At 39.9% G+C, this 128,877-nt stretch overlaps 2 protein-coding genes and 1 long non-coding RNA gene across 5 annotated transcripts; 2 read left to right on the plus strand and 1 right to left on the minus strand.

The window, feature by feature from the left end:
- The first annotated feature begins 16,248 nt into the window (after positions 1-16,248).
- Positions 16,249-58,578, plus strand: LOC143412492 (uncharacterized). 2 transcript variants are annotated; one of them, XR_013093011.1, is made up of 4 exons: positions 16,249-16,362; positions 32,310-32,381; positions 57,820-57,886; positions 57,983-58,578. It is a non-coding gene; the product is annotated as an uncharacterized LOC143412492 (long non-coding RNA). The 2 variants fall into 2 exon arrangements; XR_013093010.1 differs by having other exon boundaries at positions 57,820-58,578.
- Positions 16,321-94,312, minus strand: LOC101478053 (protocadherin-16). Its single transcript, XM_004560582.3, has 21 exons — positions 93,979-94,312; positions 86,729-88,549; positions 35,683-35,871; positions 34,754-34,985; positions 34,385-34,621; positions 33,256-34,284; positions 32,244-32,431; positions 32,065-32,161; positions 31,729-31,886; positions 29,501-30,347; positions 26,560-26,799; positions 25,910-26,035; positions 25,578-25,787; positions 24,624-25,490; positions 24,400-24,513; positions 24,087-24,298; positions 23,614-23,765; positions 22,912-23,042; positions 22,344-22,630; positions 22,097-22,238; positions 16,321-21,566 (listed from the first exon to the last, which is right to left on the minus strand). The coding sequence occupies exons 2-21, from the start codon at positions 88,526-88,528 to the stop codon at positions 18,976-18,978; spliced, it is 9,849 nt and encodes a 3,282-aa protein (XP_004560639.2). The 5' UTR covers positions 88,529-88,549; positions 93,979-94,312; the 3' UTR covers positions 16,321-18,975.
- Positions 94,313-110,698: 16,386 nt separating this feature from the next.
- Positions 110,699-127,532, plus strand: urb1 (URB1 ribosome biogenesis homolog). Of its 2 annotated transcripts, none has more exons than XM_004560581.2 (39): positions 110,699-110,929; positions 111,049-111,188; positions 111,277-111,428; positions 111,518-111,647; positions 111,741-111,837; positions 111,910-111,995; positions 112,073-112,198; positions 112,313-112,443; positions 112,525-112,720; positions 112,803-112,940; positions 113,034-113,207; positions 113,287-113,413; positions 113,524-113,646; positions 113,744-113,856; positions 113,938-114,057; positions 114,424-114,540; positions 114,666-114,804; positions 114,893-115,051; positions 115,636-115,835; positions 115,922-116,140; positions 116,216-116,401; positions 116,500-117,340; positions 117,430-117,634; positions 117,724-117,910; positions 117,984-118,042; positions 118,128-118,312; positions 118,396-118,506; positions 118,589-118,652; positions 118,738-118,906; positions 119,927-120,029; positions 120,120-120,280; positions 120,421-120,532; positions 120,739-120,845; positions 121,078-121,221; positions 123,470-123,579; positions 123,711-123,917; positions 124,079-124,320; positions 124,884-125,462; positions 127,193-127,532. In XM_004560581.2, exons 1-39 carry the CDS (start codon positions 110,803-110,805, stop codon positions 127,372-127,374), a joined length of 6,768 nt encoding a protein of 2,255 aa, XP_004560638.2. In that variant the 5' UTR covers positions 110,699-110,802; the 3' UTR covers positions 127,375-127,532. The 2 variants fall into 2 exon arrangements, with proteins under 2 accessions (XP_004560638.2, XP_076729482.1); XM_076873367.1 differs by having other exon boundaries at positions 127,196-127,532.
- Positions 127,533-128,877: the final 1,345 nt, after the last annotated feature.

A 128,877-nucleotide genomic window follows, 5' to 3' on the forward strand; every position in this document is an offset into this window, starting at 1 on the left:
TCATTTAAATCACCTTTCTTCCCCATTCTGATGCTCAGTGCGAACTTCATCAGGCCGTCTTGACCATTTCCTAATTGTGCTGAGCTGCTACCATGAGATTGACAGAATAGATGATTGCTTTTATGAGCAGTTAAACAGGTGTACCTAATAAACTGCCTTTAGTCCTGCTAAGGCTGATTCCCATGGTCACACTAGCCTTTTTTTTTTTTTTTTGCTAATAGACATAAAGAAACTAATCAATGAAATTTTCCTTATGCATATTGCATAAAATATCTTCTGTAAACATCACATAAAGAAGCCCGCTGTGTATCTAGCATGTTTTTTTCTCCTTTTGCTTATCGCTCGGGACATGATTCCTCTGGCATGCAGTAAGTGGAACAACACCTGCATGTGTCTTGCGTATTAAATCACAGCAGCAGGCGAGATACGGTAAAACAGACATGCAGCCAAGTGACATTTGTGAGTTAACAACAGTTTTACCCTCTGTCACCTTGAGTTTAAACCCCAGAGTCCCCTGAAACTGGTATAATTTCCAAAGCTACACACTAAATATTACTGTAACTCTGTCACTCATTAAGGTATAAGCTGCTTCACAGATGTGGCCACAGTGGTTAATGGCTCAACTCAGCACCTTATGCAAGGTTTATACACTTTTCATGAGGCGGAGTACATTTTGAGTGTCGCGCAGACTTCAAAGTGATATGTAAATGTGGTGAGACTTGTGCCTGAAATATTTTGTGTATCTTCTGAAGAGAAGACATTTCAAAAGGAGATAAGTAGAAATCACAACTGGGCACTATAAGAGATAATAAAAAAATACTGAGTTGATTGTGGGCCCCCCACTGATTCCTAAAACCCACAGGAGCAAAAACAAACATGTGAAAGCTCCACGTATGTCTTTCCATTCTTTCATGTTGAGCTGTATCCGAGCATGCTAACCACCCGATTATGTGTATTTTATATTTTTTACCCACACAACACTATTTGAAAGGGCAAAAACCATGTCACAAATGAGGAATTCACCATGCAGCAGGAGTACATTTGTGGAAAAGGTTTTTTTTTGTTTTTCTGTTTGGTTGTTTTGTTTTTTCCAAATAATAATTAAATCTGACTGACAGTGTAAATTAGACAGTTGTGGTTTAAACAAAGTGTTTCTAGCATGTGTTTTGAATCACATTGGATGCATTGAGGAGCTTTGTTTATTCAGGCATTTAAAACTCTGTAAAGATGCATTAGATGACAAAGATAAGGTGCTAACCTTTGGAACCAAGCGCATTATTTGTAAGAGAAGACTGATCCTATTTTACTTTCCTGAGCTATAAGGGCTGAATCACATCTCACCACCTACTCTCTGAATACTAAACAATGCTCTTTGAAGTTTCAGAACAAATTTGCAAAGCAGAGCATCACAACTGTGGCGTTTAGCAACTTTAGAAAGTTCAACTCTTATTTTGCAAATTAATACAGGATCAAAGTATGTATACGACTCTGTTATTGCACAGTTTCACATTTTGGCATGGGTTTTCTTTCAGACTGACAAAGGGCTACTTAAAGATTTTTGGAAAATATAAAATAATTTCAGGGCAGCAGCAAGAAGGTCCTGAGTTCAATTCCACCATCAGGCCGGGGTCTTTCTGTGTGGAGTTTGCATGTTGTACCTGTGTTTGCGTGGGTTCCCTCCGGGCACTCTGGCTTCCTCCCACCATCCAAAGACATGCAGTTTGTTAATCCAAATTACCCATAGGTGTGAATGTGAGCACGAATGGTTGTCTGTCTCTGTGTGTTAGCCCTGCGACAGACTGGCGACCTGTCCAGAGAAGGTCCTGGGTTCGAATCTGCAGCCTGGCTAATTTGCACTGGGTTCTCTCTGGGTATTGTGGTTTCCTCCCACAGTTAAAAATCATGCAGTTATTAGTTAGGTTAGGTTAATTGGTGATTCCCATGAATGTGAATGCAAATGGTTGTTTGTCTCTATGTGATGAGCTGTCCAGGGTGTACCCTGCCTCTTAAATCTATAACTTCAGGGTTATGCCCCCCCGCAACTCGGATAAAGATAGAAGGATAGTAGTTGTTGTAAATCCATTTACTTTTTATGTTAACCAGACTCTAGACTTTGTTGAACAGTATGTAATATGAAGATAACATGTAGTATTTAAGTGACCAAGTAGTATCAGGGTAAAAGTTATTGAATAGTTTTGGAATAAAATGACAAAATCGTGAACGATTAAAATAATCCAAGAGTTCAACTTACTTCATCTAAACATGTTTCAGTCACATTTCATCAACACAAAATGCACAGGTTTATTGAATATGAATAAGTTGTGTTGATTTAACTAAGTTGTTTAAGTTTCTGCCAAAGCAAAATAGTTGTGTGCAACCAATGTCCATTACTGAATTAAGTAAATCCAACATGGTCCTTTTTTCAGCTGGAATAAGCTCCAGCGACCCTGAAAAGGAGAAGACGAAGCGGATGGATAAAATTATTTCAAAAGCATTTTTTCTGACATTGCTTCTAACATGACAGAGAGAAAAGATACCCCTTCTTCTTTCAAAATCAACTAAATGGCTGTGAGTTTTGACCTTTAAACGTTTGTGCTATTAACAAAAAAACCCAAAAACGTATAAATGATTAGAATGTGTGAAAAGAAAAAGAAATGTTCAGATAATCAAATACTTTATGCCAGGTAATTGATAATTTTCTGTTAACTGAATCAGATTATGGTTTACAGTAACAACATCAATGTCAGGCAAATAGGGGGATTGCTTTTTCACACAGGACCGGGTAGCTTTGGACAGCTTTTGTTCCCCAATAAATGAAGTCATATTTACTCGGTTTATCTAATATGATTTTTTTATAATAAAGTTATGGGGCCTGGCCACTGGAGCGACAATGTGCTCGGCCTCACCAGCACCAAGTGGTATCATTGATCTAAAACTCTTCATTGAATTTGTGTTGCTGGCAACTTGTGAAAGATTTTTATTAGAATTCTCTGGTACATATTATGGCTTGCTGAGTTGACAGCTTGTTCAATGAAGTTTGTGCTTCAGTTTCGGTGAGTGGAATTCTGGGATTTTATTAGTCTGTTACTCAGCACTAATTGGCAGGTGTGTGTGTTTAGGCTAGCAACTTGTTAACCAAGCCAGGTAGTGATACCTGATAACTGATAACACATATGACCTCCCACCACGGAGACAGAAAGAAATTTAACACTGAAACTATTGGTTAATAATTATTGTTTATTAATGTGCATTAGCTCTTGAATGTCTGCATGAGCTTTGTGGTACTATGCAGCAACCATACTGCACCATCATAGACACACATAAATTCTGTATGAGATAAAAGTGTATTTATGGCGTGGGTTATTTATTTTTCTTTTGGTAACACTAAAATAGATTTTTTTTTTTAATGTAGGGGACTCAAAGGAACAAGCAGTCAATTTCTCAGGATATCAGTTACATTCTTGTCTGAACTTAAAGTTTCGGTTTCCTATGAGTAGTAAAAAGTTTTGAAATTATGAGCCATAACTTTTATGAGATGCTGAGTGTGGTACTCCAACATCCAAGCAGACTGTGTATAGTGAACAAATTATAATGATGAGAGAAAATCTCCTTAACGTCAATATTTTTGAAGTGAATTGCAGTGTAAAATACATAATCATTCAAACACAGACAGTATCTATTTAGATGTGGAATCAAAGTGAAAGCAGATGTTACTGGAGGGTAAAATACTTTCCACTTAAAGTAGGCCACTCTTGTTCATAGCGCTCTCAGTAGCTGGGCTTATTCCAGAAACCAGGCAGGAGACGTGAAGTTCAAACTACAAGGCTCCCACTGCTTTCACCACGTTGCCTTTACAACAAAAGTCCATTTCCCAGGGTAGAGATGAAGAATGGTAACCCAAGAATCCAGATACAAATGTGTATTTATGTGAGTAGTCAAAAAAATTGCCATATTGTAAACATATATGGCTGCTACAACTGAAAAGGAGAGAGGAACACTCATCAAGAAGGCCATTTAGCATAATAAAAGAGTAATTACCTCAGCCAGAGCTAAAGCAGTGTGAAAATAACATCTCATACACATTGCAGTATACATCAAAAGTGAGTACACCGCTATGCAATACATCACTTACATTTGAAGTTATTAAAAACTGTATTATCCCAGCATACACCACCATTCTGGCACTGTGTTTCAGCTGATTCTTCCATCTTTAAAGAGATTTCTTAGTAGTTCTTTTCCTTATGAAAACATGACGTACAAAATGCAGCTCGACATATCCCAGGTCCAAAACAGAGAACCTTCCGGTGTTCATACATCATTTTATTACCACATTTACACAATTAGGATAATTAAAAACTCATAGGCTATGTTTTATTTTCAGGTTTTCTTCAGGTTGTATTTGTTTTAGTCTTCATAGCATATTTGTTCTTGATTGTCAAGTCAGAAATAATGCACTTATTGGGAGGCTTCCAATAAGTGTGTTGTACTTTTTTTCCCCACTTCTGCTGTTATACATGTGCACCATTTGTTCTGTGTAGCTACATTTACGACACTGCACACTAACACAGGTGTTTTTGCTTATTCTGTCTAATTAGGTTTATGAGAGTTATGTGAATTTGGTTCTTTTCAGCTGCTTTTTTTGCATCAAAGCACAAGGTTATATTTCAATCTTCCCCCATTAACTGCACTACAGTTAAACACTGTACACCTTTAAATCTCCAAGCTGCTCACAAGTAAATTAAGTACACAAAGCACATGGTACATAATTGTATAATGGGAAGTGGAAAATTGGAAAGGCTCTTTCACGCCTGTGCGAGACACCCACATGTAAACAACTAGCAAAAAAGAGATCAATGCTCCTGACCTAACCTCAAAGTGAGTTTGCTGAGGCTCGTTTTTTATTTTGTGCCAGATAATTGTGCCAGTGCACTGATAATTAGATGACTTCACTCGAAATCATTCTAATTATTATTCAGTATTATTTTTCCTTTTGTTGTACTGTGTCATATGTCACAGCATTTACTAATTCAATAGCTTTTTTAAAAGGATTGGTGGTGTTCAAACTTGATTGTTATATCGCTGAATAATACCAAGCGAAACACTGGGACAACACACAGCTCTTTAATTTTTTATAAAAAAGCACAACATCAAGAATGATGCAAAATTTCCCATGGTAGCTTCTATTTAAACAAGCAGCAAATTTAAAACAAATTATTCACAATATGTTGTTATGTGGCTTTAATTGTCATCATAACCATCTTTTGGATTCGTTTTTCCAAACTAGGAAAGTTCTTGATCTTCTGATGACATTAAAGTTTGCTAATTAAAACAGAAGCAAATAAATTAACTAGAAGCAGTTAGTCACAAACAAAAGGTGAAAAAATCATTGCATACACATCGGAACCAATTCGTCAAAAGGTACATCAGTAAATGCATTGCTCTTAGATGTAAGTCTTAGCAAGCACTATGTGGCCTTCGAAACAAATAATTAGATAGCTAAATAAAGCAAGTTGTTTTACATTTTCTCAGAGGGGATTTAAGAGAGTAATTCCAAGGTGTCCCTGTGCATTCTTTATTTGTAGTGTTGTAAAGAAACCGCACAAACAATCTGAATGGAATCAGATTGGTTGAGGGAGAACAGTAGTCTTCAGCAGTTATCAGCCGTGTATTGAATTGGAAATGGTTGATAACGACAATAGTTCTTGATTAGAGTAAAAATCAACAAAGTTCCCGGGTCCGAGAGAATGAAGAAACATTGCCAAACTGCTATCAAACTACTACCTCGAATAACTATGCCAATATGTGAAAGTTAAAATGTGGTGTCCGTTGGTGTGCACTGAATACAAATGATTATGACAAAATGGGAAATTTAAGCGCTTTAGCTAAGGAAACCACTCTAATCACCAACTCCCCTGGGAGCGTGCACAGCAACAAGAAAATTAGTGGTAACATATTCATTCAGATTTGGCGATCTTACTTCTCTTCATTGAGCTGAGCTGAGCCTTGGGTGAAAAAAAACACTTGCCAGCTAAGCACTGCCATATGTTATTGGCTGATTATGTGTATCATAATAAATCCTCAAAGCATTCAATAGAACATATGAGCATTCGATATAAACGCAATTTATAAATACATCATAAGTCATTATTCCCCCTTCAGCTGCAGCTTCAATATTATTCCCCACCTTATTGCCACTGCAAATTGTCATATACAAAGAAAATAACGTGTACACTGTCTGATAAGGTTAATTAAGTCACTGCACTGTTCAAATCTCTATGAAGGCTAAGCTCATGTTTTGTGGGACTAAAGAAAACACAAATATTGCATTATATTATTGTGTTACATGCCATCAGCATAGACAAACATAGTTATCAAAAGCCAACCCAAAAAGCAGTTGGTCTTAATAAAGATGCGGAAATCTGTTTATCAGTCTGCTACTTACTTACTTTTAAATCCAAATTGCCTGGAAGGCCTTCCTGGCCCTCGTACATTTTGATGTCAGAAGGTTAATTAGTAGCAGGGATTAAATATTTCTCCATGTTCTTATTCAGGTGCTTTACTGGAAAAGTGTTTGCAACTTTAAAAAGTTAGTAAGCTTATTGTCAGAAAGGCAGTTTACGTTAAAATGTCCTCTTGTTTTCTGTGTCTGTGGAAGGTCAGTAGCGGGATCACTAACAAATGGGTTAATCAGTCTAAAAAAAGAGTAATCTTGTGGGAAAACACTATACTAAAAGTTTTAAAGAGAGATGAAAATCTTGGGGGGTTTTCAAGATTTCAAAAAGTTCTTTTCAGACAGCTCTGTGAAAAAGCAGAGTCAAACATTTAACATCTCTACAGCTGGAAACCAAGCAAGTCTGGAGAGTCTGTTGATAAAAGCATGATGAAAGCTACATTTGGAACAGATTTTAAAAACAGATTTCCACTCAAACTATTTGAGTTTTGTGTTTTCAGATTTAGAGCCACAAATTAATATAGTGTACATATTTGGTGTAATCTGATATGCATGTATCCTACATGTCCAGGATCATAACAGGATCCCCATATTCTTTATAATTAGTAAGCTTCATGCATGATTACCAAGTTTTCAGCTGACATATGTTTTTGTTGTCAGAACTTTGTTAAACTGGATGTATCAAATATTTTCCAAAGTAAAGCATGCACTATTTTATATATGGTTTAATTTAAGGTTTAATAAGAAGACAGAGGAAAATAACTCGGCCTTATTCTGGTCTTTTTATTTATACCTGTCCGCACATATTTTCATAGTCACTGATTTATGTCCCCAAGATGGATCTGTTGGAAGGTAAAGATGTCTGTTAAAACAGGTGTTGAGTGCTGAGTTCTTCAGTTACAACCGTTGGACGTCAGTGTTGGTTTATCTGACCAAATCTGTCTAAAAAACATGTTTATGTGCCTCTACAAAACTACTTTCCCCTTGGATGCATATATATATAATCTCCCTGACCACCTGTATACTTTGCAGGAGATACAGATTGTCGGACCATTGTACGGGGAAACTTCATATTAAACATTCTTCTCTGAAACTGCCTGCAAGTGAGGAGCACTACAAGTGTGTATTTGATTCACTAACAAGAATGGAGCTGGGATCTGTTTGCATTTAGTAAATCTGGCTATCCAAAGGTTTGTCCAGTACTGAGCCAGACTCGTATACAGATGTGAAACTAAAGAAAACATTTCCAACTCTAACTGACAAGTTTAGGTCTGTGCGCCAAGTTCCCAAGCAAAAACAAGGACAACAAAACAATTTGTTATAAAATATTTTAGACTACATTAAATGATTCACAGTGCTGTGCAAAACTCTTGAGCTGCCCCTCGTGTCTTCATATTTCCCTTCTCAGGAGCCAGACAGATTGGAACATTTTAAAGTGGTCTTGAGCAACAGTGCTGCAGGCTTTCTGAAGATCTTTCGAAGTTTCTCAATGGACATTTCATTGATTTTCGGCCATTTTCAGAGGAATGCTTTTTGGTTTCTTAAGCCATTTAACACTGACCTATGAATCATTCCAGCATTAAAAATACACCTGGAAAGGAATGGACCAGTGTTGTGTCTACCCATGACAAACAGCTTAACAAAGAACCAAGTTTAAATTCTATCTTTAGTAGCGATGAGAACTGCTGCTACAGTAACACATCTTTGGACCTTTGCAAACACCCTAACACATGTTAACATTAAGCTAGCCAAGAACCCAGAGTGATGTTAAAGGTGAGTAAATGCCAACCTCAGCCCAGCAGCCAGATCCTGATCTTCAAAAGGTAAAAAAAGCATGATGAGCAGGCAGGCTGCAGCCTTGCATGACTGCAAACACTTTCTACCTGTTCATGTCTCTAAGGTAGAATTGCTGTGGCGATTGCTTTAAAGTCACTTTGTGCTGGTTTTCATCTTTGCTCTGTGCCGTCAGCTTTGTTTTCCTTCCTAAATACTAAGAGAAAACTCATATGGGTGTCCGTATTTACATAAGGATTTGTCTTGATGTGTGGGATTGTAGTCTACAAGATTCTATAGTTAACTGGTAATTATGAGAAAATCCTTTTCCGTTAATTTTATGGAGAAACATGAAAATAATACAATGAGTAGTAAAACAAATTACTTTTTCCTGGGAGTAGTTAAGTAGCGTTCCCGGGAGTAGTTAAGTGTTATGCTTAATACATTGCTTCTTTTGAATAATGACCCCAACACTGAAATGAATATTTCATTTACCGGTTTACAAGAAAACACAAAGTGCACTTCAAAGGTCAGGAGTCAGTTAAATCAATTCAAACATTAATAAAATTCTAACTGTTGGAACATACATAAATTTGAACTTTTGACTAAATGTAAGCTAATGTGGAATAGCAGAAATTACGCTCACTCTATCACTTTTGACATTAACATTCAGATAGATTTTTTAAGGGATATAGGACTTCATGTACTGAGCTTAGGCATTGTAAACCTCTTACACACTAAGGTAATTCTATGCTACTGTCGAGAATGTAAAAATACAAAGAACTCGGAAAAGATACATTTGTTTGAGTGAATCGTTTCAAGGTTGTTATCCTAAGAAATTACAGCATCTACAGAATCAGTAATTGGAAATACTTTGTCATCAGTATGGCAGCACGCTGCTATGAGTCATTACTCTACAACCGCAGTACTCTCTATTTTCATTGGTGCCATCATATTTTGGCCCCTCGCCCTGAGAGACTGCAGCATCCTTTGCTCAAAATGGCATAATTACAGCTGTTGCCATAATAAACTAAGCCCCGATATCCCTACATGAAAGTCGTGAAAACTGTTATGTCATCATATTTTTTCAGCAGTAATTACAGCATTAATCAGGCACGATACCGTGTCATTTTCAAGCCTCTTTTTAGCAAAACAAAGAAATCTTAAATTGACATAAACAAGATTTCAATGAATAATCGGGAAATGTGCGCCAGCTGTAAATTGATGCCAGAATAACGTTAATTGTGACACTGTCAAATAAATTAGGGGACTGGGTTGTTTGTTTGTTTTCTCCCCGGGCTTGTTCTGCAAAGCTCTTAATTTTGTTGTCATCCAGTGCCATCATTGTTTTGGGGTTGTAACAAATGCTTCAAAGGAATAGATGGGAAATTTCAGTGTTACTTCAAAGCACTGAATCCAGTTAAAGGCATAAAAGCCAGAGCTGCTGTAACCATGTATTTTACATATAATGCACTACAAACAAGCCAAAAACAGCGAAGAATATTTGCACATTTGTCAAACAATAATCGCCTCATGCATAATTTATTCAATTCCTATTCTGCTTCCTCCACAAACCGCCGTACGCAATAAGTGCAACAAATCACAGAGACAGAATAGAATTAAGCTATGGGATGCATTGGAGTAAATGCTTCTGCAGCAGGCCTCCTGAACAGCGCCTGATGAAAATGAATTAACAATGAAAGACGAATTTAAATGGAGTAATTTAATCACGGCGAGTTTAAGACAAAAGTTAGAGAGGGTTGAAACAAATCAAAACAAAGTAAAGTCTGAAACACAAGCAGATGGACTAGTAATGGGAAGCAGGTTGGGCTGGTTGCTAAGTGACAAGGGCTAAGAAGAGGGTCCATAGTTTTGGCCGCGGTTTTGCAGGAAAAACACTTCTCCTCCCTCGTCTGAGCCACCCTCTTTCCCCATAGTGCTGTGGTTATGACGCTGGCGGGGCAGGACAGAAGGCAGGCCTGGCCAAATAAGAAACAGACCCCTTTCACCCCAGTATTGCCTATTTCTCCCTGTGGCTTTTTTGTTTTCAAAGAAAAAAAGAACGCTCTCCAAAAATAGATTTGGGGCTCGCGTGCCAATGGGTTTTGAAACCTTTTTTTCCACTCCCTCTAGTCACGCAAGTAGCCTGGCAAGACCTTGAAGAGTGAGCAGGGGGAAAAACAGAATTTGAAATAGACAAGAGGATCATATGGGAGGGGGAGAAAAAAGTCTTTTTGGTGTGTTTGGAGAACAGATCATGGTAAGCTGAGGATGGAGCATCCCTGGAGCCTGGACTTTTGCTGAGCGAACAAGGAGCAGAGACTTCCGTGCAAGATCCAGGTATGAGGGGTTTATGGGTAATCCAAGCATGAGCAGAGAGACGTCTCTCTGCTCTGGCCTCATTTTAACTGGAAGGAAGCCTCGGCTCCTTCATGGACGAGTTTGATCCTTACCAAAGGGCCTACACACAAAGCACTTCACACTCAAATGCAAAGGTCCCCATTCCTTATAAGCCCATATCCTTTACTGCGATTCACTTCACAACTGCCTGTTCTCTGCAGATGGTATTCATCTTTTTATCTGCCACATCATATACTATGTCATCAAGATGAGATCACTGGCTAGTTCGCGTTATATTTGAAAGGCTGCCTGTTTTTTGAGCTTCATTATAGAAAATGCTTTTGAACATGAGACAGCGAGAAGGGCCCACAGCAAAAGCTCTTCTGCAGGAGCCATGCTAAAACCATTATGTCCTCCAGTCGTTATAGTAATTATGCTTTCAAGGCAACATTAGCCCTTTGCTGCTAAAGAGCATGGAGGTTCTTTGGAACATCTGAGTAAGGGTTAAATTTGGCAATAGAAAAAGGTAGGCAAGCTAAAAGAGCTCTGGTCCCCCCAAAATCTGTCATACTGTGGTCCCCATTCTGTGCTTCACTGCCTTTTTCATTGAGCAGCTTCACAGAGGGATTTTTTCTAGCATTCCTCAACACTTAATACCCATCTCTATGTAAGGTCAAGTCTGTATTGAGATCCACTTTTACTTTGCTCTCACTTTAAACGTATCAAGAAAATATGAATGTTTTGTGTAATCCTTTTTTTTTTTTCACATCAAAGCAGAAAGTAACTTTCCCATCTACATACATGAGTTTTAATGTCAGAATTTCCAGAATTTCATCATTGTTTTAATTATTTCTTGATGTTTGCCACTTTGCAGAGGACAATGATACAAAATGAACTGTTTTGCAAGACCTAAATGATTACAGGTGGGTATTTTTTAGATTATTTAAAAAAGTGACATTTTGCATTTGTCTTACTCGCCTGCTAATATCTGTTCTGAAAGAAAACATACTGAAAGTGAATAAGTCTTTGTAAGTAAGAAAGTTTTTTTTCCAGTATTTCTTTAGAGCCACATCATCCATTTTAAAGTGGTGGAAAGAAACCCAGTGAAATCCAGCGTGACAATGAAATGGCACGCTTTTCAGTTAATCATGAAATATAATCATGTTGAGCTCACAGATGTCAGGAAAAATTCAGGTTCTTTGAGTAGAAAAGGATTGACGCAAATAGTGTCACATTTCATGTACTAAGTATTTACTAACAGTAAAGTAACCAGCACCAGCTGATGATTTACACCAGAGGAGGTAGACATAACTGCAACTAAAAAGCCACTGCCAATCAAATATTCTGAACGTTTTCTGAGGTTTTACATAATAAATAGTATGCAATAAGTTCTTCCATCTAAAAGAAGAAAAAACCTTTCCAGACAGGCATAAGCTGTTTTTTTTCCCAGAGACATAGACTTTGAAACTTGAATGAGAAAGATAAAAATAAACGAGACTATCAGATGTTTACCCATGGGACACCATCAGAAAAGATAATCACGTCCATATGCGACTTGTGCGCTTTTGTTTTATTACAGTGTTACTTACACAGTACAACTGAAACAAGAAGCTCAAAATCGTTTACATATTTATAACTGTAATTACAATTCTAATAAAGCAGTAATATTTTCTTCTTTTATTATGTTGCAAGAGGAGGAAATATCCTATCTATTCAGTGTAACAAAAGGAAAAAAATCCACAGCGCATGAAATTAGTCATTAGGCATGGTCTTTGATCAAAGTGAAGAAGTGACCAATATGAATAATAACACGCTGGCACTCCAGCAACTTTCAAAGGTTGGCTGTTTTCTCTGTGAAGAAGCACTGTTGAGCATCGACATTATGAACACAAGCAGCTTACCGCAAACACTGAAGGAAAATATAAATCAGATTTTAGAGAGAATTTATGGTAATTGTGAACCTGGTTGTTACTCTGATGTTTTTGTCCCTTGTTGACAATCAGTCATAACAACCTTCATTGCACAGAGTTGGCAAATTTGAGTGGAAAGGATGATGTTAAATGGGCAAAAGATTTTTGAAAAAATGTACTAATAATTGTCAGATCACAAGTATCACACAGCAAATATTTCTCAGGAGCTCAACAGATGCACATCCGGGTCATCCTGCAGACAGATGTACGTTTTTGCACTGGTATTAGGTTGTGGTTTACTTTATCATGCACCTGAGGAGATCTATTATGTTTTTTGTCATTTCCTGATTATCACATGTCTACTGTTGCAAACGTGGGTGCTCAACATGGCCAAAGTTTCAAACAGTGAGGCTAGCGTATGTCCAAGTAGTCCCCGTGAGCTCTCAACCATTTCATATACGTTTTTGTTACTCCTGGATCTGTATGACCCAAAAGGGAGCTGATACCATTGATATAGTCGTATTAGCTCCGCAGATGTGGCTGTGAACAGACACCCCACCTTTTGTTAGTGAGCGGTAGCCATCAGACAAAAGTTCTCTTCAGGAGAGAGGAGTTAAAACAACTTGCTTCAGACTGGATGACCTGAGGAGCTGCACCAAAGCCCAGTATAGTGTAAATAAAGAAAACAGGATTATGGCATGCGTTAGTCATCATAGTTTTTCTTTGTGTTTTGTGGGGTTTTTTTGTTCTGTTTTAATAGACAGTGATCCCAGATGTTGCTAATTTGTCTATGTACTTGACTAAAGCTTGCCTGATCCCAGGCAGGGGAAATACATACAGTTGGGTCAATGTTGGCATGAATAATCATAACAGACAAAAATATGGGAATATCGTCTGGGTTGACACTCTACGTTTTATAAAACTTAGATAAATAAAAGGACACTAAAAGAGCTACCATATTCAGTATCATACAAGCATGACAGCACTGACATCCCTGTAAGAGATGAAGTCAGTGAAGGAAAAAAGGCAGGCTGGCACTGAAGATTGCATGTTAACAGAGCAGTCTCCTGTATATTCACTTTGTGTTGACGGGAAAATGATAGATTTCATTTGGTTTATGCAGAGCCTTTAATTTAAGCTTTGAGTAATGACTCGCCTTTTGCCCTCTCACTCATATCATCTGAGTTCTGTTTTGTATACACTGGCCGCTGATCCAAGGTGCTCGGTTTGGGGCACAGACTTCATCTCATAATCCGAGTCCACTATGACACTCGTGCTGGGCGTGTCACCAGTGTGCTGCTCGTACACACACGAATTCACCTCTGTGGATGTATTTGTAATTTCTCAGGTTTGGGTTTCAGCTCAATAACCAGTCAAGAGGCAGGCCTTGGTGCGGGCAAACAGCATTAGTCCAGTTTCAGCTCTGTTTCATCAGACAGCAGGAGTGTTGTCCAGCCTCAGGCAGTGTAACAGTTATGCAATGAGTTCCCATGACAGGTGTATATATTAAAAAAATAACATTAACATTGCTGACATGCAGTCGTTCTGAATTTAAAGTTTGAAGTAAGAAAAGTTTAGACGACCAATCTGTTTTGATGATTTTAGTTTTTCTGACTGAATATTAATGTTAGAGCTGTATGAAGAGGTTTTATTTGCGATATGAAAACATTCAAGTAATACTAAACCATGATTACAGACATGTAATATATTTTTTCACATTTGTTTTACCTCACCCTGCTGTTTTTATGTGTATTATATATTCTTGGGAATCGAAAAGTAGAGCAGTTAACTCAAATAGAACAACAGTATGAAATTTCTAAGGTAAAACAAGGTCAACAAAGACAGAAATGGAAAAAAAAATAGCTGTGAGTATGTCATACACCTAAGATTAAATCTTCGAGATTTGACCTGAGTTTGGTACATTCATCACATCCACATCAACATGATGAATGACTTTTGAGACCCAAACATGTAGGAGATATCTTGACAAAACAGAGCACAATTTTTTCATGAAGGCTGTCAGTGGAAATGAAAGTGTCTGTAAAGCCAATATTTCAAATAAGCTGTTATGGTATTGCAATTGAGTTACATCAAATATGCCTATCAAGTTTAAAATTACACATAATGGCCATCATTAAATCAAATATTGTTAAAATCTTTTTTTTTCTTTCATGTCAATTCTTTTCCCCTTTAATGTACCGCCTCTGGGACAGGGGCCTGTTTCACAGTTTTGATAAGGTATGAGACTGAGGTTACAGGGTAGTGCTGGTGATTTCGGATATGTCCACAAAACATCAGCATACATCAGTGAAAACCCTCAGGGTAAGACGGCCTCCTTCATATAAATCATTATTGGGAGTTTTTTGCACTGTGTCCCAAATCCAGTTCAAAATACATGTGTATACAGACTGCAGACTTTAATGATTACATGATTTAGTATCTTTTTCTAACCTGAAAAAAACATGTGACTGAGGCAACAATGTGATCACAAGTACTTTATTCAGGCACTTTTTACTGGAAACATTTCTCTGGACAAGCCTAGAATGATATGTATGAACATCAAGAGGAATTTCTTCTCAGTGATACCACGGTATGCACAGTTTGGACGAACACAAAGTCGAGGAGCACTTAACACTGATGAATACAAAACAATACAAACAACAAGGTACTGTAATTTTTATTTAACAGGTAGTGTTCATCTATATTTGGCCAATAGTTTTCAACTAAATAAAATTGACTAATCCTCGCAGTTTTTGATATCTGCCTAATAGATAAATAAAGATACGTTACAATGTTAGATAATCTTACAGTCTAAAAATGGAGATTAGGCAAGGTCATTATCTGGTTACTAATGTAAACAGATACATTTTATCTTCTTGCTCAAAGCACAATTATATTCATGGACACTTCATATCATAGGCAGCTGTGTAAAAGCATTGAGACATTCTGTGGTGGTGTTTAAACATTCAGAAATGTGTGTCTATATATACACATGTATATATATATATATACACATATATATATACACATATATATATATATATATACACACATATATATATATATATACACATATATATATATACATATATACATATATACATATACATATATACATATATATACACATATATATATATATATATATATATATATATATATATATATATATATATATATATATATATATATATATATACATATATATACATATATATATATACATATATATACACATACATATATATACTAGGGGTGCAACGATATTCGTATCGATATTGAACCGTTCGATACAGTGCTTTCGGTTCGGTACGCATATGTATCGAACAATACAATTTTTTTCAATTTTTTTTTTTTTTTTTTTTTTTGTGTCCCGTTTGGATCTATAGCCATCAGAATTGTTGTCTTGAGGCCAAGAAAGATGCCAAGAGGATTTATTTTAAGTGGATCATCATATTGGTCCATTTGATTGACCTTTATTATAATTATGAATTTATTTTATTTTCAGTTGCAAACGGGACAGACATGACTGTGGGATAGGACAGGGGGAAAGAATGAAAGAAAGAGGGGGAGAGAAAGAAAGAAAACCAAAGGGGAGAAAAAAAAAAGAACAATACAAAATTTGTAATTTATTTTATCAACTTTCCTTCTGACGATGCTGTCTGTGTTGAGCGCTCAGTGAATCTGCATTTGACTACTCCGCCTAGGCTCGAGAGTGCAGCCTAGGCGGAGTAGTCGAACGCAGATTCACTGAGCACTCAACACAGACAGCATGGTCAGAAGGAAGAGCGCAGGGCAAGCTAGCGAGACAGAAGTGGACCTCCCCACCCTCATTCAGATCTGGCGTTTGGAATTATTTTGGTTTTCATGTGACGTATGACCCTGAAAGTAAGCGAGTCATGGACTAAAGTAAAACAGTATGTTGGATGTGCCATGCAATGCTCAATTACATGGGTGGGAGCTAGTGTGTTAGCGCAGTTAGCTCGTTAACGTGTTGGCCGTCTAGCCCCTCTGTATAGGGTAGCTCGTTAACGGAGATTTGCCGTGTTGTGGCGTTAAGGTTATTTCAACGAGATTAACCTGAAAGCACTAGTGGGAACACAACGAATATGACTGCACATTTACGCCGACATCATCCTAGTGCAAAGACAAAAACAACAAGCATGCATGCTACAAACTTTAGCCGAGTCATTTAGACAGCTGTTAGCACAGGATTCTCCTTATGGAGACCTGATATGTTTAATATGCTGCTGAGAATATAGCCCAGAAGAAGCGGATAGTATAGCTTTTATTTTGGAAAGAGACATTTCTCTGTAATAAACTCTCTTTTCCAAAGATGAGTGATTCCTCAATCAGATACAGGGCTCGCAATATCGCTAGCCCGACGTCCCGGGGCTATCTCTGCCCTGCCTGTCGGGCTATTGTAGGAAGGAAAAATATATGTCAATGCTTTTGCATTCTTTCAGAAATGTAGCTGGGTAATTATGTCATTGGGTGAGCCACTGTCAATATGTGACATATTGAAATCGTGTTTGAATTTGCGCTTGTTTTTTTGCTTTCACTTTGCAATCGCGCGAACTGTGTATAGAGAGCGACAGCACTGATCTGTGAGTGATGATAATTTGTGCACCAATTCCTCTGACATTGTCTTATTAATTGTTAGCTTACTATGCAAACATGACAAATGAAATCTCCCGCAGCTTAAACATGTGAGAGGTTGATCGCGCAGAGAATCGCTGAGCTTATGTGAGTGCGGCAGGATATATATTTCACTACGATGACCTGGATGATTGAGAACCTTCACAGACAGATATATATTTTAGTTCTGCTGAGCCAAATAAGACAGGTCAGGGTGAAGAAGTGACAGCCAAAGAAAAGCTTACCACAAAACGGAGAAGTTATGACAAATCAGACTATAAGGCAAAAAGAAAGTGCAGCTTTATGGTTTCATGGACAAAAGAATTTCTGTGGCTGCAATATGACGAGCTAAAAAACAACACGCACAAGGGTTAGGGTTAAATTTAAAAACTACTTTTGTGTTAAAATATATATTTATAATTTTAATAAATGACAAATTAAAAAGGCATGAACATTTTTTTTTTGTATCGAAAAAATATCGAACCGTGACACCAAAGTATCGAACCGAACCGAACCGTGAATTTTGTGTATCGTTGCACCCCTAATATATACATATACATACATATATACATATATATACATATATATATATATATATACACTTTTTTTGAACTCCTATTATACCAACTGTAACACTTACTGGCACCAGTTTTAATTCACATACATGTTGTGTATACTGCTGCTGAAAGGAGTTGGGAAAAAATGGTCCAAGTAACACAAAGTGAGTTTGTCAATACATTTACACCAAAGGGAAAAGAAAAAATCTGGACAGAACTAAAAATGACAAAAAATAAAACTGCTGCAAATTTCAGTGTTAGGATAGCACTAATTTTTACATTTCGAGTGTTTGTTTTTAACATTTATCTGAGGAACGTTAGTTATGTAGATAAACAAACAGCTTACATTCTCTGGAAAGATCAGGCTGCAGATAAGGCAAACTATTTTACATTTACCAAGTAGCTGCTCAGTGTTCCCTTATTCGTTTTTCGTGTCACAATGCAAAGAAAAGATAAGCAGTAAGGCTTGTTGTGAGAAATTAAAGCCATGTGCCTGAAAAACAGGATCATTGGATGTCAAGTCCTATTTTGCAGAATGTGATCGGGTGCATGTTAAGGACTAAGACAACTTTTCAGCATTTCACATTCATTGTTACCTTGGATGGAAGATCAAACACTGAATTGTAAGAAAATCTAGTCACATAATACTCTATTCTGACTGATGTTTCATTTGTTCAAGCGAGGTTGTTTCTTCTTCTATAAATATTTACAATTATCTCCTAAAAAAATCCTATTTCATGAAGAATTAATGGTGAGCTTCACTTAAAACCACAAAGTTAAGAATTACAAGATACGCCACAGACGTACAGTACAAACAAGTATACAGTACATCAGCAAATATACAAATATAAAAATGTATTCTGAGGTTTTTGCACCCCCTTTGACACGTTAATGCCAGATTTAGTCAGAAACCACACATATATAAAAATATAGACAATGCTTTTGTACAAAATATTGACATCGTTTATGAATCTCCATTAAAATGTGCAAATTAACACTGATCAACAAAAGCATATGTTTATTTAATGCACAAATGCAGGCACACACACACACACGCACACACACACGCGCGCACACACACACACACACAAGGCATAGTCCTTTTTTGGCCTGCTAGTGATGTATTTTTTTCATGAAAAAGCACCACATCTTCAGCTATTTGGACTTTTTGATATAACATTGTGTACTTCTCTTGAGAAAACAGAAGAGAGAATAGCATTGCCTCATTTCAGGTTGCAGCCTCTGTGGTCATACAGTAGAACAAGATTAGAACAGCAGTGATTCAGCTCAGTTCACCCTTTAAAATTTAAATCCTCAGCTCTGCCTCTTCACTGTGTTCCAAATTATGTTCAGTTGTGCTGATCACGGAGGCAGAGGGGCCCTGTGAGACACTGAAGGGTGTAATTGCAGGCGAACGTGCTGCCAGTGGTGAGAGAGACGGGGAGAAACTTGGAGACATCGCGATTGACGAGATGGATCCCTCAGCGCTGATGGGCGATCTTCGTAAGGAAGCCAGATTTGGGAACGTCCTACCTACGGCAGGCTTTGGATGCACAGTTTTGGCCCCAGGGTGGGCCACAGAGGTTATGAGAGGTGGAGGGTCAATTCTTGACTCTGCTTTTGCTTTGTGATGAAATGACCTGCGAGGATGAGGAGGCGCAGTTTCATCTTTTAAACGTGCTATTTCAGTAAAGACATTAGCTAAAGGTTGAAACTGGGGACACCAGTTTAGCAGGTAGTCCCAGTTATAGCTGCCCCTCAGCTCCTCATCACTGGCCACAATGGCTGTGAGGGAGCCATCTGCGGAGGGCTTTCCGTCCTCAGGGAAAGTGTAGTCTTTAGGGCGGGAGATGCTGAGTCCTCGTCCCACGCCTACATACCCGCACCCTTCGTCCCTGTAGATTGGCACCTGGCCTGCTAACAAAGTACTATTGACGCTGCCCGCTTTTTTTCCTTTGAACCAATCAATAGAAGGCTCACAAGACACATCTGATAGCTGATCAGCATCCTGCTGGATTCCGGAGTCTGGACCTCGGGCAGAGATGTGCTCCTGCATTGACGAGGAGATGCTTGACACTCTGGGATATTCATTAATCATCCTGATCTCATCATCCTCTGCTGCCTCTGCCTCGGCAGAGCCTCGACCACTGGAGTGAGAAGGATCTAGGGATCCGCCACGGGTGTACGGACCCCCACTAGTTCCTCTTTGATCAGTTGCATATCCAGGAAGCGCCTGATGGTAAATCATTTCATTGGCTGCTAGTTTTGTTTCCTCAAACTTGTGCAGCAGGGTCCCTGACATTGGTGTTCGTTCGTGTGTCTTTTTCTCCTTCTTCCGACGTCTTAACTTAACAAAAAATAGTGCCACAGCAATTGTTATCAGTATGACTATGATCCCAAGTGAAACTGCAATGACACTGACGAGCAACATGTTCACGTCTCTGGTGAGACCAAAAGATGTATGGGTAACATCTAAGGTAACTTTGGCCACTGATATGCGAGACGTCTCCAGAGGGCTGTGAGCGCTCACATCCAGTGTCATTAGACGTAGCTCTCTTTTAGAGCGACTCATTTGTCTACTGTAGCCATCCGTTTTTAAAGAAACCTCTCCAGTTGATTTATTGACTTCAAAATAAGGCGAGTGGTCTGCTAAGGAGTAGAGTACAACACCATCCACACCCCCGTCCTCATCTCTGGCTTGCACTTTGCCAATGACCTGACCCTTCTTTGCTCCCTCAGGCACTTCAAATAAGAACTCTGAAGAGGTGAAAACAGGATCATATTCATCCTCCCCCGTAACATAAACCTTCACTGTTACAGTAGCAGAATAGTTGCCTGCATCCACAGCCATGACCACAAACTGGAATGAGTTTATCTTCTCAAAGTCAAAAGAAGAGCGGGTCCGTATTTCACCTGAAGTATGATTGATGAAGAAGCCCTCTTTTCCTTCTTTAAAGGAGTCTAACATGTAGTACCTTAGCTGTCCAAAAACCCCTCTGTCATGGTCAATTGCATGCAGCATGGTAACTAAGGCGTTCTGGGGTTGGTTTTCCCTGATGCTTGCAGTTACTAGATTGAGGGGAAAGAAAGGCCGGTTATCATTGATGTCCTTCACTTCTATACTGACAGGGGCCAAAGCAAAGTGTCCTTGGCCATCAGTGGCCTGGACAACAATCAAATGGGACAACTGTGTCTCGCTGTTCAGAGGTCTCTGCAGCCTCAAAGCTCCAGTCCACTGGTCTACATGGAAAAGATCTGTCTCATCTCCTGAGCTTATAGAGTACTGGACCTCACTATTTGGAGCAGAATCTGGATCTGTGGCGGATAAATGCAAGATCTCAGTCCCTGCTGCCGTACCCTCACTCAGAATCACACTGTACTCTGTTCGGCTGAATACTGGAGGGTTGTCATTGGCATCTGTAACACTGATAATGATAGGAACGCTGGAGCTACGCTGAGGGATTCCACGATCTGACACCACAACCGTCAGGTTATAACTTGGTACCGCTTCAAAGTCCAGCTTCTCTACCAGGATTAGACTCCCAACTGTCTGGAAGCCCCGCCCCTCCAAGAAGCGCACGCTGCTCTCAATCTGGAAGGCATTACCCGAGTTGCCACTGGCAATAGCAAAATCAAAACCACAGTTATCCCGTAACAGGTCTCCATCCACAGCTTCTAATGTCAGAACAGTTGATCCAGGAAGGCCGTCTTCAGACACAGTGGCTCTGTACTCTGACTGATGGAAGATGGGGGCGTTGTCGTTTATGTCAGACACTTGAACATGCACAGTGGCAATGGCTGAAAGGGATGGAGTACCCTGGTCTCGTGCCTCAATCACCACCAGAATGGAGGGATTCTCGAAGTCAAACTCAGTCTTTTGTTTAGTAAATAGAGTACCTGCGAAGAAACAGAGAGTACCATCATAAGAAGGCCAACGTAATTTTAGGTCTTTCTTTCACAACCCATCATATTACATATCAGTGCTGGTTAGCTCTTACACAGTAATGAATGACTTAACTAAAAAAGTAAATTACAATTACATTTTGTAAACACTGTGGCAGATTTGGGTACACACTGTTTGAGGGAACATTATTTCAGGCAAATGGAAATGTTTTGAGGACAGGAGAAAGTATAGTTAGTGTAAAGAAAAAAAGTCCTCTTTTATGACGCACTTATTTTTAGATGCTATCTCAAGCAAAACATCTGAGGCAAATAACATTCGATTTGGTTTTCAATTACTTATAATGAAGAAAATGATTAAATATTTTGCAATACTCGTTGCGAATATGTCCAAACCCCAAATGAGCATCCAAGGAGCGCTTTAGGGAATGGCATTTTTTTTAATGAAGTATAATTAAGGGGCTCTTAAACTCTGGTTAGAGTGTAGTTATAAACAACCATAAATGCAGTGCAGACAGTAATCATACCATTGACTGGGTCAATGTAGAAGACACCTTTCGTTGATGACATGACTCTGTAAGTAATTTTCCCATTGTCCCCAGAGTCACGGTCAGTGGCTGTTACGGTGACGACTGCGCTGCCTGCAGGGAGGTGCTCTGATACAGCCACCTGATAAGAAACACATTAAATGTAAATATATTTATCTCCATTACAGATTATTGAAAACTTTAACAAATATTCCGATAATCTAAAATGTAGTGAAATATGCAGTACCTGATACAAATCCTGGGTAAAGGTGGGAGAATTATCATTCACATCATCCACCAGCACAGTGAGGTTGGCCTCGCTTTGATGTTTAGAGTCAGATGTGCGAACGGTTAGAGTGTACCACGTCCTTTCCTCGTAGTCTAGTGGTCCAGTCAGCGACACTCCTCCTCCATAACAATGAATTCCAAACATGCCTTGGCTGCTTGCATCTAGGTGTAACGTGTAGGAGAGGGCTGGCCCCGAGTCCACATCATTCCCCGTTACCTGGGTGATTATTGTGCCAATGAGAGTATCTGTATGTGTGAAGACAAAGAGCAGATATTTAGGTGCAGCTAAAATGAAACACAGAGTGTCTTGGTTTAAAGAAAAAAAAAACTTTATGAAGAAATATCCGGTTCTGGAAAGCCTTGAACTAATAGACAGGAAATGAACGGAGGAGGAACTTGGCCATAGCTTGTTTCATCAAAGGGTCAGACTTTTCTCACTGAGCCCTGCTGAGCGAGCTGCCAGGGAGTGTGATGTGAGGCTTTATGATAAGATCACTGGGCTAACTTCCACTGTGAAGCTGACTTACCCTCAGGCACTCGAATCTTCTGAGGCAGGGGAATCATGGGACTGTTGTCATTGAGGTCAATGATGATCACAGTGAGGGTGGCAGAGCCAGCGAGCCGTGGGGTTCCCCGGTCTGTTGCCGTAACAACAAGCCTGGAGCGACAAAATGAATCTCAGCTTTTTAACTTTTAAACTTTCTGAACCCTGTTACACAATTCTTGGTCCCCAAAGCCCACATCGAACAGCCTGTTTTTGTCTGGATGTTTTTCTTTCTTTGTGTGTGTGTTTTCCAATACACAAAAGCGCCTGAAAGTCATTTTAAATATTAATAAAACAATATGTTTAAAAATATTATCTGCAAGGGATACATGATTTTCTCATAACACTGAAAGGCTGTGATGCAAAAACATGCAAAATCTACTTTTCTCTTTCTATAACAGAAAGGATTTTCTGAGTGGGACTTCAAAATTTGAGTCAAGTTTGCAGTAGCAATATAAAATCCAAATGAAAGTCAGGTGAAACAGTGCAACTCGTTTTTAAATCCTTGGATTTTTCAAAGCAAAATATGAACATAAAATGAGCAAAACTATAAAAACAAGGAAAAGTTGACAAGAATAAGTGTACATTCTAACTGTGACAGAGTCTAAATATGCATGTGGATTAGCTGACAGGAAACTCATGCCAACATGTGGTTACAAACAAACAGAATAAAAGCAAGACTCACTTCGTTTGGGTCCAGATTTCCCTGTCCATTATGGCTGCAGTGGTAACGCTTCCAGTCAGTGGGTCTATCTTAAACAAGCCACTCATGGATGATGACCTGATAGAGTAAGTCACCTGACCATTTTGACCCTGGTCCCGGTCGTCTGCGGCCACCTGAGTGAATTAACACCCCATTTTGGAAACGTAAATATAGAAACATTTGCAGCAGCTGTTTTAGTGTAACTCGAACTAGTGAGCAATATTGGACTTGGAAGTCAATAGTTAATAAAAATGGGCTATATGGTTCTGGCTTCATGGCACAAGCGATTATACAGTAAATTCTTCTGGGACACTGAGATCACATGAAATTGAAAAGTCAATCCTTTGCAGCACTGAAACTATCCAGTTTTCTGATGCTTGAGAGTTTTTATTCTACAGCTTCACATTTAAACAGCAGCCAAGCATAATAAACATTTGGGGGAAAAGCTACTGCACCTGGATAATGGGAAAATCGTAGCCTTGCGCCTCCCTAATGTAGGCTACATAGTTCTGGAGTTGGAAGCGTGGCAAGTTGTCATTTACATCCTGAAGGATTAAGTTGACAGCCATGTAGGAGCTAGAGGATGCTGTCTCAGCTTTCACCACAAGGCGGAGTTTTGGGGTCTCCTCAAAGTCCAGTCCTTCAGATTTCTGGACCCATATTTCACCTAAATCACAAAAGTATCAATGACTCACTTTCTACATTTCAAAAATATAACCTTGTAATGTTTACTGCCATCTTACCAACCGTCGTACTGCCAACACTTACCAGTAATTGTGTTTATTCCAAAAGACTGCAATTTATTGCCACTGAATATACTGTAGGTGATCCCATTTTTGGAGCCATCTGGGTACTGGGCCTGAGCCTGTGTTACTACTGTGCCTAGAAGATGCAAAACACACTATGTTGATACATTTCATTTATACTTCTTATTTCAAATGTATATTTACACTCTTTGAATTACAATGTTAAAGATTTTAAATCACTTCAACCTTTAGCAGCGTTCTCTTGCAGGCTGACATCTCTTGCTGTGCGAGAGAAGCGAATCCCACTGTAGCTCTGCTCCTTTATGTAAATGATAACCACTCCCAGGGAAGATTGTGCTGGGTTCCCTTGGTCCATGGCCTGAACTATCAAAGTCCGTTGGCTTTGGGTCATGGTCTGCAGCTTCTCTGTGGCCTGGATTTCTCCTGTCAGTGAGTTAATGGTGAACCCCCTGACAGAGTTGGCGAAACGATAAAAAACAGAGCCATTAGCTCCAAAGTCTTTGTCCTCTGCTCTCATAGTGGCCAAAACTCGACGATTAGAGACACTACTGGCGGAGACATTCACAATAAGTGGGTCCTGAATGAAGAACGGAGCATTGTCGTTCACATCCTGAATATAGATCGTCACCTGAGCAGTGGAGTTACGTGGGTTTGCGGGGGAAGAATCGGTGGCACACACCTCAAAAGTGTAAGAAGCTGTTCTCTCTCTATCGAGGGGGGATGCTGTGATAATGCGACCTGTGTTTTGGTCTATCATGAACATGCTCTGGGAGCCATGGCTCAGAAAGTACAGCACTTGGCTATTAGGGCCATGGTCCAAATCAATGGCTTTCACCTCCAGGACGAGTGACCCAATGGGAACATCTTCCAAAATTTCTGCTGTGTAGCTGCTGCTCTGAAACTGGGGGCTGTGATCATTGATGTCCAGGACTATCACTTCTACAGTGGCAGTGCTGCTAAGTGCTGGGTGGCCCTGGTCCTGAGCTATCACCGTTAAACTGTACCCAGGCCTCTTCTCCCGATCAAGGGGCCGTGAGGTGGACAGGACACCTGACTGGCCATCCAAGCGGAAGTCTCCAGATGAATCTCCAGCTGCAAGTAGAGCGATAGCAAATGGCTTGTAAACATTTGAAACTATGTACCGATCATTTAAAACATTAAATCAAAAGCAGTTCTCACCTGTAATTTTGTAGTTTATCCTGCCGTTGTCTCCCGCATCCTGATCAGTGGCTCGAAGGGTGAATAGAGGTAGTGCTTCCAGGTTTTCAGGCACCTCTATGCTGTAGTAAAGACGTCCAAAGACAGGGGCGTTGTCATTAACGTCAGTCACCTTGATCCTCACAGTTGCTTTAGCATAGTTCGGTGGAAGGCCTCCATCTTTTGCAGACACTGCCAGAACATAAAAAAGCACACTATAATTTGTTGTAGTAATTCATAATTTAAATATTATTTTTATTATGTATCAGATCTGGCATTTTTTGTAAGGCTGCAGAACAATCAGATGACAGTACCTGTGACAGTGTAGTATTCCTGAAGCTCCCTGTCCAGAGACTTAGTAATCATAATTACACCTGATACTGGGTTGATGCTGAAACCCTCCTGTGAGATACCGTCATATGTCACCTGGCCATTGCTTCCTACAGAGAAACAAATATAGTCACAGCATTCTATTAAAAATGGCCTGTAAAAATAAATTAAAAATCAAAGAATGTCGGTGAAGGTCAGAGAGTTCCATCCTATAACTTGTAGATAATAATGAAAAAAATGCATTTACAACATGTTTCAAATTCTCTTCTAATAGCTTGTAAACTTATTTGTTTGTTTGTCATGAGGCTTGCTGTATAAGCATTTGGCAGCAAGAGCCCTCCCTCAGGCGTCTGTGTGCCAGATCGCGTGCTACGAGAAAGCAGCCTGGCAACCTCACCTGTTTACTTCACTAATTGCTTTTGAGGAGAAAGTTTATAATCCTCCTACTTTATGTGCTTCTGACTAACTCTTGGAGAATGCATGCTAACCCCCCCTCATGTAGTCCTTATGCAAATAAAAAGAACTGTTAATGTCTCTAATGTGAACACATAGTCAGCAAATGATGGCTAAGAAGAATTAAAAGCAGCACAAATATAATATGACAGATCAAATCCCTGCACATTATGAATCAGACCTTGGTCCAGATCAGTGGCAGACACTGTCAGCACACTGGTTCCTGGAGGTTGGTTCTCCGAGATCTCTACTTCATACTGGCTCTGCTCAAACCAGGGCGCCTCATCATTAACATCGATCACATGCACACACAGCAGCTGGATGGACGAGTGTTGGGGTATCCCGTGATCCTCAGCGATTACTGTGAGGTTAAAGATGTCCTGCTCCTCGCGGTCCAGAGGTTTGAAAATAGACAGAGAGCCTGTAGGGAGATGAATGAAGGGTGAAATATGAGGAGAGATTTCCTCTACGTGGGTACTTTATTATAGCCTGGTTAAAAGAGACAGTTAGACAATTACGGTATGAAAGCATGTCATCAAAGGCAATAAAAAACACTGCTTACCATGATTGTGTTTGTAGTCAAGTTATTTAAAAATCAAGTGTGAAAACTTGCCGTGTGAGGGCCAAATCAGTGCTAATCTCCTCCACACACACACAGCTCTGCCTACCTGACTGCTACCACCACCACTGCTGTAACAGCCCAAACGGTCTGGCCACAGTTTACGAGATTTTCCACTGGAGAATGCCACAGCCATCGAGAAAGAAGCAGTAAACACACACTCTAGACACGCAACAGCCAGGCCTGCCGTGCTCCGTAGGAATTAGAGGCACCCCAGCCTTTTCATTATCCTGCCCTAAGAGGGTAGAACTTGCAATGATTTAATTTCAATTTCATGCTTTAAAATCAAATGCAACTGTTAAAGAAAGAGAGGGCCAAGACTGTTTTCCTTTTAACTTTTTTTGTGTGTGTTTGTTTTTCACTTTGTGCCTTTCTAGGATTGAGATAACTTGCCTCTAAGCTTTTAATCTGGTATAAGTTACAGGCTGGAATTTTTCACCTAAATTTGATTCCTCTGTGATCCTACTATATCCCTGGTCACCGATAACACATGGGAAGGGGAAAAAAATGGAGGGATCTGGGGAGAGTTTTTATTTTGGATGTTTTGTAAGCATGTGTGGGGGTTGGTGGCGCCAACGCTGTGGACTGCAGTGCATGTGCGAGCGGAGGTTGCTCAGACAACAAACACATCTCTCTTATTTGATATGGCAAAGCCATTTATCAAAATTTGATGGGTTAATCCCTGAATGGTGTTGTCTTTTGCAGAGAAGCAGTCCCCCATATCACCAGTAAACTCTCCCTACTTCTCTTGAAAGGAAAATTAATGACCTCCATTCTGACACTGAGTGATGAGAATGTGTCTCACACTGTGACTTTACAGATTTATAACAATCGCCTGATAGTTCTCTCTATTGTGGTTAGCTGTGACGCCAAGGTAATGAAAACAGATTGTGCAGAGTTGTCGTAGACCTTTGGTCACTGACCCCAAAACGGGAGCAAACCAGGTGCACAAAGGATTAACTTGTCACTATTCTAACAAATAACTAGTGTGCATGAAAAGCACTTCAAGATGAGTGCACATACTGGGCTGAAGCAGAAGTGACATGCATGACAGACGCTGAATGTTTCCATCCCCAAACTGCTCCAGGAGGCATCCTGGTTGGCGACTTGAAGGCGAGGGCGGAGCAAATGTTGACACGTGTCTCAAACACCACAACAAAGCCCACAGGACCAAATGGCCCAAGGTCAGCGCTGACTAAGTGACATACTCTAATGCAAGCACACAAACACATATGTGCATGCCTACGCACACACATACACACGTGCGTACACATAAACACGCATAACTGATCCCTCCTCTAATGGTTCCCAGAAGCCTGAGCAGGAGGTTCTTTGGTCTTTCATGGGAATAGATCCACAATAACAGATGATGGGTTGTTGTGTGTGCGCGCGTATGCACGTGTACTTGCACATTCTTGTGTGTGTGTATGTGTGCGTTTAATATTTGGCAAGCTGGCCTGTCTGGCCTCCAACTGAGAGAAATAAGTCATGAAAGGTGAAGCAAGAATTGGGCTGACCTTAGAAGTAAGCAGATTATTAAAACAGTTTGTGTGTGTTTATAGAAAGTAAGGTTAGGTGAATTTTGTGTGGAGTCGTGTAGAGTAGTGAGTATATATGCAATGCAAAGTGAAATTTAGAAGGAGATTCTGATGCAGATTTGCTTGTCTTTTGCTGAAGATGAAAATATTTCATCTTCAGCAAAAGATTTGCATGACACAGTAGTGCTTTAGTTCTAGTTCTACAGCCTAGCAGGGCAGAGAATACAAAGAGAGACCTGAGAAACTGAAGCCAAAAGTTTTAGTATAATGATAAGTAGAAAAAAGAAGCAGAAAGATGAGGAAAACAAGTAAACAGCATAAGAGATTTGAAATCTTACTCATTATAATCTTCAAACTGTTTGTATTTGCACTTAAATTAAATATTTTTTAAGTAGACTATTCTTCTAATCATAACAACTCATAGTTGTGATCAGTAGCTATCCCAGATAACACTGGGTGGAAAGCAAAGTTCACAGTCATCGCCAGAGCTAACTTATGAAGATATAAAAAAAATCAGATTTCCCTTTCGGGGTATTTTTGAAAAAGATAATGGCGAGACAGCAGTGGCACCTTAGGGCAGGAGCCCTGTGATCCTGACATATCACTGGTCACTGAGCGCAAAAAAGTAGCAAGAAAATGTTCTGTTCATTTATTTTTCTACACCTTAACTTCAGTTGCACACCCATCAACAAAGTGATTAATGTCAAATATACGACAGTACAGCCCTAATAAGTAGTGAATACAGCGTGTATGTCAAGACCTTTCCTGTTTTTGTGCAATTGCAAGGTGAAATCAAAATGAATTTGCATGTATACAATGACCTTTGGGTGTTAAAAGCCCTTTCTGTTGAGGATTGTGACAAGAAAACCGATCTAAAGGATGTAAATTAGCTATGCATGAAAAACAGCATAGCTAATTTGAATGAAGCACACGGAGAATAAAGCCTGGCTTCGGGCTGCACTTACCCGTACTAGGGTTGAGACTGAATGTCCCTGCAGTGTTGCCTGATTGAATTCTGTAGGTCACTCTACCATTCTCCCCTTGGTCTGCATCTCTGGCCATGACATACAGCACTACAAAGCCCACTGGCTGATCCTCCATCACACTGACAGCTGTTGGCGATATGAACACTGGTGGATTGTCATTCTCATCGGTCACATACAGCCTTGCCGTGACAGAACCCCAGCGCCTCTGGCTGACATCAGGAGCAGAATCTGTTGCTTTTACAACCAGGATGAGGTTTGGAGTGACCTCATAGTCCAGCTTCTGGCCCAAGGAGAGAACCCCAGTTGATGGGTCGAGGGTTAATAGACCTGGGGTATTTGGCCACTGTTGTAGTATGGAATACACCAGTTTGCTGTTGGACCCACTGCCATCCTTATCTGTGGCCTGGAAAGTATAGACAGAGGAGCCAGGATCCATGCTCTCAGAGATGACAATTGTGATGGGGTCCTCTGGGAACTGAGGAGTGTGGTCATTACTGTCCTCTATGTCGATGTCCAGGTGGACAAGAGTGCTGCTCGGAGGGGCCTCGGAGAAGTCATCCACTTCAATTTGCAGATTGTAGCGCGAGTCTCGTTCATAGTCAAGAGGGCGAGCCAAGTAAACGTCCCCAGTCAGACGATCCACAACGAATGTGCCATCTCGGTCCGTACCCCCCACCACTGTGTAGGTCACCTTGTCGTCCTCTAAGGTTCCTCTATCATGGAGACGGACCGAGCCAATAACAGACCCGGGCTTGGCCTCCTCCACCGAATTGAAAGTTATGGAGAGTGAATTCTTCTTGGTAGCAGGTCTGTTAATGCTGATAACCTGCAGTAAAGCAACACATTGCATTTATATTTAACGGCGCAGCAACATGGCAGCAGATCTAATGCTTCACTCAAATGCCCAGTGGCAACTTAAGTTTGCAATTTTCAATACAGAACGAAAATATTTTATGGATTTTAGGCAAAGTGGAAACAGACGTCCTCTCCACACTGAATGTGTTCACGGGGAATAAATGAAACCACTTACAAAAGGTTTTTATAGACTTCAATAACATGACTGCTAAGATTAATCTGACATCTGTTTGGATGCCAAGAAATATAATAGATGATAAAAGTGCTGCAATCAGAAAAGGAAGTGTTATAAGGGCTTGAATTTAGTACTGAGGAATACTGCGGTACTGCATATAGTTTTACACTTCTTTTCCAAGTGTCTTCAAAGACTACAACCTTATTATTTCTCTTCTGAAACATTGTTTAAATAAAACATGTTTTTTCCCTTTGATACATGCATGTAGTGTGAAAATTAAAGCAGCTGTGAAAGGTAAATGAGCACGGAGTGGCTTTATTGATGAAATTTTAATCGAAATTACTGACTGTGTTTTGTAACCTGATTGGCCAGTCTGGATACTCAGCAGTGTATCCAACAGCACAATTCCCACACTAAGTAGGCACTCAAAAAAATATGCTGTGCTTGCTGACAAGCTGTAAATTGGTTCCACATTAGATGGAAAAGAAGTGTTCCAAAAATAAATTGGAATAGGCCTATCCTATCATCGACGGAATTAAATAATCATTCAGAAAAGATGATTAAAGGAAATTACACAAATACGTCACAAGGCAAGAACAACACTGCACTGTTTAATCCAATTAACTAACAATTATGACTTCCATTTTTTGTTATTGGAAAAGAGGAAAAATTGCGCTGGCGCTGACTGGAGCTGTTTATATAGGAGCTCAATTTTCCTGGAACCTATAAATCTTCCTTCCAGAGTTCTTCCATTGTGTTTTTTTCTGTTCTATATTAAATATTAACACGAATTACCTTTAATGCTGTGTTTTATGTTGAGTGTATAGCCTTGCTGCTCCTTGCAAAAAGGGCTACTGTATTAAAAAAGTGTTGAAGTCATTGAGTATGACCTTGATCATAGACGTCTACAGCTGGCCCTCATCACGAGCCAGCTGGGAGTATTTGATTCAGATCCACTTTTCCATTTCAGATAGAAATTTCCCTTTTGAAAATTCACAGGGGAAGAAAAGGGGAGGGGATGGGAGGGGACCTTGTCAGAAGTGAGGCTGATATGTCTGCAACTAGTGCGAGGGGCCCAGGGATGCAGATCGTCGCTGCCCCGAGTCTATTCTTTGATATCAAATAGGTGAATATAGTGGGTGTTTGTGCTCGCAGTGGTTCCAAAACACAGTCTAACCTGAATGGTGAGGGAGCAGGAGGTGCTGCGAGGGGGCAGTCCTCTGTCGGTGGCTGTCACCGTCAGAGTGTACTCAGCCCGTTCCGAGTGGCTGAGAGGGGATGACGAACGCAACTCGCCAGTGTTTGTGTTCAAAGAGAAGCGCTCAGCTCTGGGACCTAGAAGAAACAGAGCATACCCGAACTTGAGATGAGAAGTGCATAGGAAGCCTGAACACACAAACACAAACATTAAATTGAATCCGCTTTCAACAATATACAAAAAAAGAAGAAAAGCATGAAAAAATTAATAAAGACTGGAGGAAGATATATTTCTTTAAACGTCTCTATAAAGTACCTGACAAAGAATAGAATATTGTGCCATTCTCCCCTTCATCAGGGTCTTTGGCTTGCAGTGTACCCAGTACAACCCCAGAAGGCTGACCTTCCATCACCTAAGGGTTAAACCAGATTTTCAGCACTCTATGATAGCAATTTATTTTCTGCCAAACAACATTTGTGCTCTTTCGACATTACCTGAATTATGATGTTTTTCCCTGACTGACTGTGGATGAAAACAGGGTCGTTGTCATTTTCGTCCAGTACAGTGATGAAAGCGGTGCCTGTGGCGCTACGAGGGGGTGAACCTCCGTCTTGTGCCACCACCAAGAGCTGGTAAGTAGACTGCTGCTCTCTGTCCAGAGTCATCCTTGTGCTGATCTCACCTGGGGACACAAGTAGATAAATGAGAGAGATTTTATGCACAGGCACAAGTCCACTGGAATAATGATGAGTCTTAAGAGCCAGCCGGCTTTGATCAGTGACACATAAGTAATAGACATGAACAGTGTGCAGATCTGTTCGTACACAGTCGGATACACGTTCATACACACAAACAGAAGATTTCTGAGAGGTTGGAAGATGCTCTAGAGACTCACAACTCTGCTAGAAGCTGATCACAAATCAGAGCCCGAGTCTCCACCTACAGACTAGCAGGCTCAGCAGGCCAATTAGAACTCAGCAGGATGCTTAGTGCTGCTGTCACCGTGATCTAACTAATTTATGACAGTGGCAGAGGGGCAACCTCAGTCTCTCATCTTTTAGAGATGTCTCTCTGACTTGACTAAATTGTGTTTTTCCACATGCTTTTCATTCAGGAAAAATTTATTTTTTTGGTTATTTGAGCTTAGTTTGACCATAACACAATTTTACAGACAGATAAAATGGACATAATTAAGCTGATCAATTAAAAATTTCCAGTCAAGCATGTGCCAATATCTTCAAAGGCTGATCTTCTGCAAAGCCTTGGAGATCAATTAAACAAATAATATCAGCTTCCTTTCTCATGTTATCTCCTCTGTCACTGGTGAACTAATGTTTTTGCATGCCTGTTCTGTTCTTTAGGCAAATCAAATTTTTATGCCTTCATTACCTTTTTTGTATAAATATGCATATTTATATGGTTGCTTATTAAAATTAAACTAATCAAGCCACATTTTAACACTTAAGTCTAACTGACTAATCTCAGTGGATAAAATTTTCAGTTAACCTGTGTGGGTGTTAATCTGAAAGTGACGGTCAGGATGCAGAAAGCGGTAAGCGAGGCGTCCGTTGGGGCCGCTGTCGCGATCTGTGGCCAACACGTGACCAAAGCCTGTTCCCGGAGGCAGGTTCTCTCTCACAGCCATGAAGACCCTTTCCTGCGTGAGCCGAGGAGAGTTATCATTCTCATCAGTCACCGATATCCGCACTGTGGCACTGCCTGTCTTCTTTAACTGTCCATGGCCTGTACTGGCTAACACTGTCAGGAGGTACATGTCCTTGACTTCCCTGTCCAGGGCACTCTTCACAAACAGCCAGCCGCTGTCTGCAGCAATGCCAAAACCTGCAGCATCTCCATCTGGACGTAAATGATATGCCAGGGGAGCAACGTGGCCAGAGGTTGGTGTTTCTCTGTTCAAAGCTCTGACTTGCAGAAAGCGTGTGCTTATTGGAGTTCCTTCTTTTAATTCAACGCGGTATGTGAGGGTGTCAAACACAGGACCCTGGTCGTTCTCTGCCTGGACATGAACCACAAGCATGAAGGTGGCACTTAGCTGGGGTACTCCACTATCCTTGGCGATAACCTGGAGGTCATAACGGGGGGTATTCTCATAAGAGAGGCTCCCTACCAATCGAATCTCTCCACTGCTGCGCTCTATGCTAAAAATCCTCTGGAGTCCATTTGAAGAAGAAAGGTCAAAGGTGAGTTGTCCATTGACTGCTGAGTCTCTGTCCTCAGCTTGGACACGATAAACTACTGTGCCCATTTCTGTATGCTCTGGCAGCAGCAGGGACTCTGAGGATGAGGGCAGGAAAACAGGTGGGTTGTCGTTGACATCTGCAATGGTAATGTGGACACGGGTCTGGCCAAAGGCAGGAGGGTTGCCGCTGCGGGCCTGCACCTCCAAATCAAGAGCTGATTGGGCTTCATGATCCAGGGGAAGACTGGTCCTTAGGGCCCCGGTGTCAGGATCAACTGTGAAGTAGCCTGCAGGGTCTCCGGAGCTGATGGTATAGGAAATATCTCTAGAGATGCCTGAAAGATGTAAAATTACAAAGACAGGTCACTGAATTATAACATTTTTGGGGGGGGTTTTACAGAAGAAGTGTCAGATTAAGGTGTCTGTAGTCCGCACCTGTTTTACTGCTGGCCTGGACGATTCCCACAACAGTCCCGCGCAGGACGTCCTCTGACACGGTGAAGTAATACTGAGTCTTTTCAAACACGGGCGGAGCCACTAAACCTGCCACCACACTAATGTTAACTCTGGCATTCACTAAGGCAACAAGACCACCACCATCCTGAGCAGAGATAACCATTGGAACGACAGAGTTGGCCTTCCCATAGACAGATCGAGACAGTGAGATCACACCTATAAAAGGATTCAAAGATAATACATTAACAGGCAATTTTGACATCACACAATATCATAAATTGTTTGAATTATTTCTGTAAATCATTATAAAAGTCCAGAGCAGGAATGGGGAACAATATTTACACTGACCTGTGTCTTTGTTGAGAGTAAAGTATGGAGAAGCCCCTCCAGGCACTGTTTTGTATGTAATTCGCCCATTCTTGCCTGAGTCTGGGTCATAGGCTGTCACTCTGACAACAGATGTCCCAGGGGCACTCTGTGTGCTCAAACTAACAGCATAACTGAGAGGGTAGAAAGCGGGTCTGTTATCATTAATGTCCACCAGATCTACCCTGACATAGGCCACTGAGCTCAGTCCACCCTGCAGAGGAAACAAAAAGCTCTTTTGTTATACCTTCACATATTAAATCATGAACAGTAAAAACATACCTGAAAGCAGGATTTAGGCCACATTAACAGCGCACATAGACCACATTAATGGTGGAAGTAAAAACCAGCAGTAAACCCAGTTAAGATTTCGATGTATGGCGTAGCCTCTAAAATATAGTCCCAGGAGGTTCGCGTAGGGACACAGATTGATAGTTTCCCTTGGGAAAGAGCAATATGTCATGACCCGTGGAGGGTGAGAGGGCTTGCTGCAACCCAAGTCTGTTTCATAGCCTTTTCATTTGCAGAAATACAGTGCAGGCTTTTCATTTGGACCAGGTGGCAAAAACGAGGAAGGCGGCAGTCCAACTTGTTAAAATATTACTGCCTGACAGTTGAGGTATTTTCCTTCTGATTGCTTTAACATGCCCGCAGTAATTTTCTTTCATTTTTAACTTTTTCTTCTTTAAGTATTTTTTGGCAGTCAGTGCACAGGATGCTGTACTAACTTAAGTCTACCTACCAAGGAGAACTATTCAAACTTGGGAGGGGGACAACTCAAAAACTCATTTTTTTCCCTGCACAGTTGGCCACATCTCTGCTCTCCTGTCTATAAGAAAAGCATGGCTGCTGTGTTTATGGGATTATACTGCAGCTCTGTGGATTCATGATTTCAAAGGGCGGTGGCTTACCCCATCTACTGCAGTAACAGTAAAGTCGAAGCTGGCTGGTCCTTGATCTCTGTCTAGTGCAGCAGTAGTGCAGATCTGGCCAGTCTCCTTGCCAATGGTGAATTTAGAGGGAACAGCGCTGTTAATGCCAGAGCCAAGAGAATAGGTAATCAAGCCATAGGAGCCACTGTCTGCATCTGCCGCAGTCACCTACAGAGAGGAAAACATGCTATGGGTTAAACAGTCCAACATTGCACATTACAATTAAAATTTATTAAGTTGGAAGGGGAATATCTCACTGGATAAACTCAGCAGTTTCCATATTCAATTACGTTACTCTAAATCCTCATTAGATCAAAACTAATTTCTATTAGTTGTAAGAGTCAGGACAGTCCACAAACTGAAACAGGAGCACCATACCAGGTGCCTTTGAAAGCATCTTTGGATCCGTTCTTTATTGTTTATCCGAGCCAGAACATGAGCCAAACAGGCCCTCTGGCAGAAAGAGCTCTGAGGGAATGAAGGGGTGGGGGGGGGCAGGAAGGAGGATGACTTCTACAGGCTCTGGGAGGCCTGCCAGTGGGAGAAACTGCCTGCTTCTAGAGTAGTGTGTGTCTGCAAAGGACAGTGACAAGAGCGACTGGGCAATGGTGGGATACCACACATTATATTTTAGTGCAACGCATTACAACCTGATGTGATGTCCTGGCTGCAGTCTGGTCTTAATAATGCTGCACATTTAGAGAAGGATAGAACCACTGGAGCTATAAAAGCAGCTCCCAAGCCATCAGCCAAGAAGCCAGCTAAATTACTGTTGGATCTCCCAAGACAGCACAAGGCAAACACACCAATCAGATCAACCCCTGGGTACGAGCAGCATAATTGTTTGCAAGTGTTGGTGCTAGATCGCAGATTAGAGTAGGGTTAAACCTCACAAGTTGATTAGAATTCTTCTTCCTTCCATGTTTTATAAATGAATCCTTTTAGCAAAAACACTAATTGGAATAAAATTGAGCTCATGGTCTGGTGCTCCAACGTGTAGCAGCAGGGAACCTCATCTGTGAAAGAGGGAGCACTCATCAGAAATATCGCCAAGAAAAATAAGGCAAGCCATGGTTATTATCAAATCCTGACTTTTAAAAAAGATGTTACTTGTATGGCTGTGAATGGATGGAAATCATTCACTTGAGGTGATGAAGGTTTGTCTGCAATAATTTAGCCTTCATCTCTTTCCTGAGCAGATGGCAGACGGGGGACTCAGCAGAGAGCCCTCTTGACTGTAACTCCTAACAGAGGGTGAGTGGGGTGTTGGAGTGAGAGAGTCGTAAGGCTGGCAGAGATGCAAGCCAAAGAGAAGAATAATAATAAACCACACGAGGAAAGGGGAAACCAAGAGCAATACGAGAAAAGCTACTCTTTTAATGTGCAAAAGCTGTTGCTTACTTTTTATCATTTAGCAGGGGGGGACAAGTTATTTATAACAACCCCAAAGATTTATGTGTTTGGTTTACTCATATTTGTGTGATGAGTGTCAGCTGGGGGGAAACTGAAGGAGCACCTTGGTGTGAATACCTGAATGTTGTTAAAGAAAAAGATAGCAGATATGCAACAAGCATTTCCCAGCAGATCTGCAAGAACACATTTCCTCTCTTGTGACTGAACCTTCAAAAACCTTTACTGATTGTAGAAGCTATGATTTTTTTTCCCATTTTGGGCAAAACCTTCTATAAAAACTTTTTAAAAGTACACCTACATACAGTGTATGAAAAAGAAAGAAAAGACAAGAAAAAAATGCTTTCAGTAAGGTGGCAACAGGAGCTTTTTTAGTCTATTCAGGCTAAACAGCAGTTCACAATGAAATGAGGCTGTTTTTTGAGTTTAAAAAAAAATACCAGCAAATTGTAAAAAATAAGCGTGGCACAATAAACTGGGTAATTGAAACCCCTACTTACAGTATTTTACCGTTTTTACAGTTGTTTGTTGCATGAGCGCACAGCAGTGGTGGGGGAGGGGACGGTCACATTAAGACATTTGATTGGGCAATCCCAGTGTCAGTAATGAAAATGAGCCAGTGTGCTGCTCAAAGTCCCTGATTACAAACTAAAAATAAAAGTAGATTAAGATGAATAAGCCAGAAAACATCAGACAAAATTAGATTCAAAAAAGTAATAAATAAAAGCCTTTTCTTTTGGGACGTTGCATAATGTTACAGTTCTGCACTGGTGTCACAGCGAGGAGTCATGCATTATTCATACTTGTTTATGTCCCTTTCATGCATTCTTGGTTTAATTACCATTCTATTCTAACCTTTTATACTATATATAACTTCCAGAAAGCACATTAAGGCTTAACCTCAACCACATATACATATTGTAAATTTTAAAACTGGTAACCAGACAAGTCATTTAACATCTGCTCAATATAAATAGGAATTCTCCACCCAATGCAGCATAGAAAAATACCAGTCTCCACTATGCTGTATCCATCACTAATATCAGGTGCCTCTGTTTCAGTTTCCCAGTGACTTTGTACTCTCTCCTCTGGAGTGTATAGGTATTACACAAACTTTATTTTTATTGGATTAAAGTTCAAAAGCAAGAGTAAGCTTAGATCATCACCAGCAGCCAGCAGTATTCTCCCTACACTTCATGTATGTGAGTGAGGAATGATGGGAGCTGTCTTATCAGCAGGGGAAAGGCAACGTTTGGCTGAGTCCTTAGTAAAACAAGCTGGACAAATCCAAAGATAACTGGGGAACTTTGTGGTTCTCCCATCAGATTCCAGGAGACTTCCAGAGGAGACTTTCTGACTGACTGACTGACTGACTGTCCAGTCAAGAGAACAGAACTCACAGGAGAGAACAGGATTTTGTATATTTATATATAACATGTCCAAATGAAATAATGATCTTGAGGCTTTTTCCTGCTCTATTGTTTTCTGGGCCGTCTAATATCCTAATACTGTGGTCTGGGAAAGAGCCTGGCCTTTATTTTCTTTTCAGAAGGCCAGGATTTGGGTGATTTCTATTTTTGGATGTGAAATTTCCCAAAATGCCTTTTCTAATCATTGAATGTGGCTTTTCAGTTCTTGATCATAAATGTATGAGGTTAATGCAAACATATGTATGTGTGACCTTATTTGTCCATAGCTAGTGCTCCCCGCTAGACCTTCATTGTGCAGCCGTGCATAAAAACCACACCGTGGAAAGAACTAGTGCAAAAACCAGTGAGTAAGTGAATGATGCAGAGCTGGGCCCGCTGAAGCCAACAAGGGGTGAACTGAAGGCAATGTAGTTTTTATTCACGCACCCCGTATTTTAGAGTGCCCAGTCAAACAAATCCATCTCACGTATTCCTCAGCAAAACCAGCCAATCAGGACCGCAAGTCTGCCAATCCAAACAGGCCACAAATGACGGAGTGCGCATGTAAATGTTTGCCAACTGGGAAATCATCACACACATCAATCAAACTCTGCATGCACAAGTCCTGTGAGTGTACCTTAGATGCGTAAGCAAAGACACAAACGTACAAACATTGGGAATAAAGCGACTGCTCATCACAGTCTCGTGATGCTTGCAGAGCAAGACAGCAAGATCAAGTTAATTCTGAACTCCGATGACATCAAACTCCAAATATTTTTTTGTATTCTCATTGCAAACATACAAAACACAGATTAGTATGCAGCAAAACCAGCAGGGGCCCAAATTAAACAAAATACAGCAACAGTTTTAGAAAATACTGGATGACATTTCTAAATCTCTTAAGCTCATATTTATGACTGAGCTTTCTTTTATCTTTCTGGAGTAGTGCTTTTACTTACATATGTTGGCCAGACAGTTGGCGTGGGCTTAAAGAAATATTGTGTGGATGTTAAAAAGGAAAAAGTTTTCATCCTTAGGTTTAGAATAAAGGGGACCTTGTTTAGTGAATGATGAAGATTTATAAAAGGTAAGGGAAATTAGTACTCCACCCACTACATAGATTTCAGCAGGCATATTTATGATGTGGAACTTTCAGAGCAGTGACGCCGCAGTTTCTGACAACCCAGTGAGATTTAGAACAATATTAGACCCAATCACATGCATTTTTCACCACAACATGGTGAATTTCATTCAAAAATAATATTCAATGACAGCTGTACAGGCATGACAAGTTAAGCTCTTAATAGCAGGACTCACACAGGAGCAATCAGCAGGGTAATGTGATAGATTGATAAAGTGACAAGATCATTAAAGACAGCAGAGGCAAAGAGGAAAGAGTAGGCTCAAAGAAGTGAAACGAGTGGGTGAGCTGTAGAAATCTGGACTGAGAAATGCTTTGAGCTTTCACAGCTGGTGCGAAGCCCTGCACACTGCTCTGCCTCTATTGTCCTGGCATCACTTCTGAAGAGAGCAGAGAGGAGGAAAACGAGGTGGAGACCTCCTAAAGGCCTCTCTCAATAGCCGCTTAAGTAGCAGATGGGCAGGTCAGGGACTTTGTGACATGTCCCCCACCACACCAAAGAGCCAGACAAAGACCACACCCGGGCAGTGGAAGGAAGAAGCCCGCTCACTGTTGACAAATATATCAAAACTCTAAACATTTGTAGCACAGCCTGTACCGTCTGGATTAGGACCAACCATATGTGAAAGATTTCAGTGATTACTCATGAGACAAAAAGCTGAAACCTTCACAGCATAGTTTAAGACATGTGTAAGGTCTATAAAATTGTGACATTAAATACTGCCAAACTGTGGCCTGTGACGTCTAGCTGTTTTTGTGTAAGTGTGATAAAGGCAATGAAATATATCAAGTATCTCAGAGTATCATCCATATTGCCCCATTGTGTTCCACATATGTACACAGAGAAGGTCTGAATATGACAAAGCAGGGCAGAAACATGGTATCCCTAATACACTGCAATCAGGGTACCATACTGTAAAGCTGCAGCAACGCCAGGACTGGTTAAACGATTTGTTTTAACAGAGGAGTTGTTGTCCTGTGTATTTTAAGCATTTTGGGAACTTGTGTAAAGTTAATAACAGCTTATAAACTGATATTTCATCAGTACAAATATTTGTCTTAGTGCTGATTCAACAGTAAAGATAAGTGGTAATCAAATATATCAAGAGTCACCCTCTGGCCAGCATTAATATCCACATTGAATTCAAAGAAATAAAACTGTCCTTTCACTGTAGTAATTGGTTCCAACTGCCCTTGCAGGAGTAATGAGCCAAGAAACACCAACAGCCTCCAAGACACCAGTGCTGATGTAGGAAAAAAGCTAAATAGTGGCTTGAAGAAAGTGTAAGACAAAAGTCTGTAAGTGGAGCTGAAGGATTAATACCCAGAACCACATGTTCAAACCTCACTGCTTTTGCTGTAAAAAGCAAAGAAAAAATGGGCTGGAAGTAGATTCCTTTGACAGCCGCACAAATTGCATTGTAGTAGGAATGACTTTAGATACAACTCCTTGGGAATAATGTTTTACATCAACTCCTAATTATTGTTATACCTCAGCATCAATGTACTGGCACCAACAATATCAAATAGTTTTATAATTACGCACAACAGCTTTATATACTTTACATGCATTTGAAATTCACATAACATTCAGCATTACTGCATGACTTAAACATGAACTATATCCAGATATGCTGTCTCTGTCCACATAAAGAACATCTGCTATACTGGGTATCCCAGTAATACACGATATAACTGTCAAAGTCAGTAACCATCTTAATCACACCAATTTCTCCCCCCCAAAAAATATCATGCTATTTGCCAGTTGCCAAGTCATATAATCAAGAGCTATCCTTTCACAAAGGTAATAGGTTCCAACTGCCTTTGAAGGGGGAATATACGAGCAGACGAGAGTTGCAGATGATGATTAACATATTTCCTTTACGCATGCTTAAATGTAAACATGACAGGTACGCTTTGAGGTTACTGCAAAAAAACAGATAAATTTGTGTTTAATTGGTTTGCAGCAGTGAAGCAGTATTTTGCCAGATTATGGCTCTAACTGGGCCTACTTTTAGACTCTCTCAGAAAAAAGAAAGAAAAATCAGAAGTACTGATTTCCCAATCAACAGTGGTTCCATGAAGTGCTGCTTTTTATCCCTGTCTGAGTAAAGCGCAGAGAGGGATAAATGTGAAGGAGCTAGGTTCAGGGCAGCAGGTTACTATATTGCATGGAGCACATAGCTGGCAAAGGAACAAAGGGGAGGGATATAAGGACACTTAGAGCTAGACTGCAGACAAGGGAAAAGTAAAGTTTCTGAGTCTTTCCTACATCACTCACTATAATACTACAGTACTTAAAGCAGGTAAGTTGAAACATCATAACAGAAGTTCTGTCTGTAAAGCAGGTAGAAGTCACGTCTCCAAAAATTCCATGTAATTGTAATTTTCCAGAAATGATTTGGGAGCATCCACATTCCCCAAACAAATTTTGTTACTGGCAATGTATCTTCTAATCATAGTTCTCTTTCTCGAGCAAGCCTCATTTCTTTATATTTTACCTCCTTAAGTGATAGTCCTCCAGGCTTTTTGAGGGTCTTTCAAAGATCTCTGTGGGCATTGGCTGCTTTTTCACTCATTTTATAGTCCATTCAATGTACCTGAGTGTTTGCAGAGGAATGTTGGTTTGTTAAGAAACCTACAAATCATAGAAGTACAGAAAAGGCACCTAACTTAAGGGGTGAATCACTGCTGTGTGTATACATAATGACAACATAGCAAAGAACCAATTTTAAATTGCATCTTTAGGCACTTTATGGCTAGGAATCGTTTACAAAAACACATAGTTTGCTCCAGATTCTTTAGCTGAATTTATGAAAAATGCCAAAGATAACACAGTTTGACAGGCATAAAAATTTATTTTTTTATGGTGATTCACAAAGAGCTATTACCCGAGTGTCTCCTGGATAAGTGGAGAACAAAAGAAGAAGTGGCAGGCCTAAAAAAATATCTACAGCAGATAAACAGTATCTGAAACAGGAAAAAAATCCAGCAAAGGCAGAAACTGAGAGATGCATCTGACACTTCGGTTGAAGGACGGAGGACCTTGTCTACTGCTCAGTTTAATCACTTCAGTATCTGAAAAACTGCCTGCCACTAGCTGCCTTGAAGATACTGTGGATTTTTTTTAAAAATAAAATGGTTCTATAGTGTAGTGGTTAACACATTTGCCTAACAAAGGAGCATCTAATGTTGGCTGAAGGCTCATCAGAAATGGTGTGAATGGAAGGGTGGCTGTCAAGAGCACATGCTTAAGGAGGGAAAATGGAGAAAAGGTTGAGCAATGCCAAATTACACAACACCTGAACTGAAAATCAGTATGATTAGGTCTCATGGAGTGATGAATCTGTATGGCAGCATAAAGGCAAGTAAATATCACAGCATAGCACTTTGTACCTACAAACTATAGACTTTTAGATTACTTAGTATAAGAAAAAAAGAGAACAGGTAATGCGATTCCTCTGGAAGAAAGCACGACTGCTGACCAGTAATGTTTAAAAAATAAATCTTTTCTGTGGTATTATAATTCTAAAAACTTAACCCACAAGACTCCACAGAGTTTCAAAACATAACTCCTAGTAATCAGGTCAAAGCTTAGGATACATTATCATAAATTTGCCAAAATGAAGCTCAAACAAACAAGTACCCTTACAATGGCTCATTTTTCCCTTTTTTATTTATAAAGAAGGAATCAAACAACATAAGCAATGTAGAGTCTAAATAAATAACAAACAAAAAACTTGCAATACCCATATTTTATACTCAGGCCCTCTTTGTACTTTGCAATTTAGCAGTTGTGAAAAAAGTTCAGTTGTTAGGTGGCCTACATTTTTTTTCATTAGACTTTCATTTAAAACTGAAGCGTCTGTCTTTCATCTGGACCTCGCATCTGGAAGTCATTAAGCGTCTAACCATTTAAGGAGAGACAGGTCCCAAAAAAGGCCAAACGAACAGAGAGGAGAGGTATTATGCTGCTGAAGAAAAAAGGTACAGCTAATAGAAATAATGGAAACGGAGGGCTATTTAAGAACAGACATGCAATACTATTTTTCAGCTTTTAAATCATGTGTGCGAGTTAATACACTAGAAACTCAACACAATAATGATGACAAAAAAGTCTGAGGAAGTATGACAGGTACACACCGACAGCTGCCCTGTAAAAACTTTCTGCACAGTCCTACTTTGTCTACCAGCATATCCAAGGTTGTCAAGAACAAATGTGATTCCAAGTGTTTTTAAAGTTTTTTAAACTCCTGTGTGTACTAACCTATCCAGTGAGAGCCTTGACCCCAAAGGTTCAACTGAGAAATTTGATTTGCATTTCTTTTTCAAAATATATTCTGAATAAAGTCCACTCTCAGTGAAAAGGGATTGTTTTCATTAAAATTTGAAAAGCAATGTGTGAAAAGGTTTGCTCAAATTAGTGGGAAGGGCCTACATGCCAAACATGCTGCTGGAATTGATTTAGGCTTAGAAATTGGGAGGAATTTTGAATTTTGTGCAGCGTTTGCCACAGCTTGCAAACTTCTTCCACATGATAGCAAGGACAGTTCTTGGAGAAGGCTTTGCACTGGCAAGAAAAATAAATGTGACAAAAACTCCACTGGGTGGGTAAGCATGCTGCTGGCGTGGCATTAACCCCTGGCCACCTGGAATGACAGAGGCTCCATCTGAGGGGCTCCTGCTCAAGACATTAGCTTGTTTATTTTTCCAAAGGTCAGATGTGAGAAACAAACCTGACTTTTTTTTTTGTTTTTTTCTTTTTGTGAATGCTGGTTAGTCGCCTGTTAAATCACTATGTTGACGAGTTAACTGGAGGAGCTTGTCTTCTACTTAGTTTCATTTCAGTGGCTGTGAAATTATTTGCCACAAGCTGCTTTGGAGATATTGTGGATTTTTTTTATATGAATTGGCTCTGTAGCTTAGTGGTTATCACATTGTATAACGAGGACTATCCAAAATCTCTGCCAAATATGTGGATCCAACCATTGTGGCAATCCCTTATGGATAAGGGAGTAGCCAAAAGAAGCTCTTATTATCTTTTGATCGACTAAATGCAAAAATAAAATTCTTAAATTAATAAAAATTTGACTTATTCAGCAGTAACATATATGTAAATGGACTGGTAATTCTTTAGCACTTTTAACTGCAAAACCTTCGATAAAGTGCTTTATTAAATGCCTAAGCAACTTTTCTAATATTCCCACACACACTCACACTCCAGTGAATGCACCAGTGGCCCCTCGGAGTTCTTACACAATGATACTGTGACAGGCAGGCTAGATGAACCAGGCCTCAAACCTCCAACCTTCTGTAGACAGCCTGCTCTAGCTCCAAAGCAGACTGTATAGTGTGGTGGATGCATTTTCACTGAACTGTGTAACCCCACAAAAAATTCACCTAGCGACCAAGACCTTCTCAAGGTCCAGTTTGGAACTGATTCTGGAAGCATGCTGAGCAAGATTCACTCTCACAAGACAAGGGGAGGTGACCTTACATCAAACACCCACAGTGAACCCTGTCAGGCTCTCGCTTGGCTCTGTTTCAGCCAGTCATCCCTTCCATAGTCCTCCAATAGCAGTGCTGAGCTCTGGTCTGCTGAGGCAGACCGGGCGGCGGATTGCAGGGCCTGAGTAGGTGGGAGGGGAACTAATATGAACCATGCACAGCACGGGGGTGCAGGAGTACTGATGTGGGTTAGGCGAGTACTACAGCTGCCTGCAGTGGGTGGGAGAATGCCCACAGAGCATGGCATGCACAAACAGAGCACAGATGCGGTGGCGGAGCCAAATTGGACCTGGTTACCAGAGATCCACGAGCTTGTTTGATGAGGTAGATAAAGATTATTCAGTGCTAGAGTTTGTGCTCTACTCTATGTGTGAGCCAGGTCTACAGCACAGGCTGCTACATTCCTCTGATCAAGCTGTCAGAAAATTTGTAAATACAAATGCCAACAAAGACCAGAACCTGCAAAGACCGGAATCTTATAGGCGATGAACTCTTTATCTTTGACGTGGTTTTGAATTTGCCAGTAGAGACACTCAGAGGAAGAACCATGAAACCACAAACTAATTTTAACCATCAGTGTTTAACATAAATCAGAACATGAATGAATCACAAATAATGGATAACACACTGGACAGATCCGATTCAAACTGTTCCTGTGCACTGGCTGATCATACAACAGATCCTTCTCTTCTACTTTAATAATCTTTAAAGTGGGATTTGAATTTGCTAGAAGAACAAAGAATGACATGCAGATGCTGGCTATGTGGCACATATGGACGCTGATAAAGACATGTAGCCAAAAATATGCACATACACTTTGTATGTTTTTACAGTATTGTCCCTGAGGCAGTGCTTAAGTCTGCAATCAGAGTAAGACTGGGATTGATTGGTGGAGTTTCTTAGCGCAGCAGAGGGAGCCATACCTGTGGTGTGGCATGGACTCAACTCTTTTAGTGCTCTGCAGCACCAGTAGGGCTCTAATAAAATACCAAAACTTCATTTCTCAACCGCTTTCATCTTACAGAAGGCAGGAAATGGGAGACGCACAGCAGCAGAGGAGTAAGCTTCCAAAAAAACACTGGCATTTTTAGGTGGTTGAATTTTGAGTAAAGGTTTCCAAAGTCATGAAATTCGAAAGATGTTTATTGACAGTCTACTGCCATTGTAATTTCTACCTGAAAACAGTAATTCAAACAGACAGTTTAGAAGGCAGAGCTTGAGTACTATGTTACTGTGCGTATCTGATTATGTAAAGAGTCTAGACCTGTCCAGTTTTACAAATAAACTCAAAGTTGCGAGGTGCTAGCGCTGCCTCTCTTCTGTGAACGTGCTGATGGCTAGAAAAGCCCGTACCTACTTTTACAGGAAAGTACTATATTTGTAGTAAAATAAGCGCAAAATCTTTTTTATATACAGTTTTCAAAATTGTCACTTATTTTGCAGAAATGTTTTTTAAGCATCAACAAACTTTATATCCTATGTTATTTTGGTGGCAGAACTACACAAAGGGGCTGTTGGCTTAATAGAGAGTACAATATTAACAGATGAAAAGCATGGAGCTTTCATTTTTTCTAAACGTGTTAAGCACTGGTTCCACTTCATGACAGTTGATGTCATTACTCAGCCGCCCAGGCAGCGGCAGTTACACATAATGATGAAGCTGACGGACTCTCCTGCAGCTAATTTAACTCAATTATGCTCTCATGCACCAGCATTTCACTTAATGTTTACTTAACTTCTCTGTCAGTCACCCAATGTCCTAAGAGACTCAAAGCTTCAGTGTAACTGTGCTGAATGTCTGATTGATATTGTTTAAAACAAATCATAAAAATGTTTGACTTACAAATAAGTCAGCGTGGGCTTAATTAATCAATACGGTGCATGTTTTCAACAGACCATTCTTACACAGCATACGTGACATTTTCAGCATCCTTTTAAGCTGCATGGATCCCAGTTGTCGAGCATATCATGTGACTTAGTTTTAATTAATGTGGCTGCCTCCCACATACAACAACCAAGTAATCGGCCGTTCGTTTGCACTTTAGGCGTATAACGCGTAACTTACCCCACACATTTTTTCTGCCAGTTTTCCAGAGACACTCTTGCTTGTCCTAATGAGTTTTCAGATAACGTGATGACTTCAATCATGTTCGTAAATATTCGAGTATGCTAGCGTAAGCCTGTTGATTAAAAGTAGAGATTAAAACCCAGCTCCGACAAGCACGACCCCTGCAGCCGCTGTTTCGCAGTGCTACTCTCATGATGTAGTGACATAATCAGTCCTGAGGAAGGAGAACTGGATTGCTCTCTAATGTTGTGCTCTCGAATGCAAGAAAAAGGAGGTGGGGATGTGGCGACGGGGTGAGCCAGGGCATTGGGGTCATGAAGGCCTACTGGAACCATGCATATAAACACACGCTGTCACTGACTGATAAACACTGCAAACAAACAAAGACTGCTCAGGCTGGGCTCTGGCGTGCGAGCTGTTTCTCCAGTAAATTCTGTGTAACTGTAAGCCCTGCACTGAAGCAAGTCATCTTTGGTTCGGAAACACACAAAAATGACAACACTCCAGCAATGCAGATGGTCAAAAGAGCTACGCCAACGTTTAGATCTCTTTCTTTTGTTTCACTGAGTCGCATAATTGCGAGTCAACACAGATTCATCCGGAGTGGACAGAGAATCATATACCGATAACCAGATGAGTGCATACAAACACATACGCATTATGTACCGTATCTTTCCAAACAGTTTCCTGCCAAGTACAAACAACAGCTGTTCCTCGCATAAAACTCTGGCTCTGTCAAATACAGATGGATAGAGATACTGGCGGCATGTCATCGTTACACCTTTTATCCTGACGTTAAACTTGCTGGAAAATGTGATAATGAAATTTTCCACATGCACGTAAAACTATGTTATCTCCTAAACCAGAATACATTGTGTTACGTTAGAGCACCTTTACTGTTGGCATGTTCAATATATGTTGAATGCAATATTTGCAAATTTACCATCTGATGCATTCACTCTGATTCATGAGGAGTTCTTTTCACATAAACTCTTTTGAGCCTCCAAAGCCATAGGTGGGTTTCATTTCCTCGCTTGCATATTTATTTAGTTCTCAGCAAAATATTTAGGTGATAGGATAATTATATTTTATCTTGTATACATGTCTACTCCCCTTCTTCATGTGATTCATTTCAAACAATCCCCTCCGAGTATACATAAGGTAGTCAGTGAGCACTTCAGTTGTTTCTCAGAGCAAAAGAGACTTCCACAGTAAACATGCCCTCCACAAGATTACACTCACGCAAGCTTTTAAAAGGAACACACACAAGTCAGGATCCGACATGTTTCATCTATTTGAAAGATAAAAACCTGTTTGGGTTACCCAAAAGCCAAGTTTTGGCCTTGACTTCCCCTGATGATCCCCAAAGTATACTTAAACACACCTCAAATTCACTTCACACACTACTCAAGAGCACTTCCAGGCAAGCCTAAATCAGTTCAGTGATTACATTTCATGCTTTTCGCTTGGTAATGAGACCTGCATAGGATGGGGTTGTTATCATCAAGTGTCTGTATATGTGCTTCAATATTAATTACTTACACAGCTGTTTGAGAGAATGTCCTCTGTGTGAAGTTGGTGGAAAGTGGTTCAGGAATGACATTTTACTCTATCAATAACATCAGCACGTAGGTTCAAATTTACATTTGTATCTGTTGTTTGATTTTAGAATTGCTCGAGCATAACAATATAAAAGGATCCACACACCAAAATTGCTGAAACACACATTTCATCTCATGTTCAAATATTTTTTTTAATTAAAACCTTATTTCTACATGGCAGAAAAAAGCACTGCTACAGACCTAAAGATATGCAGCTGCTGAGTCTTTGTTTTACCCTGTGAGCATCACAAATAGTCACATTCATAGTAAAAGTCAGAAGAATCATTAACAGTTAACCTTGCTAAAGAAAAAATAGATTTTCCATATTTTATAAATGCGATCAATGTGACCCATTTCCACTTTCAGGCTCTGTGAAATTGGGCCTTCCTTCTCTTTCTCTCCAAAACTGATCCCATATTTGGCCTCAAAAGTTTACTCTCACAGATCCAAAGTCAAAACATAAAAATGTGTGTGTTATTGTGGTCACTGGGTATTATCGCCTTGTCCGGGTAAAAATCCCTCACATCTTACAGCACTTCAAGAGAGCGATATCACAAACTTAGGCCCTGATGGGCGAAACATGCTTCTTCTCCTGGGCACACCTATAAGGCAGGTTGTTCAGAGGCACAATATATTTCTTTTCCCCTTTTTGTAACATGCAGCATTTACTATTTTTAGCCATGTGAGTAGCAATACTTATGTCTCAGTCCATCACCGTGACCTAAATCACACATCTCTAAATCTACTAGATAGGCTGAAATTAAATTGACTCAGATGTTCCAGTGGGAGTCCCAGAGGATGACTCGCACTGAATTTTGTGATTCTTTGACTTTTTCTGTCACCTGATACTTCCAGTGCCACAAACAGGTCAAACTTTTCACATATTATAAAATATTTCAACCACTAATGGATGGCCACAAAGTTTGGTGCAGACATTTTTGGTTCCCCAGTGATGAATTCTAATGACTTCATCATATTTCATGCTCACATTTGTGGTTTTGGGAGAAATATTTCAACAAGGACTGGAAATATTGCAATGAAATTTACTTCAGACATTCACGTTCCCCAAAGGATAAATCACAGCAACTTTGGTGATCCTTTGATTTTTTTTGTTTTGTTTTCCTCTAGCGTCATCGTTTCGTAATTCCTTTTTTCAAAGCTTTGATTCACGACCAAATGCCTTAGAAACTAAAAACATTCCCATCAGCCTCGGCTCACTTTGTGTTTAGTATAATACCACCATCTGCCATTTTTCAGCAAGACACAATAAAATAAACAACGTACTCTCCGTGTACAGTGTGAGAAACGCACGTGCAGGGATTGTTTACAAGAGAACTGTTTTGAACTTGGTATTTGCCTGTTTGTGTTTACATTTAAAAAGTGTGGAACAATTTGGCACATAACGTAATGTGATGACATTATTTCAGCAAAATGTTATTTTTCTGTTATTGATGGTGGCAGTGGAGGTACAGATATGAAATACTGGAGAGGTGGACTGGCCCGTTAAGCTTTCATGAACCGAAACACGACCGTTGCAGTAATGCGGTGCATGCTTTAGTCATCAGGCAGTTGCACCGTATGTACATAGATAACTATGAACTGCAAAGTACTGCAAATAGAGTATGATTACATCAGAAAATTCTTTTTTTGACCGTATGCAGGGACTTCACCTAACATACATTTTTGATTATGCTTTGCTAAACTCTGTGTCTACTAAACGAATGAGCTGTTTTCAATTCAAGAAAAACTGTGCAACTAAAGATAGGCCAATGATATTGAAAAACCTTTGTTGACCTAAAAGGAAAACACATGAAAAACACGACTGACTGAATAAACAAATAAATCAATGAAGTTGTTTTTTCTGCTTCTTGAAGTCAAAACCTTCCTGTCAACAAACAGGCTACATTCTCTGTGAATTAATAAGAACTGAAACCACAATTTATCTGTGTTTTTTGAGGCGGTAACGCTTCACAAAGCTTCTAAAAGAGTTCTCTGTTTTTTGTGTTTCTGGTGTTGTTTGTGTTACGTAAAACAGCACATGTTGATGACAAGACTGGATAAGTTTCGCAAGATTTCAGTATTGAGAGGTCTCAAGTGTCCCAGCCCACCTATACAGACAACACAAGATGGTGTTTGTGAGAGTCATGTGTGTGTGATTTACACACAAAGGGGTACAAAGCATACCTAATCTGATCCCAACAGACAGAAAGTTCTGAATAACATGTGAGGTTCTGGGTCGCAGGTCAGCCAAATGTCCAGCTGCCCTTTCGTGACCTTCAGCCTGGCAACCATCTATTCCCTCTTTCATCTGCTATCCAGCCACCCGCCACTGGTGTGTCAGTGAGAGCCTCCATCAATAACAGTGACATTGACGCAGATAGGTGAATTACGGCATAGGGAAAAAAGGAAGGCTAATATAAATCACAGATAAAGTGGCACCTAACTGCTCCCAGGAGTCTTTTGCGTTCTCCCATGATCCAAGTAAATTTTGTTCGAACTTTGTAATTAAAGACTCCTCTGATGTTCTGAGGTATGATATTACAGAGAGTCTCAGACCAGCAAATGATCTTCAAATAAACCACAAACAGTAACCCGGTTATTAGTGAAGAAAAAACCCCACATCTTATTTCATGCTTTAATATGTTTTGCTACGGTTCTGCAGCATTCACTCTCTGTCATTTAGTTGTTGGAGTCAATGCTTCATTGAATACGCTGAAATCCCATTTCCAGCCATCATTGGCGTTTAATTTAATCTCAATTTGTGGTTAGTTGTTCTATGAGTGATGAAAATTATATAACAAACTGAACAAACTGCACTGAGTTTAAGTGACCTCAGGGGCATGGTAGAGGAAAATCATTAGAACTAAATGCATGCATCACACGTACAGAAGAGGTAAACGGGTCGTCATCTATCATCTCCTTATCTGCAGACACATTCAGCAAGTTCAATGTGAACTTTTGCTTTTAGTTTGGCTATGGTAGGACAATGTTTGAGCTAAACACATGTCTTGGGGTTATGGTTAGTCTCAAATCCTTTCTTGTGTGAAAACAGATAATCAGCTGCCAGCACAGCTTCATCATTGCCAGCTTCTTATGGATGCCATTCTCTGGAGAATCCTTTAGCAGCAGACATCTTTCCAGCTGGAAGCCAAGCAATTTCTGTGCTGATGTCAGTGTCTCTTTACTCCTCGCTTACTTGATACTCTTGTAACTTCAGTATTGCTGATCCACTCAATTTTTTGAGACAGAGATTCGTTTTTAAACAAGTGAAACTTACATCTTTTTTTTAAATCAAATGCGTGCCATGTTATGCTCAAATGATATGCTTAAAACAGAATGTTAAAATAATGCAGCACAGTCAAATTTAAATAGCATTTTTTGTCCAACAGGCGCACATAGTTTATAGCTGATCTAAGTTTTACTACCGCCCTGCTATTCAATTAAATTCAATGCAATTCAGATTTATTTATATAGCGCCAAATCACAACAAAAGTCGCCTCAAGGCGCTTTATATTGTACAGTAGATCATACAATAATAGATATAGAGAAAAACCCAACAATCATATGTCACAAACATTATTTTAAACTATACTTGCTTAATTTTTCTTGACAAAATTCATCAGCTATAAAACAATATCAAGTTTTTCCATTTAACAAAGGTAAAAATTGTTAGTACTGAATATAAGCAGGTTATATTTTTTTGCTTATGTCTTTATTTGGATGGAAAATCATGCATATTTGACCAATAAACATAGCAAACATTAAAAATTGTATTTTATGAGATGTACATGATGACTAGATAGAACTGCCTGATTTCGAGTCCAGGATTGTTGACCAGCCAGTCAGGATCACATATGTCAGATTATGAGCTGAACAAATAGTCGTGTACACACGCACAGCCACACACTAACATGTTGTTAGTATGGCGCTCTTCACTCTGAGTGGTGATACAAAAATTGCCCAATCGAACCAGGGGAACACTATGAAAACCTTCCAAACAACAAATCTAATCAGACACTTAAGTCACCTTTATCTGGTTGAACATGGACATTTTAAAGAAGCTAACAAAGCCAGTCATAAGCCAGCAGCCTTGGTATTAGCAAAGGAGAAAGAAAAATTATGAGGAATATTGTACATACAAGTGAAAAACAAAAGGTTGATCTCCAGCTTTGTGGTCAAGTTATACACATGCTGGCAAATGATCCAACTAACTTACATTTGTTTCTAGTTGCTTCCATGTGAGAGGATCCTGTAACAGTTTGGGGGAAATTGTAAAATTAAACAATTTCTTTAACTGTGAAAGTAAAATTTTGAATTGAAGAAAAGTTTGTTTGTTTGTTTGTTTTGTTTGTACGTGCTGTTAATTCCAGCTCTTAGAAAGAAAATCACAATCAGCAGGTCACACTGCTGATTCTGATTGCAATTACATGTAGCCCTGTTTAAGAAGCTCATTATTCTACATGAGTTCCTGTGTGCTGCACGTGCTATTGTTGAGTTAAACATGTCGTTTATAACCATGATTATTAGGCTTTCAAACACACACATTATAGTTAAACAAATTAACCCATTACAGCAGTTTTAACAGACATTACAGGAAATGGATGTGATAATGTATCATATCCTGCTGGGAGACCCCGAGTACTAACCTCTTTGACTCTCTGTTGAGCACTTTGACTCTAGACCCTATGACAAAGGTGGAAATAAATCAAAGTTTGATTCATGAGGGAAGATTTATTGGCAGGAGTGGAATGTGTCACAGGGTGTGAGGACTGCCTGACCTAACAGACACAACAACAGTCAAAGGTCACCGTTACTCTTCCTTTTCTATACAAGTGCATGAAGGGGAGGGTGGTAAAGATGCGATGGTACACTTAGTACTTCTGAAATGAACACGGAAAAAGATTAAAGATCGGCCGCGTGCTGTGGAAATCTGTTTTGAACGGAAGCCAAATTTGACTGCGAGCTGAAAGAAGTAAATGTTTACTTTAATAGCCAGAAATCATATAAAGCTATCTTCTTTAATCTTGTTTACCAAGCTAGCTGCACTCTGATTATTTAATGTGAAGAAAAGCCAAGAGCCAAAAGAGTCCAGCTTTGCATGGAGTAAAAGTTTGCTGCCACTTAATGAGATAGTTTGGAGCATTGCTTAATTTTAAATGTGCCTCTTCACAGGAAGCAAACCAGGCATTGACTTTACTCACAAAATATCTGAAATAAGTTGCTGAATGAAAACATTTTCCAGACCAGTCATTTAGTTGTTTCTGTTCTTCTGTTTCCATGCAGGTATGTGTCCATTTCTAAACTACAGATTAATCCTCATATGGTTTTTATATTAGAGGAAAAAATCTGAACCATTTCTCTCAGCACCTGTTCAATGAAAAATGGTCAAAGCATGTAAGAAGCTCCTTTGTACTTCTACAAAGCCCATAGCTGATATAAAACTGTCAGTATATTTCAAGCTCAGTGTTAGTCTAGAAGTTTAGGCGTATCCTCATTTGGAGATAACAGAAGTCATAGTGATATTTCAGTATAGGAATACAGGAGAGGTCATCAAAGTGGATGAGAACATAGAGAGGAAGAAGGCAGACCTTGACCAGATCAAAGTGATGGGCACAATATTTAATGACAAGGGCTACTAAGCAATCTAAGTCCTGTAGTAAGGAGGATAAACTGCCTGAAAGACTCAAAGACACACCCCTGTCTAATGTTTCTGGTGTCTCTCTGAAGTGGGAGAAGCGCCAGACGAAATCAGCGAGGCTGCCATGGGGTTAGTGATTTAGTGGATAGTGGGTGAACCGATGCCAGTGATCAAGCAGCTCTAAGCAAGCCAGACAAGAAAAGAAAGGCTGAAAGGTTAAACAAATAAGTAACCCAATAAAAATAAAAATCATTTTGGGTGAGATGAAAAGAAAGTAAGAGAGATTTATTTTTCCCCCATTTGAGACATAAAAGTGAAGGGTCATTTAAGTTTGCTTTTTTTAATTCTGAAAATAAATATATAAAAATGCATTATCTATTTCAACTCAGCAGGGTCAAGGGATGTAAAAAGCAGAGTTTGAATCACTTGAGTACAGCAGATGGAGAAAAACGTGCTGGAGACACAGAGCACATGGCATCCTTCCTTATGTCATAACTGTCTTAATGAAAACTCAACAAATGCCTGAGAACAAATGCAGAAGAGCTTAGAGACATTAAAGCTTTAGTGTTGGTCCCATATTTTTGTAGCCTAGCTTCTGGTTTTAGTTTTCAGTGGGAAATCATCAAATTAGGGATGTGGCATGGAAATCTTAAATTCTTTTAATCTATTGACCTCAAGACTCATTAGTCACTGGCAGGGCAGTAAAAGTATGGTCTGAACTCCATTATGGTTTAAAAAAACTGCTGACGTTTTGTCTTTATTGGACTCACTGGGTTGAGAAATGAAGCCACATTAAAAAACACCAACAATGCTCAAGATAATGCAGAGCCATTATGTGGCCACGTGCTCATGGATTTTAGTCTTAGGGTTTTTCTTTTGTCTCAAATCTTCCTTTGTCAACTAGTTTTGTTTAACATTGAACAGCAACTTATATCTGCCAGTCATACTTGTCTCAAAGTGTGAAAGGCTGCATTGTATGATGAGCCCGGAGGCAATTTTAGTACCCTTTTACAAAGAAAGGAAACAGGGGGAAAAAACTATGAGGAAAAGAGTGGGGAAAAGTAAAAGCCAAAGTTTGGAAAAAAAATCTCTATCCCCCTGTTCCCAGTTTCCTCTGACACTGGGGTCATTCACTAACAACTATACAATGTTTTTCTTCCCTTTGATAGATTACATCAGCACACTAAGGTCTATCCCCTTCAAGTGCAAACAGTTGCAGCATCTCACAAAACTGGGGCCATGACTTTCATAGACCAGTATGATGGCAGGGACTCCTGGGAGAATATAAAACAGAACCCGAGATGGCACAGGTCATTGCAAAGAGCCGCTATAAGAAGAAGCATTATCTCCCTGCATGCATCACACATGCATGTGTAAAATTCTCAGCTGTGAATTGCTGAATCCACTAATCCAGTGAGACCACATACAACGCTTGCAAACATTTCAATAAACGCCTGAATGTGGGGTAATGAGGGATTAGTTGTGGCTTTCATAAAGAAACCGAAGGCCTTGTGGAACATTTAAGTGTTAATAGCAGAAAGGAAAAATGGCACGAAGAAAACATATTGTAATCCAAAAAGCCAAAGGGAAATGGGGACTCTGGATTACTGGCAAGTCATGGGATCTCTCCAAGTTTTGTTCGCCAGTATATCTTAAGCTCATTTGATGGGTTTAGGATTCAGATGTCACATGATAGATTCTTTGGAGGGGAAACGAGCTCTGTGTGTAGTGTACAATAAGCTGATCAACCACCTCTCAGAGGGATTTCCACTTTCAGAAGGAAAAGTTTCAGAGTAAGGAACCAGTAAAACTAAGAATAACAGATGCATTGGTTAAAGTTGGACTGGATGATCATTATTAAATACGCAAAAGGACTATTACTCCCCTAACATTTTAAATTAAATCAGAAAAGCTTGAATTTTCTGCCCAACAGGCCAATTTTTCCTCTTTTCCTCTAAGATAAAGAGCGCAGTAATGAAATATTCCAAAAGATGTAAATTAAGCTTCAGATCAAAATCCCCATACCAGCAATTTGTATTGATTTAATTCTAAAGTGAGAAACTGAAAATGATGAGTCAAAAAATTTTGTGATCGTTAATTCAGGAGAAATTAAATCGGCATCTGTTTGGACCATGTGCACATCATTCAGCAAGCCAGTAAGCTATTTAAGCGCACGTGGATGACCATTATTGCCTTTGCTTTTTTTAGCCGCATTAAGCAGTTTTGTGGGGAAACAGTTTGCTTGCTTTGGAGATCAAAGTGCCACTTTTACAGATATTTCCCCTTTTGTTCTGCACACTGTGTGGCCTTTGCTTAAAGGTTTAAAGGACAATACTGCTGGAAAAAACACTTTGCACATAAGAAGTTTTGGGTATTGTGATTCTGGACTGACATAAAACCTTTTGGCTGACCACAGATTTGTCTTTTATGAGCTTTTATTGTTTGATTTTGTTCCCCCCTTTTGTTTGAGGTGGATTTTCTCTCTCTCTTACGCTCTCTCTTTTTAAATAATGGAAGGATTATTTGTAGACATTCCAGAAACTCTTTAATGGCAGAAAAAATTAATAATTTTTCCCCACTGCAGAGCCTGGCACAGAGTGTGCCCAGTGAGAACATTTAGGATTGTATGAAAAAAGGAAGAAGAAGAAAACGTTAACCTTTACAAAGACAGATACGGCAGAACTATTGAAATGTAGTTTTAAAAAAGTATTTCTAAATCTCCTTTACTTTATACTTTGCTTTCACCTGCTTTCATCATTCATGCTCTCTTAGATCACTGTCAGTGCAGAGACAATGACTAGGTGGGAGGAGGGGTGGCTATAAGCTTTCCCAGAACCAACCTCAGCCTTTGGGTTTATGAGGTGCTTTTGAAATGTGATGATGTCACATGCCGGCTGTGAAAACATGTTAGCCGGCCGTTCCATTGGTCCTAATGACAATATTAGCAATGAACATAGAAAAGTGAGGAAATGTGCTGAAGGAACAGGCAGCATGAAACTGAGTGTGTGGCCTGTGATCACTCTCCACTTCTGCAGCAGGCAGTCTCCGAGTTTTATGAGCCAGTTTCAAACACACAAACTGATCTAGTAAACTTAGTTACGGTACCGTAACTACATGATGCAAAGCTTTCATTTTAATTTTTACCTTTAAAATCAACAAAGCAAGCAAAGCACATACTACTTTTTTGTTATCACATATGTTATATCTATAAGGTTAATACTGAGCTTGTGGTTGTGACAGTGAAATCAGAAGTTAGCCCACATTCCAAAGACGAGTGACCCCTAATTGTCCATGGTTGTAAATGTGAGCATGAATGTTGTCCTTCTCTGTTTCTTTCCCAGTGACTGACTGGTGACCTGTCTGATTGGGATGCCTCCAATGCCTCGTGCAACCCCTCAGAAGGATAAGGTTGTACATATAATAGATGTATTATAATGTGGAGAAGCTGGTAAGTTTTATTGTTTTAAAAAATATATATTTTCTTGCTTTATGCTCAAACCACAGGCGTGAAAGATGATCCTAAATCCCCCCCAAAACAACTCCTGCATGAAGCATTCCATATCTTTTGAATCTCACAAGCAGTACAGTATGTTCTATATTAGATATATATCAAACACAGTAGGTACAGTTATTTATTTTAGAGTGCTGTAAATCAGCAAGCCTCAAAAGGATTATGTCTGTGACCACAGACAGATAGAGTTTACATTAAACAGCAGTATTTAGTTTTGTTTTATTTGGAAATTGGTGAACAAGGCACATTAGCTGTGACAATTGTTTATCTTTAAGTGACTTTGACACATACACGAGAAGAAACGGCTTCGTAGCCACTTTGATCTAGTAAATTAATGGCGTGTAGCTTTAAGCCCTGTTCGGATTATTTTTAAGCAAAGCAGGGGCATACTGTGTGTGACAGTGTGTTGGCTTATTGTTTTTTATTTTACCTGCTACACTGTACAAGTTAATATAGTCAAAATCTGAAACTGATATGTGCAGATAAGGATGTGTTTTTAAGTCTGCAATTGCTATGTTCATATGTTTTACATGTCTCACACATGACAAAATATAATCTATTTATCTGACTTTTCATAAGCAGTTTGTTGTTATAAAGAGACTTTTTAAATGACTTGCAAAAAGTGAGCTATTTCCCACTTTTTTTAAACATATGTCACACGTGTCTTAGATTTAGCTATAAAACATGTTACTGTGACATGTAAGGACTTTGGGTAGACCTTAAGGTGTGAACACATCTGCCACTAAAAACACAACACCTGCGAGACTTTGTTGCCCTTAACCGTCCACCAGAAATGTTCTCCCACCAGGTTCTGTGTTTTTCAGGAGTCCATGCATAGGTTGAAATGTTCTCAGCTCATTGAAACATTTTCACAGAGTCACACTCATCAATTTCACACCTGTTTGTTTAGTTCTGTTTTAAACATTCCTATTTCAACACATCTCTGTGTCATCGTCTAACTAGTACAGCTGTTTAGATTAAGCAGGGACGCTAGATATATTAGCAGTTGAGCTGTGCTTATACCTTCCCTGCAGTGTTGAATACATAACCTAAGTGTGAGGCTCTCTCCACTTACCATTTGTTTCTAATGTGTTTTCTGGTTGGACTCAGGGAAATGATAAATGCTTTTCCTCTAACTGACATTTTTACGAAGTAGATTTTAAACAGTAGGTCATAGCTGAGCAGTACGTGCTTATCCCACCACAAGTGCGCTGTGAGCTAAAAATGACCACCGGGGGAATAGAACCTATTCACTACTCTCATCTTGACAACGTTGGACACAGATTGTAGACTTTCGATTGTAAAATTTCTTTTCACACCTTGTCTGGACAACACATTGGACAGAGGAGGATACCTCCTGTCTCACAAAACCACCTAGAATGAGTTCAGCAACATACATTATTTTACACAGGACCATATGTGCGACAAACCCGCCTTGAGAAACATGAATCAACATGCCTACAAGTTTAATACGCATTTTGAATATGTGAAAATCTCATATAAGGATTTATCAAAATCATGACATATAAGAATGAAACAAAGAAACAATTCTATTAAAAACTATCAAGCACAAATTTTAACATCTAATTACAGTTTTTCTTACTACAGAGTAAAACAATGGAAATAGAGTACATAAGATAAAGCAGAGTTTATACAATTGTAACAAGGTTGAAAATCAATATCTGGTACAATCCACTTTATTCTTTAATAAAGTCTGAACTCTCTTTAGCAAGCTTTCTTGTCATTACTTTGGGTAGTCTTCAGGAATACTGTCATTCAAAGCTATTCTTTAGATAGTAGCTGCCTTTCTGCTCTCTGTCAAGATGATCCCGCACTGCTTCAAGAATGTCGAAGTGGAGGCTTTGTGCAGGCCAGTCCAAGTCTGATAGTGTTCTGTTGTGTATTTTTCTGTCCAGGTATGCTTTTACTGCATTGGCAGAGTGTGTTTGGGATCATTGTCACGCTGAAAAAAGCAGCTGATGCCAATCAGATACTTTCCAGATGGCATTGCATGGTGGATCTTGATGGTACTTTTCTGTACCTATAATCCCATCATGTATGGAATACATGATCCACAACACCACTGGCTAAAATGCAGCTCTGAGCCATGACAGAGCCTCCACCGTGTGGCTGTACACAGTGACTAGTGTAACTCTGTCATGATCTCCTCCATACATATTGAAATCTGAACCAACATAATTTACATTTGGATTCATCACTCCTTCAGACATTTTGCCACTAATTTTCAATCCAGTAATTTAGAATATCTCAGCGTTTTTCCCTGTTTCCTAAAACTCATTGCATATGCTGAGACATGCTATATACATGTATCTATATAGAGATATATATAAACGGAGAGAGAGCAAGAGCAAGAGAGCATACCACCATGGTTGCGTGCACACACACACACACACACACACACACACACACACACACACACACACACACACACACACACACACAAATATCTTATGAATCACTCTTGCACTCAGAGAACTAGAGACCTAGGCATGTACTTGTATGGGCAAGCTGCCCAGAAACTCTGTTCATAGTACTATGGATAAAGTAACTCATTTGTCTTTGAGCTGTTTTTCACCTCCCTAAAGAGAGAGGCCCTACTATAAGCAGCAAGGGACTCAACACCAGTTCAAAATGCAGAAACCCAAGAAATGGCTTAAGTTCATTTAAAAGGCGAAGGTACTTTATGTATAAAATCCCCTCTTTTTAAAATTGAACCCCTCGGTTCATGCAGCGTTGTCCCTCTAATACTTTACTTTCTCATTTTCTTCTAAAAGAACAACAACTTCTAATGAACAAATCAATCTCTTATCCTTGAAAATCATCAGGAATCAAGCTGTGAACGCATATCCGCTGAATTAACAAGAAACAAAACCTTTATCTCGGAGCATGAGAAGTTCATTGTTCCAGATGGATTCAAAAGCTCAGAGATTTAGAGTTCTTTGTAAGCAAGGCGAAACTTGAAACCATGAGTACTTGTGTGTGTGTGTGTGTGTGTGTGTGTGTGTGTGTGTGTGTGTGTGTGTGTGTGTGTGTGTGTGTGTGGAGGGGGGGGGGGCAAGAATAACAAAAATCTAGAAAGGCATTGAGAAGAAAAAGGCAGTTTTCAGATTATATTAAAAAGCATGCAAGAACAACTTCAAACATACATAATCTAGTGATATGCATATACTCATAAACCATAAACTAACATAGTAACTGATATACTTGTCCCCATTTCTGAAAACATTGTGGCTTCATTCTTCAAACGTGTGCAATTTACAATTGAGAAGGGTTGAGGCAACTCTTCTCATGCAGGCAATGAGTTGCAGGTTAGTCCCACAGCAATGCACTAACCATGTGTGACTAGATGTAAAGAAGTGAAAAACGCACACATGCATACAGGCAGCAGTTCATTTACTAGAGAGGTATAAGCTTTCCTTTCATTTACCAGTTGTCCTGTTAGGTGTAGAAGACTATGTCTGCCTTCTACATCCTGCAGAAACAAAGCACACCACTGTGTTTGACACATCTTCATCAACATGAGGACGCATTGAGGGATATTTCCGTACTGTCCGTAGCTGTTAGCGGTGACTGAAACATAAGGCTGCAGTGAAAGAGTGAGTTTGTGCACGTGTGAGTATGGTATTAGTGTAGGCTTGGGGTATAATTGAAAGAAATGACAGAGTTGAGATTGCTTTTCAGATTATTTTGCTGAAGTTAGTTAAACAACAATTGCACAGTTTCATATCTCGCTAATAAATGAAGGAATCTCTGTATGTAAGGGTGAGTCTGTGTATGCGTTCTTCAATCTCCCAACAACTGCTTCTCCAGTCCACTTCAGACATGGCTGATGCGTTGCCAGGGAGTAATCCAGGGATCCATTGTTCGTTCTCATATTTTGGCTAAAAGCTATTTTCTGTTTCCAACTTTTCCTCTAATTTGGCTGCTGTGTATGTGCACTGTGCTTTTTGTGAGGGGGGAGGGGATACCCGCACACAGGCAAGTTTGCATGCCTATCTTTGTGAGGACATTCACAGGCATAATGAATTCAACGTGACTTTCTCTTTGATTATTTAGTAGCTGCTTTGTTTAGCATTATCTCTGGTCCTCAGGCTGGATTAATGTGTTTTGTCTTTAATAACATATATAGTGACTGCATCCACAGAGCTGTCTTAAGCTAAGCTAAAAAAGAGTAATTAGCATATAACATAGCACGCTGGTTTTACAAAATAGTTCAACACATTTAGCTGCATTTGCTTGAAACATTTGTAAATTTTGTTTTCGTTTTTTTTTTGGGGGGGGGGGGGGGGTTGGTTGACAAAAACAGCATGTTTTGGTTGTCAAGGGAACAGGTATGCGGTGTTATTTTAACATCTTAGCTGGCAGTCACAGGACGGCTGTCTTTGACTGATCCTGCTGAGATAATAGGAAGAAGTCTTTGATTTGAGGTAATACCAGGTAATCGTTTCCAGAGAGCCATTCAGCACTGAGGAATGTAAAGTAATGTAAAGTAATCTGGTCACACTGGTTCTGAGGAAACTCTCAGAAGACGGTGCAGGGTCGTCACCCTTACACAATGCCAGCCTATATTTAAATAATAAACTGTAAGAAAGTTAAAGGAAGTTAAAGAGGAAAGAAAGAAGGATGGAAAGAAGAAGGAACTCGCACATCATCAAGTGAAAAATAGCTACTGGTCACATGTGCAACAAATGCATTTAACTGTGACACAATCTACAGGTGTAGGTTGTTGGCCTGCTCAATGGAAACAAGCACTCACTGGACAGTGTTCTTGCAGTTCAAAGAGGAGTGGGAAAGTCGAGTGGAAAACCTCTTCTACTACAAAATTTGCTACTTCCATGAACAAAAGCCAGTTAAAGTTCAACTTGTCATTCACATTGCTGATCCTAATGGATAGTGTTTGAAATTTTGGCTTTGCAAAGGGAAGACGACGTTTCAGCTGCCAGGACCCTTCTGCAGTGGTCTAAGCCAACAAATTAAGAACGCCTGGCATACTTTGTGAAATCCTGTTAAGGATACTGTTGATGGGCAGGGACTTTGTCACTGCACAGACAATGGTTTCACTCTCTGCTCCCGGGTCATTTTCATTAATTAAGCAATGTGGCGCTCAAAAGTTAATCCAATCACACAGCAGTCTTTTCTCACGCTTTGGGGCCTGCCTTCTGGATGGCTTTGGTGGACCTGCTGCTTGACACCACAAGCAACACAACAATGTGTGCTGCCAAACGGAGCCGGGACAGAGAACGGGGATCTGGAAAGAGCGGAGGAAGCAACGGAAACAACAAACCACCAATACAAACCAACAAAGACGAGGCTTAACAGTCACCTAAATTCACTGCAGTATGTCAAGAATTTATTGAAAGCTTCATGGCACTGACTTTAGATTAAGATCTCCTTTAATGGATTTATATTTTATTTGAAGTAGCTGGTGTACATTGACACCGGCAAGTAGGTGGATTTACAAATATTGTGTTACGTTAAAGGTGAAGTTAGTTTTTTGCACCTTTCAACCTTTCTCTCCCCTTCGGTTTCTGGTATAGTCATTTGGACATCAAGGTATCCCTTTGGCTCAGGCAGTTCATTGCATCTTCTCTTTCAGCACAGTAACTTCCTCTGCTTACAGCATATGCTCTTTGTATAGCCATAAAGCTATCCCCATCTGTCAGAAGATCCCAAAATGGTCATCCAGTTGAAAATATACAACCTACTTTAAGTGACACAAATTTGCTTCAACACCTTTTGGAATGTATTAAAGCACAAAATTATATCAACACTGATATCTGAGACTTGAAAAGTGAGTGATGTGAGGTGTTACTTTTGCATCTTAATTAAGTATCTTCAGTATTTCTTCTGAATACTTATGATAACACATTTTTTAAATAAAATTGTGTCTGGCTTTAATCTGCAAATTACAAACTAATGAGTTTAGTCTGTTTTTTGGAACGTGAAAGCTGAGAAAAACAGTCTCCATGGTTTTTGGCTGACAGACTGCATTAACTTTGTCTGTCAGCCTTTAAGCGGTCACTTTTTTGAAACCCATGCTTCAATTCTCTGCATGATGTTATGTGCCAATAGACCATTCACTGCTAACAGTTTGACATATTCCTTCAGACAAAGAGCCACAGGCCTCCTCAGGCTAATGGATATAACAGATCACAGCAGAGTCAGGCAAAAAAGATAAAAGTTGAAGTGGAGAGAACAGCAGAGGTAGAAGACTTCAGGAGAGACCCTCTCCATATTGCATTTCTTCTTGTTCCATTTGGAAAAATCTGTTTTGATTGAGAAACCTGGACCAAAGCTTTGAGTAGAGAGTATGTCTAATACAATAGTTGCCTAATGCCCTGGAGAATTGCTTAGACTACTGTTGGCCATTCTCTGACCCCTAATCTTTGGACTACATACCTTCATGATCTGTGGCCAGTCAAGAACAGAAAAAATGTGTCTAATGTATGCTGTTGCCACTCAAATGCCTGTTTCATGTCTTTAATTTTAAATGATAAATTATGCCTAAACATATATTTGTCCACTGCCAGAAGTTAATTCAGTGTGCCTTACTGGCACCTTTCCTCTACTCCTTGAAATCTAAAGAACCCAGTGTTTAAAACATCAATTAAAAACAGCTGCTGCTGGGCTGGCTGCAGTGTCTGCATTTCATAATGTATGTTTCATAACTTGTTAATCCTGTGAAAAAGCAGCAACGATTGAATTTACATTTAAACTAGTTCATTTAAGATTAGTGAAAAATGATATCTGAAGATTGATCCATTATGAGGAATTTTGATTTTTATGACAGCAGTGATGAGGGATACATTTGTTTTTGATCAAGGGAACAACTGCAGGATTAAAACAAAGGGTTTCCCTGGACTGTGAAGGATGAAGGGTGATATGCCATCAAACAACCCTATTTTTACAACTGCCAGCTTCAGATTAGTGCAGCTGACAGACAGCATAAGAGTGTTGATGGAACCCAAGTGTGCTGCTCTCATCTATGCCTGATCACTAATACTCCCACCTAGTTACTGTGCAACTCTGGACTGAGACAGATGCTGAAAAAAACACGTAGCCACCCAAACCAGCCAGTCAGGAGGTGTGCATGATTGCAACCAACATTTTTACTTTACAGGAGAAAAACTGTCGGAAACACTAGAATTTGAGTGTGGATAGTCGGAGAGCAGGTCAACCTTAATTTTAAAGCCAATTTAGCCTCATCCATACACAGCTTATTGAAATCATATAACAGGTTAAATTTCTTGGCAACTATGTGATGTGTGATGAGAACCTGCATAAATCACAGCTTAATCGAATATGAATCATATCCCAGAAATTATCTGCTCGAGATAAATTAAAAGTAACTACATATTCCAAATTAATGCACAATCTTTTAGTCACATTGTACAAGGCAGAGATGCAAAGATGGAGCATGAAACTATGATGCAGAGGTGCAAAAGGAAAGGAAAGAAGCAGATGGCAGCATCACTTCGTTTAAGCTACTGGAACTTTAGGGCAATCTAAAGAAAAATATTGTTCTCCTGTCTAGTCAGATCTCATTAGGCTGCTGGCCTAACTCAGTGTGACATCTTTGACTAATGTGGAGAAAAAAATAAGTCAAAAACCAATCCAAACATAAAGGCCGCCCTCCATCTCGGACAACCGCACACAGAACAAGTCTAAAGACCTGTAGAGCAAGCCCACTGTTCACCAAGCCACTGGAGACTCTGCAGGAACACAGAGGTGAGGGGGCTACAGACTTTGGCTTCTCTGTTATGTCCCAGAGGAGTCCTGTGCTACTTCCATTTCACAAACAACCTAAGGACTGCTGTGCAGGATGCGGGAAGTGGAGTGGCCAGCTTACAAAACAGAGAAACAGATATAAGTCTGAGTCTGGCCTGAGACCAGGTTTGTATCTGAGGTACTGGACCCTGACAAGAGGGAAAGGGTGAAAGGCCCTTAGCAAGCAGCGATAGACTGAAATGGAGATTTCATGCTGATTGACGGCTGAACAGTGGCTGTTCAATAATGATGAATTTATACAACATAGTCTGGAAATTTTGGAGCTTGAGCTGAACTCTTGCATGAAAGTTGAATTTCAATAACAGTGTTTTTAACACATAAGACTTTATTTATGGTGCTTTTTCTATCTCGAGTCAGTGTTTATTTAGCTTATCAAAACAATAAATGGTGGCTATGCCGTTCTAATGTGCTCCACTATGAGCTATAGAATTCAATTCAGAGATCTCTCTGGTGCCCTAATGAAAAAGCCAAAGTCTATAACACAGTCTCAAAGGGCTCAGGAGATACAAGGGAGTTATGCGATACCCAATCAGAGTGGAGCCATAACAAACGCGCATGTAGGCAAAGATGAGAAGCAGCTGCTTACTCCTGGCTACTTGCTGGGTCTCAACCCACCCTGGTAAAACCATTCACGTAAATGAGAAAACACAGAGGACCAAAAGGGCTGGCCAGTTTCAACTACATAAAGCACAGGGCTGTTCCTGAGCCTTTTCAGAGTTTTCTGTGTCAAAGTGAGAAGGTTCTCAACAGCGGAACTGTGAACGACCTGCACGATGTACTGCACGATTTTATTGTGCTGCTACATAAGTGCACACATTAGTCTCTGATAAATCTTTACGTTAATGCCATAGCATGAATATTCAAGCAAAAAACTTGAATGCAGCATCTCAATGTAGCCTCCCAGGGAGTACCATCCCTCTGGTTCAGAAAGCAAAAAAGTCTTGCCAGTTATTTTTTAAACAATTACACATTTTGCACAAGCGGTGCTTAAAATAGCCCATAGTCCCCCACGATCACAGTGATATAGAAACCCCTGATACAGTTTCAAAACTCTAGGACATCTTGGTGATGTCAGAGATAAAATCCATCCACCGATACATTTTCAAAAATCTAATTAGGACTAAGTAGAGTTACCTGCAGCTGGAGGACAACAGCCACTCTTTGACCTTGATCTTTGGCTCTTAATATCTTTTGGATGCATCACTCTAATAAAATTAAATGAAATATAATATTGCTGGGTAAACAGATTGCACTACAACCGACTCTGTTATGATTCAGTCTTGTGTATATCAAAGGACCACTTCAGCTCCACAGCCCTCGTTCCTCTACTGGAGATATTTAATAATGTTGAAAAAACTGTGAGTCGGCTTGTGTTTCCAACAGCTGTGATTTGCGAGAAGGTCTCTCTCACTTGCTCTCTCTTTGACAGTTGCTTGTTCTACTTTCCTTTTTGCCTCCCCTCCTTTCTCTGAATCCACATAATATCCTTTTCCTTTAACTAAGTTCATCTCAACATAAGCCACAAGTGAATGGCGCAAGATGCTCATTTACTTTTGTCTGACTCATTTTAAATGGCTTTATCAAGACACCTCTCATTTCCTTTCTCTCAATGTAGTAAGGCAGACATCCTGCATCCAATAATCTCATGACGCAGCCTTCCACTGACCTTCGTGAGGGGACGTGCTGGAGCATTGATCGTATGCCTGCTCCTCGGGGCAGGAGTGAAAAGACCACATGCTCTTAGACTGTTTTTCATCTCTTTAGACAGACAGTTAATACTACCTTTTATCCCAGGTCTTACTCTTTAAAGTTTAGCAAATATGAGTTGTTTTATGTGTGGGAGATAGCTGAGGGCTGCGCTGTCCTGCTATGACCTGATGGGCTGTTATCATCTTTCCAAAGGCACGAGACAATTTGAATTAAAAAGCATGGAACCAGTTAGTTGTAGGTAAATGTGGCTCCACTATATGATGACTTGAGCAGGAATTCATAAAAAAGGATATACAGTCTGCTCTCTTGAAAGAATACATATGGTGCATCTAATCTGGCAACAATCTCTTACATTGCATGCGCTCAGCACCCATTTTCCCTGTTTGCATTGGAGTTTATGCAATCTGGTGCTCATTTTCCACATCAAACCCAAACACCGTGTGGTGACAGTCTCATGAAACATGAAAGAGGAACCAATTAAAGCCTGTCTGTTGTATATGAGTGAAATAAGCACATTTAGCAGTAATCCCACTGTTATTCTAACAGTAATGAGCAGGCAACAAGTTTAAAAAGAGAAAATGTGTTTCATTTAATGCTTGGTGTCTATTGTAAAATAAATAAGGGAAATTTTGAATAGATTTTCGTATTTTCCTCTACTCGCAAAAGCAATTATGCACAAATGAAGTTTAAACTGGTATTTTCCATTTTAAAAGAACATTAAGCCTCTGTGCGTTTACACTCCCTTTCACATTTCATTGCAGCAGATGACAGTGGCTGATGGATTGGGCTTTTGGTGGCTCAAACTGCTCACGGGGAGATTGCTACCAGATGAAGAGGTCTCAGAGTGCAAATTGGGCGGTTTTGAATAAAACTATAACTCTGTACGCTCCCAGGAGTGTTATCAAGGACCACACTAAATAAAGAACACCAGTGTGACATCGGCGACTGAAATTAAAGTTGGCTCCACATCGTCTGATAACGAGAATTTCCAGAAGTCTCCTATTTGCCTAAAGGAACATATTTTGTGGTATTCGAGGTATTTGAGGTTAACCATTTTCAAAGACAATGGAATATTAATTTTAAGCTTTGCAAAAAGTTTTTTTCCCCTTTCTTTGGGGGGTCTTGGGTTTTTTAGCTAAGGAACTGGAAATTTTGCAGCTGGATAAAACTTGTGAGGCTTTGGTTCTTAGCAAGATTATTTATTCTTGTGAGCTTGTACTTAGAATAAAACTTAAACCGGCAAATGCAATGATCTCAGGGATCTTTCAGTCCTAGCAACAGAGCAGACGTGGAGAGAAGTTTGTGTATGATCTACTTGAAATTTCTGCATAAATTCTCATGAAATTCCTTTTCTCAGATTTGTCTGGATGGCAAGGCAAGGCAAATTTATTTGTATAGCACAATTCAACAACAAGGTGATTCAAAGTGCTTTACAGAGACATTAGAAACAAAAACAAATAAAAAGCATGATTTAAAATTGATTAAAACAAGCAAACAAACAAACTAACTAAACACACACATTTCACACCTGTTCGCGCGATCTGAACCCTTATCGTAAGGGGAGCTACCAGTCCTTCTGTGGACGAGCTACTTTCTATTTTAAATTCCCTGAATTTAAAAAACTCTCTATTGGGAAACAAGTTGTTTTTTTTTTTCAAAGACAGAATTACAAAATAATTTTACTGCTTTCAAGTGGGTTCTTCTATATTTTTTAAGCCACAGGAGAAAGAAATTTAAATCCACTGTGTACAGACAAAAATGTTATCATATAGAAGAACTTTAAAAACTCTCAGCCTGTTTTTTGAAAGACAGAACTTACTGAAATCAGTCTAAATTGCAGCTCTTTGGTTTAAAAAAAATGAAAAAAAGACTCTGTTTTCAAATTGTTGCTAATGGGTACAACGTATCCATTAGCAGAGACTGTACCCATTGGCAAATCTAATCTTAAAACCTTTGTGGCTTTTAAAAATACGTTTCCATCGTTGCAGATTTATAAGGCCAAAGGAAGATCACATCTTTTAGTTCACAGTAATGTGACTTGCTAATGTTATTCCTTGTGTGAATGTAAAGTGAAAAATTTAAAGTAGCATAATATTAAGATTCCCTGTAAGGACTAATGCAATCCAGATGTCTGTTTTTTGAATCGGGAGGGAAATGTGTGTACAGTCCCCTTAATCCACCTAATATGTCAAATTTCAAACAGATATGAAAATATTTTTCCTCCGAATATCCTCCAGATGAGAGACCATGTTGAGCTGTCTACTTCTCTTCCCTTCTTTGTCTGTCAATATTCCCCAGATGACAGGCCAGACTTCCTGATAGATCAGACTGAGTTGTTTTCATATGGAGCACAAAGTCCACTTTACTTACTTTAAAATGACACTCAAAAACAGGCACTCTCTTGCTGCCTCAGATGTATGATCACCTCAGGCTGAAATCTCTAATTACACAGATTCAGAGTCTGGATTTTAATTTGATTTTCAACCTTAAACTAATATTAATTAAGTCATCCCAGTGGAGAGCACAGGAGGAGAGGAAGTGATTGTAAACCTGTGGAATTTTGCCCCGAGTCACCGACCTTCTGCCAGGTTCACGTGTGCTCCATCAACCCACAATTTGCTGTGATTGAGTCGACCTACACTGCTGCATGCAATCATACTGCCTTGGCCGTTCGCATGTCAGGCTTCTGACTCAGTAGCAACCATCTTCCACACTGAGTGAGTAAGTTTAGTAAACCATCTGAACCATGACAGCAGTCACACACACAGAAAAACGTGCAGGAAAGCAAAACCTCACTGGGAGCATGTCACTGATCCTGCTCTCATGCATGAGGGGCTGCCCTTCTGTCCAAAAGGGGAGCAGTTCTTTGTTGTCTTTCAAAGTCTGAGATACCCCCCCTCCACGACCAGCCTGAAAGAGAGAGAACGCTGGAGCCTCAGCAGTCAGTAAGATCTGTGGTGTGGCCCCTCCTTTTCACTGGGCTGGGATAAACCAGGGAGTGTGGCGCCTCTGAGGTTAGCGGGCTGCCTCATCGAGACACCATCTCCATCATGAGCCTATTTTTATTCCATTTTCTCGCTTTCTCTTTTTTTCTTCTCTTCTACTCAAACCACTCTAGCTCTTTTTTCAGCCTTCCAGTTTTGTCTTTTTCCATCCATCTCGTTACCACAGCCTTCTACTCCTATGATGCTGACTTTTGTTTCAGTGTGCATGCATGACAGAGGAAAACAAAAAAAAGCCTACATTGCTTGATTTCTGGGTTTGATCCCAATATTCACTTGCTTTTCCCCTTTTCTTTCTTGCTGTATTTAATTTGCTGAGACACTTGCCAAGCCGGCTAGAGTTCCCTGTCACTGGTTTGGCAAAGTGCTTCAACCCTAATGCACAAAAGAAATTTATCTAGATATATCACTGTCTAGCTTCAACATCAGCACTGTAAACTACAAAAATACCCACTGTCACATTTTTCACCATTAAAATCTCATTTTATCTAAACATAGAACCTCTAACCCAGATTAGCACTGCACTCAAATACATAATTAGTATGCACACTGCAGTCTTCCTCACTTTTGTCCAAGAAGAGACACTGGCTGAATCTATAGCCCATAGACTGGGTCAAAAATGAATGGGTTTGTTGGCGTTATAAAGCCCTAAATGTCATTATTGTACTTTGGCCATAAAGGATCACTGCGTTTAACCAGCTAATCCAACATGTTGAGGCAATTCACATGCAATGTGGTTATGCTGGTGAGTTAGCAGGGGGTCCCCAGCTTTCAGGAAAGCAGTTTACCATCATAAAGCAGCTGTCCCACATCAACAGTCCCTACAGACACAGACAGTGCCGTGTTTGTGCCATAAGCCATTCTATATGAGCGCATTGTGGCAACTCCTCCGGCATTTTTGAAAAGCCTGGCAACGGCAAGCTCACTGGGTGAAAAGCGTCTAGACTAGTCTTCTAAAGAGAGCCTCACTTCACATTGGCAGTCCGGGTTAGTAGTAACACTGACACAAGGATATTGATGCACTTGTAAATAAAACCTTAATTAGGACTGGTTACCAACTCCAAACTCCAACAGTCTAACTACAGCAAGTTGTGTATGGAGTATGCAAGTGGAAATGGAGTCATGACCAGAATTATCAAAAACCCAAGCACATCAAAACGTCTGGAACTATTAATAATTCTTTTGCACTTGAGGCAGTATTTTCAGTAAAGGCAACAGTAGTATGGCTGCAAACAGCCGTAGCTAAATGAGCTCAATATCTTTAATATCTTTAAAAAAAAGGACTTTCACACAAAGTTAGTGTTCAATTCATTTGAATAATTTACTTTGCAGAATGGCCTGAATATGAGGAAATGGTTGATCCATCAATCTAATCTGTCACTGAGCTTTAGAACGACATTGTTTCTTCTATGTTCTTTGTTTTTGTACATCTAATGAGCTTTAAAGGGGAAAAAAAGCAACAGCAAACAAAGGTAGAGCGTTATATAATAAAGTCCTCTTTGGAGAGCCTGGAAAGCATTCAAGACCGTGAATAAGTTTGGTGCTGTATGAGCACGCAGTTTCCTCTCTGTCATCCACAGAACACACCACTGTCACGGTGTTCATTTCCACTGGCTTCCTTCGGTACCCACATCTAAAGTTTCCCAGGCTTAAGCAGGAATTGGAAACTAACATTCTGTCCAGTGTGAGCACAGTTCTGCGAGCGTATCATGCCAGTCTTTCCAGTCAGAGCACTCTGACGTCACGCCATTAATCCCTTTCACCATACCACCCAAGCCTCGGGGAGACCACATAAAATCCTGAACTCACTCTCCCTGAGAAGAAGAGTTTGTACCCCTGGGATTTCTTTAATGAGGCTTACAGTAGAACACACCAGCGCACCAGTAATGAACTTCACAGAAAGGAAAAGCACTTAGAGATCCCATTAAAGGAGAGGTCATATCAAAACTGGAGTTGTTTGCCGATTAGGAAAGCTGATTAAAGCTCCCCCAGCCCACAACCCAACACAAAGTCACATTTACTTGACATCAGAACAATGTTTGAGAAGCTGCTGTGTCAGATACAAGTTTTAATACAGTTCTTCTTTTGTTCTGGGCCTCCATTGTTTTCCATTAACTTTCGCATGGAATCAGAATAATTGAGCAGACTTTTGAAACTTGCTTGGGTTTTCATTCATGAATACAGTCTGGGTGAATTTTTATGTAATAACAGTGCAAACTAGTTAAATCAACCGGTGATACGAGGTTACACAACTCAAGGAAGCTGATTTTCATTTCATGCATAGATGAATGGGAAACAAAGACTGCATAGAACAACCAGAAAAATCTATTCAAATACTTGGAACTGTATAGTATGAAACTGTAAAGTGTCAGCACAAATTTAAACAATGTAGATTTATGGTTAAAGAGTAAAACAGTTCGATATGAGCCTGCAAAATGCAAAGACCTGTGACTGAGATGTTTACTCACTTCAAGGCAAAGACTGAACCACTTCACTGTTGTTTATAATAAATCAGCAAAGTTTTTTAGAAAGTGGGAATTTCAACAAAGGACTTGTGCAGGAGCTGCTCTTAAAGACGAGAGAAGGCTCTCAAGAGAATAACAAATGACTTAACTGGCTAAAACGGTTTACAAAGGCCTAGAAGTGTCAACACGAACTCCACAGACAGTGCCACAGCTAGACAAAATATCCACCGACACAGTATTTGAAAGTATTTTTCTTTATGTACTCCAGTGATAATACTCCAAAAGGAGATCATTCTTCACGTGTCCTCAGGCAAAATCCAAGCCACACCATACAGACACTGAAAAACTGTGACTGAGAATATGAGAAGACAGAAACAGGATGCTGTAGAATATGTGAAATAAATATATATGTTTAATTGTTTTTTTTAAGCTTCTTATTGTACACTGCAAGAAAAAAATCCTAATATGAAAGTATTTTACTGTGTATTTTACAGTTTTGTTCTGTTCTTCTAGAATATCATGAAATTTACATAAATAGACTGTGATTTCACATTTCAAATGTAAATTAACATAAAATCACTGTAATGTAATAAAACATAATTTTCTTGTTTTTTAAATGTATTTGTCTGCACATATGCATATTTAGATTGTTAAAATACATTCACAAATGTATCATGATTTCACAAATATTTGTCCGTTATTTGAAAGATTGAACTGCTAAATTCAAATGTAATGCTATGGAAAAATATATAAAATGATTCTTATAAACTTTTTTTTACATCAAATGATAATTATTATTATTTCTATTTAGGGCGATCGTGGCTCAGGAGTTGGCAGTTCGCCTTGTAATCAGAATATTGCCGGTTCGAGCCCCGGCTCGGACTCTCTCGGTCGTTATGTCCTTGGTCAAGACACTTAACCTACTGGTGATGACCAGAGGGGTCGATGGTGCAATATGGCAGCCTTGCCTCTGTCAGTCTGTCCCAGGGCATGCAAGCCAATATTATTTAAACTAACTGTATATTTCTGTACATTTAAGTATTATTATTCATATTGCCACATTCATTGACCTTGTTTATAGGTAATTTCATTGTTTAATCAGATTAAAATGTTCCTAATTTAATGTTTAAAAGCACTTGGAAAAGGCAAAATCCCATGTAAAATTAGGGCAACAAACTGTATTGTCATTACTGAAAATAACCGTATTTTTATGAGAAAGTGATTTTCTGATATTTTCTGGTATTATTTTGGCGCCCCAGCTGCTGGAATATTACTGTTTTTTTAAGATGTTTTTTCTAACAGTGTATTTGTTTGTGTGCGTGTGTGTGAATGTTAAAATGCCAAATAAAACAAATATATGTAGATTTTCTAAACCAACCTTGCTGAGCTTTACATTCTTTTATTTAAGAGGTTTTCAGTTTTTAATGTTCTCCTTTTATCATTTCTTTACTTTTGATGTTCTTGTGAAAGCACCTCAACATGAGTTACAGAGAACTCTATATAGCTGTCTTCACTCTATAATGGCGCCAAAGTGTATGTTAGGATCATCACTTTTTGTTTTTGAATACGCTTCCATCATTAAGGATTTGTCCTGTCGTATAATAACATTAACAAGCCAATAAAGAATTAGGTCAACTGAGTTTCACATCCCGCTGGCCCTTCTGTATAGTTCTTCTGTGATTTAGGCATTTTGTGCAGTACATCCAAGCCAAATATAATTTGAGCCTGTGTGCTTTGGCTTCATCCTGACACACCTTTTTTAATCTGGGAACCTAGCAGCTAGTCGCGACTTAGCCTCTGCAGGCAAATTCTCTCTCATTTTTTTCTTTTTTTTAGGATCTTCTTACACTTCTTATTATGTCATTGAGTCACTTCTAACAAATGCAGATAAACTAAAAAGAGCAAATAATAATCTAAATTATCAACATGATAATCTTCTCCCTTACCTAAAGATTTTGTTCATGCTTTTGCAGATGCATTTTGTCAGAATGTGAAAAGAACACACTGGCACTTGTTTTTTCCTGCCTATCACAAAGTCTCAGGATCTTTGCAAACACATCTGAGATATTAATTGGGTGCTTCACCCAGTAGAATAAAATGCTAATGAATTTCTCTGTCAAGCAGAGTCCTCGAACACCAGATTTCTATTTAGACAAATAGGATAAAGTTGTCATTAGTCAGTGAGACGCACGTATGCATCCATGTCTTGAATTCAAATAACAAGGCAAGAACAAGCTTTTAAAATATTTTCCCAAAATAGAGACCTGAAACAAATACATCCTGTTTGCTCAGACAGACGCCCATCATTCCAATGAAACACTCTCCCTCCTTCAGTGTTTACACTGTTGTCCTCAGTGCCCATGAAGGCTTTGTCCCATCTGAGATAAGAGATTTGTGACTGCTTCATCACAGTTCTAAACAGTGCGAGATAATGGCTGAATATTACCAACAGACTTTCCGCTTGTGGCAGCAAGGAGGTTGTAGATGTGGGATGAACCTGTTTCTGGAGGGAAGTGTTTTTTAGGCTGATAGAAGAAGAAAAAAGAAGGACAAATTGAATCTAATCGCACTGGCACTTCATTGAGTTCCCCCTTGTTATCAGAATGCAGGAGCGCCGGGAGGGAGACAGTAAAGGAAAGTCCCTGTCGTGAGACAAAAAACAGGGACAAAGTCGTCTGAGCAGAAATGAGGTTTGGAAGAGTGGGGGCCCTGTGAACTCTTCCCCATGTGTGTCCTTCATGACAGATGCAGAGGCCCAACCACTGACAACATGGGAGGATGGGGAGGTTGTGGAGGGCGAAACATGTTGAATAAACACATTCAGTCCCGTGCTACCCCCATGATTTCCCCTCCAAATGAAAACCTCAGTTGATATACAATATAGATTCATCTGATAGCTCAGTTTATACTATGTGTTTATACATCAGGATAAATGTACCTTCTCTAGCCAAGGGATCGTGATGTTCTCTATCTCCAAACAAACATCCTTAGACTCTGCTACATGTTCCCCAGACCTCTAGGATATGTTGATAATGTTGTGAGATAGCTGAGACAGTGAGACAGCCCAAAGAGAAACAGTGATGAACTCTGGGAAAAAAAAGGACAGCTTAACTCTAAACAGAGGCCACTACCTTAAAAAAAAAATGTTTTCACAAGCTGCAGAGTAGCTGAGCTTTCAAGGTTTCATGAGTTCACCTCTCCACAAATAATTTCGGGACTGTCCTCGCACGTAAATACTCCACTGCAGTTACAGCGGAAAAACAGGAACTTTGGGATGATGATTTGCCCATGAAATCGATGGGGTTTCTTGTTTACGCTACTCTCCACCCACTCTTGTTTCCCAATATTGCCATGGTAACAAACCACCACTTGAGCTTCATATACACTTTTGCACGCACACTGCATGAGGTAAATCTGCACTTTTTCCCTCTCAGCGTCTGCTTTCTTTCTCACTCTTTGCTCCTTCCGAGTTTCCCATTTGTTTCATTTTCCCCAGTTAGTTCTATTTTTCGCTCAGTTTTTTTTTATGCAGCATTAAAAAGCCCAAACTTTATACATAATTAATAGCCACAGATCATTAAATATATTTCAAAAAAGAAAGCCTAAATGGGCAGCTTGAGATTTCATTATTAAAATATTATATTATTTTAAAGCTTGAAATCATGTATAGTTAACAATTTTAAAGTCATTTGACTAAAAAGAACATATATATATATATATACATATATATATATATATATATATATATATATATATATATATATATATATATATATATATATATACACATAATTTTGTCTCTGGTATGTCTCCTTCAAAGCTACTTTTTGTAGCCTGTGTCAGAATTTGGCCCAGTCCCACAGCAGAAGTGGTGCCCTTCCCCCAAGCATTTTAGGAAAAACATTCACCATAGTTCTCTGTATGTGTGTCAGTGTGATGAATAAAGAACGGAAGCGGGGCAGAGGGTGACTTCACACTTAAACAGCCTGTTTACAAGTCATTTACAGAACGGCAGGAGGGGGGAGAGTCTCAAAGGAGTTTTCCCCCAAAAATTGAAAAAGCCGCCTTTTAGAAATACACAATCAGGAAAAAAACAACACAGCAAAAAGCTTTATCTGCAAATCTAGTAATGGTGAAACGTGAAAAGACTACAGAAAAACAGAGAAAAATAAGCAGAAAAGCTGAACTGGTTACACTATTGGAAAATTTAGCAAAGGTGGAACAATGAAAGCTTTCCTGTACACGAGCAGATTTCCATGCAGTTCTTTTTATATTGCAGGAGACAATCTTTGAAAGATGACTCCATGGTAATAAGAATGAAAACTGCAAAGAAACCACTAAGCTTATTACATTGTAGAATTAGTATGCTCGAGGTAAAAAAGCAAAAGGGAAGCCCATAAATAAAAAATGGAGCAGTAGCAGTGACGACGGGAATGGTGACAGGGGAAGAGCACTGACTGAAGCTGGCTAAGATTTAAAGGCAGAAAGGATGCCTGATTATTTTCTCTTTTTCCCATGCACAGTCATGAATACACTCAGTACATAATTGCTCACAAAAATGTCTCTGCCAAAGCATTATGACAGTGCATTAAATGTCTGCATCTCAGCCTCAAACGCTTAAATCACACATAGTAGCATAAATGAAATGACGGCAGCTTGCACATGGGTTCAGTTACAATGTTTAAACTCAGTCTTCCTGTAATATTTTAACTTGTCTCAGGCAAACTGATGAAGGACATTTCCAATACAGTACCCTGAACTTCTGTGAGCATTACAGTATCCTCACACTTGTTTGCACTCTCATTATGTATGCATCAAGTACATTAACCAAGAGTTTTTACATTACAGCAAAACACAGGAGCATTGCTGCATGAGGGTACTCCATATGCTTCTGTGCAATAAGTAAGGAATCCTATATCGTCACAGGCTTATCAAACATTCTGTTTACTTCGGAGACCACAAATCTATCTGGATACACCCCAGGAGACTTTTGAGTTGTCATCTTTAAATATCACTCAGCTGCTTCCCCCAGGTTGAAAACAGTATTTATTTTTAATCAAAGCCTTTGTTATAACAGTAATGATGAAACTGCATGTGTCCTGCATTCTGAGTGTTGGCTGATCTGTCAAGAGAATCGGATGATCACAACTTTAGCGCTGCAGGGTAGTAACTGAAAGTGTGACAGCTGTGTTCCTGATGAACTGAGAAAATGTCAGCAAAAATGTGACTCGAGCAATTCACTCCTCCTTCCTCAATTAACTAAACACCCGCGAGCAATGACCAGCAGGAGAATGTTTTGGTTGTACTGGAAAACGATTAATGGGACATATGAAGAAATAAACTACCCAGTCCAGAGCAGATCTTTAGATGAATAGTGTTATCCCAGCATGGCATGACTTCACATACAAATGGCAAATTGCTACATTAATCACGATATCCGCTGTCTGGGCTAATCAGGGCCTGTAAGCAATAAGTTGTTGATGGTAAAAATTGGCAGCAGGTGATACTGTAGTTCACTCCGGGCATCAAACCAAAGATCTGCACCGGTTTGCAAACCAAGATCGTTCACATCTGCACACCCCAGAGTCCTTTTCAGTGAGATTGCATGCAAGTATCACTGCCTGCCACATGAAAGTGAGGATGTACTCTAGCCACTCTACAACCATCACGTAAAAAGGTGTTTTGTTCTTATCACAGTTGCGCTAGGGGATTTGACAAAGGAGCAACAAATGCTTAGAGATGTTACAGAAAACTGTGGGCTCATGAAAGAAATGTCAGAGTGAGATTAGAGGTTTTTGTTGCAACTAAAATCTGATGAAGCGTATCGTGTATGATTTCCATCGATCTTCTATAAAGACATCGCCAGGTTTGACTGGACGCAGCTTCTTAAACCAGATGTCTGGATGCCTTCAGCCTTGGCAGTGATGCATTGACTTGCTGAAATTATCAACAAATTGTTTCTCCATTATGCTGGCCATTCCACCATCTGCATTTATTTCACTCCCGAGCTGACTTCTCAGACGCAGCAAGGCTGCAGACAATACACACTTTTTCTGGGTACTTAACCATGGTGTATTTTTTTAGGACATCCTCTGTGGGTGATCAGCTTTTCCAGCAAGGCTGAAAGACTGACTCTGTATAGTGTGCTTAAGCCATTCTCATTTAAACACAAAAACGTAAGGTACTTTTCACTTCAGATTCCACAGTGCTGAAACTCAGCATGGTTTTTGCCCCAGTTGGATCTGACTGGCTGCATGTCCAGCATTCAGCCAGCACTGGAAGAGAAGGGTGGTGTTCAGTGTTGATGTGCATTGTTCTAGTTTCACCATGGATTGCCAAATTCATATCAGCTCCATCAGTTTCTTTCGCCCACGTCGATGTTTTGGATCCCATAAGATTCATTTGTGATGCAGCCTGGGAGGAACCCAGACCACTGATTAGAGAATTTCTTCCACTGTCGAACCTTGTCTACACCGATACATGCACATAGACACACACACACCCCTTTCCTGGCTTTTTGTTCGTCTGCTATGATACCACATCACACATCTTGAATCCTGCAACCAGCTCTGCCTAATTACAGCAGACGGTCCCACTGCTCCCTTTGCTCCATGCAGGCTCCCCGCAGCACCAGGCTATACACAACAATCAAAACAAAGATCTGGCCTTTCAACACAGCAGCTAAAAGAAGCAGCACCCAACTCACAACATAAATTCTGCAGCACCAGAATCAAATTAGCCTTCCTAAGGAGGTACGCAACCCCGCGGTAATTAGCTCCCCCGCTAAATCTTTAAATCACCTAGTACTCAGGAAATCTATGTTAGGCTCAGCAGTTGTCTCATTACAACTAATCTACAGGGTGGACGCATTTCTATACAATAAAAATGGCACAACAGATGTCCTCCCTTACAACACAAGTGGCATTTCTGATAGATGTGGTCAAAGCATCAAGATATGCAAACAGCACTGTGAGGTTGGACCACCATGCAGCATCAGTACACACAGATTGGGAGTCTGGTTTTAGCAGGCCAGGGTGCCTTTCTGTCTGAAGCCAAGACAGACAATGTGGGTAAACCACAATGTAAAAGTGGAGCGTCTCTCCACACAAACCTCCTTTTCCGTGTGGTTTGTCATTCTCTTTCTCTTGCTCTGTCTTACAAGGCTTAAAAACAACAACAGCTCAGTGGAACTGGGCTGAGTACAAGAAATAACAAATTCTTTGATCCTGAAAAGTTTTCTGTTTCTGCTCTACTCATCTATTATTACTGGGTATTGTATGAATATGTAAGATGTCTAGTGATATTATTAACAATATATTACTTTGACAATGAGATAAAATTACAAGCATTTAAAGTAAAAAATTATTTCTTAGCTGGCAAAAGTAAAATAAACTGTGCAAAATGTCACATTTCAGGTAGAAATCACTATGTATTCAGTCAGTTTTCATAATGTCCTGAATGATCATTATCTGAAAAACATTCTGTTTTTACAGTGCTAACAGTGTCAACACAGGTTCCACAAAGATTACCTATTTTTTGCCACCTGAATTTCCTGAAACACTATCCAACATCCACTATTTCTCACTTGGGCAACTTACGTATTGCCTAATCTCTGTGTTCATACATTTTTCTAGCCCCAATCAGACACGGTTGTAAAGCAAACTGATCGGACTAAGAGCAGGCACTGAATGCGCCACTCCTTCCATGACTTTTTGGGCTCAGTAACATTCTTCTCAATCGTTATTTCAACTGGCAGTCAGTGCAGCAGAAAGGCTGGAGCAAAAAGGGGGCTGAGGTTGCTGGCAGACAAAAGCGATGCATTCTTTGTAACAGTTAACTTCTGGATTTAGAGACATTGCTCAGCGGTTAAGATATTTTAGGGCTGTGTATATATAGTATATGCATGCATGTCGTGAATGAAAAATTCAACATGTTGGCAGCTGCTTTCTTTCATTACAACACATGACCCTCATCATCCTGCCAAAATTGATTTGTGGCTGTTTGTATAGAATGTAGTCTTCTGATTACTGATTTTTGTTACCTGGCAAACTGTCACTCAGTGTCTACTTTCCGGTCTGGTGGCTTTTGATGGACAGCAGGGGACTGGATGGATGATTTAGCACAGATTTGCTTTGGAACAGTGTGAATATCGCAAGCAGATGATGCTTCCTGATGCCCAGCTTGTTTAGCGATGCCAACTGCCTTGCACATGTGCAGGGGGACCACGGTCTGTGAGAACAGAAGGCCTGGCAGCCGTTAGCACAGTCAGCCTCGAGGTCTACCCCCCTTCCCACTCATTCGTCTCAAAAGAGACGAATGGCAAAGTGAATAATCGTCTCTATTTACAAAGGTTAAACAAAAGTCTTCCTCTTGTGCCTGAATACAACACTGTAACAACGTGGCCATGTAGACACCCTTAAAGGCCACACACCTGCAGTCTGACTTCACTCTGTTGATAATTTCCAACCATTCTTTCTTGAACGATCCAACCAGATAAGCCTGGGTCTGCTCAGACTGAGACCTACGAAGCTGCCTCTTTTTGTCTTTCCAGGGGTTCTCAAGCATCCCCAGGCAAGCAGATGTGCTGCTCTCACCTGCTCTGATCCACATGTCACCACTCCACAGGGAAACAAGGGGAAGGGAAGAGGTGTAATTGGATCACAAAGAGGACACATAAGTGTGGGAAACGGAGAAAGGAAGAGATAAGAAGTCTGATCATGGCAGAAAGAACAAGGACAGAGACAAACACAGAGACTCAGACAGGAAGAGTGATATCCCACTCCTCAGAGTCAGAGGATAGATGTTAGAAAAGGGATCAACAGCTGAATCCAGCTGCTGAGAATGAGCTTTGTTACAGCTGCCAGAGGCCGAGTGTCCCTCTGGAGACTCTCGGCTGTTTTCTTTGCGTCTCTCGCGCTCTCTACTTTCACTGTGCTCACACAGTCTTTCACAGAAACTTGGAAGCAGTGCTGAGAGGTCTGTCTCACCTGCAGCAGACAGTCTGGGTGACAGACTGTACTAATGAAATTTTGTGTCCCACAAGGGGGATATATAAGCCCATCTTCCTTCCTTGCCAGATGCGGGCAGGAAACCCCTCCAGTGAACTTTCATACCTCACAACTTCTGCTTTACAGCCAGCACTCCATGTGGTTGCATCACAGCACTGAGGTCTTGTAAACATTGCATACACTTACCACTCAGCACTCACATAATGGACAGCAACCAGCAACAAATTTGGACTGTGTTTTGCAAAATATCACTGGCTGCTGCCCGTTTGTTTGGACATTAGACATTTGGGAAACCATGATATATTATGATGGGCATATTTTCCTGCATTTACAATGAAAATTTCTCCTAATAATTATTAATAGTTATGAATAAATAATAAATTAAATCTTTGCAGCTCTACAGTATAGTTAAATGCAGTAGTTGCACTTTAATCCTTAAATGCAGGGTTCCTTTCATGTTGTTTCACAGTTCGACATGCGCACACCCACAGCTTTGGTTTTACACTAATGAACAGTATTTCCTCCCAGCTTCTGTATTCAACCATATAACATTAAATTTTCACCACAACCTTCTCCTCTTCCTGTGCTGTTGGACAGAAAGAGGCGGCAGATTTGATGATGGACGGCTAAGCACAATAAAATGCGTTCAGCTGTCTCGAGCAGAGCAACTTTGACCTGAACACCCACACTCTATCCAGATGTACATCAGTGTTTATGTTCGCTTCATTGCCCCTGCTAGGCCCAGGAGTAAGTGTTCGAGGAAGTATTACATTCACGAACACATTAAGTAGCACATCCAGTTTCCTGCAATTTTACCATTCCCTGAAAATACTGTTATACCACAGAGCCACAATGAAGCTCGGTAGTTAGCAGGAGGAAAAAGAAACAGAAAAGGGAGACCAAAAACAGAGTCAGCTTGCCTCAAGCTAAACCAGTCTCAGAGGAAGAAAAAGCCAGGCTGGTATTAAAACAGACAAGTGAGTATTTCGCTTGACAAAAACCATCTCCAGGAAAATGTCTGGTGAAAACTGATTACATGGTTTGTATACCAAAATATCCATATGAAACTGGCAGTTCCCCTCATTTTCATAGTTTACCTCACTTATTTTCAAAATGCTGCAGTGTCATTTGAATGTTTTTGGAAGAGCTTTAGTTGACAAGGTAGTTGTTATGAAAAATGTGTGATTGAGCAGGTGTAACGTTCAGTCACCAAATCATTACATTTTGCATTTTCGTTTTGTAAAGTTCAGTTTGGGTGAAATTCAAAATGAGCCATTTTTATGTTTTGAATTTTTATGGGCTGAAAATGTGGTCGCCGTTCAGCGGTAGCTGCTGAAACAGTGAGAGGAGAAACTTTTTATGGAGAAGGAGAGAGCTGCAATTTCAAAATACGAAATACTGAGGTTCACGTGCCACTTGCATTAGCTAACTTCATAGATTTACTGTCAGATATTAAATTTTCATTCAGTTTTTAATATGAAGTCAAAAGTATGCTATACTGAAAAGACTATAAAAAGCAAGGTCTAATTCATCAATGTAGGTGTTCCAGGGAGGAACCTAAACCAAAAGCACCATCCACAGTTTATCACTGAATACCTGAGTCTTCACTACACAACAAAGCACTTATTTAACAGCTAATAAAGAGCTGAGGACACCGGATTTGTATCACTGTTATTAGAACCTGCTTAGTCATTAGAAGGTAGGTGGTCATTGTAGTAGAAAGAAAACTACGGAAACTGTGAGTGTGAAAAAAACACTAGAAAGAAGCTCAATCATTCATACGTTTTCTCGAGGGGAATTATGGGTATTTTTCCCTCACAGAGTGGTTTCTTTTATGCTGCCAGGAATGGAGTACTGATTCATAGTGCCACTTCACTGAGGTACCCCTTTCAACTAGGTTTTCTTTAAAGCATTCAATGTGAAATAATAGATATGTTTGAATGCTGCTTTATGTGGTATCTAAACTTAAAAAAAAGGCTCATAGTAGGTCTGCCCACGAGAAATCATAGGCAAAGAATAATACTCATAGATTAATGTTTTTTGAAGGAAAGAGAGTTTCAGAAACGGAAGCAAATTAGGCACCAAAACAGCAGATAAATGCAAAAGTTTGAATACAGCTTCAAGAAAGTCTCACAGAAAGCAGTCTTCGTCTCATGTTGCTAAGGGGTTTGCAGCAATAAAAGCGGTCCATTCAGTCATGAACGTGGGGGAGGTGGCTTTAAAAATTAGTTCTGGCCTATCTTCACACCTAGGTAATGAGAAATGAAGTGAGATCAGATAAGAATTTAGCGTCTGCCGGACAAGCAGACAGACAAGGAAGCCCCCCTGCTTATGTCACCTCCGCTACTCATGCAAGCGCTTGTCAGGGTTCATTTCCCCCTCAGCTGCTCGGAGACCCCCTCTCGCCTTTCTGCTGGAGCCAGAACAACCCGAAAACAGACAGAGGGGCAATTCTTAGCAGAGACCCTCCAAATGAGCCAAGAGCCGCAATGATATGAGGCGTAAATTATTCCCCAGTGCAGGATTGTGACACAATCAACTGAAAACTTTCATTACTTATTACATACATACACGACTTATATTACTTATATTATATTCTTCTTCCTCAATCAAAAGCCTCTGATTAACAGATGTGATAAAATGACGCAGAAGTAATAACTTTTTTCGTCTTATTACTTTCTTATTATTCAACAAGGTCTTCACACATTTGCATTAAAAAAATACATTTGTACAATGAAATGTAACAGTTCCTCTTGAGTGAATGCATGCTTGCAATCTGGAACGGAGATATAATATGAGGCAAGAGAGCATAATTTATAAAATGAAGTGTGGACTGTAGAAAGTTGCGTTGGTATTGTGGTTCCGGATATGGATTCGGATATGTGTTGTAGAGTTATATTGAACCTCGACACCATCCAGAAAACTTGTAAATTGGACACAGTTGGAAAACTAATAAAGGAGAATGGAATTAGTAACGCCTCATGAAACACATTCCATAATGCAGCTCATAGTTTTCAAGTGCTGTTTTTCATGTCGAATTTGATTTCCCCTCTCCAGGGTGACCTATTTTCTTTGCAGCAGATCTCATATATTGAATTACAAGAGTGATGCCTGTTAATAGGATTAAGCCCTTATTTTTTATTTATCCCCCCCCCCACACACACACACACACATCTAATTATAAAGTCATCTGTAAAAGCATCTGATGTATAGTGAAAGTGACAAAAAATAATCACGCCACATGAGAATAGCCCTGAAACACCCACAGATGGGAAGAGGAGAGCGAAAAGGTAACGTGATAATCATAATGTCCATACTATAGGTTTTTTTTGGGGGGTGGCTTTGTCTGTGAAAGATGGGTACACTGAGAATTTTATCTACAAAGAGAAAAGGCAGTCATCAGATGCCTTGCTGAGATGTTTGGATGTAGAACTGGCACCCTAAGTAAGAGCAGTCTGTTCTCACATGGGCCGCCAAACACACGTCTGCAACAACCAGTGAAGCCCAAGAGAGGCCAGAGAGCAGAGGCTTTGAAGAACTACTTCATACTTGGACTCAGTAGGACCCACAGATCAAGCATGTCATACTCTTAGGAACTGTCTGAGGGCAGGTAGTAAGCAGCCAATGGAGAGTAAAGACAGAACTCTGAAAATCGCTGGTTCGAAAGAAAACATGAAATCGTTTTTTCCTTAAACTTTTTTAATCAAACATGAACTCCAGCTCACACTGGAAACAGTGATCTTAGAGTTTCACAGTCCAAAACATACATTTTTTAATTACTCTTTGGTCGACTTTCCAATTTTCAAAATCAATTTCAGAACATTCCCCTTTCTCATTACACTTGCGGTCTTTTTGATTTATAAACTACCCACAAAAAGTCCTTGTAGTGCCTTAACTACATTTAAGTGCCACAGTATGACATTGTGTCTCCTTTCACCCCTCCCTCATCCACAGCAAAATCCTGGGCCAAGATCTCATCTGCTAGGCCGTCCATCTGGGCTGCACTCTATTTCCAACTCCTTGATCCATGCAGTACTGCTGTACACACTTGCAAAACAGAATCTCTATCCTCGTAAAAAGAAACTCCAGCTTGCTGATGTGAGAAATGGCTTGAATGACACCTGATATGCCTCATTTTCTCTTTGTAATTGCAGTCTTTTTATTAATAAATGACTAGTGGAAATTATTTTTTACCAGAAAAAAACACTGCATTTACATGGGGTGATCTAATTTGTCTGAACTTTAATTCATCTTGTCGCTTATGGCCATTTTTTTCTCACGCTCAACAACCCTAATTAAGGTGCCTTTTGAGACTGAAGTGACATCTATTTCTTTGGATAAAGCCCTGAATTTGTCTCTGTCTGTGAATATGTGAAAAACTCCTTTGTGCCTCGACTGACGGAGGACTTTGCACTGCCTCTGTTACCCTGGAAACCTTTTGAGAGGTGAAGGAGAGGACAGCCAAGGAGCAGATCATGTTGGCCTAAATTTGCAGGTAAATCCTCACTAAGGCTGTCCAATTTAAACAGCTTTAGCATTAAATAATAACCCTCGATGAGGAAAAAAGGAGTTACTCTGACAAACTTCTATTTTATTTATCTAATAACTTTCCATTTGTCGCTCTCCACAGTTGCACCAAAGTCCAATGCAGACCCTTACATAAGCAAAGTGTTAAAGCGTGGGAGTGTTGATCAAATCAATCAATTCATAACCTTTTACTGAATTAAAACATTAAAAAATCCTACCTCGAGAATGCAGGTCCCCGGTGCTGTGTTCTCCTCGACAGACACATTGTAGAAGTTTCTCTCAAAAACAGGCTCGTTGTCATTTATATCCTGAAGAAAGATGTTTACAACTGCAGTGGATGAAAGAGATGGCTTTCCTCCATCAGTGGCCACCACAGTTATACTGGGACTAGGGTTCTTTTCATAATCCAGCTGGGAGAGAGTGGTAATAATGCCAGTAATGGAGTCTATACTGAACCAGCTGTAATAAGCACTTCCATCTTGTAGGATGCTGTAGCTTATGTCCCCATTTGGCCCCTGGTCTTTATCTCTAGCTGTTACCTGTAACACAAAGCTACCTGGAAACACCACTTCAGGAATGACCTGCCTGTACACTGGTTGGTCAAAGAGAGGAGGATTGTCATTGATGTCAATCACTTGGATAGTGAAGGAGGATTCAGCCCTGAGCGGAGGCATGCCGGAATCTGTCGCCATCACCCTCAGCTCATAGGTGTCTCTTTCCTCGCGGTCCAGAATCTGATCCACACAAATCAAATAGATTATGCTATCCTTAGTGGTCAGGGCAAACTTTCCATCACCTCCCTCTAGTGACACATTGACATTAGCATACTCTCCGTAGTCTGGGTCAGTGACTGAGATGCGGGCTACGTACTGGCCTGGCTGTGCCCCTTCTGAGATTCTGGGAGATCCGTCCTCACTGAGAAAGATGATGGTCATTGTAGGCTGGTTGTCATTGTAGTCTCTGACATGAATGGTGACAAAGGCATTGGTCACTTCTGGGTGAGTTGCGTTGTCTTGCGCCTGAACCACCAGCTCGTGGACCCTCCTCATCTCGAAGTCCAGTGGTTTGTTGAGGGTGATGATGCCAGTGCGAGAATCTATGACAAAGTAGCGATCTGGGTCGCTTTGTCTCCTGTTAATTTCATATAGCACCATCCCATTATCGCCCTCATCAACATCTGTGGCAAACACCTGCAGGATGTTACTTCCTGGTTGAAGGTTTTCAGATATTATAGCATGGTAGCGGCTCTGGTTAAAAACAGGAGCGTTGTCATTAATATCTTGCACAGTAATATCTAACGTCATCTGATCAGTTCTTTTGGGGGACCCGCCATCAAAAGCCTCCAAAGATAAAGTATAGGTGGATCTTTTCTCTCTGTCTAGAATGGTATTGACCACCAAATCCAGATAGAGAACTTCATTGCTTCCTCTCCTGGTTTCCAAGGTGAACGCCTGGCCAACATTTCCATCCTTGATAAGGTAACCCTGTGTCGTAAGCTGCCCTTTATCACTATCAACAGCTGGCTCGAGAGGAAACCTAGTGCCGATAGCTGTCTGTTCAGGAATTTTAAAAGTGGCTTGCTTTCTGGGGAACTTTGGAGCGTGGTCATTTATATCATTCACCTTGATGGTCACCTCTACTGTCACACCTGTCATGGTGACTGCAATGAAGTTGTACCTATCCCTTAATTCTCTATCCAGAACTTTGGCAGTTTTAATAATGCCTGTGCTTTCATCTATATCCAAATCACTCCCTACTCCTGTGCCCTCATGGTCTGAAATGAAGTACAAGGATGCTGTTACGCCAGGGGGGAGTCCTGCACTGATGTCACCTACAATTGTACCTGCTGGTTGCTCCTCATCTAGCTGTAGCTCAAGGGTTCCCAAGACCACAGGTGAGTGGACTGCTATAAGCTCCAAGACCACATATACCATTAGCACTATCCTTTGGCTCCACCAACCCTCACGATGCAAAGAATCCATTACAGACTTCCCAAAACCCTTGGCAGCAGTCTTCATTTTGGCCCCTTCGTTTTAAACCTAGAGACACACAGAGAGGAAAGGCTGAGCAATATCAAAATATTATTAAAAAAAAGTCAGAACAGCAGAAACTAAGTAAAGGTGTAATATTTTTATAGTAAGGTAGTTTAAGACACCTAGGTAGCCTACATGCCTTAAACACTTTCCCATATGTTTTATTGACTTTGCTCCTACCCACACTATATACAACTGGCCAAGCACATAACATTTTCCTTCACTTCTTTTTCACCTAATAAGTCGACACCTTGTTTCTCCCATATACCAGAGAGCCCCCCTTTGCTAAAGAAACATCAAAGCCACAGGCCACAGCATACCACTTCAGACAGGGAGTCTTTAGCTGTTGCTCTGCAGCTTTAATTAAAAGGGTGCGAGAATCAGTTTGGCCAGGCTACCCCGTGTGTTTGCCATAGCTGTTCGCCTTTGTATAAGTCTGGGAGGTGAAGTCCTGGATTTAATATTTACCACCACATTTATCTTTCGTGGAATGAGGAATTTTAAAACAATCCCCCCCAAGAACCCTTTCAAATAACTCTCCTTAGGCAAACATATTGAGTTTATGAGAAGTAAGAGTGTGAGTGTTAAATCAAGGGGAAAAAATATTGAAACACTGATATTTAAAAGCAGCAAGGGTATTAGGATTTCTTGCATAAACAATAGGCACACTCTGGCAAAGGATCCACACCACTGCAGAGGAAATGTAATTGAGACTGAGAGACACTGTGGAGCAATGTGGAAATGTTTCAACAAGACTGTCACCATCTGCAGAATAATCCAAAACCACCAAGTGTCTGGCTCAAAGAAAATTATTGTGTCGTTTTCATTACATAAAAAGACAGGCTTCCAATTGTCTGTGGTTCTGTGTAATAGGTCTAATTCATAATGACTTTAACTTCCAGGTTAAGTACATTTTGCTTTAATTTAAAGAAAATATATACAGAAGTGCATCAATATTTGAATGGCTGGCTCTCTGTAAAAAGCTCTTTAAGGCTCCCCCCAGTGGATTAATTGATACCTGCAAGGAAACATTCAAAGACATCTGCGCATCTGTGTGTGAGCATGTGTCTGTGCGTGTGTGTGTGTGTGTGTGTGTGGACTAAATGCCTTCCTGAATGCTGTGTGGCGATCTGTCTTAGCCACAGTGGTAACAGTGTATTTGAGTGACAGAGCAGTACTGCAGAATTGAAGGGCTCCATGCAGTCTACCTCTTTCCCTTTTTCTGGCTCTGCAGCATTGTAATTGAGGTCTGCTGGAAGTTGGCCATGAGCACACAAGATTCCAGGGCTAATTTCAGTCTGCCGTGATTCAGAGCCCACAACACTGAAGATGCTAACTTTTAACGTCATAAATTGCTTTGAATTTAGTGTGAGTAGCGAGAAACCTTGTATCACATCTTGTTTTGAAATATGGCATGAGAATGTGTCCTGTTTGCATCTGCTGTGTTACCGGTCCAAGATGATTCAATGGTTTAGGCATAAAAAGGAATTCTGAGCCAATTTGCTCCATTAATCTCTAATTCTTATTGCTTTCACAGAGACCATAATAATTGCAAATGACAAAACCATAAAAGGCGAGCGCTACAAATTCACCATTACATAGTACAGTTTGGGTTGTTTTCTGAGTGCTGTTCTTGGCAAAAAACATAAGCACATCCATGACAGGCTGAAAATCTTGACAGCACTTGAACTTTAAAGCCTCAGTACTGATTTACTTTACTAAAACACTGGGGATGAACTTTTACAAAGCTCCCTCCAGTGCACAAAGGATAGCTTTTCAAGGCCAGACTCCCTGACCAAATACCACAACTGAAATAATGCAGTTTCTGGTTGAGCTACAGTGGAGGACCTCTGCAGAGCAGCGCAGCCTAATGGATATAACATACACACAGTTGGGTAAGCTAATTGAACAATACCAGGTAAAGCAGGGCACGTGGTTTCAAAAGATTCAGTGTGAGATTAAAGAGAAATCTATGCAGACTAAAGCTAAGATGTTAGCCTAATATATAACTGCTGTTGCCCACCCACGCAGGTATCACTGAGTTTCATACCTGTTCCTAAATTGCCAGTGAGAAGTCACATGTGTCAAGCTTTGGGAAAGAAAACTCTTCAAAGAGGCTGCTGATGGTTAAAAGCTGTTGCATTAAGTAAGCCAATCCGATTGTGGTTTGGATTCAAGCATTTTTCTTGCATAATTGTCTTAGAACGTGACTCTCTTCTTCTGGTAGTTAAATACTGTTAATGGCTTTTGCAAAGATGACGCAACCGCTGGTGGATTAATCCCATGTTCTCTGAACAAAGACACTAAAATGTTTACTTTGCACGAGCTTCACTATTTTTTTTTCTCTAAAACTGGCGTGTGTGTGTAATATATCACGCACACCTCAGTGTTAGCTGAAACTGTAGCATTGACCCAGTTTCTTTTGAATCCTTTAAACCAAGTCGAACGACCGAATCGGTGGTTCGTGGGATTTACATAGAGAATGAAAATCTCTGTTGGAATAAACTAGATATCATTGTGAACACTTTGGTAGCATGACTGAAATCTGCATCAAAATCCTTGGCAGCCTTGAATGCTGGGAACATAAGGGCAGCACTTTTTCCCCCTCCACTGTAGTCTAAATCGTGTTTGGCAAAATGTATTGGATATTAACGTCTAATAGCTGAAAATACTTGGGCTTATTTATATCTGGCTTTACAGTTTTGGGTGAAGTATGAGGTCTATTTGTCTTTCTCTGCTGCTATGAAGACAAGTAGGCCTTTGGTTTGGCAACTACTACAACAAACAGTATCTAAACAAACACTACTGCTGCCTCCCTCCATGAGCCATAACCAACATTACATAGAAGAATGCCAACACTCTCATGAAAATATAATTCTTAGCAATGCAAAGTAAAAGACACTTTAAAAAAAGGAGAATTAAAACGGTGGATTTACCACAGATCATCCTGCCAAGTCATATCATTTCATCTGAGAATTTATACATATGTTTTGAATAGAGAATGCCTCTCAATTGCCACTAACTGAACAACTGTCAAACACTGGCCTCAAGCAAATGTCTTAATCACAGACAACATCGGAGATAGCTTCTTGTGAGTAAATGATGTGCTAACTGGAAATACATTATTGGTTAAAAATCGCCCTCCATCAAACAAAAGTTTAGCAAATTACCCCCAAAATAAAGCAGGCTTCTACTTCATTAACGCAACCAAAAAACCTATGTAACACTAACAAACCAAGAGGGACAGCTATAGTGACAGACTGCGTAAAATGAGCTTCTAATTCCAAGTCATGAGTCTAGTTACTCACAGAAAACGTCTGTGGTTTCAAGAACACGCCAGCCTGCTTGGGGCTCGATGGAGCCATAATGGAAACCACAGACAGAAATGCAGATTGACTGGACATGAGGATGGCAAGCTTAGCTCAAAGCAAACTACAATGCTCTGAATGTTTGCCAGACTAAGTGCCACATTTCTGTACCTTGCATTACTCTTTGATACTTCAGTCGTTGGGCATGTAGTCTTAAAAAGCCCTTGAAAAACCATGACAGGCCCTTCCTGACAATAACAAACATCACATTGGGAAAACCCACAAGCTACATTTTTTTCACTGTGAACCCTTCAGTTCAAGGTTCTGAGGGTCCATGACAAAAGGGATCATCTCTTTCCCACAACAAGAGCAGCATGGGTTGGTTCAGCTGTTTGTGTAAGATATTCAGGATAAAAAACACACACACCTAATATCTTTGAAGATGACACTGCCTGACATTGCACTGGCAGTGCTAGTGATTGCATCATTAAAAACAGATGTGTATCGTGTTACAGTAGCAAGGGTGCAAGGAGCAGCAACAGTACTACAAACTAAGGTAAAAGTTTTCCTGACTCACATTTTCTGATTATAAAAAGGGCAGGTCTCATTGGGAGTTTTTAAATCTGCGGGTGTCCAGATTGACATTCTTGCTTTCGCATTGATGCAACTTTTTTTTTAAATGACAGGGACTGGTCATAAATGTTGAAATGAACTTTGGAGGCGACAGCTTTCTGGCAAAGTGCCCTCAGACGCAATAGCTGATTTACACTCAGCTTGTTTGAGCGATGATTGAACTGCAAAAAGATGAGCAAAACCACAGTCAGGCAATTTTCAGAATGTGCAAGGCAGTGAGAAACTTTATGGTTAGATTGCATGAAACATATGTGCTTTTCTTTTCTTTTTTCAGGAATCTGCACACTATAGTGCAGATAGCATCAGCAACATCATACGCACGCCACAGAGACAAGACTAGTGAAAGGATTGCTTCATTCAGTGCACCAAAGGGAATATGACATAATTCTTGGACTCCTATAAACGCCACAGAGGTCCAAGCTGTGGTTTTATCCACAAGTGGTGCATCTTTCGCTTGTTTTTTCTGCAAGTTTAGATTTTGTCTCAAGTCTGAAACATGGCACGCACTGCAAAGATGTGCTGGAACAGAGAAAGTGTTAGAAATGACCCTATCATACAAACAAACAGCCTCACAACTAACCATGCACAAAAATGAATGAAACAGACTCGGCTCTGGTGAATGAGCCTCATAAAATCATACAAGTGTTAGGGTTTTTCAAACTGATGACTGGTAGTGGAAAAATAGAAAAAAGAAAAAAGAAACAAAACCTGGGCTGCACCATGGCAACCATCACACAGACAACTGCATGGCGATGGATCCCAGTGACTTAATTGGCTTAATAATTAAAAGATATGAAAACCTTTTGTGGGTAATGATGTGAGTAATCACTGAGCAGCTATAGGACCAGCCGTGCGGCTACAGCAGCACTCGGAGGACTATACAATAACTGCATATAGGTTTCCCAATTTCAGAGGAATGTCTTGATCTCAGGGGGACTTTAACAAGGTGCGATTTAACAAACTGTTAAATGTTTTGTCAGCTCTTCAAAGTCTACCCGCTCAAAGTCTACGTAGTATTTTGTTTTTTGAACTTACTGCTATAGAGTTGAAAAACTGCCAAATGATCCATCCATATGATCAACCTTTGCATGAAAGAAGATTAAGTAGCCTAAATTAGCCACATTGCATATTGACTGATTGTAGAAATACTCGATTAAAATGACACGTACACGAGCTGCTTTAAAATTTACTTTCTAGCATTTGTTTTTAATTAATTAAAACTTTTTAATGCTAGAGGCGAGTCTGCATAAATGCAACGGAGCGCGCTGATGCATTGGTCTGCTAAAACAGTAAGTAACAGGCAATTGCTTTGCATACATCCCTCCACTAAAATCCTTTTCTAAAGCAACGTGATTAGTAACGCGTTGTTAACAATGTATAAGTGAAAGGGGGTAAAGTGTGCTTAGAGATAAACACTGATGAATAACTTCAACATCAGGCTGGTTACTTGTGGCGCTGGAAGGTCTGCGCAGTCCAGCTTTGATGGATACTCACATTCATTTGTTCCTTTCCGGTGTTTAAAGATGATAACTTGCGCTTCCAGATGTACAAATTCCTCTCACTGTTCCCTTATGAAGACGAAGTACAGAGTTACATCCATCCCAGGAAAAAAGGCATTATCCCCGCGGCACACTTTGTTTCTTTGCTAAATTCCTATTCAGGTCTCTTCGATTTCTTATCAGACGAAATGATTAAAAAGAAAGAAGCAAACTTGGTCTCTTTGTAAAAACTTTCCTTTCGTCTTATCGGCATCCACTGCCCGCCTGTCTGGGCTCACACACACTGCTGCAGCACGCTAAGTGAAACCAAACGATGTGGGGGCCGAGCGGTGAACGTCCGTCTCCAAAATCGAATTTTTTCAACACGTGACGGAGTGCAGCCTCCTGCTCCTCTCCTCTTTCTGCTGCTGCTGTGATTACCACAAGGAGCCACACCGACTGCAGAGGCAGGTCAGGTTATTGCTGAACTTTGGTGCCACCATCCTATGCGAAAGGGAAGTGTAAATCAGATACAAAGCTCGCTGTGCTCTGCTCTTCTGAAGAGTTAAACTGTAAAAGAAATCGCACAGAAATCTCTGCTGTGGTGACATGTATATGTCAGCACAGTACTTTTATAAATCCACTGATTTTTTACACGTATATTTGTTAAAACAGCTGAATAATTTAGCCAAATAATACAACATACAAACTCATTTTAATCATCCCACTGCTGAAGTAAACTTTCAATCAGTATAAGATATAAACCCTTACATTCATCATATTCATTTACTTGTGCTTCCAGGCACAGTGAGGCTTGAAATGTATAATGTAAATCGGGCCTGGCTTTAGTGATTATGAATTATATCCACCTGAGCTACCTAACAAAACAACCTCGACACAGCCACTGGATCATAAGGAGATCTAGCCATCATACAGACAACACTTTCCTTCAGATGTTGGAAATCAAGAAACCTCCTGGGGGTATTTTCCATCTAAGTCTAAAAAGGATACAATGCCTGTAACTTTTCCTCATATGTTGTGACTCTTTAAAGGAACATAGCTTACATCTTCAGTCAACCCCCAAGGGGAAGCTACACTTTTATCTCTCATGGTGCTGGAGCCATAACCCTGCTTCACTTTCTTGTCAATCACTAAAAGCTCTGAAAGTTATTAAACCCTTGTCACTTTGTATTTAGAGCTTATAAACATGAGAGGGGCAGAGAGTCCTTTTGTGTCTGTAGTTTTACTGAGAAACATCTGATGGAAATGGGATGAATGTCCCAATGTTTATTCATTTTTCTTCTTTGTCATTAAAGAAATGAATTTGAAAACTGAATTACCCCTGGCAAGACAAAATAAAGACATTTTATTCATGATATACCTGTGAAGTGACAGTATAAAGGAGGCTTTATGAATAGTAATGAACTAGTTGCTTTGTTCTGTTTGCACTGATTAAGAAAAAGAGAGATTATCAAAAAGAATAAACAAAAAAAGCTTGATCACTCTAACCGTGATCATTTTTTTTATTGCGGCTAAAACTTTCTTTCCTCCAGCCAACCTCGTTATGTCTCCCCACTTTCTCTCTCTGAACTGCTTTTTCACCCAGTGGAATGAGTTCCAGTGCTGGCAGCTTCTCATTATGACTGTGACAGTACAGCAAGGGAGGCAACTCACACAGATATGCATATGTTCACACTAATCGGCATGCTCAGATGGTTTTACTTCCACAGGGACAATCATCCATATTATCTACACTACCTGTCCCTATTTTAATGCCAGCCAGACAGAACAACTTAAAATGACATGGAGCTTGGCTCTGTTCTTTATGCCCTGGATGTAATTTTGAGTGCAAAGCATCAAAAGACAGATACAAGTGGGAGTTAAATAGTATGCACAAAATAATATTTGCAGTATGCATTAAAAGAATCCAGCAGACGTAATACGTATTGGTGTTCTTAGATAGCAGTGTAGATAAATGTTTAGCAGAGCTGGAAGTGTTTTGTTTATGTTTTATTTCCTTTCGTAGATAACATGTAGGGCTGTTTCATATCAATTCAAGTTGTTACTGACACCATCTCACTATCTTCGCAGTTCCTCGTGCAGCATTATATTAAACAAAGTAAAATCCTTTACCTTATCAAGATTCATTTTTATTGCAAGTATCCTTTTCTTTTTTTAACATAAATATATTAAAAAGCAAAGCCACAAAATCTGCCCAGTGACAAAGCAATGGATTGTCAAATATCCTGTTCGCATACTAATGACAAAATGTTCACTTGGCATCACTTGGCTTGCCTATTCCAAATTTGATAAATTATTAAAGATGAAAAGATGTACAGAAACTAGGAGCACAGATGTCAAACTGATGGATTTGTTTATGGTTTTGCAAACAACAATAAGCAGATTAGGTATTGTACTGTGGATAAATCAAAACACGAGCGGAGCATCTGTTTTCCATCCAGCGTCGGTGCTGGAGTTCCATACAAAAGTGCAGCCTAAGTTTACGTCGTTTTAAAGGCTCAGTCTGCATTAATTTTACCTATGCTCACCTCACACTTCAGTTTTTCAAGTCCGTTCACATGCATGAGATTGTCAGTTCCTACTTGGCTTTAACTGACTTGACTGCCCTCATGAGTCATATAAGGCCATGAATAAAAAAACAAGGTGCCGTAATGGTGGACAAATCTGCAATTCTACTTTGAGGTTAGATGCTGTCCACATCAAGACGTTGTGGTCTTAGTAATTTTTCTGTGCTGCTTATTTTAGTGACATTTGACCGTGGATTAGAGGGAGTACCACAACTTGGCTCCTTTACCCTTGCAGAAAGACCATGAAAGAAATAATAAATAGATTGAGTTTAATCAAGATTAAAGGTAAGTGTGTGACATGCCACTCTTTCTCAGGAAATCATATCAGTAACTGCTTCTAACCGGATACACAAAATGTAAAAAAAAATAACAAAATACATGTATTTGTGAAATAAAACATCATGGTGTTGCACCACAAGCAATTTTTCAGCTGCTACATTAAAACCATAATAAGACTCAGATGTCCTTGTATCTCCCTACCCTGTAATTCTCAGTGTTTTGATGAAATATGATTTTTGTGAGATCTTTTCATTTAATTCTCAGTTTCTTTTGTGTAGCAATTGGCCCCACACATCATTGATGGCTGATTTGTGATTTTTATTTATTTATTTATTTGCTCTCATAAAGTTTATATCGTGGCATTTGCAAGTGTGCCCTGGGTAACAAAAAAGGCTTTGAATGCGTTTAATTTGCAGCAACAATTTCTTGTTGTTTGTCAAGTCTTGGAAAACAAAATAACAAAAATGGGGATGACCTAATGAAGTTTTTGGTTAAAAAATGAAATAGGGGGAATAACAAGATGATTAATTTAATAGTTTTTGTAGCATTCCACAGAACAAAAAGCTGAGGAAAAGATATATACACATCAAATACTGAACTTGTTAAGCCACTGAGGCGTGGATTATCTGAGCATGCTCGCGTTCATTTCATTCTTTAAAAGTAATGGATTCATTTGTGATGCTTAAATGTAAATATTCTGTAATCCAGAACAAAATCCAGGACACAGACTTCACAATGCTGCTCTACCGGAACCCCATCTGGATCAAAACACAATGGAAGTTATGTCTGCAAGGTGAATAGTACAAAATGTTGAGGGTGGGGGGGTTGGGCACATATTTAAGCAGAGGCCTAATGACTTACGTTGAGACGAAACACTAACCAGAAGCAGTAGTGAACCATTTCCTCCAGACTGCTGTGCATTTCAGGAAATATGAGCTCTAGCGTGTTAAATGTCACCTTTTAAGTTACGGATGGGAAAAGTTCATATGAAACCTGCACAGTTCAAGATCAAGTCATAGAGTATCTAACGTTTCATGCTGTTTGGTGTGTTTTCTTTTTTTGTATAGTGCATGCATTTATTACCCTTAGTGATATAGTGCATATTCTACGCTAGACTTACACTGTGTGATCCTTTCCACAGGATACTGCATATTGAATGAGCATGTGGTTTTCATTTGGTTGATAAAGTTCCGGGAATACCTACCTCTTTGTCATCTTCTGGTTAATAGTGAAGATATTTTATAGATTTCATGTCTCCACAAATTGCCATAATAAATTGTTCATGAAACCAAAAATCCTTGTGATGCTCTGACACAGAAATGAAGGGCTTACAAAGAAAGAGATTTACTCTCAAGTTCTTCACCGTGATTACTGAACAACGTGAGTAAGCATCTGTAAAACTTAATGTTGCGTTTGCTTTACTCAGAACTAATATCTGGTTCCTTTTTTTCCCCAACAGATGCAAACATGAAAGGGATTGATATAGCCCTGTGTACAGTATATATTTGAAAGAGCAGCCTGCAGAGGTGATCCTACTTTCACTTTGCTGTTACTGGGTCAAATCTCCCTGTGATGCCAGCTTAAAAACTTTATTATTTTGTGTCTGAGCATAGCTGTTTATAAAAACGACCATCTTAGTGGTTAAATTAGTTTTTCCTTCTGAATTGTTAACTACAGTCTCATTGACCACATTGTAACCAACAAAAAAGGCAAAGATAGTATAATTGGTGTGTTAACTCCAAAAAAGTACAGTCTCATCCAGGAGGCAGCGTATAATTCTGTCGGGGTCATCCTGTTCCTCAATAGTCTGTGCTGTTTCTAGGAAAGTTGTATTTTCCTTAGAAAATACAAGGTGTGAATGTGAGAATACATAAATACAAAACAGAGCTCTGCTGACAAAGAGCCTGACTGAATTGTATGTGTGGATTTAAGAGCTTAAGAAAAAAGTCACTAACCACAACAACTTTTGCAACAAAGCCTGTTGTTATCTTATTTTATCCTAGCAGACAAACTTTTAAAAACCTTACCACTGCTACAAAAAAACCCACCTATGCTTCTGGTTTAGTATTGTTGTTTATACCTGTCGCCAATCCTAACTGATTGAACTCAGATTATCTTTGTTTCTTGTTAAGACAAAAATCTAATTTAAGATAAAGTGAAGGTTTTGAGGCCAAGAGGCTATCTTAACTCTCAAAGAAAAATGAGGTCTGACAGTAAATAATTTCCAGTGTTTCAGATCCTTTTTAATGTGTTTTAAGTATTCCTATGGTCTTGAATATTTGTGACTATGGTGTGTAATGACTCTTACAAAATATCATTTATTCATGTCATGGTATTTTACTCCTTTGGTTTAATCTGGTGAGTTTAATCACTGTTAAACATGGTAAATAGACTTGTCTCTGTTGTCCTGGTTCTTGACAAATAACCGGTTTAATGAACTGTACAAAGAAATAAAGCTAATGAGAATTAATTTCTATTTGAAGTCTTTGAAAACAGCCTCAGGGTGAGGAGAAATATACTGAATTAGAGGGTAAATTGATAAAACTGGCATTTTCCCTCAGGCAATGCAGAAATGATATCTTCTTGTAACTGCAACAGTGAATCTTAACAATTTTAAAAAGCTCTGCCAGGCATTAGTTCTAATTAATTAATTAAGCATTAATTCAGCATGTCTGCAAAAAAGGAGGATGCAGCTGTAATGGCATTTGGAAATTACACTTTACATGCTGTATATATAGTGTGAGGACTTATTTTCAGTCTTCTTAACAGCAGTCTGGCATATAACAGTGCCACCCAATTCGGTAATGAATGCTTTCTAATTAATACACTATCCATCACAGAGTCCAACATGTCGTTCTCCTGCAGGACAAAATTCCTGAGACATTGTAGGGAGTCTAACTGATTCTGATGGAGATCACTTTTATTCTCCAGGAATGCATTGTGTTGTGGAGGAAAGGAATGCACAGCTTTGAGAGAGATGCCCTGGAATTCTCGAAACAATTAAATTGCTCAAGCAAAAATTTCTTTGAGGCAAAAAAAAAAGTCCTAGTGAGGGAAAAAAGCCTCTAATCCCATTACTCTGCACTTCACAATGCTGTCAGTTGAGAAAGTAATGTTGTTGACTCTACTTGGTTTGTCATTTTGAAGCACGCCATTGCAATGAGTGGCACTGAAGTGAACAATCGCTGTCAGGGTCAGCACAGAGCAACCTGGGCAAATTCCTTCATCGTTTCACCATGGCAGCCTTACTCAACTCTGCTATAACTGCATGTTTTCACAATATTGTCAGAACATTACTTAAAAAAAGAGTGTTCATTAAAACCATCAAATAGATGGAGTGACAGGATAAACTCAAATAATATATAACCGTGGAAACTATTTTCCTTTTCCATGAGTCAGTGGATGCAATCATTTACTTTGGCACATGCGAGGCTTTCGGTTGGTTCCACAGGAAACATGAATGACCCACACCCTCCTATCAATACTAAATATATTCCTATTTTTATGGCAGCTGGGGCAAAAGTCATCTCATTTCACAACTTGCCAAAGTACCTCTGAAAAATGCTATGTTCCTGATGGCTTGAGCACGATTTTTCTCATTAAAGATATAATCAGTGGTTACGCTTTCAAAAAGGACATATGTGTAAAGACTGTTGTTTTGCCGGTTATGCAGTCGGGGTTAAGGCATCAGCCCTCGAGGCTGGCAGCTTCACCAACAATTTGTCTAAGGGTCACATGATCCATATGGTCATGCTCATGAGCAAACATTTACATAACAAGAAACAGAGCTGGATGGTTGCAAATTGTAAACAGTTACTCATGGAGATGCAAATACAAAACAGCTTTCTGAAAGTAGTGCATCAACCAATTCGAAACATAAAACTAAAGATTGAGATTTTTTTCCTGGCTCTTTATGTTTGAAAAACTAGAGATTAATCTTGCCAACAGTAATATGGATATTTTAGGTGTTCTTGTAATTTTGTGGGCTTGCAAATAAGAAAGCACGGTTGCCGTGCGGTAATGTCCGTGGTCATTTCCTTTATTTTTGTAATGACAGTGGCTGTTTTCCTGCATAATTAAAATAGATGCTTATGAAGATCTTGGCATCCGTAGACTCACTGCCAGGTGCAGAGCCAAAGATGGGAGACCTATTATCATCACCATTAGGCTATGAGGAGAAACCCCAATAGGACTACGAAATAGACAGTCGAGTGTAACTGGCCATTTGTCTGCATAAGTGCACTGGAATTACACAGCTCTCTGGATAATTAAGAAATGGACATTTCACATTAGCTATTAGCAACTATAATGGAAAGCATCTGATTCTGTTTGAAATCCATCACGGTGAACTATATTTATCCTCTTATGGGTGCTTATGGGTTTTTTCGCCTGAGTTTTGAGTTTACACATGAATATTTTGATTTTTTTTTATGTAGCCGATATTCCCTGTTTGACTTCTTTATTATAATATTTGCAGCTAATTTTTTTGTTTTCAACTTTTTGAAAACTAGTTGGTTAGAGTTGTGGTTTTATATTCAATCCCTTGAGATTCAATTTATGCTGCAACGCCTGTGTCTTCTTTTATCTTGCTGTTACTCTGCCTGTTATTAACTTCCTGTTATATTCCGTTTTTATTTAATTTTTACGTTCTCTTGTGTCTTCTAGTTTTGCTTGTGTGTCGTTGCCTTAATTAGTTTCAGTTGTGTGTATTTTCTTCCCTTGTTACCTTTTGTATATTTAAAGACCTAGTTGGTCAGTGTTCCTTGTCTGATTGTTTGTAGTCTTGGTGGTTCTGCCTCATGTTTGCCTTGTTTCAGATGTAGTATTTTAGGCTTCTGATAGGCTTCTGGATTCCAGCTGAATAAAGTTTTTTTTTTTTCATGTTTGTTTGCAGGGAAGTATTTGTCTGCAACTTTGCAAAAATGCTTCTCTGGTTACTTTCCTTAACATTTAGAAAAGCAAATATCCTCCAAATATAAATATTTATGGCGTGATTGAAAATTATGTGCCAAAACCTTATGCTGGAATTTTATCTGTAGTAATCAATGCATATGTTTGATATGTAACATAAAACAAATTACTCTCTGGGGATATCAGTTTCTCTAGAGTATTTGTCACGGGGGGAAATCCTTGAACTCAAGCATTATATTTTGCCATGGGCAGGTTCAGCTGCCAAATGTAGGAATTTTACCTTAATTTTAGACTTTGAGAATGTCAGAAATAAAGTGACATCAAAGAGCAATAACACAGCTGCGACCATGTACAGTACATCCATTTTCGAAGGTCCGGGTAACTGGTCAGCTATAATCTATGACTTTAAATCATCCTGCAAACTGCAATAGCATGCAGCATAGCCTGCAGTGTAAAATAAGATCATCTTGGGAAACATAATATATGCCTGACATGAGTTTAGGAACAATGCTAAATAGTAAAGCTATAGAAATCCATGGCACGCTCAAGAAGAGGAATGGACAAATGTACAAAGGTGGCGTGGAGTAAATCTTATATTTAAACAGCCCATGGGAGGATACATCAGTATGCCATGTTTCAGCGTTAGTCATGCACAGATGTTTAAGAAGAGAGCTGCTATGTTACTGTCAAAGCCATATGTGCTTTGGTCTGTACAAACACTATAATCAGTAGCACTTTATAAAGCAGCTGCAGAGCCCACAACTAAAAATACACAGTCAAGGTTGCAAATCAGAATTTATACCAGTATAATCACTTTAATACTGAACGAAATGATTTTATAACCTCAGATATCGAATATAACCACATCCTGTTTTTGCGCTTTGATGGTTCGCTGAGGTTTTAAACCCAAATCGTTTTCACGACGCTCAGGGAAACGTGTTATTCTCAAACTCATCAGTTCAGGAAACTACAGCCAAAGCCTACAGCCTTATAACGAATGGTAGCACTGTCGCAACAGATAAACTAGGGGTGTGATCACAGTGGTATGAAAGAAGTGAGAGACAGCCCATATCTTCTGCATGTTGAGGAGTTAAGGTCATAGACCAGGTCCCAGCGAATAGTTACTTTTTAATGCTGTTTTCTTTAAATTAAGCTGAAAGTATATATATAAAAAAAACAACAAAAAAAACACCCAGCACGCCCCTGCGGGCGGTTTATCCTTCAAGCTCGGGTCCTCTACCAGAGGCCTGGGAGCTTGAGGGTCCTGCGCAGTATCTTAGCTGTTCCCAGGACTGCGCTCTTCTGGACAGAGATCTCCGATGTTGTTCCCGGGATCTGCTGGAGCCACTCGCCTAGCTTGGGAGTCACCGCAGCTAGTGCTCCGATTACCACGGGGACCACCGTTACCTTCACCCTCCACATCCTCTCGAGCTCTTCTCTGAGCCCTTGGTATTTCTCCAGCTTCTCGTGTTCCTTCTTCCTGATATTGCTGTCATTCGGAACCGCTACATCGATCACTACGGCCGTCTTCTTCTGTTTGTCTACCACCACTATGTCCGGTTGGTTAGCCACCACCATTTTGTCCGTCTGTATCTGGAAGTCCCACAGAATCTTAGCTCGGTCATTCTCCACCACCCTTGGGGGCATCTCCCATTTTGACCTCGGGACTTCCAGGTTATACTCGGCACAGATGTTCCTGTACACTATGCCGGCCACTTGGTTATGGCGTTCCATGTATGCCTTGCCTGCTAGCATCTTGCACCCTGCTGTTATGTGCTGGATTGTCTCTGGGGCATCTTTACACAGCCTGCACCTGGGGTCTTGCCTGGTGTGATAGACCCCAGCCTCTATGGATCTTGTACTCAGAGCTTGTTCTTGTGCTGCCATGATTAGTGCCTCTGTGCTGTCTTTCAGTCCAGCTTTGTCCAGCCACTGGTAGGATTTCTGGATATCAGCCACCTCCTCTATCTGCCTCTGGTACATACCGTGCAGGGGCCTGTCCTTCCATGATGGTTCCTCGTCTCCCTCCTCTTTCTTGGGTTTCTGCTGCCTGAGGTATTCACTGAGCACTCGGTCAGTTGGGGCCATCTTCCCAATGTATTCTTGGATGTTCGTTGTCTCATCCTGGACTGTGGTGCTGACACTCACCAGTCCCCGGCCCCCTTCCTTCCGCTTAGCGTACAGCCTCAGGGTGCTGGATTTGGGGTGAAACCCTCCATGCATGGTAAGGAGCTTTCTTGTCTTTATGTCAGTGGCTTCTATCTCCTCCTTTGGCCAGCCTATTACCCCAGCAGGGTACCTGATCACGGGCAGGGCGTACGTGTTGATGGCCCGGATCTTGTTCTGGATAGCAGCTGGATAGTGTAGTGGTTAGACTACACGCCTTTGGATCAACAAGGTCCGCGTCAGGTGTTGAGGAACCAGGGCACCCTGACGAAAAGTGGGCTACTGGAACAAGAAGGCATCGGTGGGCAAGAGATATATATATACATATATATATATATATATATATATGGCTAACCAACCAGACATAGTGGTGGTAGACAAACAGAAGAAGACGGCCGTAGTGATCGATGTAGCGGTTCCGAATGACAGCAATATCAGGAAGAAGGAACACGAGAAGCTGGAGAAATACCAAGGGCTCAGAGAAGAGCTCGAGAGGATGTGGAGGGTGAAGGTAACGGTGGTCCCCGTGGTAATCGGAGCACTAGCTGCGGTGACTCCCAAGCTAGGCGAGTGGCTCCAGCAGATCCCGGGAACAACATCGGAGATCTCTGTCCAGAAGAGCGCAGTCCTGGGAACAGCTAAGATACTGCGCAGGACCCTCAAGCTCCCAGGCCTCTGGTAGAGGACCCGAGCTTGAAGGATAAACCGCCCGCAGGGGCGTGCTGGGTGTTTTTTTTTATATATATATATAGTTAGTATAATTCCAGAATTATACTAACTTTGCCATTTAAAACTTACCACAAGCTATTATAAAAACTTGATCATATCATTAATGACATTTAACCTCAAGCCTGAAATTTTAATTAACACGGCAAGAAGGAACAACTCTGAAGTAATGTTTTTGTAAGCACGGCTTACATTCAAATGATAACTTTCCCTGTGATCTCTGCTGTGCCAAAAGATTGATTAATAATTAAAATATCTTGTGCTCACAGAAAAAAAACCTCTGAGAGATTTATTTCTATCAGGCAGAACTGTTATGGCACATCTACTTACTGATGTGCAAGAAACCCCTATTAACTCTCCTCAGGTACCTGCTCGCACTGTAATGCACTATTCTACTCCCTTAGAGCTGGAATAAGGATGTCCTTGAACATGAAGGCAGAATTTAACAAGGCTGAAACTTTACACTGACATCTTCTGTTATTTGATGTGTTTAGGTAAAGGCAAGACTTTAACATTAAGCCACCTTTAAGACCACTAAGCAGGAGAACGGACCAATAGCGGAATAACAGCAAAAGCAATGCAGAAATTAAAAATAGGGGGGCTAAAACAATTGCATATCAAGAGTACTGATAAATGCTGATGAGTCTTACAAAGTAGTGCTATACAGAAAACAGAAGGCAGTAAAAAAAAACAAAAAACTTTTTTACTTTGATGTTCAGGACAAAATAATTTCATTCATTAAAATGGAAGATAAAAGGGTCACCGTGAGGGTACTTTACTGAACTTTGCTTCAGTGAAAGATCAGGCACAGACAGAAGAGGGGAAAATAACAGTGTATAATATCTACCAAAGTGTTTTCCTAATCACCACAGGGAACCTCCAGGAGAGGAAGACTCTCTCCACACCAGCTCAGATCTGGTATTAACATCATATCCGCTATATCCACTGCAGTCACTCTATGGATATCTTCATGTCCATCTAGCATTAACTTTACGTGCACGCACTGGAGTCTGGTGCATTATGCATAAGCCCTGACAGAAAGCTTCTTGCCTTAATATTGTTTCTCATTAGATTTTGCAGTCTGTGTGAAAAGTTTGTTCAGATGAGTTTTCAAAAGCAATATCAAGTTTGGCAATATCACTGGTTTGAGCAATAATCTCAGTGATTAGCTCAGTCAAACATTGCCACAAAATATGAACATAAATATGAAAGATGAACACCAGCTTCCAAAGTCTAAAATCTCTGCAGAAATAAACACAATTTGTGGGCTTCATTAGCTGGCACATTTATTATATAACAAGGCATCTTTTCTGCAGTAAAGTAGACATTCAATATTCATTTTTTCCAGCTTGTTTTCTACTTTACATCTTAACAAATATAAGACTCTTCATGTTTTTGTTTGGTCTTCTAAATATTTCTTTCCCACAGCATTATCACAGTAAAAAGCCCAGTGCAACAGGTGCAGGGATGGGAGGTTATAGGTTATGAAGTGTGTCATGGTAAATGTAAAAGTGCTTGAACAAGCACCACATTGAGGCAACATATTTATAGAACATATTTATAGGTGCTTATTATGTAAAATATATGAAGAAGATTCCAACATTCTTGCCTCTCTATCACCAGCAGGGACAGAATATGTGATATTTAGTGGTTCACACTCACCCATTTGGAAAAAACAACATTTTCCCCAGTGTTTTCTATAAGCTTTATGCACACAGCACTGTTTTCAATCAGCTTGCTGAACAGTGACAACCCACAAGCCGGTGGCATATCCCAAGGCACCAAACCCAATCTGGGTGCAGCACAGTCTAAATTTAATAGGACATCAGAAAGCATCCTGTTTCTCCCTGTGGTGAGGGACTCCGAGGAACAGAAACATCTGAACCTTACGTGAGATGCTCTCCACATCTGGCACCCGTCCTGATTGTTTCAGAGGTGTGGGCATGCACCAGCAGCTGCAGCCAACCACTCCCAGATGTTTCTGATAGGCTGAGTGTCTAGCTGTTTGTTAAGCGTGAGGTGATCTTTGATCCTTTAACTGCGTTGGCTGCAGTGTTATTGTGAGGAGGGCCCGAGAAGCTCTGCGAGGCACACAGCGGAAGTGCTGCAACCTCACAGAAAGGCCTGTGGTTCGCTGTGGTGAAAACAGGCATGGTAAAGTGGCTTCAGCTGTGGAAAAGAGCTCTTTGGAAACCACCCAGTATCTCTATCCAGATCCAATTGTGCTACTGGCATCGTAATAGAGGAAATCAACACAAGTATAGTCTATAACCTTGGAGGAGTAAAGTAGTCTTTAAGTGAGCTTTTATGTGAAAGAAATGGAAATCTCTGAAACTTCATAATAAAGCTTAAAACCCTACGAAACCATCTCTGATATTATTTTCAGCAAAGTTGTGCTTTGCTCAGTTTCTGCATGTTTTTTTTCTATCACTACTGAGTGGTGCAACACATGGTGGCAAAAGACCAATATCGTAAATTACCCCTTTTTCCTCTTTTAAGAAGGCGTCTGTCCTGACATGATCACACATGGCTAAAACATCCTGCTCTAACATCCCAAGGCTATAAAGGCCCAACTATCCCTGTCAAAGTCATGTCAGGTTTTGTACACCCACCATTTGGATTCACAGAGATAGTATTTTAGGAAACGGTGCACTCAGGCCAAAAATTCAAAAATAAACAGAACATTTGTGGAGAGGGAAGCTGTGCCACTCCTGCTTCCTCCCTCCACTATAGCCTGGTTCCACTATAAGAGCACTTTAGCAACAGATCTCAACAGAACGGAACAACAAATTGTGCATCATACACCATCCCATGAGGTCCACATATGTACCCTTTTTGATGTAAAAAGCATCTGTATTTTCTTACTGTCATCATATTCTAAACTTTTTGTGAATATTAACACTGATATTCAACAAGAGCAAAAAGAAATCCAACACTTGGGATCAGTTTTAAGTTCTCTCTTCATTAATGTCTTACGTAGATGCCCTTTTCCAAAGCCTCTCCATCAATGGACAGCAGTCCTGGTGGCAGTGGAGCAAAAACTAAGCACTACATGGTACTGTGTGAATAATATTATCAAATTTTAGGTTGCTATCTATCAACAGTGTGCCATAATCCCGGAAAACTTATTAAAATATTTCTTTAAGCTACTTCAAACTTACAGGAAATAGAATTACTGCCAACAAAGGTTTGTTTTGACCCTAAAAAAGTCTCAGCAACCACAAGATTTCTCATTTCCACAGGTTCCAGTATGTGACTGAGCAATGAGAAGGGAAAAAAATCTAAGAAAACACAAAGTGATTAAGATCATTTCCATGGAGGCTGCAATTAAATATGTTTAGAGTTTATGTCATTATTCTGACATTTAATTTTTAAAATATTGTTTCTAACATCAACATTCTCTTTACTTTATAATGAGACATTCACCATTATGTGCTTCCTTACGAGTCCCTGCTGTAAACTAATGCAAACTTTATTTGCACATGAAAAAAAAAACAACATTTCAAAGACTCTTTTTGACTGCCGAGGCCGGTGGGTTACCTTTATCTTGCTGCATAATTTATGCTCAGCGGGAAAAGTTTCAGAGTTCTTTTTTGATTTGTTTGATTGTTTTTTATTAATTTGTTTTTTTGTAAAACAGTGTCAGCAGAATACTTAGCTCATTTTTCATTTTAATTCTGTTTGTATTACCTGTCACTATTTAATATGTTTGCTCAATTATTAAGGTTATGTTTTGATTTCTTTTGCAATGTCTTGAAGGCATTTGTTGACTAAACATTCTGTTCAGTCTGTAGCTCCAAAAAAGCTGACAATCACTTTTTTGACAAGTTGCATCAGCCTGTAAGCATTACTTTATACATAAAAAATAAATAAACAAATTATAAAAGAGAGGTTTGGTCGAGGTTTTGCGCAAGATGGAAGATGATCCAGCAACTTCTGGTGTTTCGTAAATACTGAAAATTAAATGCTGTTCAATTTGAGTTTAAAATAATGGGCCTGTTTCCTTGACTGAGGGCACAAGTAAGTAAGAGCTCTATAATTCAGTTTAAAAAAATAAACAGTGTGCTGTAACACGTCATATCACATTCATCACAAAGCATCTGTGCCATCTTTGTGGTGTCTCACTTGAGTACATCAGTGAGTTGGAATCAAATCAGATGGAGTAACACTGCAGAAAATAACAGGCTGCAAGTCATTCTGCAAGTCATTATTCGGTGCAAATAAATTCAAATTCTTAAACCAGGCAAAGGTGACCCCTGTTGGCCATGCAATTGAATAAAAAAATTAAGCTTAAACATATTCGTGGGAACACAAGTTACACAAGATGTTATGCTGAAATTCCAGTTTGTGAAATATTACTATCCCATTCAAATTCATTCCACAAAAAAATAATAGCTGTCTTTCTCAACAATCATCAAAAACAGATGTGTGGTTTTGGAAATGCAGACTAGTGTTGTAAAACATATCATGTGTGATGTATAATGCTGCCTGTGTTATGAGGATGTCAGATATTCTGAGAAAGAATTGAGCTCAACCACCAGTTGAACTGCTGGATGTTCTCTTTGCAAATCAAGAAGAATAGACGCTGAACAAGAGGGGAAGGCTGCAAACCAAACACCATGTGACAAAATAGGATATTCAGACCACATAGCTCATTTTAACCTATAGCACTGGTTACTTATCACATCAAAGTCAGCTTTTAGATCTGTTTAGGCAGCGTCTGCAAAAGTTTGCTGAGAGAATAACTGAGAAAAGGCACCACTGTGGTTAAAAACCAGATACACTTTAAATAGGATACAAATCTAAGCCACAACTATGTCTGCATGGCTCAGCAAAATGTGTGTTTTCCCTAACTTATTATGCTTTAGTTAAATATAAAAAACTAGAATAAAGGCTGTTGGAAACTGTGTATCTTGCATGGGATTTGCAGCATTTGCAAAGCCGGAGAGTTCTTGGACCCCACAAGTTTAAGCAGCAGGTAGAGCTTGTCTGCATGGGGATTTGCAAACATGCATAAATGAAAAGGATGTAAAACTCATACACAGCATGAGGGCCATTCCCTCATAGGTCTCTCTACTTCTTCTTTGTAGTCCAGACTACACAAATCTTTCATTTCAACTATTTGAATTCAACCGGCCCACTTTCATGACTGGATTTTGCATGCTAGCAATGCTATGTGTTGACAACCACAAACACATGTGGATGGTGGAATGTGCGAGCACTAAACGGAGCAGAAAAAAAGGGGTTTCTATCTTTCTGCCTATCTTGAGTTTGTGTTTCTCGTGCAATGACGAAATCTCATCCTGAATACACCCACTGTAGTCAGAACCATCCTGGAAGGTGGTTTTTTGACCAAGTCTGAAAAATGGATGTAGTCTAAAAACTATTGCTGGTGTGATCCCAGTGCAAGATGACATCTGGGGAGGGATTAATCATTGATTGGTGACAGGCTTCATTATTGTAACATTCAATAATTCAAGCTTGAGCAAAATTCTGCAGATTGGATTAAAACTTGTAGCCTGTAAGAAAATGTGAATTACATGATTAAATAGGTGCCTGGTGGTATGAAGAGTTTTCTAGCTTTCTTAAATTCTTTAATATTTAAGCACCCCCCCCCCCCCCCCCCCCCCCCCCCCCCATCTCTCTCTGTGTGTGTGTGTGTGTGTGTTTGTGTGTCTGTGTGTGTGTGAGAGAGAGAGAGAGAGAGAGAGAGAGAGAGAGAGAGAGAGAGAGAGAGAGAGAGACTTAAGGCAAAAGTGAAAGATTTGGATCAAAAGTGTTGTAGACCGGCGCCCTCTTCTTGAATATTAAAATCCTGAATATTAAAAAATACTTCTAAGAGAGTTTTCACACCTAGCCGTCAAGCTAAAGGCAGACAGTATAAAAGAATAAGCTAACTGGTTTTTTTTACATGTTTAAGGGATGTAAAATGTCGCAAATTTTATGAAATGTGCATGTGCTTTATGTAAAAGACGGAGGAGACAAAATACATTTTATTTAACTTACATGATAATGCGGAACTAAATTTCAATAGCGAACGTTTCTGGTCGGATGACAATTCCGTTGTACCGCGTTCTGTTTACAGAGCAACGTGGGTGACAACACATCCATGGCAGGATAGTGCATAAAAAAACTCACGTTAGTGGTAATTGTTGTTTGTATATAACAAAATGGGTAAAAAGCGGCGCAACGACGAGTCTGCTGAGTCAGACACTCCGCGGAAAAAAGAAACGATTCCGGAGTTCAATGGGACAGTTTTTAAAGCCATGCTGAAGGACCCGACCACAGCCATGAAGGGTGAGTGATAGTATGTACAAATCATCAGCTTGAAGTAATAATATTGTGTTATGCATTCAGTCAACTATGCATTGTTTTATCGGCATCCCGCCTTTGCCCCCTCCTTTTTTCGTCTGCAGGACTGGAGAAGTTTATATCGACCGCTAAGAAGTTGCCACGGTCCGACCTGTACGATGTGGTTGAAGGTTATATTAAAATCTCCATGGAGTGTGCAGAGATCTTCAAATTGCTCGAAGGAGAAAAACACGTAGAGAGTGAGGTAAGCTTTAGTTTCTCAGCGGACGGCTCTGGCCCGGCTCACTCTTTCTGAGGTTTCTGAGTTAAACTCTGATCGTGTTTCCGTACAGATGATGCTGATTTTTGGGAGCCTGGAGGCGATCCTTCTAAGGACAGCCAGTGACCTCTCCCATTTCAACATGGTTGGCAATGCCATTGTGAAGAAGACCGTTTTCAGCTACATGAAACTCCTGCAGGGGTCTTTCCGTTCAGCAAACCACAGGTTGATTTGTGGATTTCAGTAGAGCACAATGACACTCAGTTTAAAACCATTCTGGCCTCAAAACCAATGTTGTTTCCCTTTGAACACAGGTTTATCCGCCAGTGTCTCGGTCTTCTGTGCGCCTTGGTCACCCAGGGTCCAGAAGCTGCCAGAGAGGTCTTAAGTCACCTTCACATTAACAAATTTCTGTCTGGATTGGCAAAGATGAAGGATAAGCAGGTGCGATGCAGTATTTGTCCACAGGGTTTATGATGTGCATCAGATTAGTCGTATTCTGTAGATAAATCTTTTCTGGATATTATAATTTTACAGGGTAGACCTGATGTCCGCCAGGCTTTTATCCAGTTTGTGCTCTCTTTCGTGGTGTCTGGTGATAACGCAACAGTCGGACAAATATTAGAAATCAAAGGTAATATTTAGATATAAATTATAATTTATGCAGTGGACTGTCTGTGAGTAACATGTTCATTTGGTGTGTTAGAACTCCTGCCAGTGATCCTGAATACAGGTCTGAAGGAGGACCGGATGTCCACAGTCAACCTGATTTTGTCCACATTGAAAACTAAAGTAAGTACTAGTCCAGGACATTTGAGATCAGATCATGGATTTAGTAATAAGATGTATTCCTTTCTGTCTTTCTGTAGGTTGTTCTAAACAAAGCCATCAGTAAAACACAGAAAGTACGTTTCTTCACACCTGCTGTGTTGGCCAGCATCGCGTCGCTGTATAAATGGAATGGGATTGCAGATGCAACCGTGGATGATGACAGAGTAGGTCGCTTGTTGTTTTGCTGTTTTGTGTCAAAAGAAACAAAGATTGTGTCAGGTCAGTTTACTTTAACATGTCCAAGTAACGTTTTTATTTAATTACATGATATTTTTAAGATGTCGGAAAACACTGAGCTTTCTGGGATGACAGTCATCCGGGAACTCGCTCACAGTTTCCTTCTTGATCTGTGTTGCTCCCGTAAGCATGGTATCAGCTTTCATGATGTCAGCTTTGGCACAGCTGGCAAGTAAGTCATTAACATTCCAATTTCACATTGTCCTTTTCTGAGAACTTCTCATGTGGATCACTGGATTTTACTTCTTTGCAGGCCTGGTAACATTGTTTTGCTCCAGTTTTTGGTGGGGCTGAAACAGGCGACTGAGGATGAACTGGTGGCAGATCTGGTGGTGAATGTGCTGAAAGCTACCCCCGATATTTTGTCCAGATACTTCAAGGAGACTCAGTATGCACATGCTCCGCGCCTCAAAACTACTTGGCAAGACAATGTGAAGCTTCTTAAAAAGGTAACTGTTGGTGGTAAAAGTGTTAAAATAATATCTTATCAGTTTTTAGATGGTAATAGTCACCTTTACATTTCTATATCAGATCTACGAGGCCCAGCCAGAGATTTCCACAGTCTTTCAAACTCAGGAGGTCATCCCTCTGCCTCGCTTGCTCTCCATGGTGATGGTGATATCTCTTCCTCCAGTCTGCAACAAGAGCTTCTTCACACAGGGCCTTATTGTAAGTGACTGAGCCTCATAAAATAAACTTATTACTGCAGTAAAGACTGAAAACTTTTTTTTTTACTTAAATGTGTCTTCTCTGATTTGACAGCTTGCCAATACAGGAGCACACCTTACAACCCTGTCGGTGGTCAATTTCATCTTGAAAAGAGCCAGTAAGAACATAGAGTATCTTTTGGATAAGTCTGTGTGGTGCAGCTCAGACCTATACACTGCTGAGATGATGGAGGATTTAGTGCAGCAGTACAGGGAGATGCTCGGCAAGGTAGGTTCAGGAAAGTGCCTTAATAAAAGCAAATGATCCACCTTTAAAGGCTCGAATCATTGTTCATGCTCTGTTCCAGATTTTGCCTGACATGACAAGCATAATTGAAAAGTGGCAGTCACTTAGCAAGAAGGAAAAAGCTGGCTCTGAAGAAAAAAAGGATAAAAGCGAAGGGGATGCTAAACTGACTAAATGCAAAGTGCCTGGTAGTAGCATTCACAGTACATGATTATTGTTTATTCCAAGTAATCCTATTTTTTTTTAAAAACCCAAAAGGATCTGAGTTGATTGTCTTGTGTGCTTTATTTTGAAACAGCTGAAGATACAGCTGAGGTCATTTTGCTGAAGGCTCTGATTCTTCAGGTCCTATGCCTTTACCAGAAAGTGGTGCCGCATCTGGTTAGCCAGTGCAAATTTGACTTCAGCAAGCTTTTAAAGGGTAATGTTTTTGGCATTATTAAGCTCCAACTTTTGCTTTTTTAAAGCTTATTTTTTCCAATAAATGGCTTTTGACACTGTTTTTTTTATCTGTCCAGGCATTGTGTCAGAGAAAGGAATAAAGGATGAAGTCCCCCCAGTTTTGCAGCACCACGTACTGCAGTTGGCCTTGGATCTTCCCGCAAGCAAATTCTCCTGGTTCCGTATGCAGGTAAGGAAGTTAAATTCTCTGATTTATTTTTATTTTTGGTTTAAAACACATCTATTCTAAATAGTTTTTCTGTGTTTACAGGGTGCTGCAGATAAAGATTCATCATCTGGAGAGAAATCTGTATTTTACCTGCTTCTCAAGATGTTTGTGAGCAGCAGCAGCAGCCACCTGAAAGCCTCCACACAGATGCTTGTTCTAAAAGTAAGGAGCATTTTGCCTTTTCCTCTGTGCTTCCAGTCTGCATTATATGAGACATACTGTATATATTTAGATATTTGAATTAGTGCTTATTTATTCAAGATTGGTCCACTTAGGCAAACAAACTGTAAGCATGTTATATTTTTATATACGAGGGCATCATTCCTGGAGGGATTATATGTATGTTAGCAGATATTTATCTTTTGTAGGGTACAGTTCAATCCTCCATTGAACTTTTTTAAGTTAATGAAATCAGAGCAGCTTAAGCTAAAGTCTTTTAAGGATTTTATTTTAAGAGGTTTATATTCGTGTGGACAAATTTCCTCCTGCAGCACTGCTAAAGCAATTGGTGTCCTGTGTTGTATTTAGGTACTAAAGGACACTGGTGTGTTCGAGCACACCTGGACTGAGCTTGAGCTCTGGCTTGAACAGCTGGCCAGACTAGAGCCAAACCAGCAAGAAACTGTTATTCAGTTCTTGGAGCGGGTAAGTCTTCCAGTTTTTATTTCTTCCTACTTTTCTACATAACCGTCATATTGGAGGTTGGAAAAAATAAAGGTTTTAATCCTTATGCCTGATAATAAACTCTTAAAATCTGTCTCTTGCTCTAGGTGTTGGTTAAACTGGTGTGCAGCTCCTATGAATACACAGATAAAGTGGCCAGCCTGGTCCAGGAAGCAGGTTATCTGCAAGCGAATCTGAGTAGCCAGGAGGGTGACACAGCCAGTGTCCCAGTTTCTCACATAGATGGTCAGCATTTAAATGTGGAATCAACGCTGAATTCTTTAGGGCTCAAGTATGTCCGTGAATGTTTATGCTTTTTACTTTTTCATCTCAGATGTCATAGACATGCTCGATATCATTATGGAGGCCAGTGATGGTGAGTTGGAGGAGTTCGGCCCAGCTGTAAGTGAAGATCTCATCATGCAAACCTTCCCCTTCAGTGCCCTGGTACCTGCTGCCCTGGAGGCCCGAAACAAGCTGCCAGCAGATAGTGGTAAATGATTTCTGCCTCACTTGTGACAAAGAGTGAAATCACAAATTTGCAAAAAAACTTTTAAAGCATGAAATTTGTTATGCAGTATAAGAAGTACAACTTTAAATATAGGGCCAGATTTACTAAACGGGACAAAATTGCATGTGAGTGCAATCACAGACACAGTCAGTTCATTTCAATATCAAGCTCGGAAAATAATACGTTTTCTCCGCATTAAATATCGCTGTAATTAGTACTAAACTGTGTGTCGCAAACTTTAGGAACTTAATTTGCTTGATTTAAATATTCTATTCCTGTATTTTGCACTTTGTGAAAGAATCTCCAACAAACACATTTGCAACAAAATCTCTGAGTTCCCATCTCTTGTAGTAATATTGGCAATCACTGCGCTCTCTTTGTAAATACATTGTGGGTTTTTGTTGTTGTTGTTTTTAATGCCAAAACCCAGTTTAGTGAATCTGGCCCATAGCCTGTAATTAATGTTTAAAAAGACATTTACCCATTCTGTTCATGGACACTTTGATTGAAAAGTAAATGTACTGTGATCTATGATGTTTGTAACCATCTGTCTTTGTGTCTCTTAGGGATGGTATATGAATACTTGGCTGCAGTGCTCTCAGATGTGCTGCACTGTCAGAGAGAGCCGCTCCCTCTCTGTCTGGCTCTGCTGCAGTACGATAAAGAGTTTGTCTCCTCTGAATGCTTTACCTCTCCTCATTCAGCCATTGTATGTTTTCATCAGTATTACTCCAAGTGGCTACCACAGCAGTGCCGTGAAGAATTGGTGGGTTTTTAGTGATACAACGAGATTGCCTAATCAGACATGGTTAGACATAGTACTTGGACTAATACTCTTGTTTATTTTGTTAGTTCCGGTCTTCTGAATGCCATGCAAAAGGATTATCAGATCAAACATCATACACTGCACTGATGAAAGCTGCCTACATCCAAGGTCCGGACACTTTGCTTAAGGATACCTTTAGGAAAAGTGCAGAAGAAGCTTTAGCTTCCCTTTCTCTGGCAGAGTTTCCAGTTGCAATCAAGCAGATATTACTCTACATCAGATCAACTGTGGAAAACTTTGGACTGGTAGGTGCGCAAAACAAGCCCCGTCCTCCTCACATTGTTGAATATGCAAACAGTGCATCATTTCCCTCTTCACAGTTCTCTAAAGACGTAGGAGCTTCCGTGTTGAGGACCTTCATGGAAATACTCGAAAAGATGGTGATCAAGCTCCAAGGCTTTCAGGAGGCAAAAAACTCTGAACTAGCTGTAGAGAAATGCCAAGAAGGACCAGACCTCTTTCTGGAACTTAACCAGTCCTCCACGGTTGAAGTTAATATTCAGCAGGTTAGAAAAATAATGCGTTTACTGTGTTTTTTCAGACTTTGCAATATTCTCCTTTTTTGGAGGGAAGGATTTTTTTTAATGAAACTCTCTCTCTTTAGATCCTTCTTTCAGCTCTTGGCTCCATCTTCAAGCATCCATATCTGGAGCAGTGGTTTCTGGCTCTGGAGCTATCTGCCATGCCTCCTCACTCTCTAAACCCTGTCAGACTTAAGCACTTGTGTTCACTGATGACAGATAATATTCTGGTCCTCCTGAAGCTCTGTGCCCCTGTTCTTCAAGAACTAAATCATCTAGAGCTTCTGAGGAGCTACATGGGAGCTTTAGAAAGAGCTGCTCTTCAGGAATTGGTGGAGAAGGGCTCTAAACCGGCAAAGAAACACTCCAGAACTTTCCAGGGCCTCCTGTCTCTGCACAACTACATGGATTCCGGTAATTTGAGGGAAGTTGTCTCCAAGTTGCTTCTCCTCCCACACAACAGCCTCATCTCCCCCAGTAGCAGTAAGGGGGCAAATTTTGAGCTCAGCATTTACGGTCAGGCAGCTCTACAGATCCTCACAGAGTGTAAATATACGGCCTCCCAGGACCATGGCACATTTCTGACACAGGCACACCTCTTTGGTCTGGGCACCCTGCTGCTGTCCTGTTCCAAGCCTGCACTGGAGGCATTCTTGCTCCAGTTTCTATCCAGTGAGCCAAGCAGTGCAAAACTCCTCCACACAGATGTGCTGTTGCACTGTCTCCAAAGACCACTCTCAGACTCTCTGGCTATCAGCTCTCTCCTGCTGCAGAACTGCTCCACTCACCGGCTCCGGTTTGAGATGTGGTGTCTTGAACCTGAAAACATGGAGAAGCTTTCTGACCAATCGGAAGCCTTCCTTCCACTGATTAATATGTACTTACGTGTGGCAAGCAGAGAGGACCCAGCCAGACCCAAAGATGGTACGTACTGAAACAAATAATTGTTACTCTTTTATCTCGTATTGCTATATATACTAATTGAGGTATGCTTGGTTGCTGCTGTTTCATAGTGCAAAAAGACATTTTGAAAGCCTTGAAGCAAGGGTTACTCGCCAAGTTCTCCCAGTGTGTTCTGGGAAACCTGACAGAAGAGTCCGGAGCCCAGCTTACGGAAACTCTAGGCAGTTTGATAAAGCTCTCTGCAAACAGCAAGGACATCGGGGATTTGATCAACAGTCTTCCCAGTGCTCTTCAAAATGTGGACAGTTTTGAAAGGTGAAATTTATAGTCGCACTACAAAACTACAAAAAATAAATAAATGATCCTGTCAAAACTTACTTGATGAATATTCTTTGCTCTTTCAGATGGCAACTAGTAGATGTTATCAGTGACAAGCTGGCTGATTGCCCAGAAGAACAGGAAAAATGGAGGAAGTCTGTCGCCACTGCAGCTATCAAGTGTCTCATTGCCTCTTACAGTCACTCGAAAGATCAGGCTACTTCCCCATTAGAGCAGGAGCACAGCATCTTAAAAAGACTACAGCGAGTGCTAGTGGGTTTACTTCACGCATACATTTTGTAAGTTTTAAACTTTTTGCATTTCCTAACTTACTTTCTTTATACAGATATCCAAAGAAGACATCACTGCATCTGAGTGGAACAATTTTGTCAAAAATGGACTAAAGTAGGTTATCTATTTAAATCCATTTTGCTATTTAATGTTTCATAACTTTTGCTGAGTGACTGTAAAATATTCTTAAATCTTTCAGATATCGCTACAGAGATCACCACTTCCTGAACACTCTGAGTAGCCTGTTGGAAGTGATGTATTGTGGCACTGAGGTTCAAAAGGACCTGATACCTTTACCCACTCTTTACACAATGATCTCCAGCCATTCTCTGTTCCTGCCCACCATGCTGGACTCTGAAGAGGCTAACAGCTGCCAGATTAAAGGTACAATGCAATAAAGATTTTTTTTTTTTAAAGATTCCAAATCACAATTTAATCACAAAAACACACATTTGTTGTCAATTTAGAAGAGTTGGTATTCCTCCTACTCTGTCTGGTGAAGAAAAGCCCGAGTGTCTGCAACATCAATCATTTTGTTGTACTTTTGGGAGCATACGGAGCTACGCTGAGTACTTCAGGTAAAACAAGAAAACCTGTTTTCTTTTTTCTTTTTTTGCGTTTTTATTGTCTTATCCTCTTATATCTTCTTCTGTTTTGCAGATCAAAAATTGTTGCTGCTTCTTCAGGAATATGAAAGAAACCAAGTCAGCCTGCTGAAGTTCCAGTAGGTTGAATTCATCTTTTTATGTTCTAAATGCTAGAAGTGTGCTTGTTTAATACAAAAACTCAGTGTGAGTTTTCAACTGCAGGTCATTGTTGTGGGGCCCAATAGCAGTGGAGCACCACAAGACCAGTAAAAGCCTGGGAGCTTCTCTGTGGAAGCAGACCAGCTCAGATGACCTGTTGGCTCTCCTCAAACCTGACAAGATGTTGCAAACTATTGCACACTTTCCACAGCAGCGCAAAATCATCCCGCAGGTTAATGTTTAACAGAATATTTACTTTTCAGATTTACACCGATCAGGCATAATATTATGACCACTGACTGATGAAGTGAATAAAACTTATTATGTGTTTATCATGCCGTATGTTAGTGGGTGGGATCAATGAGGGAATAAGTGAACATTTTGTCCTTAGAGTTGATTTGGTGGAAAGAGGAAAAATTGGCAGTTGAGGATTTTAGCAAGGGCCAAATTCTGATCCCTGGTCCCTGTTCTCCCTTCCAGCAGATAAACGTCTATAGGTCAAACTCCTGAAAAAGTTCATGCTGGTTCTGATAGAAAGGTATCAGAATGCCCAGTTTATCATAGATTGGTGTGTATTGGGCTGCACAGCTGCAGACCAGTCAAAGTGCCCACGTTGACCCTGCATGCTGTCGGGGGCACCAACAATGGGCACATGAGCATCACAACTGGACCTCGGATGGCTAGCTGCATCACTTACCTGGGGAACACCTAGCACCAGGATGCCTTATGGGGAAAAAAGCAAGCCACCGGAGGCAGCCTGATGCTTTGGGAAATCTGTAGCTGGGAAACCCTGGGTCCTGCCATCCATTTAGATGTTATTTTGGCACGTAGCACCTACCTAAGTATTGTTCCAGACCATGTACAGTTTTTCATGGAAAAAGGCCTCTTTCAGCAAGATAATGCACCACAAATGCTTTGGTTCAGGAGTAGTTTGAGGAGCACAACAACAAGATTGAAACTTGACTTGTCCTCTGAATTCTCCAGATCTCAATCCAGTCAAGCATCTGTAAGATGTGCTGGGCAAACTAGTCTGATTCATGGGGCCCCGCCTTGCAACTTACAGGGCTTAAATGATCTGTTGCTAACATGGACTCCACCAGATTCTTCAGGGGTCTGGTGGAGTCCATGCCCAGACGGGTCAGGGCTGCGCTGGCAGCAAAAGATAAGGTTATGCCTGATCGGCGTCAATTAGTGGTAAATGACACACTGCATTATATGTTTGTGTAATGTACATGTTCTTACCCTCTCTCAGGAAAGCACGGAGCCACTCTACAATAATAATAAAGTGAAAGACCTTGGGAATTTGTATGATCCGTGTTTTCTGTTGCCTCTGTTCAGCGCCATATTGCGGCCAGGTATCATATTTCACTGGTTGTCGTCACTCAGTATAATTAGTTTTAATTATCACTTCTTATATCTGTTGCGTATTTCCTCCTCTTTGACAGAATGTGTTATTGACTGCCTGAAGTTTGTATCCAGCCACGCTCTTGGAGTAACTGTAATGGCTCTGAGTAGCTATGATCCAAAGGTGAGGGCGGCAGCGTACCACGTGCTTAGCTGCTTCTACCAACATCTGGAGGGTGCTCAGTTCAGAGAAAAGAGACAGGTAAATATTAGAGACATCTTATGTGTGTGTGTGTGTGTGTGTGTGTGTGTGTGTGTGTGTGTGTGTGTGTGTGTGTGTGTGTGTGTGTGTGTAAATGTTGTGTGTTTGGAAACACTGACGGGCTTGTTTTTGTCTCACAGCTGCTCTACTTGATGGACATGGTAAAAAATGGAATTCAGCAACAGAATCAAAGACTCCCATTTGTCATGACCACTTACATCACCAAAGTGGCTCAGCAGATGCTCAAACCTGGTGTGTAACCCTGAAAACTTGAATATCTTTCTGCTGACATAACTCTTATTATTTACTAAGAGATGCTTTTTAGGTTGAAAGTAGGTTTTAGGCTAATCTATCCTGAATAAGAATCACAGTCATGGTTTGCACTTGTTTTTCTATCTACCGTTTCCTGTAATAACAAAAGAATCCTTGACCTTCACATGTTTGTTCGCTTTTCCCAGAGGACCACATGTACGTGGTGCTGAACAGATTTCTGCTATCCCACCAGAGTTTGGACTTCAGAAGAGTCCCTGAGTTTTTTAAGCTTTTCTACAGTTTTGACTTGGAGGTAAAGAAACTGGTGAAAACACTGTTTTTGTATTCTGGTGCCGTCTGGTGTTAAACATGATTGGTGACGCTTCCTTGAACTTAAATGACTATCCAAATAAACTCCTCTTGGATGAGCAACCTTTATCGGTTTGTTTGCTTAGCTCAGGCCTTTTTTTAGACTGTTATCCGTTTTTGTGAAGGGTTGAAAGACGTGGGAGTCGTGACTGTTTGTGTTTTCTTTCTTTCTGCAGCACAAGGTGGAACGTGAGTGGATTCTAAGCGTGCTGGAGCAAGGGATGAAAGATGGACACTGCTATGACCTGTGCAACCAGCAAGGCATCTTTCAGATCCTTTTAGGCTTCAGCAGCAGCCCTCTGTGTGATGAACACTTCCAGGTACACGCTTGTCTGTCTGTAGTTGTCACCATTTTTTCTAGTTGAGTTTTGAAGAAACCTTCAAGTTCAAGGTTCTTTATTTGTCACAAGCATAGTTATACAAGTATAACACACAGTGAAATGTAGCCTGACACGCTCCTCGACATGTGCAAAAATTGGGGGGGGGGGGTGTAGAGGAAGAACATTATATATATATATATATATATATACACAGACATATAGTATATACACTGGGTGAATGTGCAGTAGTAGCAGCAAGCAGGTTCATTTTAGATCAAGACAATATGTCCTAAAAAAGTTAAATCTAAAGGAAGATTGAGCCTTTCAAACTTTTGTATTACTATTGGGTGATATATTGACATTTTCAGACCAACCAGGGCCTTTATGGTTTGTTTTGTCTCACTAATCTCTCTCCTGACAGCATTTTTGTATCTGTGACTGTTCAAGGTTTGGCATGACAGCGAGCTTGTCTTTCTTGCTGATTTATGTGAATATGCTCTCACTGATATAGTTTCCTCCAAGGGCTTAGATTTGTGTCAAAATATTTACCATGCTATCAATTTCTTTCTAAGCAAGACTTGATGTCTGTGTTCTTAAATTCAACCCCTACAGCAACCAGTTTCACACGTGTATAATATGATTCTACGTAGAATAAGATTAGGATTTGCTGGTTAATTGGTTCTTGGTTGAAAACCATTTCAGACGACTCATGGTACACTCAAATGTTTCCACATTACCACGTCGTTCAAACAGTAATTTATCCATCTGTTTGCCCACTATGTTCTAGATGTCAAACATCCTGTGTCTTTAGGACATGTGCTTTCTCCTTGAATCTATTTCATAGTTACTTCTGTAATAGAAGGTTTATGGATGTACTAAAGTAGGACATGTACAGGGTTGGTGTGATAGAGGAGGATGCTGGAATATGGTGAGATCGGGGGCAAATGAGCTGCTGTGATTTCAGTCATTTCTAGCAAACTTAAAATCTGACCCCTTTGCTGCCAGCTTTGGGGGAGTTCACTATTCAGGTGGATCTCTGGGGCCAACTTAATGCAGTTGCTTTTGCCTCTCTGCACACCCAGGAACTTATTTTGTGTGATGAGAAGGAAAGAAAACATCATGCTGTACCCGGTGGATTCAGGAAACTGTTGTTTTTGGGGCTCGAAAAGATTAGAAAATTAGTTTGCATGCAGAACAAAAGTTATTATAGTTAACTACAGCTAAACATAAAATGTAAAACTGGAAATGAAAACAAATTATAGTTTACTAAAGTAAAAATAAAAACAGATTGTTTAAAAAACAAAAACTACTGAAATAATCTTTTTGAACTTGAAATGTTTGAAACTAAAATAAAAATATAGAAGAAATATCCTTAGTTTTAGTATTAATGTTAGTTTGGCACAATTTGTTATTTACTTAATATAATTAAGTTGTCTCATGAGCCCTCGATCAATTTTTGTGACTATGGATGTGAAAAAGTTGTTTTTATTGTAATAGCCATACTAAATGCTACCGTTAGCATATAACTGCTGTGATATTAATAAAGAAAAGGACTTAAACTAACGCTGAAACTGATACAATTGATAAAAATTAAAGTAAAACTAAACATTTTCAAATAATAAAAATACTAGCGGTTACCAGTGCTGCCCCTCAGCCTCCTAGTAGATGCACCTATTGTATGAATATGAAAATCCTAGGTGACTTTCTTCTTGAGTTAACGCATTCACAGAATTTTCAGAAAACTTGACCTCTGAATTTGAGGTCGAGGTCACTGAGATTTGAACTCATACTTCACCTCATTCTCAAGTTATCGCATTCACACTTATTCGTCCCGGGTGAGGTGACGACAATACCCCATCAGCATTTGACGTCTGAGGACTGAAAACTAACCTGAAACAAGCAAACCCACTCTGGAAACCTATTGAAGCTAAAATGAATTTAAAAAAAATTTAAAACAAGATAAAAACTCACTAGAAAATAGAAAAACTATAACAACTCTGTGCAGAATGGACTACACATTACTCAGCTATTACTGCGTATAATGAAAAACACCAATAATAAGATAGTTATTCATTACACTAGTAGGTTATAGAGCCAAATCCTTCACATAATGAAGAAAGAGATCAGAAAGTACCACCGTAAAGTTCTGAAAACGAACACATTTTTGAGGATAAGGTGCGTGATTCTCTGAAATGTACACAAACAGGAAAAATAAGAATATCACGTACATGTATTTCTCACTTTTTAGGCACAGATCATCAGGGTGTTGTGTCAGGCTGCTCGTGTGACCAAAGCGGCGCATAACCTCACCAAGACCTCTGGGCTCCTAACCTGGATAATGCAAATAGTTGAAAAAAGGTGAGCCTTAAATTAAGGTTTGCTGTTAAATTTTGGTTCTTTATTTTGATATTTAAATTTTTATTTTGATATTTTAATGATGATTTTCATCAGTTACATATTTGTTACATATGTCTGTTTTTAATTGACAGGAATCTGGATTGGCAGCTGCTGTGCGCCATCATCGATCTGTTTCATGTGCTGTGGTTTACGGCCCTCGGGCAGAAGGAGAAGCAGGTGGATGAAGCAAAGACCTCCTTATCTGCTGAGGAGAAACCTCAGAGCTTTGTGAAATGTCTTCCTCCGCCACTCATCAGTGAATTCTTATGTGTGGCGTCAACTATCACGAGACATCTCGGGTAATGTGTCTCATCCATCATTCAGGGCTGTTAGAAAGTCCACACCTCGGGCACTTTACCCAAAACTTTTATTCACACGTGCAGTGATGAAACCTAAGATGTCCAGTAAATGTTAACTGTCTTTTGATGAAAGATGTCATTGTTTCATCTCCTTCTGACAGGTTGGGTTTGAAGGCTGCTCAGCTCAGCTTGTTTCTACAGACTCTTTGCTCTGTGCTGAAGCATCGTGCGACTGCTCTCCATGTAAGCAAACAGGCAGACCGGCTCACGCTCCAGCCACAGCCTCTGTCCTGCACCGAAGCCCTCGCTCTGCTTCACTGCTGGGCCTCCTCGTCCCACAATACAGAACTTCTTACCCAAATACAAGCCTTGTCAGAAAAGCACAAAGTGAAGGAGGTGATGGGTGAGTGCTTTTAACAAATTCTAACATACAGAGAATCTTGTACAGTTGCCACGGTAGTCTTTGATGGACACCCTCCAAGCCCATAATGGAAAAGGAGATACTGATCATTTTTCAACCCTAAACAAGCCTTATTTAAACAGCTAATTAAAAAAACTACCAGTTGAAACTTAACAGCATGAACATGATAAACATATATGAGGTGTTTGAATGAAACTAACTGGTATAAAAATGTGGTATGACCCACTTTGTACCCATGTTTGCAGTTGTGATTAAGATACTTTGTAATATCTTTACTTTGTGTAGCTTTGATAACTACTTGCTATCTCTAAATAGTAGATACTTCATATTTGATATTTATATGGTTTTATGAATGTGCCTGATTTGCAGCCAAACTCAGAAACTTGGCCTTAGAGTTAAAAGTAAATGCAAAGGAACGGCTGACGAAAGAACAGCAATAAAAATCAGGCTTAACAAGTGTCATGTTTATAAAGAAGTGGAAAATTTAGAGTTTTGTTATTTTGCATTGTCACATTGTATATCGTTTTGTCCATATTCCTCTTTAGGGATGAGAAAGGATAAGGCCCGAGTTAAGAGCTCCCTTTCCCACGTCTATGTGCGAAAAGAAAAGTTGGCAGAAGACACAGAGACCGAAAATGAAGATAAAAGTCTTCTGACAGAGTGTAAACTTTACCTCACCAATATCTTTGTTCACTGGGAGCCTGCTTTCCAACTCTGTGAACCCCAGCCAGCTCTGCCAACAGACAAGCTGGATCCCAGCTGGCTGGCCAGGATTACTGCGCACCTGGTTACAAAGTGGTCCCTGAGGTGCTTGGTGGAGGACACGTATGATGAAAACAGGGCAAAAGAATTCTTGCTCTGGCTTGAAAAGGCTGTGATCAAACACACAAAAATTGTGGATGTTGTACTGCTTGATCTTGGCTTGAAAGCGGACCTCCTTCGGCTCTACCATCAGGCCTTTGAAGCTCACTGTCACTCCAGCATTTCAGCAAGAGCAGAAACCTTACAGCTTTTCACCAAGATTATGATCTCCTTGCTAGAGATCCAAGGCAACCTTCCAGAGCTGCATCAGGCAGTTGTCTCTGCTTGCATCCCAGAGGCCACACATGATCAGACTAGACTTGGTAAGAGCCTGCTACTTTTTCCAAACCCTCATTCTGAAATTGTAACTGATGAGTTATCTCAGTTAAACAAGTGGGATGTAGTGTTAACATATATAGTATGAAAGGATTTAAAATTGAGATTATTGTCCCGGTCCCTAGATGTCACAATGCTGCTGCTGCTGCTGCAGGAAAGTTACATTAACAAACATAATTACTTACAAAAGATGGAAGCCCTGGCAAAAGCATACTGCTTTTACACTTTTGGTAATTACCAGAATCGTTTATTTTGTCATTTTTAATCTGCCAGTATGCAAAATATCTTTAACTGAAATGATATTTTTAGGACTTAAATACAATTATTGTTATTAGCCATGGCTTTTCAAAATTACTGGTTTATAAAAGGGAAGGAACAATAGTAAAGCACATTTTTATATTTTTATTAAGATGATAAATTAGAGTTGCTTACTTGCATTCCAGAAGAGAAAAAAATAGTTTTATTGGTTAAATGATTAATTTCTGACTCCTCAGAGAAGCTCAAATGTGGGAATAAAAATGTTTGAAATTCCTCACTTGTCCTCGAAACGGTGAAATGTTGAGAACTCGCTGAAAAGGAAAAGGAAAAAGTTTGCACTTCGTGGTGCTGCATGGTCTTTGAGACAAACAGGGAAATACAGAAATTATTGTCACAGTGAGGTCGAGCATGCCCTGAAGTCAACTGCTGAACTGGTATTCACGAAAAGGCCCAGAGGAAGAAAATGAAGCAGAAAATGAAAACTTACAGAAGTGGATGTGAATCAACTTAAGATTTTAAGTACTAGAGACAGAAGGAAACCAGTGTTGATCTTCAAGTAGAGATAAATGCTTCTAGATCAGTCTGAGAAGGTCTCCACAATTACCTCCACAATTTATTCAGACAACTGAATAAAGAAGACTTAAAAGGAAGAGTAGCTGCTGGTATAAAGACATTATTGGGGCCTGTAAACATCCAGAAACATCTCGGATTTGCCAAAGAACACAGATGGTAGACTGTAGATAACTGGAAAGAGGTACTTTGGAGAGACGAATCTAAGTTTAAACTCTTGCACAGAAACTGTTTGGCTCATATACCAACAGGACAATGACCCCAAGCATACTTGAAAGCTGTGCAGAAACTATTTGACTAAGAAAAAGGAATTTAGACTGATGGTCTGATCATGTCAAAGTCCAGACTTGAATCCTTCAGAGATAGTTTGCACAAACAAAGAGAACAGCTGGAAACTATTAATTTAGTAACAAAAGAGATTGCAATGCCAGCAAGAATGACAACTCCTGTTAGGATCAAAGGATTTTGCCTAATAAATGGCATAATATTTAGTTTTAAACACGTTTTAGAGATTTCTTAAATATTCTTTTCTTTTTTTTGACAGGTGGTCTAAGAAATGGTTGAATATTCTATATTTGGTGTTTTTTAACAAAATGAAGTTATGAATTCAACTGTATATTCTCTACATTGATTAGATACTCTGTATTTGCCACATTTGTCAAAGCATGAACTAAAAAAAGAAAGCCTACAGTAATAATATATATTGTCAAACATATTTTAATCGTGATGTAGAATCCATCGTACGTAAAAATATACATTTAAATATAGAAGAAAATAGTAAATACATGTTTACATTTTCTTTTTCAGTATCTTTAAAGTCCCAAAGTGACAATAAGTTTTAATAGGTTGTTTTGTAAATGAGTTTGATGTCTTGTTTTCTTGTTTCCAGAAGCAGGGTTGTCTCTGCTGTCACTGTACATCCATGAGGTGTGGAGTGGAGCCACATCGGCTGATCTCTTCCTGTCTCATGTCAGTTTGGTGACCGGAGCCAAGTGCAAGAAAGTGAAATCATCCCAAAAGAAAGTAGACATAAGAGCCATCTGTAATGACATCATCACCATGAAGAGTTGAATATATAAATTATATGTGAACACTTAATGTGTTCTTTAAAATAGACCAAATGAGACGTCACATACTTCTGTTCAGCTGCATTTATTTCCTGTAAATAGACTTAAAATATTTTGTAAACTTTTGTAAAACCGTCTTGTCATAAAATGTTGATTTACAAATCTGTTGTCAATTTGAACGTTATTTTAAACTCATTAACCTCAAGTGTGCCTGCAAGTGTGTGTGTGTGTGTGTGTGTGTGTGTGTGTGTGTGTGTGTCTTCAATCACCGTTTTTTATTTTGAAATTTGCTGCTTTATTATTCATTTTCAGTCCAGTCCTTGTACCTGATATTTTTATAGGAATATCTTTTGTTAAGCCACCTAATTCTGACCTATGAATCATTCAAGTATAAAGAAAATTCACTTAATGATAAACTAGTGTTGTCTAAACATAACAAACAACTTGACAAAAGACTAATTTTAAATTGTATCTTTAAAAATAATTGGTACTTCTGGTTTTGTGCGTATTAATTGTCCTTATATTGGGAAGTCACAAAGAAGGAAGAGCATGTGGATGGAAGCATAACTTATGTTAAGCTATGCTTTGTTTGCAGGTGGAATTCTTGACATTGTTTCCTTTAGTATAAAACTAAGGACATATGTATCAAAATAAGACATCTAAGATTTTTGTTCATATTTTTATGTAGAGTACTGTCCCAAAGTCTTGGGCCACCCCTACACGTCTTCATATTTTGCTTGCAAGGAATCAGAAATCTAGTAATTTTTAGTCATGTTCATGCAAAACGGGGGGAAAAAAACAACAAATGACGTGACGCAGGACCTGTGAGATGCATTTAAACCTTCAGTTTTGTTCATCTACTGCTCACCAAGACCTTTAGAAATAGTCTCAGTGGAAGGGTTGCTGGCAAGAAGCCATTCTTAAGGAAGGAAAATGAAGTGAAAAGGCTGAGGTGTGACAAGTTACACAAGAACTCCTGAAAATCGGTGGCAAAGGGTCTTATGGTGTGATAAATCCAAATGTAAAATTTTTCATTCAAACCATTGTGGAAATGTATGGAGGAGGTACAACAGTGGGTGTCTATAGCCTTTTTTTTTTTTAAGTGGAGGCTCTGTCATGGTTTGGGGCTGCCTTTCAGTCTGTGGTATTTGACATCTTGTCATTAACACAGTAAAGTATTTTTAGAGTTTGATTGGCAACAACTTCATTTTTCAGCATGACAATGATCCCAAAACACTGAAAAAACACAATGAAAGTTGTGGATTGATTTGGACCTCAATGAAGAGCTTTAAATGTTCTTCAAGAAGCTTGGAGAACCATTCCTGAAGAATTCTTAAAGAAACTACAAAAAGTCAGTCATACAAAAGGCGACTTTAAAACTTGTTAGAACTATACAAAGTCTGTTTTGCCTTGTATACCGTATGTCCCTGTATGTTTACATGCTCCCATTTACCTAGTAAAATGCAAAGAAATGAGAGGTGGCTCAGAACTTTTCCAAAGTACTGTA

This window comes from Maylandia zebra, linkage group LG14 (assembly GCF_041146795.1).
Source record: "Maylandia zebra isolate NMK-2024a linkage group LG14, Mzebra_GT3a, whole genome shotgun sequence".
Classification (NCBI taxonomy): domain Eukaryota; kingdom Metazoa; phylum Chordata; class Actinopteri; order Cichliformes; family Cichlidae; genus Maylandia; species Maylandia zebra.

Coding starts and splice junctions, on each gene's coding strand:
- LOC101478053 (XM_004560582.3), bottom strand. CDS start 88,528: ATGAAGACTGCTGCCAAGGGTTTTGGGAAGTCTGTAATGGATTCTTTG. Junction 35,872..86,728: donor CGGGGACCTGCATTCTCGAG/GTAGGATTTTTT, acceptor TCCTCTCTGTAG/GTGACTGCGGCAGATGCAGA. Junction 24,299..24,399: donor TGGAATAAACACAATTACTG/GTAAGTGTTGGC, acceptor TTTGTGATTTAG/GTGAAATATGGGTCCAGAAA.
- urb1 (XM_004560581.2), top strand. CDS start 110,803: ATGGGTAAAAAGCGGCGCAACGACGAGTCTGCTGAGTCAGACACTCCG. Junction 111,648..111,740: donor CAAAGATGAAGGATAAGCAG/GTGCGATGCAGT, acceptor ATAATTTTACAG/GGTAGACCTGATGTCCGCCA. Junction 114,805..114,892: donor CCCAGTTTCTCACATAGATG/GTCAGCATTTAA, acceptor TTTTCATCTCAG/ATGTCATAGACATGCTCGAT.